The sequence below is a fragment of the Ovis canadensis genome, chromosome 6, assembly GCF_042477335.2.
Source record: "Ovis canadensis isolate MfBH-ARS-UI-01 breed Bighorn chromosome 6, ARS-UI_OviCan_v2, whole genome shotgun sequence".
NCBI classification, from domain to species: domain Eukaryota; kingdom Metazoa; phylum Chordata; class Mammalia; order Artiodactyla; family Bovidae; genus Ovis; species Ovis canadensis.
In genome coordinates this window covers 110,408,724-110,552,902 of record NC_091250.1, presented here as the reverse complement: position 1 = coordinate 110,552,902, position 144,179 = coordinate 110,408,724, and positions in this window count along the sequence as shown.

Here is a 144,179-nt window from a genome sequence, read left to right as displayed (position 1 = left end):
GACTTCACTTTCACTTTTCACTTTCATGCATTGGAGAAGGAAGTGGCAACCCACTCCAGTGTTCTTGCCTGGAGAATCCCAGGGATGGGGGAGCCTGGTGCTGCCGTCTATGGGGTTGCACAGAGTTGGACACGACTGAAGCGACTTAGTAGCAGCAGCAGCAGCAGCAGCAGAAGAAGACAAAAGTTTCTGTCTGGTAGACTATTGTTCCTAAAATGATACTCAAATTGTAGAAGAATATTGCTTCCGTTTCTTATGATAGAATTCATTCTCATTCAAATTCTTCATTTTCTCTCCCTACGACAAACATTTATCTTCCTCAGAAATCTCCACCATGTAACTATATACTGTGACAACTGTATGCAGGGATGGAACTTGGTCTCTATCTTTTCCAAATGATGAGGGATACAGATGAGACTATATATCAACTTGCCAATGTGTGTGTACTGTACAACAATGAGCACTGGAAAGAAGAAATCTATAGAAATCTCTGTGAGAAGAGAATATTAGAATGTTGCTGTTGTTCAGTTGCTAAGTCATGTCCAGCACTTTGTGACCCCATGAACTACAGCACACTAGGCTCCCCTGTCCTTCACTATCTCCTGGAGTTTGCTCAAATTCATGTCCATTTAGTCAGTGATGCTATCTAACCACCCCATTGGAAAAGACTCTGGTGTTGGGAAAGATTGACAGCAAAGGAAGAAAAGGGCAGCAGAGGATGAGTATTAGAATATAATTACTTATATCTAGCAACAAAATACTTCTAAGTAACTATTATCTACCCTTAAGGTAGCTACTTACAGATTCTATTTCTTTCAAACCATCAACAATTAGGCCCTGCAGTAGTATCAAGGATCCATCATAGGTCCTAGTTTTCCGTTTTTAGGAAATTAACATATAGCTTTTTCCTAGAAAGTGAAATAAAAGGGAAATAAACTATGTTAAGTTTCTTCTATGTACTGGGCTGCAGATTAAATACTTTTATTAATATTACATAAAGCTGTGACCACTAAGAGAACAGTTGTCTCAAATGTGTTGCTCAAGGCTGTATCCAGAGCCGAGTAGTGCCAAACATGTAGTAGATATCCAGTAACATTCATAGCTAAGATGGTTGGGTACTTATTATTTTCTGTGCACTGTTCTAAGCACTAATTCATTTGATTCTCACAACCATGCTATATAGTAGGTATTGTATCCATTTTACAGATGAGGAAACTGAGGGTAAGAGAAGTTAAGTAACTTGCCCAAAGTCACATAGGTAGCAGAGCTGGGATGCAAACCTGTCCCCCATATTTCCTCACTACGTTAAACTTAGCACATGAACAAATCAACATTGTTTCCTTCAGGAACTGGGGACTGTTTATGTTGTTATAGTTCTGAGATTGATGCAAATATACTTTTTCCAAACTTGTGGTGCTTACCTTCTATTGCACAAATCAAGCAATAAGTTTCCTCTCTTGCTTTGTAAACCCCAGGTAAAAGCTCTTTCTCCCACACTTCACCTCTTGTTCTTCACAGCTCAGTACTAATCATCAGCCATAATGCAGTGTAGAATTGCCAACACCATCCCGATGATGTAGTTATTTCCAATTGGCACTTGGGAGCAGTGAGGATAGGAGGCATTACTCATAGCCAAGAGTACAGATGTTTCTAATTGCTTTCCATTACCAAGAATAACAGCTGTTTACATCTATCAGCAAATAATTCACAAGAGCTCCAGACTATTAAGATAACACACCCCACCTGGTCACCATCACAAGTTGTCAAGGCCAAGACAGAGGCTGCCAGAAACCCCTTCTGCATCTCTGTTCATCAACTGACAGCATGTGTCACCTTCAGATATCCTTATGCTACCCCACAAGCTCTGGCTTCTTGGTGGCCTGACACATCAAATGGACATATGGATTCTTCATGGCTTTGCAGTAAATGTTTTATGGTTATCTTGCAGCCAAGGGCAGCTGACACGGAGGAGCTGGGGACTTGCAAACAGCCTGATGAAAGAATTTTTGCACTTTTTTTTTTTTTTTCACAGAAGAGGAGGAAGTGTTCTGCTTAGAGGAGTTTCTCAGCTGCAATGTACTTAACTTCCTTTAATGCACCAACACATTGCATTGGGTGACAGATTATGCGTTCAATAGCATTCTGGGGACCTGGTCACGTGCTTGGAAATAATACCCCCAAATGGACAGACAGTGTTAACAGTTCAGTGAACTTTATGACACAGTTTTATTGGGCACAAAAGAATACAAATATTACAACACATCATAGATATTTGGAGTTAAAAACACCAATAGTACCTCCTTGCCAATGCAACATTGATCATACTACATGGGGTTTTATTGTTGTTGTTTTTTATTTCCTTTTCCAGCCTAGTTTAAAGTGACTCAGGCAATTGGTCTCTACTATTTTTTCTTTCCCATGGAGACTCTATCAGTGTCTCAATGCAACTTTGTTTCCAGCTACCTCTGAATTTATGTCTAAAATTGTCTTTCCATACATTCAAATACATATTTTTTTAACCCATGGGTTTTTCAATCTACAAAAATAAGAGTATCAGCTATTGAGTTGGCCAAAAAGTTCATTCGCGTCTTTCCATAAGATGTTATGGAAAAATTCAACCAACTTTTAGGTCAACCCAATATTTAAAGCTACATGAGACCCAGGTGGCTCAGTGGTAAAGAATCTTCCTGCTAAGCAGGAGATGCAGGTTTGATTCCTGGGTTGGGAAAGACCCCCTGGAGAAGGAAATGGCAATCCACCCCAGTATTCTTACCTGAGAAATCCCATGGACAGAGAAGCCTAATGGGTTACAGTCCACGGGGTCACAAAGAGTCAGACACGATTGGGCAACTAAGCTACAACAGATTATCTCCAAAACTATTTAAACTGAAAATTTTCCTTTTGGCTGTGATATTTTTTCTCTAGAGCTATTAATTCCTCCCTTCCTTGGCACCCCACCCCAATACTCTTGCCTGGAAAATCCCATGGGCAGAGGAGCCTGGTGAGCTGCAGTCCATGGGGTCGCGAAGAGTCGGACATGACTGAGCGACTTCACTTTCACTTTTCACTTTCATGCATTGGAGAAGGAAATGGCAACCCACTCCAGTGTTCTTGCCCGGAGAATCCCAGGGAAGGGGGAGCCTGGTAGGCTGCTGTCTATGGGGTCGCACAGAGTCGGACACAACTGAAGCAACTTAGCAGCAGCAGCAGTCCCATCACAAGGTGAAATCTCTGGAGTCCTTTGAAAGTGGGATGATTTCCAATTGCTTTGACCAACAGAATATGCCAGAAGTGATACTTGGCCAGTTCTGGGCCTCATTCTTAAGAGAACTGGAAGTTTCTGCTCCCCTTATCTTGAAACTCTTGCTCTGAGGGAAGTACCATGGAAGAACGCTATGATCCCGAGACTCCCATGCTGGAAGGAAGCCTAGGGTAGCTATGTGGAGGGGTTGTAAGGAGAGAAGATGCTTACAGCTTCTTCTAGGCTGTTCCAGACACCCCAGTCCAGGTGCCAGACACATGAGCAAATGAACAACTGGGACATGCCAGGATCTCAGCCATTCCAACCAGTTCTAGCTGTTCAAGCCATCCTGGTTAAGGCTCTAAATACAATGGAGTAGAGACAGACTGTCCTTGAATTACTGACCTACAGAATTATAAGCATAATAATATTTTACCATTTTACCATACAATACCTGATTAGGGTCATGAGGAAAAGGGTGTGATAGAGGATGAGACGGTTGGATGGCATCATCAACTCAATGGACATGAGTTTGAGCAAACTCCAGGAGATAGTGAGGGAGAGGGAGGCCTGGTATGCTGCAGTCCATGGGGGTCACAAAAAGTCGTACACAACTGAGCGACTGAACAACGACAATGGCCATACATTACCATATGTAAAATAGATAGCCAGTGGGAATTTGCTGTATGACTCAGGGAACTCAGGCTGGTGCTCTGTGATAGCCTAGAGGGGTGGGAGGGAGGTTCAAGAGGGAGGGGACATATGTGTATCTATGGCGGATTCATACTGATGTATGGCAGAAACCAACACAAAATTGTAAAGCAGTTATCCTTCAATTAAAAATAAACAAAATTTTAAAAATGTTACATAGCAGCTGGCAACTAGAAGTGGAACACATCCCACTCCACTTTCCATGAATCTCTGATACTTCAACATCATTCCACAACACAGATGACACAACCTGTAAGAGAGAAGTCATTCTCTGAAATCATAGCTCATATAATAGACATCATTGTAGTTTCTAATCAAAAGAAACAAAAAGAAGAAAGGTAAGTGCTCAAATTAAAAGATGCTTACTCCTTGGAAGAAAAGTTATGACCAACCTAGATAGCATATTCAAAAGCAGAGACATTACTTTGCCAACTAAGGTCCGTCTAGTCAAGGCTATGGTTTTTCCTGTGGTCATGTATGGATGTGAGAGTTGGACTGTGAAGAAGGCTGAGTGCCGAAGAATTGATGCTTTTGAACTGTAGTGTTGGAGAGTCCCTTGGACTGCAAGGAGATCCAACCAATCCATTCTGAAGGAAATCAGCCCTGGGATTTCTTTGGAAGGAATGATGCTAAAGCTAAAACTCCAGTACTTTGGCCACCTCATGAGAAGAGTTGACTCATTGGAAAAGACTCTGATGCTGGGAGGGATTGGGGGCAGGAGGAGAAGGGGACGACAGAGGATGAGATGGCTGGATGGCATCACTGACTCGACGGACGTGAGTCTGAATGAACTCTGGGAGTTGGTGATGGACAGGGAGGCCTGACGTGCTGCGATTCATGGGGTTGCAAAGAGTCGGACACGACTGAGCGACTGAACTGAACTGAACTGAAGTGCTCAAAATGCACCATACTTCTTTTTTCATCGAATCCATGTCTCACTCCACTATCAGTGAGGGCTTTATTCTACTATTTTGCCCATAAAATAAGGAGTTATGTATTTTAGGTTTCTGCCACTGCATGGGTTATCAATTCAAATCACTGCACATCACTTTCTGACCTAAATATATATCCAACAGGCTGGATTGAATTAGAATAAAATCATCACTCCTTTCCAGGAAATTTGGTTCTTTAATAAAACTCCAACAAATTTTGGAAACTGTACAGACTCTCTTTTGACGACATCAGTTACAAGTCTGTAGTTGCTATTAGGAAATGAAGAAGGAAATGGCAACCCACTCCAGTGTTCTTGCCTAGAGAATCCCGTGGACAGGGGAGCCTGGAGGGCTGCTGTCCATAGCATCACACGCTTTAGTTGGGCACGACTAAAGCAACTTAGCATGCATGCATGCATTGGAGAAGAAAATGGCAACCCACTCTTGTATTCTTGCCTGGAGAATCCCAGGGACAGAGTAGCCTGGTGGGCTGCCATCTATGGGGTGACACAGAGTCGGATACAACTAAAGTGACTTAGCAGCAGCAGCTATTAGGAAAAGTACTAGTTTTGAAGCCTTAGGAAGTGCTTGTACTGCTTACAGAGATGTTGCTTTTACAATACAGATGTGTATATATAACATAAATTATATACTTAAGTGTGTATATACACTGCTGCTGCTGCTGCTAAGTTGCATCAGTCATGTCGTGTATATACACAAATATATATATATATATATATATATATATAAGCTTGGTGAGGAATAGTATAATATATATTAAAAAATGGATCGCATTCTTCTGGTCACTTTATATCTGCTTAACAGTCATAAAAAACTCACTGCATTAGAACGTAGATACTCTGGATTTTCCAGCCTCCTGACCCCATCAGCTACCTAATTCTCAAAAGACTGGCATGACATTTTGAGTTTGCTTTCATTTCTAAAATTTATTTTCCTATATAGTCTTCCTATATTTTCTTACCTTCCTTATTGCTTACACATTAACCAAATGGACTTATATGGCCTAAATCCTATTTCACAGCATGCTTGGTAAGAAATTTAACATCCAAATATTACTAAAATAATATTTTTCCTTTTTTTAGTCTAATTTTGTAGCTAAATTAGGAAACAGCCAGCTACTTCCCTCTTAATAATAACTTTATATGTTAAAGTACTAATATTAACTCACTCTCGAAGTTAAAAAGGAATATTTCCCCTAATGAAATTCAATTATTTAGCAATAGCCTGTTTTCTTAAATTATCAAGAAATTACACCATTTGGGTGGAGAAGGAAACATTTTTTCTCTTTAAAGAGAAAAATCCAGTCCTTAATTATTCATGAATATAGCTCCATTTAGAGGAATAAAAGATTGTCTATATAATTATTTAATGCTACACTGAGAGACCTTCAAAGATATCTAAGATGTATAGTTACTTTGCTGCTGCTGCTGCTGCTGCCAAGTCGCTTCAGTCGTGTCCGACTATGCGACCCCATAGACCGCAGCCCACCAGGCTCCTCTGTCCACAGGGTTCTCCAAGCAAGAATACCGGAGTGGGTTGCCATGTCCTTCTCCAACAGTCATTTTAGTTTTTCTTTTAAAGTGGCAAAATGGTCCAACATAATATTCATATTGGAATAAAACACAGAGCCTTCGCTCACCAACAGAGCAATCTTGAGTACAATGAAAAATCCTTTAAAGATAACCTTGGTCAGGATTATAAAGTAGAGAAAGGTCAGCATTCTTGACCTGCATCATTCACTTTCTCATAACTTTTCCCTCAGTCTCTCATTCACATTAAAGTGATCTGTAAGGATCTAATGGAATCAGAGTTTTCATTTCTGACATGGACTTGTGAATGCCTGAAATGATACTATAAATGTTATTGATTACTCTATTGATACATGAAGCCAGCTTTGAGTTGGTATCACAGATTTTTTTTTAAATTATCTTGAAATGATTTTAAACTCCCTAGGAGTTTCAAAAACAATACAAAGAGTCCCTTGAACCTTCCACTCAGATTTACCAATGTTCCACAGATTCTGAAATTTTCCTTTCCCACTGTCCATATGAAAAGACCATAAGATAAGTATATTCTTAATAAACATGACAAAGTTGCTCTCACATTTGTCTTCAAGGGCTGCAGGAAGACAGCTAATTATTAATTAGATTGCAAGTAGAATGATGCTAATATAGTACTGGTGAACATACTTGTTTCCAGGCTGGCATGATATGGCATGCAAGTTGGCATGCAGTGTTATATGAACATATGGCAGGCAGAAGCTGCTGTTTCCTCCTAGGAAACAGCAACGGAAACGTCAGCTCCCACAGTATTGAAGACACACACCCCAAAACTCCTCAGTGCTGTTGAGGGCGTAATGCACATGCCACTTCCCAGTCACTGGGATGGGGAAATGAACCCTTCATGCGGTGTCATGCCAGGAACCAGAGGCGCTTAAAGTCTGTTTCACTCAGAAGAGAAGGATGCAAAACCGGAAGTTATCCCTCTAGCTGCTGTGTCAGGGTCCAGCTCGTTATGGTATTTCTCATAAAGAAGTTTCTACCCAGGAAAACCTCAACCATTCAAAGAGTCTAGCCCTTTGCCACCAAGCAAGTATATGCTTAGATATAATAGGATCTATAAGGATCTACCTGTGGGCTTCCCCGGTGGCTTAGCAGTAAAAAAAATCCACCTGCAATGCAAGAATCACAGGAGAAGCGGGTTGAATCCTTGGGTGGGGAAGATCCCCTGGAGGAGGGCATGGCAACCCATTCTGGGATCCTTGCCTGGAGAATCCCATGGACAGAGGAGTCTGATGGGCTACAGTCCACAGGATCGCAGAGTCAGATACAACTGAAGCAGCTTAGCACATAGGCATGCACAAGAATCTACCTCTTTATTTTACAGTTTAAAAAACCCAGAAACATTCCATGACTTGTCCAAATGTTGAGTCTGAATGAATGTTTAAGGCTTTCAGCATTTCTAGAATTCCACTGAGAAAGCAGTTTATCTTTTATTATTAGTCTCTCCTGAAGAGTATTAATCGTAACTCTCTGAAAATTCACCCAGCTTTTACCTAAATCTCCACTGGTGGTGGTTTAATCACTAAGTTGTGTCCTACTCTTGCGACCCTATGGACTATAGCCTGCCAGGCTCCTCTGTCCATGGGATTTTCCAGGTAAGAATACTGGAGTAGGTTGCCATTTCCTTCTCCAGGGGATCTTCCCAACCCAAGAATCAAACCTGGGTCTCCTGCATTGCAGGTAGATTCTTTACCAACTGAGCTACAAGGGAAGATCATATCTCCACTACTGGCATTCATATTCTTCATTCTGTTCTCTGTGGCATAAAAGCACACTTAATATGTAATAACTTTGCATCTTCATAAAAGTCTATTTTAAATTTTTTCACAGCTTTCCCCAAGTCAAAATACATAAATAGTAGTTCTTCAGGAAGAAGTTTGGGATATAGGTCTATGTTTTTGATTATTTATACCTACTCAAAGGATTCCTAGGTGGTGCAGTGGTAAAGAATCTGCCTGCCAATGCAGGAGACTCAAGAGACATGGGTTCTATTCCTGAGTCAGGAAGACCCCTTGGAGTAGGAGATTGCAACCTGCTCCAGTATTCCTGTCTGGAAAATTCCACAGACAGAGGAGCTTGGTGGGCTATAGTCTAAGGGGTCACAACTTAGACTGAACATGCATGCAGAGGACTCCTATTTACTTAAATATATAAGCTTCTTCCTATGTGACTGAATTATTTCCACTCTAGCTATTCTACTATATAATTTAACAAAAGATGCTTTTGTCTTTCCATATGCTTTTTATTCAAGCAGTTTGAAATTCATCATCTGTTGGAATATGTTATTCCAAAACACTTTACTGGTTCAATAGAATAATTCTTCGTTGAAAGACTGAAGTCCTAATTTTACTCTCAGGAAATGTACACTTCCCTTCCTCTTGGTCCCTGCTTTCTGCTCCAAAATGAAGTGATGACTTGACAGAGCTAACAGAGAATGGGAAGGGAGGGGTCCTCTGTGGTCATCCTACAGCCTAGAAATGAAAACTACTTGCTCTGGTTGTTGGAAAAATTTCCCAGATGCCTTCAACTGAAAGAAAGTATTTTTTACATTTCTCTTTTCCCCACACAAAAGGATTCTTGAGTGTTGGGTGTGTAAAACTGTCACTTTCTATATGAACTTGGTGTCTGGAGCAACCAGCACACTCAACTGCAAAAGCACATAGGACCTGAAGGGTCTGACCCACCAGTGGGGTCCATGCTGGGGGCGAAAACCCAAACCGCCATGGCCACCGAACCTCAGTGTGTTTTGTCTCTCTTTAGGCCATCCTGTGAACATTCAGTTTTTATTGCAGCAGTTGTTGTCATTATTGGATGTTTCTATATGATTTGGCATTTTTCCGGGGGGGCAGCATCCCCATCAGGACACGTGCCAGGCAGAGCAGAATGCCATTATGTGGAGAACGGTTGCTGCTGCGAGCTGCCTCCATCGCGGGGGATTTCTCTCTGCAAGTGCTGAGCATAATGGACTCCTTCACTAAATGACTCTGGATGAGCAGGGTTTTGGCAGAGGCCCTGCAAGTCCCACACTCTATTATAAAACTGAATGCCCGTGTAATGGATGCTCAGGAGAAGTGGAGATGAGGGCAGGTGGGTGGGAGAGAGTCATGTCTGAAAGGCACAGACAACACTCGAGAAGGGGAGGAGAGGAATGTGAGCCCAACAGGCAAAAGGACAAGCATGGACCCAACTAATTTAAAGGAAGAAAGATAATTTTTACCTGGATTTTAATCATAACAATCAAAAATCTAGAAGGGAGAAACTATTAACAAACAAACACAAGATGTTTTAGTAGGTAGGTGAAAAGTGCTCTAAAGAAAGACAGAGCAGGGTTAGGGGATAGAGAGTGATGTAGGGGGATTAGTGTTGTTTTGTACATCCTGGTCAGGAAATATCCCTTGATAAACTGACATGAGCTGAGATCTGATGAGGTAAGGGAGCAAGCCCTGCATATATCTGGAAGAAGCATTTTAGTCAGAAGTGACAGCATACGCAAAGGACCTGAGGTCTTCACATAAAGGCTCTCAATCAGGAAAGGGCTTAGTGTGTGTAGAAACAGCAAGAAAGCCCTGTTGATGGAACAAAATAAGCTGGCAGGAGAGAGATGGAGTGAGTCTTGGCAGGAGCAGGGTCAGATCAGTGGAGTCCATGGTCCAGCTTGAAGTATTTTTCTGAGTGAGAGGGGTGTCAGTGGAGGGTTTTGCACTGAGGGCTGACTTAGCTGGCTTAGGTTTTAAAAGAAACCGTTCTGCTTCTGTGCAGTGAAAGGATTGTAAGGAAGCAAAAATGGAAGCAAGAATACTAGTTTGGAGGTTATCAAAGAAATCCAGAAGAAAGGTGATGGTGTCAGGCTAGCAGAAGTAGAGAACAATGGTCAACTTGAAATATAAATTGAAGGTAAAGCCAACAGGATTTGCTGATAAATTGGATGTAGGGAAGGACTGATGCAGAAGCTCCAATATTTTGGACATCTGATACGAAGAGCAAACTCACTGGAAAAGACCCTGATGATGGGAAAGACCAAGGGCAAGAGAAGAAAAGGGAAGTAGAGGATGAGACAGTTGGATGGAATCACCAACTCAATGATCTTGAGTTTGAACAAACTCTGTGAGATGATGAAGGACAGGGAAGCCTGGCGAGCTGCAGTCCATGAGGTCACAAGTGTAAGGTATAGTTTGGGCCAAGGCAGAAAAGAAGGTGAGATGACCTCAATGGAGAAAGGCTACCTTTGTTCAGGCAAGGAGGGATAACTGTTGGCCTAAGGACCAGGCTGAGCATGAGAGGGATTGGGGAGGCTTGATATTTAAAGGGAGGTTTGTGAAAGTGATAAGGGAAACGTTAGTCAGGCCTGACGTTTCGGGTGACCTTTAGTTGAGATGGCATTTGTAGTTGAAGAGGGGGTGGGAGGTTTTGGGTGGGGATTGATAAGTCCCCTGGGCAGGGGGCGATAAGTCCTGGGCAGATGTAGGTGGTGGGAGGTTTCTGGGCAGGAGGTGATGCAATCAGCCCAGAGTATCAGGGCAGGACTTAAAGTTTGGTTTTGTTTTTCCCAAAGTTAGATGATTCAGCAAGGGCTTTTGAGACTGTTATTTTCTTTTCTAGGCCCAAGGACTCCTTCAGCAAGGAGTTGACATGACTTAGCAACTGAACAACAAAAACAATGGTTTTAAAAAAGGAGAGGAATGAAGATGACTACAGAGATTTTAACCCAAGCAACTAGACAGGTGGGATTACTATTTATTGAGATGAGGAAGGCTGGAAGAGGAAAAGATTTAGAGGAGAAAAGAAGCCTACTTTAGATATTTTAAGTTTGAAATGTCAATTAGATGTTCAAACAGAAGCTGAATAGGCAACTAGATAAAAGAATAGGAAATTTGGAATTCAGAGAGGCTCTATCAGTGGGATCCAGCAATACGACAGAAGCTGGGGCTGGGGTCTTATCAGACTAGAGATGATCAGAAAAGCCATGGAGCTGGATGGGATCATCTAGAAAGTGGGCGTAGGTTAGAAAAAGTTACAAGATTGAGCCGTGAAACAAATCTTGAGTCCTCTCATCTAGACAAAGGTGAGAATGGTCCATTGCAGGAAACTGAAATGAAATGGCCATGAAGCAAAAGAAACAAGAATCAGTCATTTCAGTCACTCAGTCATATCCAACTCTTTGCAATCCCATGAACTGCAGCACGCCAGGCCTCCCTGTCCCTCACCAACTCCCAGAGTTTACTCAAACTCATCTCCATTGAGTCAGTGATGCCATCCAACCATCTCATCCTCTGTCATCCCCTTCTCTTCCTGCCCTCAATCTTTCTCAGCATCAGGGTCTTTTCCAATGAGTCAGCTCTTGGCATCAGGTGGCCAAAGTATTGGAGTTTCAGCTTAACATCAGTCCTTCCAATGAACACCCAGGACTGATCTCCTTTAGGATGAACTGGTTGGATCTCCTTGCAGTCTAAGGGCCTCTCAAGAGTCTTCTCCAACTCCACAGTTCGAAAGCATCAATACTGCTCCACTAAATACTGAAGGTGTTTTGAAGAGGAGGAAGAGTAAACAATGATGCCAAATGCTGATGATAGATTAAGAAATACAAGAAACATAAGTTAAACATTGGATCTGGCCATGTGAAGATCACTGTCAGGCATTTTGGAGTGATGTGGGTTAGCCTCACTGAAATGATGCAAAGGCAATAGAAAGTATGTGGGAGGTAGAATAGACAAGTCTTTCCGGCAGTTTTAGGAGCTTCTCTAGTGGCTCAGTGGTAACAAATCAGCCTACAATTCAGGGGACCCAGGTTCAATCGCTGAGTAGGGAAGATCCCCTGGAGAAGGAAATGGCAACCCACTCCAGTATTCTTGCCTGGAGAATACCATGGACAGAGGAACCTGGCGGGCTATAGTCCATGGGCTTGCAGAGTCGGACATGGCTGAGGGACTAACACTTTCAGGTAGTTTTGCTGTAAAAGGAACAAAGGAAGAGTAGGAGATGAGGAGAATGACAGGGTAAGGGAAATTTACTTTAACATGGGAGCAGCAGTCGTGTCTGACTCTGTGCGACCCCATAGATGGCAGCCCACCAGGCTCCCCCATCCCTGGGATTCTCCAGGCAAGAATATTGGAGTGGTTTGCCATTTCCTTCTCCAATGCATGAAAGACAAAAGTGAAAAGTCGCTCAGTCGCGTCCAACTCTTCGCAACCCCATGGACTGCAACCCCCCAGGCTCCTCTGCCCATGGGATTTTCCAGGCAAGAGTACTGGAGTGGGGTGCTATTGCCTTCTCCACATGGGAGCTAGGACAGCTTATTTGTATAATGATGGAAATGATACAGATTTAAGAAAAAGTTTTATGTTCCAAGAGAGGGGACAATTGCAGGAGATACAAAGAGAACAAGTTCAAGTTCAGTGTTTCTCAACCTATCTGGTGACGAAAAACAATGTTTTCCCCCTTCAACTGTCAAAGTCCAATGTTTTTACAAAATGCAATGCAAAGCATTGTCAAACCCACAGTTAGAAAACACAGTCACATTATATATGACCCATTTTTTTTAAGTCTGAGATTCAAAAAAAATGTAAAATCAACTTTGTAAGTTGTTCTAAAAGTTTCTACAGAAACTACACAGTTATTCTCTATTTCTATGCTTGTGTCATCACAAACAGCTAACAGTTCATAATCAGAAGCAGCCCGTGGTTTGTACTTTAAATAGGGCTGATCTAGGGCATGAGACATGTTGACTTAAGAGAAGGAACAGTACATCTAAAAAACGTGTTGGCGAGGCAGAGTATATGAGCTCAGATTAGGTTGGAAAAGTAGACTGCTGGGAGGAAGTGGAGGTTGTTTTCTGTTGCCTTCTCTTTCACCCCTGAAGACAGAGCAAGAGTGAAGACAGTGTATGGATGTTGGAAGACTGAAGAGAGAGAAAATTAGAATGTATTTAGAAGAATGAGAGTAGAAATTGACTAAGGAAATCTAGTAGAAATCCCAAATAGCACTAAGACTGACCTCAGATCTGGGGTCATGAACTTAAAGTTCAGCTCAGTTCAGTCGCTCAGTTGTGTTCGACTCTGCGACCCCATGGACTGCAGCACGCCACACCTCCCCATCTATCACCAACTCCCAGAGCTTACTCAAACTCATGTCCATCGAGTCAGTGATGCCATCCAACCATCTCATCCTCTGTTGTCCCCTTCTCCTCTCACCTTCAATCTTTCCCAGCATCAGGGTCTTTTCAAATGAGTCAGTTCTTCGCATCAGGTGGCCAAAGTAGTAAGTAGAGTTTCAGCTTCAGCATCAGTCCTTCCAATGAATATTCAGGACTGATTTCCTTTAGGATGGACTGGTTAGGTCTCCTTGTAGTCCAAGGGACTCTCAAGTGTCTTCTCCAACACCACATTTCAAAAGCATCAATTTTTTGGTGCTCAGCTTTCTTTATAGTCCAACTCTCTCATCCATACATGACTACTGCAAAAACCATAGCTTTGACTAGACAGACTTTTATATGACCCCAGAGGAATGATTTTTTGTTCTGTGTCATCCATATTCTACACTTTCTTCAAGATTATAGAAATCATTTTTCAATTTAATAAACTTGTATTGAATGGCTACTAAGCATCAGTCACTGCTCTATAGAAGAAAAAGGGATAAAATGATCTTGAGTTTCTTTGCTCTCTTTTTGAACCAGACAAATTGTTTTTCCTCATTTCTGAAAGTTTATAGAATTGATAGTTTATAGCATGGATATCAGAGAAGGTAATGGCATCCTACTCCAGTACTCTTGCCTGGAAAATCCCATGGATGGAGGAGCCTGGTGGGCTGCAGTCCATGGGTCACTAAGGGTCAGACATGACTGAGCGACTTCACTTTCACTTTTCTCTTTCAAGCATTGGAGAAGGAAATGGCAACCCACTTCAGTATTCTTGCCTGGAGAATCCCAGGGATGGGGGAGCCTGGTGGTCGCACAGAGTCGGACACGACTGAAGCAACTTAGCAGCAGCAGCAACATGGATGTGGGTTTTAAATTACAACTACTATAAATATGGGCTTCCCTGGTGATTCAGTGGTAAAGCACTTGCCTGCCAATGCAGGAGACATTGATTCAATCCCTGGGTGGGGAAGATCCCCTGGAGAAGAGCATGGCAACCCACTCTAGTATTCTTGCCTGGAGACCCCCATAGACAGAGGAGCCTGGTGAGCTAGAGTCCACTGGGTCGCAAAGACTCTGACACAACTTAGCGACTCTGTACACATGCACACGTCCCCTCATACCTTAGGTATTCTCCAGCTATTTATTTAAGTCTTGCCATCCCTGTTACTGTGTAAGTTTTTAAAGACTAGAGACAGTCATATGTTTCTTTTATATCTTTAGAATGGTGCTGGATATAGAATGCATAAACAAAGTGAAAGTGTTAGTTGCTCAGTCATGTCTGACTCTTTGCAACCCCATGGACTGTAGCCTGCCAGGCTCCTCTGCCCATGGGCATCTCTTGTGTCTCAGCTGGTAAAGAATCTGCCTACAATGTGGGAGACCTGGGTTTGTTTCCTGGGTTAGGAAGATCCTCTAGAGAGAAGGGAACGGCTACCCACTCCAGTATTCTGACCTGGAGAATTCCATGGACTATACAGTCCATGGGGTCGCAATAGTCAGACACCACTGAGCAACTTACCAAAAAATCAAACCAACCCAAAAAACTGTAGTGTTCACAGAATGTCTAATACCTATGCCCTTTAGAATATGCTTGCTTTACCAATTAGGATGTATTTGGCTTCAATTAACAGAAACTAAACTAACAATGACTTGAAGGTTGTTTTTTTTTTTTTTAAATAAAAGATCATATTTAGGCAGTACTTGTAACTGATTCAGCTACTCAAGAACAGAGACTCCCTCATCATTTTGTCCTTGATTTACTCACTTCTTGGTAGCACACCTCATTTAAAGAGAAGTTGCACAACTAGAGAATATTTGCAACAGACAAAGACTTCTCCCTACTGCTGAACAGCAGCGAAATATTTCTCATGTTTCCCAACTCCACCCCCCTACATTTCCCTAGCCATTATTTTGTCACATCAATTCCAAAGACACAACTGAAACTAGAAAAGTGACTCTTTGATTTCTTCAGCCTCCATAGTAAGAGGTAGCACAGGGAATTAAGAATAATTGCATTAACTAAATATGTGCTTGTTTATAACATTTGTCGAGCTCATTTCTTCCAGGCAGACTCATTCACTTTTGTGGGTTTTTTGGCTGTTCTGGGTCTTCATCACTGCCTGGGCTTTTCTCTAGGTGCAGCAAGCAAGGGCTACTGTCTAATCGCAGTGTGCAGACTTCTCATTGCAGCGGCTTCTTTTCTTTCAAAGCATAGGCTCTAGGGTGCCCTGGCTTCAGTAGTTAAGGCTCCTGGGCTTTAACATACAGGCTCGGTAGCTGTGGCACACAGACTTAGTTGCTCCACAACATGTGGGATCTTCCCAGATTAGGTATCAAACCCATGTCTCCTTCATTGGCAGGTGGCCTCTTTACCACTGAGCCTCCAGGGAAGCCCCTTCTTTCATTCTTTGCGTAGCTCTTCACTCTAAAACATCACACAATGATATATTTGATACATGAAACTCCTTTGCTCCTGTTTCATTTAATTTTTTAATTGAAGCATAGTTGATTTACAATGTTCTGCCAATATTGGCTGTACAACAAAGTGACTCAGTTATATACAAATATACATTTTCTTTAAAATATTCTTTTGCATCATGTTTATCCTAGGAGACTGGATATAGCTCCCTCTGCTCTACCACAGGACCTTGTTTCTGCATTCTAAAGTTAACAGTTTGCCTCTACCAACTCCAAACTCCCAGTCCACACCTCTTCCTAGCCCCTTCCCTCTTGGCAACCACAAGTCTGGTCTCTATGTCTATGAGTCAATTTCTGTTTTATAGATAGTTTCATTTATGTCATATTTGAGAGTCCATGTACAAATTATATCATGTGGTATCTGCCTTTCTCTTTCTGACTTACTTCAGAATCTCTAGTTGCATCCATGTTGCTGCCAAATGGTGTTATTTTGTTCTCTTTTATGACTCAGTAGTATTCCTCTGTATGTATGTGTTCTTTACTGGAGAAGGAAATGGCAACGCACTCCAGTAATTCTTGCCTGGAAAATCCCATGGACACAGAAGCCCGGCGGGCTACAGTCCATGGGGTCTCAAAGAGTCAGACACAACTGAGTAACTAACGCTTTCGACACATGTTCTTTATGTATCTGTCAATGGACATTTAAGTTGTCTCTCTGTTTTGGCTATTATGAATAGTGCTGCTATAAACATGATTAGTGCACGTATCTTTTTAAATTGTAATTTTGTCTGGGTATATGCCCAGGAGTGGGATTGCTGGATCATATGGTAATTCTATTTTTAGTTTTTCTGTCTCTTCATGTTTAGTAAGTTTATCCTTCCATGATTTTAAACAAGGGTTCTAGTTCTACCTTGTATTCATTAACATAATTGGAAATTATACTTCTGGTCACTTCTTTATCCAGTTTCAGGCACTCACATATTACTAGAATTGCTTAAAACCTGGACATGAATCCATGACACCTCCAGATGCATCAACTTTCAGCCCATATCATTAGATTCAAAGATTTTGGGTTCACCTCAGATATCCACTTATCTCTAACATATTGTTAGCTTTTTGCAAACAAAAGGATAAGGTTGAGTGTCACCTAGAAACACCAGGTTATGGATGAATAAGTAGGTTTCTAAGCTTTGTGTATTTATCAGCACTTTTTTGTACTAAGGAGAAGGCAATGGCACCCCACTCCAGTACTCCTGCCTGGAAAATCCCATGGACGGAGGAGCCTGGTGGGCCGTAGTCCATGGGGTCGCCGAGAGTCATCCCACCAACCCTCCAAGAGGGATAGTATAGCATGTAGTGTTTTTAACATATTTAACATGATTTATTTGTTGTTACTAACACTTAGCATGATTTATGTTTTCAGAGGGCTCTTTGTAAAATCAATATTTAAAGGAGAACCTTTCAGAATGCTGCCCTGGATATTTTTATACACCTGGATGCCTATTTCTGTTCAAGATCCAAGGACTAAGGACCTTAGATGAGTGAAAATGGTGTAGAACACAATTATACAACCGAGCTTCAACCCCTTTGCCCCAAGTTTTCCCCCAAATCTTATCTACTCCAAAGGTGAATTTTTGAGTGGTTATCTATTTCCCAGTTGATCCATATACAAGGCTTAACTCTTGTGCAGAATATCAGCACCTTGTACCCCTTTATATCCTGTTCTATCACTGTCTCTTCTACATCAGTGATATACTTTTGTATGAAAGTCTTGACCACCTGAGCTTTTCCATTCCACTGACTCTTAGATTCTGTTATGTATATAGTTATTTGGAAAGTATAGTGAATATATAATAGTATAATACAACTTTCTAAAGATAGACTATTTCCCAACAAAATAGTGGAGTCATAGAAGGTGTTTCAGAGGTCATTTGGTCTCCCATTCAGCCAAAATGACACCTGAAGCATCCAAGACAGATGGCTATCTGGCCCAAGGGTGTCGAGCCAACTCAAATGTCGAAGCCAAAATGTACCAGTGTCATCAACAAAAGGCTGCATTAAAAGAAATAATAACTAGGCTATTTATTATGCCTTCGTTAGAGAAATCTTTGTTGTATTCCTTTGTCAGAGAACCCTCAGGTGTCTTGTCATTTTATTTTAGCAGTTTAAAAATATATTTATTCAAATCATACAACAATGTGCTTGCTAATGTATTTCTGACCTCTCCCTTTTGTCTTCACTTCAAGGCCTACTGATAAAGTTTTAAACAGTGGCATATAACCCTAAGGTCATAAATGGATGTTGAATTTTGTCAAAGGCCTTCTCTGCATCTATTGAGATAATCATATGGTTTTTATTTTTCAATTTGTTAATGTGGTGAATTATATTGATTGATTTGCGGATATTGAAGAATCCTTGCATCCCTGGGATAAAGCCCACTTGGTCATGGTGTATGATCTTTTTAATGTGTTGTTGGATTCTGATTGCTAGAATTTTGTTGAGGATTTTTGCATCTATGTTCATCAGTGATATTGGCCTGTAGTTTTCTTTTTTTGTGACATCTTTGTCAGGTTTTGGTATTAGGGTGATGGTGGCCTCATAGAATGAGTTTGGAAGTTTACCTTCCTCTGCAATTTTCTGGAAGAGTTTGAGGAGGATAGGTGTTAGCTCTTCTTGAAATTTTTGGTAGAATTCAGCTGTGAAGCCGTCTGGACCTGGGCTTTTGTTTGCTGGAAGATTTCTGATTACAGTTTCAATTTCCGTGCTTGTGATGGGTCTGTTAAGATTTTCTATTTCTTACTTCACACCAGTCAGAATGGCTGCGATCCAAAAATCTGCAAGCAATAAATGCTGGAGAGGGTGTGGAGAAAAGGGAACCCTCCTACACTGTTGGTGGGAATGCAAACTAGTACAGCCACTATGGAGAACAGTGTGGAGATTTCTTTAAAAATTGCAAATAGAACTACCTTATGACCCAGCAATCCCAATTCTGGGCATACACACAGAGGAAACCAGAATTGAAAGAGACACATGTACCCCAATGTTCATCGCAGCACTGTTTATAATAGCCAGGACATGGAAACAACCTAGATGTCCATCAGCAGATGAATGGATAAGAAAGCTGTGGTACATATACGCAATGGAGTATTACTCAGCCATTAAAAAGAATTCATTTGAATCAGTTCTGATGAGATGGATGAAACTGGAGCCGATTATACAGAGTGAAGTAAGCCAGAAAGAAAAACACCAATACAGTATACTAACACATATATATGGAATTTAGGAAGATGGCAATGACGACCCTGTATGCAAGACAGGGTAAGAGACACAGATATGTATAATGGACTTTTGGACTCAGAGGGAGAGGGAGAGGGTGGGATGATTTGGGAGAATGGCATTCTAACATGTATACTATCATGTAAGAATTGAATCGCCAGTCTATGTCTGACGCAGGATGCAGCATGCTTGGGGCTGGTGCATGGGGATGACCCAGAGAGATGTTATGGGGAGGGAGGTGGGAGGGGGGTTCATGTTTGGGAACGCATGTAAGAATTAAAGATTTTAAAATTTAAAAAATAAAAAACTAAAAAAAAAAAAAAAAAAATAACCCTAAGGTCAAAGAGGATCCACCACTGCTTTTCATAGCCCCACAGAAGTAACATTTAGAAAAGACTTAATAAAAATAATTTAAATAAGTGATTTTTTAGTTGTAAAGGAACTCTCCAAAGCACTGCATTTTTTGTATTTTTTTCTCCCAATATTCCTAGTCAAGTAAAAAAGTATTTTAGAAGTGAAAAGACTAAAGTTCAATGAGTGTATATAATTTCCCCAAATTTAAACAGGTTAATATGTGCATCATCAGGATCTCAGCTCAAGAGTTCTGGATGGAGTTGGGTTTTCCTACCCTCTCCTTAGGGGTTATCTTCAGGCCTCCTGTGTTCAAATGACCTCTCTTCCTTAGTCTCAATCAGTGTTCAGCAGAGATGAAAATCAGCTGGCTATAATCTTGAATATGGCCTTGTAGTCCAGAGGATTAATAGTATATATTCACACAGTCAAAGCAGAAACCTTATGTATATTATATCTAATGTCTAAATCCATCCTACCTTATGCTACAGGGATGGCCTAGTTAGGTGTCAATCAAGCGTTCCTTGTTGGAATTCGGATATTCAAGAGGCTGATTTTAAATAGCACTGTATTCTAGAAAGATGGCAAACATGGTCCTCTTGGGAACCCTATAATGAAAGGGTTAATATGCTTGATGTTGTACCAAAGTTCTCTTAATCTATGCTTGGGTGGTTTTCTGTCTTCCACTTTGCTGAGCTTCATTATCTAATCTGCTGTTGATTGCTTCTGGTGTTTTGTTTGTTTGTTTTTAAAACTTTATTGTATTCTTATGTTTAGCTGTTTGGTCCTTTGTATTTTCTAACTTTGTTGAACTTCTGACTGTATCCAGCCATTCCTGCTCCTGAGTGTGGTAAACATCTTCATAATTATCACCTTAAACTTCTTATTGGGTAGACTGTACGGATCACTTTATTCAGCTCTTTTTCAGAGGTTACCTCTTGTTCCTTCATCTGGAACTTATTCTTCTGTCTCCTCATTTCACCCAGTCCTCAGAGTTTATTTCTATTTGATAGGAAGGTTGATTATGTTTCCTGATCTTAGAGAAGCGGCCTTGTGTAGGAAAAATCCCTTGGGGCCCAGCATCATGCTTTCCTCTGATCACCAGAGCTAGTGGTCCCCCTATGTGGGCTGTGTATGCTCTTCTGGGTGTGGTGAGGCTGACTACAGTGGGTGTGCTGATAGGCAGGGCTCACCCCCATTTTGGTTGGCTAAGAGGCCTTGCCTTGTATGGTGGATGCTTGGCCCACTGCATATCAGAGTAGGCTTCTTGCAAGAAGGCTTCATGGCTGACAGGGATTTGGGGTGGTGCCAGCCCATTAATAGGCAGGATTGGATCCCCAGTGCTAATAGGCTAGAAAGAGGATTCCAGAATGGCATTTCAAAGTGCCAGGGTTACTGCAATATAACAACCTCCCAACAATCAGTGCCACTAGAATGTCCATTCCCAAGGGGATTCCTACCTGCCTTCTGCCTCTCCAAGAGGATCTCCAAGATCAGCAAGATGGGTTGACCGAGGTTAAGTGAAATGTCAGACAAAGAAAGGCAAATACAATATGATCTCATACGTAGAGTCTAAAAAACAAATGAAGAGTAATGATTCTGGAAAATATTTTATACTAAAGAAACTGCCAAATATTATGATTTGGCAAAACCATATGGTTGAATTTATGGTTCTGAAGTCAAAATGCTTGTGTTTGAATCTCAGCTCTGCACTTTGTTAGCTATTAACCTTCCTTAATTTCTCCATACCTCAGTTTCCACATGTGTAAAATGGCAACAATACCAACTTAAGAAATTAAATGAATTAATAGTTGTAAAGCAGTTAGTACTGGGCCTGTCATATAAAAGTTTTACTAATAACTAAATAAGTGTATCTATACCAGGCTTCTCTGGTAGCTCAGTGGTAAAGAATCTACCTACAATGCAAGAGATGTGAGTCTGATCCCTGGGTTGGGAAGATCCCTTGGACAAAGATATGGCAGCCCACTTCCGTATTCTTGCCTGGAAAACCCCATGGACAGAGGAGCCTGGCAGGTTGCAGTCCACGGAACTGGGAAACAGTCAGACACGACTGAGCAACTGAACAAGTATATGTATCACTTGGAAATATATTTTATCAATTTGTTCCTTTTAAGAAAAATGTCAGTCTTCTTAAGATGCTTCTAAAGTTCTATTAATCTTAAAATAGTGTTATGTATCTCACTCATAAATTAATCTAATAAACATTTATTGAATACTTAATGCATTTCAGGCCCTATGGTATCTCTCTAGTGAACTAACACATACAGATAAGTATTTACAATATTATAATTACTGTGTGAAAGCAAATTAGATTGTTGCTACATGATAACAAGCTAAATTGATTCATGGCGTACTTTGCTCTTTAGACTTTTTAGTTTTAATTTTTAGCTTTAATTTTCATTCTTCTGTAGTGCTAAGGATAACTTAGAATGAAAGTTTAACAACTACAAATGAAAATTGGTATATTTGTATTGACACTGAGGATGTAAAAGGAACTGAGGAAATAGTTGAAAGTATCCTTGATGTATATGAAAATGTTTTGCTCCTTTTTATGGATTATGATGAGCTACAAAGGACCCTTTTGTGATAGACAGAAGACAGATAAACAGAAATACTTCCCTCTTGAAAGATGTCTGTACAATCTAAAACAATTAATCTTGCCGGAGTCAGTCAGCTCTAATGGTGCTGCCTGGCATGGGCTATTTATCAAAGCCCACTAATCCATCACACAGGACCAGACATACTGCTTGGCAGGTCTGCCACATGCCTAGATGCCTGGGAATCTGTGGAAGGCAGAGAAAGCCCTGGGAAGTTATTTATGTTTGCCTTAAAAGAGGAAGTCTAGAGCTATTCATATCTAATGCTATTGATTCTAATGAAGATGTCAACAGAAAACTACCTCCTCTTCTGACACAAAGCTCATCTGTTTTGACAGATAAAAGTCTGACAATGTATCCTCCTCTCAAACTCAAAGGCCTACCCATGACAGATCACTCCTGTCAGCACATTTTCTAATATATCTCATTAAAAAAACCCACTTACTAGAGTTGACATCTCCGATAGCTGCCATTCCTACTTTTTAAAGTATTTCTTTACTTCCCAATTCTTCTTGAGTTTTGTCTAGTCAGACTTTCATTCCTCCATTGAAATGACTTATGTTAACTTAAGGTCATCAACAGCATATTCCTTGCCATGCCCAAGAACCAAACTTTAGTTCTTCATCTCTCTCTTAAACACTTTCATGTCACTTCTAGAAAACTAACCGGTCTTCCTCCTACTTCACTGACCACTTCTAAATCTCCTTTGCTTGTTTTTCTTCTTTTTCCACGGCTCTAGAACTCAGTCTTCAGCCTCTTCTCTTCTCTACTTACTCTCTTCTACTTACTCCCTAGGTGATCTCTTCCTCTGGTTTTAAATTCTATTAACATGCAACAGATAAAATACTATTAACATACAGGGGCTTTAAATACTATTAATTTGCAGCAGATTCTACAATGGTTTTAAATACTATTAACATACAACAGATTCTTCAGTTTAGTAACTTCATCCTGCACCTCTCCAAACTCCATATTTTTATGCGTGCGTGCGTACATGCTAAGTCACTTCAGCTATGTCCAACTCTATGCCATACTATGGATACTTTGTTCAGCCTCCTCTGAAGGAATTCTCCAGGCAAGAATTTTGGAGTGGGTTGTCTTGCCGTCCTCCAGGGGATCTTCCCCACCCAGGAATCGAACTCACATCTCTATGTCTCCTGCATTGGCAGGCAGGTTCTCTACTACTACTGCCACCGGGGAAGCCCCTATATTTTTATATTTACTGCCTATTTGATAACTTTGCTTGAAGGTCTAAGAGGCATCCAAACTAGAACTACTGTCTTTTCCACCAAAACATATTCTATCTCTTAGTCTTTCTTAGCTCAGCAAACATTATGTACCCTTCCTTTGCCGGGGGCCAGCGTGCGGAACTCCGCCCATGGCAAAGGTCAGGAGGAAGGAAGCTTGGCATACACAAAGGCGTGATCAAGCCTCAGGAAACCCCCTGTTCCTGAGCATCTACCCCTAGAACCAGAGTACTTTACGGGGAGCTCTCCCCCATAACCATTTCTCTCAGAGGAGGAGTTAACTTGCAGCTCCAGTTAATAAAAATTTCTGGGCGTGACAAGAGTGTTTCAACTTACGAACTCTGAAGGTTCTCTGGCCTGCCTGATCCGGCTCGTCCGGCCGCATGTGATTGTTTACAGCCTCCCAACTGTGCGAGGCACGGGATGTTTTAAAACTTTCTAAATACAGACTCTTTTGAAAAGTTAGAAGATCATTAGTATAGTATTAGTGGGTTGATTAGGAATTATATTGGAGAAGGGTTTTTTCATTTGACCATGATATGAAGGTCAAAGGAGGGATCTTGTGGTCTTCAGAACCTGTGAACATCTTTCATGTGGTGGGTTGTGCTCCTGGGCTTTCTCTTAACCACTGATACATCAGAAAGAGACTTGCATCAATCTCAGACCACTGCCCAGAGATTTTCAACCTGTCAAATTCCATAAAACAATGTGGATAATCTAAAAAACATGTGACCCCTGAGGTTCTTGATTAGAGGAAATCCCATCATTAACTGGGTCTAGTAAACATGCTCAATTGTTCAGTCGTGTACAACTCTTTGCCACCCCATGGACTGTAGCCCTCCAAGCTCCTCTGTCCATGGGATTTTCCAGACAAGAATACCGGACTGGGCTGCCATTTCCTCCTCCAGGGGATCTTCCCAACTCAATGATCAAACCTATGTCTCCTGCCTCTCCTACCCTGGCAGATGGATTCTTTACCACTACACCACCTGGGAAACTCCTAGTAACCAGTAAGATTCCTCAAACTATCCAAAACCTAATTCTTATCTATAAATAAAATGGCTAAAGTGAATTTTAACCTTTTCTCCTTCCTGAAAACCATCTCACAGATTAGTGGTTGCCCAGCCTGGTGGCTCCTATAAGATGAATACCATTTAATCTATAGTTCTACTGTATCCCTGACATATGGTTCATATTCAGGAGTCAGCATTGAATCCCAAAGTGGATGACATTCACTAAGATAGTTGTAATAAAATTTCCTAGACATACAAAAGTTCTTCCAAATCTAACAGATAAGGGAGTGGATCAGTCACAACAGAATGATGAGACAGGAAACACAAAGTAATTTCAACAGGGATAGTTTAACATAAGGATTATAACCAAAATTAACTATAATGGGATAAAAAGTAAAAGGAAAAAAAAACTGATAAGGGAGGTCACTCATTGAAGGAAAAATTTGGAAGAGGAGCCTCTGAATTTGAGTTTAGACTTTGTCCAAAAAAGTGTGGTTGGAAACCACTGAACCCCAGAGATGTTCACTGAGTTTTCCCAGGCCAGGCTGATCCATGATTGCTAGATAAACAGGAAACACCCCTCTGGGTTTCAAGGGAGCTGAAGTTGGCAGACAAGGAACTGCAGTCAGATATTGTCAAGCCAAAATAACTTTCCTGAGTGCAGGTGAGCTGATACTGGCAAGCAGGGAACTATAGTTGGAACTGGCAAGCAGGAAATGTCACTCCAAGGTGCAGGTATGAAACATGACTGCTGGAGTGTTTACAAAACTCACAGGGGTCTATCCTTGAACGTGCCTATGTAACTTGACAAGAAGCCATCCCAAGACTGCCACTGAAGCCAATGGGAATAAGTACTGCTAGATGTCTCCCAAATGTGCCACTGGCAACCAGCATTAGGAGCAAATAGCAGCATCTGAAGGCATATTAGAACCAGGGAGGGGAGCCCCTTCTTCCTGCTATGCTCCTCTAGTGCCCTCTACTGACAAATTTTAATATATATCTGCTGCAAAAGATAAATGCTTAGAGGCCCCATCTCCATTATCACAAAGCAGGCAATGAAGGGTGGATTTCAAATTAAGCAAAAACTGACCATCGTCACAGACCATCAGACCACCCTTCTAGTTACTCAGTTTTCACATGCACTCTTCTAACGCATTTGAACATCCATACAACAACAATACGACTCTGTATTTCTACCTAACAAGATGCAGCTATCCAAGTGATGATTTTTCCCCAAAACAAGGAGGGGCTTCCTTGATGGCTCAGTAGGTGAAGAATCTGCCTGCATTGCAGGAGACATGGTTTCAGTCCCTGGGCTTGGAGTATCCCCTGGAGGAGGAGATGGCACTTACCCCAGTATTCTTGCCTGGAAAATCCTATGGGCAGAGGAGCCTGGTGGGCTATAGTTCAAAGGGTTTCAAAGAGTCGGACACTACTGAGCATCTATACACACACCAAAACAAGGAGAGGCATACCCATAACAGTCATCATATCCATTGCTGGCCATATCAATGATTCCACAAGTTCTGTCATAATTCTCCTACATATGCTGTTACTCAAAGACTAAATTATAATCTCCACCAACTGTTGTATGAAATTAAATGGAAAGGAGAGAGAAGATGGTCAGTACGTAAAAGTTTTACAGGCAAAGAGAACATATAAAGACACTGTGGCCCTGTTTCTGTAACTGGTCATTAGCTATAACTGATATCTATGACTCCTTTCACTATTCATTTCTTATTTGTCTTGTCCTTAGCCAGAACCCCTGCTGGTTATAGTTCCTTACCTGGTAATCTAAGCTTCTGTTCCTAAGGATTCTGAATTCTCAAGTATCTTCTCTCTTTGTGACTGCTATAGTTTTCCATTGAATTTTACTACTGAGCATGAAGGCACTAAAAGGCACCCCAGATATCAACTGAATTTTACCATTGACCTCTTTACCTGCATTGTACAGCAGCAACCCAATTTCCCCTTGATGACTAGAATCAGTCACCCTAACCAGAAAAGTAACATACATTTTTCCCTTCATCTATTTTTTTCAGTAGATTAAGAATGCTCAAATGATCAAGAGGTAGTCTTATCTTCCAATTCAAGGGAATCATTATTATACCCCCATATGGAAGCATTCCCCACTCCTCACTCCTCAAGCTCTTCTGTGATTAAGATTTACAAAGAAGCATAGCTCAAAGTTTCAGGAACAGGAGGCAAAACTTCTGTGAATAAGTTATTAGTAGAAAAGACAGTCTCATATACTGGTCTCTGACTGACTGTGTACATATGCTGCTTCATGTAAAACAGAACCCCATTCTTTCAGGGTATTATCTCACAGCTCACACAATAACTGACTGGCTTACTAAGCCATTTCACCACTTAATTAGCCCAGTCACTTCTGAGTGATGGGGGGAGAGGTCAGGTCAGTTAATCCCATCACTATGAGCCCATCATTAACATTCCCTTTGCTTTCAAATGAGCCCTTGCTCAGACACAATCCTGTATGTAATGCCACGGAGAAGACAAGTCATTATGTTAGCCCAGTGCTGGAAGAAACTTTATAGGCAGGAACAGTAAGTCTATATCCAAAGGATGTCTATTCCAAGAGACAAATCTCTGCCCCCTTTATGACGGAAGATCCAATGTAATTAATCTGCCACCAAGGGTCTAGCTAGCAACCATGAGAAATGCCACCAAATCAAGAGCTCAGTATTGGTCTCCACTACCAGCAGATCAGGTACTCACAGCAGTTGTATTCATCGGGTCAGCCTTGGAAAGGGGACACCATGACACTGAGCCCTTGCACAGCCTCTGCCTCTGATATCATGGCTACTTTGTTCATGGGCCCATTATACAAACAGTAGAAGAGCTGGGGAAAGAAGCTGACCCACCACTATAGCACATGTCATCTTATCTACCTGGCCACTACAATGGATACTCCTTAAAGTGAAAGTGAAGTCGCTCAGTCGTGTCCAACTCTTTGCGACCCCAGGGACTGTAGCCCACCAGGCTCCTCCATCCATGGGATTCTCCAGGCAAGAATACTGGAGTGGGTTGCCATTTCCTTCTCCAGGGGATCTTCCTCACCCAGGGATCGAACTCCGGTCTCCCGCATTGCAGGCATACGCTTTAACCTTTAGTGGATATTAACACTGAAAACGAATATCTTCACAGTGTGTGCCCATTTCAAGAAGTTCATCAGACTTGCTTGTTAACAATCTTCCTTTCCTATGCCTTCCAAGTCCCAGATCACCTAGCCCAAGCATTAGCAAAGCACATGAATTAATTGGTATTAGTACTTCTGGCTATCTCTCACTCAAGACATAACAGACAACCAAAATTGTAAGGTTCGTGAAATGTTAATGAGGCATACAAATTGCGTTTCTAAAATGTGAATAACATTCTAAGTGACCTTGGCTGTGAAACTCCCTAGATTCATTCTGTACTAACTGGCTCCATGGTCTTCTGTACTTGACAATGGAATCCTGGCTGCTGCCACCGTCACTTTAATTTAATACCACTCTCTCGGTCTTCCCTAGAGTGGGATCTGGATTTAGGCTCACTTCAATGACCCCTGACTTGGGAGAAAGCACAGCAAGTTTGCCTGCTCCTGCCCAATTCAACCAGACCACACTAAGAAACGTGTGGCTTGGATTTCTCCAATAGATGCTCAAATGGCCAGGTAACACATCCCATAAGCATTACGACGTAAGTGTCCATGGCATGAATTTTTACTAAGAGATACAGGAGCAACTAGGAGCTGACAAATCCATTCCTTTTCTCCTTTTGATCATTATTCTAAGGCACAGGGATTCCAGACATCATCTCAGGAGACAAATCCGCTCATGACTGAACAGCTGGCCATGTTTTTCGTGAATCTGTAGCCAACTAGTTAACAAATGATTTTTATTTGCTTTCCTTCCTCCTGATTTCATTTCCCTTTTTTCCTTCACTCTTATTACCTGGGCTTGCACTTATTAATAACACATCAGCTTTGTCTCAAACTTTGTGTTCTAGGTAAGCTGGGCTAATACACATCATAGTATTTTAGGGGATTTTTTTAAAAGGGAAATTGAGGTGAGCCTTTTGTAATGTTTTTAATACAGCATCTCCGTTTTCTCCGTTTATTATATGGAATCGACATAAATGCTTTAATGTATGGTCATCCAAGTTGTACTTTGGAATTCCACTCCACAATTTATTTCAAACTTTAATACAATAATTTTTAAATTACAGCATACCTTCCCATCAGGGGTCTAGTGAGCTATAAGAAGAAGAGGAAGCAGTGACCGATTTTATTTTCTTGGGCTCCAAAATCACTGCAGATAGTGACTGCAGCCAGAAATTGGATGTTTGGTCCCTGGAAGGAAAGCTATGAAAAATCTAGACCATGTATTAAAAAAGCAGAGACATCAACAGTCCATAGAGTCAAAACTATGGTTTTTGCAGAAGTCATATATGGACGGATGTAAGAGTTGGACCATGAAGAAAGCTGAGCACCAAAGAATTGTTGCTTTCGAATTGTGCTGGAGAACACTCTTGAGAGTCCCTTAGACTCTGAGGAGATGAAACCAGTGAATCCTAAAGGAAATAAATCCTAAATATTCATTGGGAGGACTCGTGCTGAAGCTGAAGCGCCGGTTCTTTGGCCACCTATGCGAAGAGCCAACTCACTGAAAAGACCCTGATGCTGGGAAAGATTGAAGGCAAAAGGAGAAGTGGGTGGTGGAGGATGAGATGGTTAGATAGCATCATTGACTCAATGGACATGAATCTGAGCAAACTCTGGGAGACAGTGAGGAACAGGGGAGACTGGTGTGCTGCAGTCCATGGGGTTGCACAGAGTTGGACACAACATAGCAACTGAATAACAACAAAGAAGAAGAGGAAGGAGTTCACAGAAAATCTCAGTTAAATAACATGAGTTGTTACATCTTTTTACTCAGAAAACTGATTTGAACAGCCAAAATAACAAGTCTTTATGGCATTTAACAAACAACTACTCTTCACCAGTAATCCCAATGGCTTCATCCATTGGTATTTATTGGGTGGCTAAAGACAATACTAAAATTGTGCTTCTTTTGGCCAACAAATGGGAAACCCACATGCCAAGGTGAAGAAGATTTGTTCTTTGGTAGCAGCTACAGCAGCTGTCTACTTGGCATCTTCCTTAGAAAGCTTTGAAGTTGCCTAGGATACAGACTTCATAAACTGGGATCCTGCAGAGCCTTTAAAAAGATGTTTTTTAAGAGCAAAACCCATATAGACATTAAATTGGCAATATAGCTTCTATCTTACACATATATGATGAATTGATTTGGTAATCTGTGGAAACTGGGATTATAATATTCCAAATTGTGACACCAAATAAACTGCACACATTTTGTCATGACAAAGAACATGGGATAATGTATGAGGTTTAGGAATTAAGATTTGAGGGTTGTATTCTTGAACCAGGTTTTCTGCAATGCTTAGACCTAAGTTTCTGGTTTTGCTAATCATCAATCATCATATAAAACTGCCCTAGGTAATTGCTATAAGTTTAAAATGCATACAGATATCAGATATCACAATCCTGCTCAATATTATATAAGAACCAAAGTGGGAAAAGAATTTGAAAAAGGTTAGATACATGTGTATGTGTAACTGAATCATTTTGGTGGACACCTGAAATGATCACAATATTGTTAATCAAATACACTCCAAAATAAAATAAAAAGTTAAAAAAGAATAATACAATCCTAACTATACCATATTATCAAACTGTCAAAATGAAAAAGATTGCCTATTTAAGTAAAAGGTGATAGGTGACAGTGTTTTAATCATTGGATTCTATACTTAAGATGGGTGATTTTGTGGTATATAAATTATAGCTCACTGAGACTACAATCTTTAAAAAAGAAAAAAAAATCATAGGTTATTGTCAAGAAAGAGCATCCTCCTCTGAAGGTCTGAAATTACACATCTGTCCCTAACCACTGAAAGCTGGCTATCTCTAGAAATCTAACTATATTACTGTGGTAGAGCAGCTGGATATGAGAGTATTCAGCTTACCTTTTACCTCATCATCCTTCTAACTTGGCAGTCATCACTAGACCCATCATGCCGTTAACCCCCATTGAAGATCAGATGTGCCCCTAGTACTGGGTAAATTTTAGCACTAAACGAAAGGCACGTTTACATGGCTGAATTGAGGGACCACAAGTCTCACCATTCTTGATCAGTGGAATCTGGGCATACACACTGAGGAATCCAGAATTGAAAGAGTCACATGTACCCCAATGTTCATTGCAGCACTGTTTATAATAGCCAGGACATGGAAACAACCTAGATGTCCATCAGCAGATGAATGGATAAGAAAGCTGTGGTACATATACACAATGGAGTATTACTCAGCTGTTAAAAAGAATTCATTTGAATCAGTTCTGATGAGATGGATGAAACTGGAGCCGATTATACAGAGTGAAGTAAGCCAGAAAGAAAAACACCAGACGGGCTGGAAAGATGGCGGAGGAATAGGACGGGAAGATCACGTTCTCCCTCACAAATTCCTCAAAAGAACATTTCAACGCCGAGCAAACTCCACAAAACAACTTCTGTAGGCTGGCAGAGGACATCAGGCAACCAGAAAAGCAGACCATTGTCTTCAAAAACAGGTAGGAAAAAATATAAAAGACGAAAAAGGAGACAAAGGAGGTGGGGAGGGAGCTCCGTCCCGGGAAGGGAAGCCCGTCCCGGGAAGGGAATTTTAAGAAGAGAGGTTTCCAAACACCAGGAAACACTCTCCCTGCCGAGTCTGTGGCGAGCCTTGGAAACACAGAGGGCAACATAACAGGAAGGAAAAATAGATAAATAATTAAAACCAAGAGATTACAAGCCCACCAGTAACTCCCCCAGCGGAAAAGCAGCACAGACGCCTGCATCCGCCATTGGGAAGTGGGGGCAGGGCAGGGACGCGCGGGAGGCGCGGGCTGCAGTGCTTTGTAAGAATCGGGCAGGAACGCCCCACGCTCCACCAGAATGATCTAACGTGGGCTAGCAAACCAGACTGTGGGATAGCTACCACGCGAAAAGCTCGAACATAAGACACCGCCAGGACCCAGCACAGAACAAAGGACGGAATGGAAAAAGCCGGCTGCAGACCATTCCCCTCAGGGGACAGGCAGCCAGAGCCGTAAGGACTGGAAAGGGGCAATTGCAGACCCGGAGAGACTTTACTTACCTAACTGCAAGCAGGCTCCTTTGCTAAGACTTCTGGGGGTGCTGGACAGTCACAGTCTGCCTCACGGGGTGCGCCAGCGGTCCACCCAGAGAGCTGAGCGGCAGCGGCGGAAAAGGTGACAAGCCGCGGCGATTGCGCTCGCCAAACTCCTGAGCTACTCGGACCTGGGAAGGGCACAAAGCGCAGTCCCAGCCGCATTTGTGCCTCTGAGGGCTGCCTGAGGGCCGAACCTGAGCGGCTTGGACCGGGGAAATGCACGCAGCCTAGGGCCGGCCCCAGACGGTTCCCGGCTGAGCATCGTAGAGCCGGAGCGGTTTGTGCGCCGCGAGGAAGGACAGGTCAAGCGGGGCAGAGATACTGTGTACACACGACAGTGCTATTTGTTTGCAGCATCCCCCCTCCCCACAGCGCGACTGAACCAGTGAGCCTAAAAACCAGCAAACAGAAGTTAAACAGAGGGAACCACCTTGGAAGTGAGCCCACACGGCCCATAACATCAGAGAAGAGCCAGATATATTTTTAATTTTTTAATATTTTTAAAATCACTCTTTTTTTTTTTTGCCTTTTGCTTTTTTTTTTCCGAGCTTTTTTTTAATTGTTAAATCTTCTATTTCTCCTCTAATTTTTATTTCTATAACCTAGTATTACTATTTTTTTAAAAAAAAAAGACTTTTTTTTTTTTTTTTTTTAAGGCAAACACCATATATACTCTTTGGATGGTTGTTGGTGTTTTGTTTTTTTTTTTGTTTGTGTGTTTTTTAATAATTCTTTTTTTTTTCTCTTTCTTCCTTTTTCCTTCTGCTTTTCTTTAATATTGTATCTTTGAAAATCCAACCTCTACTCCAGATTTTTAATCTTTGCTCTTAGGTTTTTGTTGTCAATTTTGTACATTTAAAAACCCAAACTTCACTACCCAAGTTTACCTGAGAGCGAGATTACTGGCTTGACCACTCTCTCCTCCTCTGGACTCTCCTTTTTCTCCACCAGGTGGCCTCTGTCTCTTTTCTCCCCCATCTCTTCTCTATCCAACTCTGTGAATCTCTGTGTGTTCCAGACGGTAGAGAACACCTAAGGAACTGGTTATTGGCAGGATTTGTCTCTCTCCTACTCATTCCTCTCTCTTATCCTCCTGGTCACCTCTGTCTACTTCCCCCCTCTCCTCTTCCCCGTATAACTCTGTAAATACCTCTGAGCGGTCCAGACTATAGAGCGCACATAAGGAAGTGACTACTGGCTAGCTTGCTCTCTCCTCTCTTGATCTCACCGCATCTCATTCCAGTTACCTCTAACTACCCCCTCCATCTTCTCTTCTCCTTGTAACTCAGTGAACCTCTCTGAGTGTCCCTCAAGGTGGAGAAACTTTTCATCTTTAACCTAGATGTTTTATCATCGGTGCTGTATAGATGGAGAAGTCTAGAGGCTACTGTGAAAATAAAACTGAAAACCAGAAGCAGGAAGCTTAAACCCAAAGCCTGAAAACATTAGAGAACTCTTGAATTCAGGGAACATTAAGCAATAGGAGCTCATCAAAAGCCTTCATACCTACACTGAAACCAAGCTCCACCCAAGGGCCAACAAGTTCCAAAACAAGACATACCACGCAAATTCTCCAGCAACACAGGAACACTCCCCTGAGCCTCAATATACAGGCAGCTCAAAATTATCCCAAAACCTTTGATGTCTCATAACCCATTACGGGTCACTCCACTGCACTCCAGAGAGAAGAAACCCAGCTCCACCCACCAAAACTCCAACACAAGCCTCCCTAACCAGGAAACCCTGACAAGCCACTGATAGAACCCCACCCAAAGTGAGGAAGCTCCATAATAAAGAGAACTCCACAAATTATCAGAATATAAAAAGGCCACCCCAAACGCAGCAATATAACCAAGATGAAGAGACAGAGGAATACTCAGCAGGTAAAGGAACAGGAGAGTTGCCCACCAAACCAAACAAAAGAGGAAGAAGTAGGGAATCTACCGGAGAAGGAATTCCGAATATTGATAGTGAAAATGATCCAAAATCTTGAAATCAAAATGGAATCACAGATAAATAGCCTAGAGACAAGGATTGAGAAGATGCAAGAAAGGTTTAACAAGGACCTAGAAGAAATAAAAAAGAGTCAAAATATAATGAATAACACAATAAATGAGATCAGAAACACTCTGGAGGCAACAAATAGTAGAATAACAGAGGCAGAAGATAGGATTAGTGAAATAGAAGATAGAATGGTAGAAATAAATGAATCAGAGAGGAAACAAGAAAAACGAATTAAAAGAAACGAGGACAATCTCAGAGACCTCCAGGACAATATGAAACGCTCCAACATTCGAATTATAGGAGTCCCAGAAGAAGAAGACAGAAAGAAAGATCATGAGAAAATCCTTGAGGAGATAATAGTTGAAAACTTCCCTAAAATGGGGAAGGAAATAATCACCCAAGTCCAAGAAACACAGAGAGTCCCAAATAGGATAAACCCAAGGCGAAACACCCCAAGACACATATTAATCAAATTAACAAAGATCAAACACAAAGAACAAATATTAAAAGCAGCAAGGGAAAAACAACAAATAACTCACAAGGGGATTCCCATAAGGATAACAGCTGATCTTTCAATAGAAACTCTTCAGGCCAGGAGGGAATGGCAAGACATACTTAAAGTGATGAAAGACAATAACCTACAGCCCAGATTACTGTACCCAGCAAGGATCTCATTCAAATACGAAGGAGAAATCAAAAGCTTTACAGACAAGCAAAAGCTGAGAGAATTCAGCACCACCAAACCAGCTCTCCAACAAATTCTAAAGGATATCCTCTAGACAGGAAACACGAAAAGGGTGTATAAACCCGAACCCAAAACAATAAAGTAAATGGCAACGGGATCATACTTATCAATAATTACCTTAAACGTAAATGGGTTGAACGCCCCAACCAAAAGACAAAGACTGGCCGAATGGATACAAAAACAAGACCCCTCTATATGCTGCTTACAAGAGACCCACCTCAAAACAAGGGACACATACAGACTGAAAGTGAAGGGCTGGAAAAAGATATACCACGCAAATAGAGACCAAAAGAAAGCAGGAGTGGCAATACTCATATCTGATAAAATAGACTTTAAAACAAAGGCTGTGAAAAGAGACAAAGAAGGCCACTACATAATGATCAAAGGAACAATCCAAGAAGAAGATATAACAATTATAAATATATATGCACCCAATATAGGAGCACCACAATATGTAAGACAAATGCTAACAAGTATGAAAGGGGAAATCAACAATAACACAATAATAGTGGGAGACTTTAATACCCCACTCACACCTATGGACAGATCAACTAAACAGAAAATTAACAAAGAAACGCAAACTTTAAATGATACATTAGATCAGTTAGACCTAATTGATATCTATAGGACATTTCACCCCAAAACAACGAATTTCACCTTTTTTTCAAGTGCTCATGGAACCTTCTCCAGGATAGATCACATCCTGGGCCATAAATCTAAACTTGATAAATTCAAAAAAATCGAAATCATTCCAAGCATCTTTTCTGACCATAATGCATTAAGATTAGATCTCAATTACAGGAGAAAAACTATTAAAAATTCCAACATATGGAGGTTGAACAACACACTTCTGAATAACCAACAAATCACAGAAGAAATCAAAAAAGAAATCAAAATATGCATAGAAACTAATGAAAATGAAAACACAACAACCCAAAACCTGTGGGACACTATAAAAGCAGTGCTAAGAGGAAAGTTCATAGCAATACAGGCATACCTCAAGAAACAAGAAAAAAGTCAAATAAATAACCTAACTCTACAACTAAAGCAACTAGAAAAGGAAGAGTTGGAGAACCCCAGAGTTAGTAGAAGGAAAGAAATCTTAAAAATTAGGGCAGAAATAAATGCAAAAGAAACAAAAGAGACCATAGCAAAAATCAACAAAGCCAAAAGCTGGTTCTTTGAAAGGATAAATAAAATTGACAAACCATTAGCCAGACTCATCAAGAAGCAAAGAGAGAAAAATCAAATCAATAAAATTAGAAATGAAAATGGAGAGATCACAACAGACAACACAGAAATACAAAGGATCATAAGAGACTACTATCAGCAGTTGTATGCCAATAAAATGGACAACGTGGAAGAAATGGACAAATTCTTAGAAAAGTACAATTTTCCAAAACTGAACCAGGAAGAAATAGAAAATCTTAACAGACCCATCACAAGCACGGAAATCGATACTGTAATCAGAAATCTTCCAGCAAACAAAAGCCCAGGTCCAGATGGCTTCACAGCTGAATTCTACCAAAAATTTCGAGAAGAGCTAACACCTATCCTACTCAAACTCTTCCAGAAAATTGCAGAGGAAGGTAAACTTCCAAACTCATTCTATGAGGCCACCATCACCCTAATACCAAAACCTGACAAAGATGTCACAAAAAAAGAAAACTACAGGCCAATATCTCTGATGAACATAGATGCAAAAATCCTCAACAAAATTCTAGCAATCAGAATCCAACAACACATTAAAAAGATCATACACCATGACCAAGTGGGCTTTATCCCAGGGATGCAAGGATTCTTCAATATCCGCAAATCAATCAATGTAATTCACCACATTAACAAATTGAAAAATAAAAACCATATGATTATCTCAATAGATACAGAGAAGGCCTTTGACAAAATTCAACATCCATTTATGATAAAAACTCTCCAGAAAGCAGGAATAGAAGGAACATATCTCAACATAATAAAAGCTATCTATGACAAACCCACAGCAAACATTATCCTCAATGGTGAAAAATTGAAAGCATTTCCCCTAAAGTCAGGAACAAGACAAGGGTGTCCACTTTCACCGCTACTATTCAACATAGTTCTGGAAGTTTTGGCCACAGCAATCAGAGCAGAAAAAGAAATAAAAGGAATCCAAATTGGAAAAGAAGAAGTAAAACTCTCACTGTTTGCAGATGACATGATCCTCTACATGGAAAACCCTAAAGACTCCACCAGAAAATTACTAGAGCTCATCAATGAATATAGTAAAGTTGCAGGATATAAAATCAACACACAGAAATCCCTTGCATTCCTATACACGAATAATGAGAAAGTAGAAAAAGAAATTAAGGAAACAATTCCATTCACCATTGCAACGAAAAGAATAAAATACTTAGGAATATATCTACCTAAAGAAACTAAAGACCTATATATAGAAAACTATAAAACACTGATGAAAGAAATCAAAGAGGACACTAATAGATGGAGAAATATACCATGTTCATGGATTGGAAGAATCAATATAGTGAAAATGAGTATACTACCCAAAGCAATTTACAAATTCAATGCAATCCCTATCAAGCTACCAGCCACATTTTTCACAGAACTAGAACAAATAATTTCAAGATTTGTATGGAAATACAAAAAACCTCGAATAGCCAAAGCAATCTTGAGAAAGAAGAATGGAACTGGAGGAATCAACTTGCCTGACTTCAGGCTCTACTACAAAGCCACAGTCATCAAGACAGTATGGTACTGGCACAAAGACAGACATATAGATCAATGGAACAAAATAGAAAGCCCAGAGATAAATCCACACACATATGGACACCTTATCTTTGACAAAGGAGGCAAGAATATACAATGGAGTAAAGACAATCTCTTTAACAAGTGGTGCTGGGAAAACTGGTCAACCACTTGTAAAAGAATGAAACTAGATCACTTTCTAACACCGCACACAAAAATAAACTCAAAATGGATTAAAGATCTAAATGTAAGATCAGAAACTATAAAACTCCTAGAGGAGAACATAGGCAAAACACTCTCAGACATAAATCACAGCAGGATCCTCTATGATGCACCTCCCAGAATGCTGGAAATAAAAGCAAAAATAAACAAATGGGATCTAATTAAAATTAAAAGCTTCTGCACAACAAAGGAAAATATAAGCAAGGTGAAAAGACAGCCTTCTGAATGGGAGAAAATAATAGCAAATGAAGCAACTGACAAACAACTAATCTCAAAAATATACAAGCAACTTCTGCAGCTCAACTCCAGAAAAATAAACGACCCAATCAAAAAATGGGCCAAAGAACTAAACAGACATTTCTCCAAAGAAGACATACGGATGGCTAACAAACACATGAAAAGATGCTCAACATCACTCATTATTAGAGAAATGCAAATCAAAACCACAATGAGGTACCACTTCACACCAGTCAGAATGGCTGCGATCCAAAAATCTGCAAGCAATAAATGCTGGAGAGGGTGTGGAGAAAAGGGAACCCTCCTACACTGTTGGTGGGAATGCAAACTAGTATAGCCACTATGGAGAACAGTGTGGAGATTCCTTAAAAAATTGCAAATAGAACTCCCTTATGACCCAGCAATCCCACTTCTGGGCATACACACCGAGGAAACCAGAATTGAAAGAGACACATGTACCCCAATGTTCATCGCAGCACTGTTTATAATAGCCAAGACATGGAAACAACCTAGATGTCCATCAGCAGATGAATGGATAAGAAAGCTGTGGTACATATACACAATGGAATATTACTCAGCCGTTAAAAAGAATTCATTTGAATCAGTTCTGATGAGATGGATGAAACTGGAGCCGATTATACAGAGTGAAGTAAGCCAGAAAGAAAAACACCAATACAGTATACTAACACATATATATGGAATTTAGGAAGATGGCAATGACGACCCTGTATGCAAGACAGGGAAAGAGACACAGATGTGTATAACGGACTTTTGGACTCAGAGGGAGAGGGAGAGGGTGGGATGATTTGGGAGAATGACATTCTAACATGTATACTATCATGTGAATTGAATCGCCAGTCTATGTCTGACGCAGGATGAAGCATGCTTGGGGCTGGTGCATGGGGATGACCCAGAAAGATGTTATGGGGAGGGAGGTGGGAGGGGGGTTCATGTTTGGGAATGCATGTAAGAATTAAAGATTTTAAAATTTAAAAAATAAAAAACTAAAAAAAATAAAAATAAAAATAAATAAATAAATTAAATAAAATAAAAAAAATTAAAAAAAAAAAAGAAAAACACCAATACAGTATACTAACACATATATATGGAATTTAGGAAGATGGCAATGACGACCCTGTATGCAAGACAGGGAAAGAGACACAGATGTGTATAACGGACTTTTGGACTCAGAGGGAGAGGGAGAGGGTGGGATGATTTGGGAGAATGACATTCTAACATGTATACTATCATGTGAATTGAATCGCCAGTCTATGTCTGACGCAGGATACAGCATGCTTGGGGCTGGTGCATGGGGATGACCCAGAAAGATGTTATGGGGCGGGCGGTGGGAGGGGGGTTCATGTTTGGGAATGCATGTAAGAATTAAAGATTTTAAAATTTAAAAAATAAAAAACTAAAAAAAAAATAAAATAAAATAAATGAAATGCTACATGTTATATTGCCATACAGTTTACAAATGCATTAAAAACTTCTCTAATTTGAAAAAAAAAATAAAATAAAATAAGGAAACAAAAAAAAAAAAGAAAAAAATGTTGCATGAACCCAAAGAAAAGGGAAATACTGAGGCAGCAGATTGATGGTATTTTACCCGGAAGAAACAGACCTTTGAAAATCGGCCAGGCTTTGAGGAAGGGTCAGCCAGAAAGCCCCCAGAGGAGGCGGTCTGCCCATCTTCCTGTCAATAGCACTTAGCATGCTGAGCTGTTTTATCAGACAGATGGCGGACCACGCACCATTATGACCAATACAGTGCCACCACTCGTGCAGAAGGGTCCCAAGGCTGTGAAACTCCTCTGCCACCTTAGACATGGTTCTGTTTGTGCAGCCCTGTACAACTTTGCTGCATGGATTCTCTGTTCCCAATGGCAGGAAGGAAATGGTATAGGGAGACATCAATGGGAAGATCCACTTTGAATATTTTCACTCAGCTTTAATGAAAGAATTCTGCCTTCTCAAAGGCCTATTGGTAGTGGTATTACGACCAGCAATGATACAATCATTTTCATTAAATCATAAAATGTTCTTCAAATTAAAAATGTTCAAATATATATTACCCTTCTGTTTGATGTATAATTTCTTCAGAATTCAAAAATCAGTATCAAGATGAAATTTAGATTGTCTGAACCTGAGGGGGAAGATCTATTTTTTTCCCCATAAAATGCATTTTGTAAGTGATTTCAGTTGATATTAGAGATCCTTCTGAATTAAGGTGGAGATTCATGATTTTTATCTGAAGCATATTTATATTCATAGATTAGAGTTCCCAAAAGAAATATTTAAAAGCCCCAAAACATGTAAAATAGTGATCAGTGGAATAGAATTTGTTTATCTGGATTTATTTTTAAGCTAAGAAACAAATAGAGGCTTTATGAGAAAAAGTTAAAATACCTATAATAAATTTGTCAATACTTCCTCTTTACATTGGATAGAATAAATATAAACTATTAACCAAGGAAAGATGCATTCTTACAAGATTTGTTTAATTATGACAAATAGGTTATAAATCAACCTATTTAACAAGATAATAATGAATTTAACAACATTAATTTAATAATTATATTTAATAAAATTAATTATTTAACAACAAGAACTAAATCAAGAAATAGAAGTATCCTCTTTGCATCAGTGTTGGTATTTCTGGAAATAGGAAAGTTTTAAATAGGATTGTTGTAAAGGGCACAACCTAGAGACTTACTTGAGACAAGCACTTCATAAGTTCAGTTCTATTCCTGAATAAGGAACTATGATCTATCTGCATGATCCAATGACCAGACATTTATTTCTTTACAATCAGATAAATCATGAGTGTACGCACATACCTAAGGCTGTCCAAAAGACGTATAGTGAAATCGTTAGCCTGGAGTTCTGTTTGTCCCAAATTGTCAGTAACTATCTTGTCACCACTCGCAACAAAAGGGAGCTCTTCACCCTACTTAGGTTCATGTTCAAGAGAGGAAAACATCATTCATTCTCAACCTGCTATAACATATTCAAAAGCATTAACAAAATATTAGACAGGTGAATATCTTTTATGCAGAGTCACTAAGGCAGCCATTGGACCAATTCCTTTGGATAATTGGTTTGATATGGGTATTTGCTTACATAGATTGGATTCAGATTTTTTTTTCTTTTCAGGCTAAAGCTGTTTTCATTCACACTTGGGGTCCTCCATCTGTCGAGAAAGCCTGTTAGCTCACCACCTCACTGGCTCTGAGGTGCTAGTTTTCCATCTGGTAAAGCCCTAAAGAGAACCCCAGAGTCAGAGAAGCGTGAATCCTGTGGGTGCTCTCAACTCCAGGGCTTAAGTCCCCAGAGAGATGGAGTCTCTTTGAGAGCCTGCAAATGCTGAGAAGCAAGATGACCTGAATATGAGCATGGTTTCTCTTACACCAGAAAAGACACTCAAGGCAAACCAGGTAAAACACTGGGATAAGCTGTTTAAAAAGTCAGCCTCTGGTACCTTCCATTTCCCTTTTGTGATTCCTTTCTAACTTCGTGGCTACATTCCTCTATTCACTAATAAATAAGGAAGCATAAGGTAGATATTGACATACCATCTCATAGTGCCCTCTGATAAAAATAGTTAGGAAAGCGAGACAAACGAAAAATAATATCTAAAATGAAAAGATGACTGAAGGATATTTTTCAAAAAGATGTTCCATAAAATCCTATACTTTAACAAAACGTGAGCCATAGCTGAACACGATGTACCTCAGTAGTTTGCTCGAAGAGAATAAGTTCATGATGAATGTTATTCATAAGATTTTTTAAAAAAACTATCCAATTGATTTTTAAAAATCAGACTTAATCCTGGCACTGAGATTTGAAATAATTTTTTCTCTTGGATTCTCATTAAAAATACACTGCTTGATGTAGCGTGTAAGTCCTTAATGACATCCATCCAGTAATGGCAAAAAAGTTCCTTGGGGCTATTACTAATAATGACCTTCAGTAAACTAATAGCAAAACTTTGAGGTATGGTTCAACAAAAGCAGAACAAGGTGAACTAAATTTTTACTGTCTGCACTAACCCAAAAATGAAGTATCAGTGAGTCTGAATTTACACTGCCTGGAAAGTGACTGGACTGTAGTCCTTTTCCTTGGCTAATTAAATGTAGACCCATATGCCTTGATAACTGTCCATCCTGGGAGTAATTAGGGTTGATAGCATTTTCGGAAGTGGGAAGACTAACAGGATATTGCTTAAATAGAAAGTCACTGAGTTTCTTGGAAATGAGCCATGGGGCAAGGAAATGAACTTTTAGAGGATCAAAATTTTTCTAAAATAATTCATAATTCTGGGTCTAATCCAGGTAGTCAGAGATAGATCTAGCTTTATAGACAGTTTTAAAATCAAAGCTCCAAATTTACACAGCAGAAGATAAACCTGAAATCATGCTATCCTGGGAAGATTTTAAAGAAAGCATCATCTGACACAAACAGTAAACTTATTTATTGGTTTCACAATTTTATCTTTCCTGCCAAAGATTTCCTGAAACAAACAACTAACTCTGCTTGACACAAAAGGTCTTCATTCTCTTATCTGTTTCTCAGCTCTGTGTTCTTCTGTGCTCGATCTATTACCATCTACTTCCCCATTTTGATGATGAGATGCCCACCAGTAACCCCAGGAATATATTCTACCAACCAAGCAACCCCCATTAAGAGAGAGTGCATCTCATTTAATAGTAATAGCAAAAGCCTTGGGCCTAATTCTGATTAAAGGAAAATTCATTCAATCATGTCTGACCCTTTGTGACACATGGATTATACAGTCCATGGAATTCTCCAGGCCAGAATACTGGAGTGGGTAGCCGTTCCCTTCTCCAGAGGATCTTCCCAACCCAAGGATCGAACCCTAGTCTCCCGCATTGCAGGTGGATTCTTTACCCTGTGAGCCACCAGGAAGCCCTAGTTCTGATTGGTCCAGCTTAAATCAAATGTCCATCATGAACCTGTCACAGTGCCCAGATGGAGAAAATATACTTTAGAGCCACTTCTGGCTCACATGTCTATATTGTTCAGTCACTAAATCGTGTCCAGCTCTGTGACCCCATGAACTACAGTATTCCAGGCTTCCCTGTCCTACACTATCTCCTTGAGTTTGCTCAAGCTCATGTCCACTGAGTCAAGGACGCCATCCAACCATTTCATCCTCTGTCACCCTCTTCTCCTCCTGCCCTCAGTCTTGCCTAGCATCAGGATCTTTTCCAAGGAGTCAGTTCTTCGCATCACTTGGCCAAAGTATTGGAGTTTCAGCTTAACATCAGTCCAGTGAATATTCAGAACTGATTTCCTTTAGAATGGACTGGTTGGATCTCCTTGCAGTCCAAGGGATTCTCAAGAGTCTTCTCCAACACTACAGTTCAAAAGCATCAATTCTTCAGTGCTCAGCTTTGTTTATAGTCCAACTCTCACATCTATACAGGACTACTGGGAAAGCAATAGCTTTGACTAGATGGACCTTTGTTGGCAAAGTAATGTCTCTGCTTTTTAATATGCTGTCTAGGTTGATCATAGATTTTCTTCCAAGGACCAAGTGTCTTTTAATTGCAGTCACCATCTGCAGTGATTTTGAAGCCCCCCACGAATAAAATCTTTCACTGTTTCCATTTTTTTCCCATCTATTTGCCATGATGGGACCGGATGCCATGATCTTAGTTTTCTGAATGCTGAGTTTCAAGCCAACTTTTTCACTCTCCTCTTTCACTTTCACCAAGAGGCTCTTTAGTTCTTCTTCACTTTCTGCCATAAGAGTGGTATCATCTGCATATCTGAGGTTATTGATATTTCTCCTGGAAATCTTGATTCCAGCTTGTGCTTCATCGAACCTGGCATTTCACATGACGTACCCTTCGCATAAGTGAAATAAGCAGGGTGACAATATACAGCCTTGATGTACTCCTTTCCCAATTTAGAACTAGTCTGTTGCTCTATGTCCAGTTCTGACTGCTGCTTCTTGACCCGCATACAGATTTCTCAGGAGGATGGTCAGGTGGTCTGGTATTCCCATCTCCTGAAGAATTTTCCACAGTTCAGTGGTGTCTTACACCAGGGGTCTGCAAACTAAGGCCCGCAAGTCAGATACTTACTTCTGTGAGGAAAGTTTGACTGAAATGCAGCCACACCTGCCTGTTTGCTCCTGTGTTGTCTATGTCTGCTTTCCTGCTGCAATGGTAGAAATGAGAAGTTGCAAAGGGACCATATAGCCTACAAAGCCTAAACTACTCACTATGCTTGCGTGCTCAGTCGTGTCTGACTCTTTGTGACCCCCATGAACTGTAGCCCGCCAGGCTCCTCTGTCCATGGAATTCTCCAAGCAAGAGTACTGAAGTGGGTTGCCATTTCCTCCTCCAGAGGATCTTTCTAATCCAGGGATTGAACCTACATCTCCTGCATTGGCAGGTGGATTCTTTACAACTCTGCCACCTAGAAAGCACAAACTATTTACCATCTGACCCTTTAAGAAAAAGTTTGCTGATCCCTCACAGAGACCAAAAATGGGAAGGAGTGTTTCTCAAAAGAAAAATTAAGGATTCTAATTTTTAAAAAAAAAGGATGAAATGATAGAGAAAAAAATTAATATTACACCTGCAAGATAAACTGATTACAAAAGACATTTCCTTATAATTACATTAGTTGAACTGATCACATATTAATAGATTTTAGAGGAAGACTTCTTAACAAAGGTTGAGGGCAAGAGGAGAAGGGGGTGACAGAAGATGAGATGGTAGGATGGCATCACCAACTCAATGGATATAAGTTTTAGAAAACTCTGGAGATAGTGAAGGACAGGGAAGCCTGGTGTGTTGCAGTCCATAGCGTCACAGAGTCGGACATGACTTAGTGACTGAACAATAAATTTTAAGCAATATATTTGACTTTCAAAAATTATCTTCTAAAATCAGTTTAATTAGAAACAGTACAACTATTCCCTAAGTACATGGAAGGATTTCTAACTTTCTATTTTCAAGGGAGGCTGTAGAAAAACACTTGAATCCAACTCATTAAAAGTGGTATTGAAGTACACAAGTTTAAAAATACAAGTAAAGAATTGTCTTTGCTGATAATAGCTAAGAACAGGTGATGACTTAGACCCACAGCAGACACTGTTCTTTTATATATTTTATATAATTTCATCTTATATATTTTATATATTTTCATCTTATTTAATCCCCACCATCAACTGTGAGGCCAGGTACTTTTATCATTGTTTTACGAATAAAGCTCAAAGAGGACAAGGACTTTGCCTTGGCCATAAAAGTTTCAGTGGCAGAACTAGTTTGGAACCCCTGCTCCCTCTCAGTGACACACGTGACACTGTCTTCTTGAGAAACAAAAGGTAATTCATGGTGAGGCCAACAGAGCGTGACTCAGTCCAGTGGTGGTTGTTCTTCCGCTCTGCTCAGTCATATCCCCACGGCAGTTGTCAAGCACTCAGAGAATCCTGAGCTGTCAGATACGATAGAAAAGTCTCTCTAACAGATGTTATCCTCAAGAGCAAATTCTCATTTTATGTGATAGGCCGGAAGGATTGGGTGTTTGTACGAGTCATCTGGCTCATAATTTAGTAGTAGTTGTGGATAGAGAACTACACTGAGGTACTGGAGACTGAGATTCCTTTCCTCAGTTCGCCAGGCACATGCCTCACACATGTGAATCCAACTATTATTTTTGACATGTGGATGAAACTTTATAAGCTTCTGAAGAAAGTTGTAAACATTAACACAGAAAAGAAACCAGGGTACTTATGGGAAACATTATGTGTTTCAATTCATCATGGGACAATTTTCAAAATAGAAAACAGTAAAGCAACTATCCTTCAATTCAGGAGAAAAAAGAAATAGAAAACAGATCTTATAAGAGTTGTGAAAAATGGAATGATTGCTTTGGAGCTAAAAGAAAAACTGCAAATGTATGATTGCTATCTTAGTGATTTTTTAAAAATATGTTTTATTATGGACATTTTCAAACATATATAAAAGTTGACAATCAATGTTTACAACGTGTTCCTTGTCCTAGATTAAAGAGTTATCAATGTACGTCCAATTTTGTTTTATTTATATGCTTAACAATGCCCCACTGGATTATGTTAAAACAAATTTCAGATATCATTTCATCCATAAATTCTCCAAACTCTGTCTCTAAAAGATAATTCTTGGGAATTCCCTTGCAGTCCAATGATTAGGATACAGTGCCTTCGCTGTGGTGGCCGGGTTCAATCCCTGTTGAGGAAACTAAGATCCTAAAATCTGTGCACCATGGCAGAAAAAAAAGTGATAACTCTGTTTTGCCTTTTTTTGAAGAAAAGAAATCACAATCATATTATTGTATCTGAAAAAGTTAACAATAAATTCTTAATGTTCCTGAACAGCTATTTATTGTTCAAATATCCCCGATGTCATACATATGCATTTCATAAATATATACGTATAGTTTGTCCTAGAAAATATTCTGTATTCAGGATTTTGCTAAATGCACTCCTATGGTGTTATTTAATGCACTCCTTTTGGCCTTTTATTTCCTAAAAAAAAAAATAATAAATGCTTGATCAGGCTTAAGTTTAATTATTTTTGTCTTACATTTAATTATTTTATTTCAAGAATAAATTGTGAAAATCATATGTTTTACTTCCCTACTGTATCTCATCAAGAGGCACGTTATCTGATTGTCTTTCTTTTCCTAATGTTGAAAGACTGATTAATTGGTTTAGATGCTGTCAACATGACTCATCACTAGAAAGCGTGGGATCACTTTTATGGGTGGATTGCAACAAGCTGACACAGTTTCAAGGAGGAGTAAGGCATGTTTTGGCAAAGACTACCTTCCTACTACCAGCTATGCTGGATTACAGTCTACCAACATGGGGTTTGGTTGCCATTATCTGAGATGAAGAGTTAAAAAGCCCGAGGGCCCCTATTGGAACTAAACAGCACAGGCAGCTTCTCTGGAATAGAATTATGAGGGAAATGATGTTCAAGGCCAGTATCTACTCCATTAATAATTCCCTCTATGTTCCCAATCTTCTCCCTCATTATTTCATCAAAGGGAAGTTGCTAATTTTACGTCTTTATAAGATTAGTACCATGCCAGACTGAGAGGCTTTTTTTCTAGAATGATTAGGCCTATCTAACATTTAGTCTTCCTTGTAAATGTGAACAAGAAGCCAGTTATGATAGTGGTCCTGGTTGGTATGTCACTTGGTTGAATGGCGTTTCTGGAACATTTGATAAGGATAGGCATTATGCTAGGATCTGACTAAGGCACAATCCTCCTTTCATACAGTGTTTTAGAGAATATACATGTTAAATCAGAAATTAAATAAAGAATTAAAATGTGCCAAGTGTTTTTAAGAAAGCAGAGAGTGTTATGATAATACACAATGGGTAACTCTGCTGCAATTCTGGGAGTGAAGTAAGCTTTTTCTGGAGAATAGAATTCCTGACAGAGAGTAGAACAGTAGAACTGATAGTATTATGCAATTTTTCCAACTCCAAATGAGTCTCTATTAAGATTATGATCTCACATGGCCCCAGTATTCTGGCTCAGAGCAAGTCATATCTAACATAGCATAAGAAACCCACCAAACCTTCTAAGTTGTTTTTTTGACACATAAAATTTATTGCAAACAATGCCAATGTCAAGACATCAGTCCCTGTCATAAACTCCAAAATGACATTCTGGTCTCTCTGATAGCTTCCTTTCAAAAAGGCCAACCTCATTTTTTACACTCATTTGTGTGCGATAGGTACCATAGATCCAGAAAAAATCATGGACATGGATTTTGTTGGAAATTTTTCTGTACAGTCTTTTGAAAACTATAGACCAGGTACCAAAAAATGTAGGTAAAATCGTGATGTGTTGCACAGCTGGACTTTCAGCTTGACAGAATAATGTAATGGTTAAAAGCAAATAAGAGGACCCAAGTTCAGCTGCTACTTTCAAGCTCTGTGACCTTAAGGTCGTTACATGGTATCTCCATCCCACTTCTGCTGATAAGGTGCAATAAGAGCTTCTCCAAACACTGTAGTGTGGCTTTGATGAAAGGATGTGTCTAAAGACTTGGTATCATGGCAAGTACATGGTATACACGTGTGTGTGCTCACTCAGCCATGTCCAGTTCTTTGTAACCCCAGGCACTGGAGCCTGCCAGGCTCCTGTCTATGGGATTTCCCAGGTAAGAATCCTGGAGCGGTTTGCCATTTCCTTCTCCAGGGGATCTTCCCAACCCAGGGATCAAAACCCTGTCCCCTGCATCTCCTGCAATAGCAGGCAGATTCTTTACCATCGAACCACCAGCGAACCCCTTAACCACTACCTCTCCAGAATTACTTTTTAATAAACTTATTTTTAGAACAGTTTTCTGTATATAGAAAAATTTTAAATGCAGAGTGTTCATATACTCCTATTATTAATAGTAGTATGATAAATTTGTACAACTGAAGAACTAATATTAACACAGTGTTTTTAACTGAAGCCTATACTTTTTTTTCAGGTTTCCTTAATTTTTACCTAATATCCTTTTTCTGTCCCAGGATCCCATCCAGGATACCACAATGCATTTAGTTATCATGTCTCCATATGTTCTTCCTGGCTATAACAGTTTCTCTGATAGTTCTGAAGTGTACTGGTCAGGTAGTTTGTAGAATGTCTCTCAATTTGGATTATCTGATGTTTTTATCATGATCAGTTTGGGGTTACAAGGTTTGGAGAGGAAGACCAGGAAGGTAAAGTGTCACACTCATCACATAACATCAAGGGTACATATCAGCAACATGACTAGTCTCTGTTGATGTTGACCTTGATCAACTGGTCCCAGAGTTATTTTGTTCCATTCTTTATCTCACTTGCAAAATTCTAGCCACACCAACCTTCTATTAAGTTCTTCAAACTCACCATGGTCCCCTAAAATATACCACTCCTCCTGTCTGGAACACTGATTTCTCACTATCACCCTCTGCTTTCACATAATTAACACTCACTCATACTTCAGATCTTTGCTCAAGGTACTTTCTCAGCAAATGCTTCTCAGAGGCTCGAAGTCCAGGTCAGGATTTGGAGGCTGGTCTTAGGCTTTTATAGAATCATGTTCCTTTCCTTTGTACTCTGCTGCTGTTAGTCACTCAGTCATGTCCGACTCTTTTTGACCTCATGGACTGTAGCCCCCAGGCTCCTCTGACTGTGGCAATTCTCCAGGGAAGAATACTGGAGTGGGTTGCCATGCCCTCCTTCAGGACATGAACTCAGGTATTGAACCCAGGGACTGAACTCAGGTATTCTTCATTGCAGGCAGATTCTTTACCATCTGAGCCACCAGGGAAGCCCAAGAATACTGGAGTGGGTAGCCTATCCCTTCTCCAGGGGAACTTCCCAACCGAGGAATTGAACCAGGGTCTCCTGCATTGCAGGTGGATTCTTTACCAGCTGAGCTACCAGGGAAGCCCAATTAATGCAGTCCTTGGCTCAAAGTGGATGCTCAAGAAATAGTTGTCGAATAAAATATTAATGAAACAAGACATTTTCAAACAATTCCTTAGCCCCACTAATTTTAATGCAGTTCTGGTGCAAGTACCCTGCATCCTGTTGGACCATGAGGAGCCACGCCTGGAGCTGATGGAGAGGGAAGCATATAAAGCCAGAGATACTGGACTTGAAGGTGATTGAGTGAATGTCTCCCTCACATCAGTTATTGCAAGCCAACTACTTGCACACAATTCTAAATCTCAGGGTATCTTTTCAGGGGAAATAAGATAACATCCATGTGTCCAGTTCATCTTAGATGAAAAACAAAAGTTAATCTGGGAATATTTATTAAGGTACTAAATATCTATATCTTTGGACCCAGCATTCTCAATCACAGGAATCTGTTGTACAAAAATAAGAAAATGAGAATGTAGGGCATATGTGTAGGAGTTTTGTTGTAAAATTATTTACAATCACAAAACCTGGAAACAACATGGATATACAAAAAGAGGAGAATGTTTGAAAAATATACATCCATAATAATGAATGTCATATAGCCATTTAAATATGTTGTTATATCTGAACTTATAGACCTGGGAAGATGTTATTATCAAGTGGGAAAAATCACTGGGGTAAGTGTAAATATGATTCCATATTTTAGAAAATCGTAGATAAATTTAACTATATATGTGTGTTTAATGGCACGCCACTCCAGTACTCTTGCCTGGAAAATCCCATGGATGGAGGAGCCTGGTGGGCTGCAGTCCATGGGGGTGCTAAAAGTCGGACACGACTGAGCGACTTCACTTTCACTTTTCCTTTCATGCACTGGAGAAGGAAATGGCAACCAACTCCAGTGTTCTTGCCTGGAGAATCCCAGGAAAGGGGAAGCCTGGTGCCATCTATGGGGTCACACAGAGTCAGAACGACTGAAGCGACTTAGCAGCAGCAGCAGCAGCATGTTTCTATAAGCAGATAAAAATATGGCAGCATAAATAGCAAAGAGTTTATGTCATCTCTCAGAATTACAGGGCTACACGGGAGAGATTCTCCCCCTCTTTATATATCTTTTAAAGATGTATCAGTTCAGTTCAGTTCAGTTGCTCAGTCATGTCCAACTCTTTGAGACCCCATGAACTGCAGCACTCCAGGCCTCCCTGTCCATCACCAACTCCCAGAGTTTACTCAAACTCATGTCCATTGTGTTGGTGATGCCATCCAACCATCTCACACTCTGTTGTCCCCTTCTCCTCCTGCCCTCAATCTTTCCCAGCATCAGGGACTTTTCAAATGAGTCAGTTCTTTGCATCAGGTGGCCAAAGTATTGGAGTTTCAGCTTAACATCAGTCCTTCCAATGAACACTCGGGACTGATCTCCTTTAGGATGGAATGGTTGGATCTCCTTACAGTCCAAGGGCCTCTCAAGAGTCTTCTCCAACACCATAGTTCAAAAGCACCAATTCTTCAGTGCTCAGCTTTCTTTATAGTCCAACTCTCACATCCATAAATGACCACTGGAAAAACAATAGCCTTGACTAGATGAACCTTTGTTGGCAAAGTAATGTCTCTGCTTTTTAATATGCTGTCTAGGTTACTCATAAGTTTTCTTCCAAGGAGCAAGTGTCTTTAATTTCATGGCTGCAGTCACCATCTGCAGTGATTTTGGAGCCCAAAAAAATAAAGTCAGCCACTGTTTCCACTGTTTTCCCATCTATTTGCCATGAAGTGATGGGACTGGATGCCATGATCTTAGTTTTCTGAATGTAAGCTTTAAGACAATTTTTTACTCTCCTCTTTCACTTTCATCAAGAGGCTCCTTAGTTCTTCTTTACTTTCTGCCATAAGGGTGGTGTCATCTGCATATCTGAGGTTATAGATATTTCTCCCAGCAATCTTGATTCCAGCTTGTGCTTCATCAAGCCCAGCGTTTCTCATGATGTACTCTGCTGCTTCTGCTGCTACTGCTAAATCGCTTCAGTCATGTTTGACTCTGTGCAACTCCATAGATGACAGCCCACCAGACTCCGCCGTCCCTGGGATTCTCCAGGCAAGAACACTGAAATGCGTTGCCATCTCCTTCTCCAATGCATGAAAGTGAAAAGTGAAAGTGAAGTTGCTCAGTTGTGTCCGATTCTTCGCAACCCCATGGACTGCAGCCTACCAGGCTCCTCCATCCATGGGATTTTCCAGGCAAGAGTACTGGAGTGGGCTGCCATTGCCTTCTCCAATGTACTCTGCATATAAGTTAAATAAGCAGGGTGACAATATACAACCTTTACATACTCCTTTTCCTATTTGGAACCAGTCTCTTATTCCATGTCCAGTTCTAACTGTTGCTTCCTGACCTTAATACAGATTTCTCAAGAGGAAAGTCAGGTAGTCTGGTATTCCCTTCTCTTGAAGAATTTCCCACAGTTTATTGTGATCCACACAGTCAAAGGCTTTGGCATAGTCAATAAAGCAGAAATAGATGTTTTTCTGGAACTCTCTTGCTTTTTCAATGATCCGGCAGATATTGGCAATTTGATCTCTGGTTCCTCTGCCTTTTCTAAATCCACCTTGAACATCTGGAAGTTCACGGTTCATGTATTGCTGAAGCCTGGCTTGGAGAATTTTGAGCATTACTTCACTAGCATGTAAGATGAGTGCAATTGTGCGGTAGTTTGAGCATTCTTTGGCATTGCCTTTCTTTAGGATTGGAACGAAAACTGACCTTTTCCAGTCCTGCGGCCACTGGTGAGTTTTCCAAATTTGCTGGCATATTGAGTGAAGTACTTTCACAGCATCATCGTCCAGGATTTGAAATAGCTGGAATTCCATCACCTCCACTAGCTTTGTTCATAGTGATGCTTCCTAAGGCCCGCTTGACCTCACATCTCAGGATGTCTGGCTCTAGGTGAGTGATCACACCGTCATGATTATCTGGGTCATGAAGATCTTTTTGTACAGTTCTTCTGTGTATTCTTGCCACCTCTTCTTAATGTCTTCTGCTTCTGTTAGGTCCAGACCATTTCTGTCCTTTATCGAGCACATCTTTGCATGAAATATTCCCTTGGTATCTCTAATTTTCTTATAGATGTATACAAGTGGTTTATAATATTTGCATAATAAAAGTTTTTTAAAGGTGGAGATAAAATGAAAGAACAAAGAAAATTTGGAATCGTAAAGGTAGTGATTTACATAATAAATAAAATTGCACAAATATCTGATTTTTTAGAATAGAATTAAAAAGGATCTGGGAGACAATCCATATGTGTTAAATGTAAATCAGCAATAAGAATTCTTTCCTCAAATGTTTAAATATAAAAAATAAGTATTGATGTTAGGTATTTATTAAGAGTAAATATTTAACCTCTCAAGGGAAAAGAAATAAGGAAAAGATTCAAATGATACTGATAATAATTAGATTTGAAAAAATGTACTCATTAGGAAGTAAGAGATCTGCAAACCTAAGAAGAATAATGTCCATGATGAGGCTCAAATGTTCAGCATATGCACCATTGGAATAGAAATAAAGGGATCTTGGCCTTCCTGGGTAATCCAGTCGCTAAGAATTTGCCTGTCAATGCAGGGGACACAGGTTCCATCCCTATACCGGGAAGATTCCACAGCCATGGGGCAACTAAGTTCTCACACTGAGCCGCAACTACTGAAGCCCACACACCCTAGAGCCCATACTCTAAAACAAGAGAAACCATGGCAATGAGATGGCCACACAGTGCAACTAGAGAGTTGCCCTTGCTTGCCAAAACTAGATAATGATCGCACGGAGTAACAAAGGCCCAGCAAAGCCAAACATAAGTAAACAAAGGGATTGGAATGAAAAACCAAATAAATGAACAGAAAAAGAACTTATGTTGTCTATACTAAAGATTTTTTAAATTTATTTTTAATTGGAAGGTAATTGCTTTACAATATTGTGTTGATTTCTGCCATACAATCAGCATGAATCAGCCACAGGTATACATATGTCCCTTCTTCTTGAACCTCCCTCCCATCTTCCACCCCAGCCCACCCTTCTAGGTTGTCAGAGAGCACTGGGTTTGAGTTCCTTGCATCATGCAGCAAAATCCCACTGGCTATCTATTTCACATATGGTCATGTATATGTTTCCATGCTACTCTCCCAATTCTATACTGAAGACCTTTGAGATTTATAGCGGACTGAGTCTTGTGACCTGGAAAAGGCAATGGCAACCCACTCCAGTACTCTTGCCTGGAGAATCCCATGGATGGAGGAGCATGATAGGCTGCAGTCCATGGGGTCGCTAAGAGTCAGACATGACTGAGTGACTTCACTTTCGCTTTTCACTTTCATGCATTGGAGAAGGAAATGGCAACCCACTCTAGGGTTCTTGCCTGGAGAATCCTAGGGACAGAAGAGCCTGTTGGGTGCTGTCTATGGGGTCATAGAGTTGGACACGACTGACGTGGCTTAGCAGTAGCAGAGTCTTGTGACCTACCTTTTGACCAAAGTGATGCTAGCTGGTCTACAGCAGGATGCAGGATCATCCACTAACCGTCACATAACCTGGAATCACATTCTTTCATTCTGGCCTCCTGAATATGCTTTGCCTTTCATTTCACACCTGCACTAGAGATTGCTTGCCCTGTGGTTTTTCTAGATTCTCAGATATGGAACATGCCTCTCCTATATGCATATGCAACCTCAAAGTGCAGAAAGAATTGACACCTCATGATCAGTGGTTTGCTTCTTCTTCTTTTTTCTTTTTTACAAAAGAAAATACTGAAAGAATAAATCAGAAACTAAAATTGTTATCTGAATTGGGTGGAATTGGGAGAAACATAGACATATAAGGACAGAAGTGAGAATTCTATGAAAGCTATTCTATATATAGACTTTTACATATAAGTAAACTTATATATAGACTTTTTTATATGTAAGGCTTTTATATAGACATATGTAGTATATATATTTAATTTTATATTTAATTTAATTTATATTTTATATATAAATATAAAGCAGAGACATTACTTTGTCAACAAAGGTCTATCTAGTCAAGGCTATAGTTTTTCCAGTGGTCATGTATGGATGTGAGAGTTGGACTATACAGAAAGCTGAGTGCTGAAGAATTGATGCTTTTGAACTGTGGTGTTGTAGAAGGCTCTTGAGAGTCCCTTGGACTACAAGGAGATCCAACCAGTCCATCCTTAAGGAGATCAGTCCTGGGTGTTCATTGGAAGGACTGATGTTGAAGCTGAAACTCCAATACTTTGGCCACCTGATGTGAAGAGCTGACTCATTTGAAAAAACCCTGATGCTGGGAAAGATTGAGGGCAGGAGAAGAAGGGGATTACAGAGGATAAGATGATTGGATGGCATCACCGACCCAATGGACATGGGTTTGGGTGGACTCTGGGAGTTGGTGATGGACAGGGAGGCCTGGCGTGTTTCAGTTCATGGGGTCGCAAAGAGTCGGACACGACTGAGCAACTAAACAGATATATATATAATGTATATAGATTTTTATATATAGATTTTTGACCCATATAAATATTTTTACACAATCAAAACATAAATTTAAATAAAAAAGCAATCCCCTAAACTAGTAGCAAAGAAATCTTATATAGTTCATGTACTCAAATGAATAGCCTAATCATGCAGAATATTATTCCAAGTAACTTTTGCGTGTAAGACTCTGACTATACCTGCTGAATGGGATGCAGTCTAAAAAGAAAACAGCACTCACAAAGAATTATTTAACTTAATTTAGATAATCTAGAAACCATTGTAAGTATATTATACAAAAAACAGTTAAATATGTGAATGCTATTAGGTAACAAGACTTACCGCAGATATATATATATATATGTATATCATCTATAATAGTCTAAAAAGCTAAGAAACACTATTATTAAAACTGAATTCAACTGTGTGTATGCACTTATACACATATACATCCCAGCTATTCCACTGAAAAGTCACAGAAGAAATAACATTCCTGAAGCAATGAACATAATAGCCCAGATCTTGGTCTTGGGCTCCTTGGAATAATGGTTGATTTCAGATCTAGGACAAGTAAAGTACAAAGTGAGCCTAACACATTTTATTATGCCAGAGAGCAAGGAAATGTTCGAAAACTAATGAGACTTTGATTAGATATGGCTTGAAAACAGAACTTTTGTTTTTTAATTTTTATTTTGTTTTGGGTATAGCCAATTATTAATGCTGTGATAGTTTCAGGTGAACAGTGAATAGACTCAGCCATACATATACAGGTATCCATTCTTCCCCAAACTCCCCTCCCATTCAGCCTGCCACATATCATTGAGCAGAGTTCCATGGGCTGTACAATAGGTCCTTGCTGGTTTCCATTTTAAATATAGCAGTGTATACATGACCATCCCAAACTCCCTAACTGTCTTCTCCTCCTGGCAACCAGAAGTTCATTTTTTAAGTCTGTAAATCTCTTTCTGTGAAAACATAACTTTGAAAAAATTTATTCTGGGACAATCAGAAAAATTTGAATAAAGAATGGATATTATCATTAATTTTCTAATGATGTACATATTTAGGAGAATACCTTATTTTCAAAACACAGGATGAAATATTCAGGAATGCAATGTTATAATGCATGGGAAGTTTCCAATTGATTTAGAAAATATATATATAATACATAATAATATACAGGTAAAGCCTATATGGCAAAAAATAATATTTACAGTTACTGAACATGAACAGTGGTTATATATGCAATCACTGTACTTGTCTTCCCACTTTTCAGGATGTTTGACATGTCTGCATTTAAAAGATGGAAAAAATGATGGCAATGCATATCTTATAGAGCAAAGAACAGGAGATGGACCTGACGTTCCCCTAAGGTTCTTCAGATTCTACAATAACAACAACAAAAAAAGAGATTGGAGGTAGTAGTTTTAGAGAAGAAAGGGAAAATAGAGGGATTAAAAAACAGCTTCCTATAAGCCAATATCATAACAGCTTGCTCATTAGATTAGTGTGATTACTTCTTTATTAGGCCTTATTTGAGCTGTCATCTGGTATCAATTAGGTCAGTTATAGTCTGTCAGGTCTACCGGAGTGAAATGGAGCAAGGTTCATCATGGCGTGAGGATGGCGTAATTAAAGCAATGGAAGTAATGGCTACTCTTCATTTAACCCTCATCCAATCAACCAAGCCCATATTGGCTGTCCACTCACGTTGAATGCTAAAGATGTGGAAGAAGGGGGAAAATACTGCCAAAACAAGAGTTTTAAAAATCTCATTTCAGGCATCAAATCAAATCAAATCACTAGTGAGATGATGAGTTACAAATAAAATATACTGGAATATATCATTGTATTTATTTTTTTTAATGGCACAATTCATTTGGAAATCCATTCCCTAGTGATTTAATTCTATACATATGTGTATATGTTATACATCATGGGTATGTAAGTATGTATGCATATATACCTAATTCTCAACCAGAAAAAAATAAAAGAGAAGGAGGGGAAGTGTGTAACTATTTTCCTAGGGGGCAAAAATTTTTCATAGGTAGTCTAGAATTTTAAAAAGAGCATTTTAAGCGCACATGAGTTGAACTGAGCATATATAACTCCCCTGAACCTTGAAGAATCTAAGCAAAAACTTAAGACCAAAATTGTGGCTATGTTGAAAATTTTCTAAAAAATTTAAGTCAGGTTTATTTTATTATTTCACTTCAGTTGTAAGAGGAACAAGGAAGCATGGAAGACACAAAAATCCAATTTATTCTCAGCACTAAAATATCAAGAAACAGGGGGTTTCCCTGGTGGTCTAGTGGTTGAGTCTCTGTGCTTCCACTGCAGGGGTACAGGTTCAATCCTTGGTCAGGTAACTTGAATCCCACATGCCATGTGGTGTGACCAAGCTTTTTTTAATTAAAATATTAAAAATAGCACAAGTGAGGTCAGGATAATTAGTCAAAAAATTGAACTATGGTGAAATTTCATTTATACACCCTTGTAGGTAATGAGGAGTTTGGACCAATAGTTACACAGATTAGCGATTTTTAATAAATCTTGTATGCAAGCATATTTGGAAAACTCAGCACTGGCCACAGGACTGGGAAAGGTCACTTTCATTCCAGTCTCAAAGAAGGCCTATGCCAAAGAATGTTCAAACTATCACACAATTGCACTCATTCCACACGCTGGCAAGGTAATGCTCAAAGTCCTTCAAGCTAGGCTTCAAGAGTATGTGAAGTGAGAACTTCAGATGTACAAGCTGGATTTAGAAAAGGCAGAGGAAGCAGAAATCAAGTTGCCAAATCCGCTGGATCATAGAAAAAGAAAGGGAATTACAGAAAAACATCGACTTTTGCTTCATTGACTATACTAAAGTCTTTGATTGTATGGATCACAACAAACTGTGGAAAATTCTTAAAGACCTTACCTGTTTTCTGAGATATCTGTATGCAGGTCAAGAAACAACAGTTAGAAACAGACATGGAACAACAAACTGGTTCAAAATTGGGAAAGGAGTATGTAAAGACTGTATATTGTCTCCCTGTTTATTCAACTTATATGCAGAATACATCATATGAAATGCCAGGCTGGATAAATAAAAAGCTGGAATCAAGACTGCTGGGAGAAATATAAAGTGTCTCAGATATGCAGATGACACCACCCTTATAGCAAAAAGCAAAGAGAAACTAAAGAGCCTCTTGCTAAAGGTGAAAGAGGAGAGTGGAAAACCTGGCTTAAAACTCAATATTCAAAAAACTAAGATCATGGCATCTGGTCACATCAATTCATGGCAATAGATGGGGAAACAATGGAAATAGGGACAGACTTTATTTTCTTGGACTTCAAAATCACTGTGGATGGTGACCAGTCATGAAATTAAAAGGCACTAGCTTCTTAGAAGAAAAGCTATGACAAACTTAGACAGCATATTAAAAAGCAGAAATATCACTTTGCTGACAAAGGTCCATATATTCAAAGTTATGGTTTTTTCCAATAGTCATATACAGATGTGAGATTTGGACCATAAAGAAGGCTGACTGTCAAAGAATTGATGTTTTTGAACTGTGGTGCTAGAGAAGACTCTTGAGGGTCCCTTGGACTGCAAGGAGATCAAACCAACCAATCCTAAAGGAAATCAATCCTGACTATTCATTGGAAGGACTGATGCTGAAGCTGAAACTCCAACCCTTTGGCCACCTGATGTGAAGAGACGACTCATTGGAAAAGACCCTGATGCTGGGAAAGATTGAAGGCAGGAGGAGAAGGGTGTGACAGAGGATGAGATGGTGGGATGGCATCTTCAACTCAATGGACATGAGTCTAAGCAAACTCTATGAAACAGTGAAGGACAGGGAAGCCTGGCATGATGCAGTCCATGGGTTTGCAAAGAGTTGGACACCACTGAGCAACTGAACAATGACAATAAATGTTAAATTTATTAATATTTAAATTATACTTAAGTATTACTTCAAACTATGCAATCCTCCTTTCATGATTCAGAAAGTCTGAAGGATTTCAGAGCTTTACATATAGAGATTGAGCTAAATTCAGAATTATCATCACAACAGCATCCAAGATGTTTTTCCAAGAAAAAAATTGACAAGAACTTGTTCAGCATTTTTTTTTCCTTTCATAAAAATAGGATACAAAATCGGAAATAGGAAAATAAGAAACACAAAGTCTGGATTGTAAATTAATGAGTTTCTAAATAAATGAAGATACATGACATTGATCTGTCTTCTGACATTGGTGCTGCCGTGTAAGTAACTCTGACTCAATTCACTTGTCCAAGGGACTTTTTCTGGGCCACAGTTTTATTATTTATGAAATGAAGATAGCACATATTACCAAATATACCTAAATCACTATTCAGCTTTAAATTTTGTACCTTTTATGACTTTTAGTTACCTCCCTCTAAAGTCATTCACTCTTAAGAGGAAAGAATTAGATAGGCAGAAGCCAAAGAAAGTAAAAGTGGTATCAGAATTTATGCACACCTCCTCTTCCTTCTCCTCACTTCTCTTTTTTAAGGTTTAGGCACTATGCCTAATTTAACTAATAAGATCACCTACAATGTAGGATATTATGGTAATTACATTATCCTGTCAACTTTTCTATATTATTATGGAATTTTCAGGTCACATTTCAGCACATGTTAATTTCCTAAGTCTATTTTCAATAGATATTGATGCCTTAATGGTGGCTCAGACAGTAAAGCGTCTGTCTACAATGCGGGAGACCCGGGTTCGATCTCTGGGTCAGGAAGATCCCCTAGAGAAGGAAATGGCAATCCACTCCAGTACTATTGCCTGGAAAATCCCATGGACAGAGGTGCCTGGTAGGCTACAGTCCATGGGGTCACAAAGAGTCGGAAACGACTGAGCCACTTCACTTCACTTCACTTCCAATGTAATTATGTTATAATAAAGCTATTCCTTATCATAATTCACATGCTACTGAGCTTCCTTTGACCATCCTAAAGTTCTGATAAAATATTGCTTAACTCTATGAACTTAAGAAGCTATTATTGTTGGACACAAGACAAAAAGGAAGACAAAAGGTTGTATCTGGGCTTCTCAGGTGGCTCAGTGGTAGAGAATCTGCCTGCCAATCCAGGAAATGCAGGTTCTATCCTTGGGTCAGAAAGATCCAAGGATAGATCCTCTGGAAGAGGAAATGGCAACCCACTCCAGCATTCTTGCCTGAAAAATCCCATGAATAAGGAGCCTGGCAGGTTACAGTCCATAGAGTTGCAAAGAGTGAGTGGACATGACTGAGTGATTGTGCAGAAAAAGATATGTCTAGCTTAGTTCTAAGCCTTGGTTCTTTGTTCACGCAATACTTTCTCTGTTTACTCTGCCAAATGATAGTAGCAGAAGAAAGACTTAATCCTACGCTTTTGGAAAAAAAATTAGACAATCACCAATATTATCACCTCAGCTCCAAATTTATGGCCAAGGGACCCTATTATTCAATCTCAGGCTCTCTTCCACAGCTTTTCATCCAGAGTTTGATAGGCAGTAGCTTTCCACCACCTTCCAAGTGAGCCTGGGGAGGCCAGTTCAGTAGGGCTCCCTGCAGTTCTAACAGAACATGGACACGTTGGTCTGCATCCCAATGCCTGCCATTGGAGCTCTACGAACATGCAGCCTCACTAATAGAAGCACAATATGCAAGATGCCAGTGCATCTCTGTGATTTACAATATGTCAGTGTGCAAGCCCAATGAAGAGGTTTGTTGTCTACCATAAAACCAGATGGATGTAAGCAGTGATTAGAAGCAATTAACTCTGTTCAGCACTAAATAACTTTCCATCATTAATGTACATTTTTCCACCTCATTAGAGGTACGGAGGAGAGCATGAGGTAAGGAGCACTCAATTTGAATTTCAGATATGCATATGTTTGGAGGGGAAAAAAAAACAAATTTGCAAGGAAAACAGAATACATGTTAATAAAAGCTTTGTTTTGAAGTCATTTTTGTTCCATCAGTACTGGTATGGACATATATTCAATTTTACCAGCATTCACCAGGCCTTAGGTGAACATGAAATGTATGAAGAAAAAGTCTGGTAAGAAACACAGAAGTTATCAAAAGACAAATGATAACAGATGTAAAAATTATTTTCTGTTTTGCTTCCAATATAATAATAGTATGCTTTCAATGATTGGTAATATAATTTAAAAGGATAAATTGAGAAAATCTCATATTGATTATCCAAGATAAAAGAGCTTTCTAACTGATATCATTAATTAAAAAATAAACTGATACCTTCCCCAAAAACCTTTCAAAGTTGATCAACTTCTTAAAATATTGTAGGAAATGTTCCAGGTCACACAATTAGAATACAATATTAAATGAATAAACAAGATACACTATGATCTCAAATATATTTAAAAAAACTCAGGGAAAATATTAGAAATAAATAAACTGAAATAGTATTAATGAATATTCTAGATAACAGGATTCTGGATAAATTTTTTCCTTTATTATTCTTATTCATATCTCCAACTTTTCTGTATTGTTCAATAATTTACTCACTTATATCTTACCTTGCTCTACAAAGGATTGAACATAGCTTAAATAGTAAAAATAATTGAGCTAACAGGTATCCTATTTTGTATATATAATTGAATATAAGGAAGTAGTAAAGCAGAGAGGTTAAGAACATGTGATTAGTAGACGGGAATACCACAACACCTAGCCTGTCTCCTGAGAAACCTTTATGCAAGTCAAGAAGTAAGAGTTAGAACCAGACATGGAACAATGGACTGGTTCAAAATTGGGAAAGGACTATGACAAGGCTTATATTGTCACCCTGCTTATTTAACTTCTATGCAGAGTATATCATGTGAAATGGATGAATGACTCACAAGCTGGAACCAATATTGCTGGAAGAAATATCAGCAACCTCAGATATGCAGATGACACCACTCAAATGGCAGAAAGTGAAGAGGAACTAACAAGTCTCTTAATGAAAAAGAAAGAGGAGAGTGAAAAAGCTGGCTTAAAATTCAGCATTCAAAACACTAAGATCATGGCATCCAGTCCCATCACTCCATGACAAACAGAAGGGAAAAAAGTGGGAGAAGTGACAGATTTTACATTCTTAGGCTCCAAAATTGCTACAGATGATGACAGTAGCTATGAAATTAAAAGACACTTGCTCCTTGGATGGTGTGATTGCTCACCTAGAGCCAAACATCCTGGGATGCAAAGCCAAATGGGCCTCAGGAACATCACTATGAACAAAGCTAGTGAAGGTGATGGAATTCCAGTTGAGCTGTTTCAAATCCTGAAAGATGATGCTGTGAAAGTGCTGCACTCAATATGACAGCAAATTTGGAAAACTCAGTAGTGGCCACAGGACTAGAAAAGGTCAATGTTCATTCTAATCCCCAAAAAAGGCAATGCCAAAGAATGTTCAAACTACCACACAATTGCACTCATCTCACAGGTGAGCAAAAGTAATGCTCAAAATTCTCCAAGCTAGGCTTCAGCAGTACATGAACTGAGAACTTCCAGATGTTCAAGCTGGATTTAGAAAAGGCAGAGGAACCAGAGGTCATATTGCCAATATCCACTGGATCATTGAAAAAGCAAGAGAGTTCCAGAAAAACATCTATTTCTGCTTTACTGACTATACCAAAGCCTTTGACTGTGTGGATCAGAACAAACTGTAGAAAATTCTTCAAGAGATGGTAATACCAGACCACCTTACCTGCCTTGAGAAATTTGCATGTGGGTCAACAAACAACAGTTAGAACTGAACATGAAACAGAAGACTGTTTCCAAATTGAGAAAAGAGTACATCAAGACTATATATGGTCACCCTGCTTATTTAACTTTTATGCAGAGTACATCATATGAAATGCCAGGCTGGATGAAGCACAAGCTGGAATCGAGATTGCCAAGAGAAATATCAATAACCTCAGATATGCAGATGACACTACCCTAATGGAAGAAATTGAATAAGAACTAAAGAGCCTCTTGATGAAAGTGAAAGAGGAGAGTGAAAAAGTTGGCTTAAAGCTCAATATTCAGAAAACTAAGATCATGGCATCTGGTCCCATCACTTCTTGGCAAATAGATAGGGAAACAATGAAAACAGTGAGAGACTTTATTTTGGGGGACTCCAAAATCACCACAGATTGTGACTGCAGCCATGAAATTAAAAGATGCTTACTCCTTGGAAGAAAAGTTATGACCAACCGAGATGGCATATTAAAAAGCAGAGACATTACTTGGCCAACAAAGGTTCATCTAGTCAAAGCTATGGTTTTTCCAGTAGTCATGTATGGATGTACAAGTTGGACTATAAAGAAAGCTGAGCACCAAAAAATTGATGCTTTTGAACTGTGGTGTTGGAGAAGACTCTTGAGAGTCCCCTAGACTGCAAGGAGATCAAACCAGTCAATCCTAAAGGAAATCAGTACTGAATATTCATTGGAAGGACTGATGCTGAAGCTGAAATTCCAATACTTTGGCCACCTCATGTAAAGAGTTGACTCATTGGAAAAGACCCTGATGCTGGGAAAGTTTGAAGGCAGGAGAAGGGGACAACAGAGGATGAGATGTTTGGATGGTATCAATGGACATGAGTTTGAGCAAGCTTTGGGAGCTGGTGATGAACAGGGATACTTTGCATGCTGTAGTCCATGGGTTCCTAAAGAGTTGGACATGACTGAGCGACTGAACTGAAATGCTCCTTGGTAGGAAAGTTGTAATAAATCTAGACACCATATTAAAAAGCAGAGGCATCACTCTGCTGACAAAGGTTTGTTTTGTCAAAGCTATGGTTTTCTTCTGTAGTCACGTACAGATGTGAGAGTTGGACCATAAAGAAGACTGAGCACCAGAGAACTGATGCTTTTGCATTGTGGTGCTAGAGAAGACTCTTGAGAGCTCCTTGGACTGTAAGGAGATCAAACCAGTTAATCCTAAAGGAAATCAACCCTGAATATTCATTGGAAGGACTTGATGCTGAAGTTGAAGCTCCCATACTTTGGCCACCTGATGTGAAGAGCTGACTCATTGGAAAAGACCTTGATCCAGGAAAGATTGAAGGCAAAGGGAAAAGGGGGTGGCAGAGGATGAGATGGTTAGATAGCATCACTGACTCAATGAACATGAATTTGAGCAAACCCCAGCAGGAAGTGAACAACAGACAGCCTGGCATGTTGCAGTCCCTGGGGTTGCAGAGTTGGACATGACTTAGTGATTGAACAACATTTCATTTTGATGACTATGAATGAATGAATAATACTCATTGTTTATCAAAGTTAGTGATAGTTTTCTTCCTAAAGTGAATTTTTAAAATGATACCAATAGTTAATGTATATAATACTTGATCTTTGCCAGGTATTGTTCTAAATTTATACATACTCATTTAATCTTCACTCAGTAATCTTATGAAATAAAGACTCATATAAATAATCCCACCATAGTCAGTTTAAAGCTATCAACAATTTATTAACCAGGTTGAAAAATTCCTGAAAATGTAACTATCAGCTGAAGAAAACCAATACGAGTCAGCTCCAACACATCACTGCTGATTAAGGGTCTATCTGCATGTTTACAGAGCTGGGCACTCCATAAACAAGCAGAAACATCAACCGCTCTGTTTCTAAAATGATGTCATCAAAAATTATGCTGTGTTAGACACCATTGATTGTCCTCCAATATCCACCTCCTATTTTCTCCCCCATTTCTTCTTCCTAAAGAACTTGATTTTGCATGATGTCTGATCTTTTCCACCCTAGAAGGGACACTAAGATGCATCTAAGCCACGGAGAGTTCAGCCTTTATGTGTTGCTATTATTAGTCAAAAAATGGGTATGTGATTAAGGCTGGCTTAAGCAGACTAAAAAGAAAAATATAACATCACACCATAAAACTCCTAGAAGAGAACATAGGCAAAATATTTTAGGACATAAATCATAGCAGTATTTTCTTAGATCACTTTCCTAAGGCAAAAGAAATGAAAGCAAAAATAAACAAATGGGACTAAATCAAAATTAAAAGCTTATGCACAGCAAAGGAAACCATCAACAAAATGAAAAGACAACCTACAGAATGGGAGAAAATATTTGCAAACAATATAACCAACAAGGGGTAAATCTCTAAAACATACAAACAGCTCACACAGCTCGATACCAAAAAACCAAGTAGCCCAATCAAAAAATGGACAGAAGATCTAAATAGACATTTCTCCAAAGATGACATACAAATGGCTAATAAACAGATGAAAAGATGTTCAACTGCTGCTTATTATTACAGAAATGCAAATCAAAACTACAATGAGGTATCACCTCATACTAGTCAGAATGGCCATCATTGAAGTCTACAAATAAAAATGCTGGAGAGAATGTGGAGAAAAAAGAGCCCTCCTACAGTGTGGGTGGAAACATAAATTGGTAGAGCCGCTATGGAGAACAGCATGGAGGTTCCTTAAACTAACAGTAGAGCTTCCGTGATCTTATAATCCTACTCTTGGACATATATCTGGAATACATCATAATGTGGAAAGATATATGCTCCCTAATGTTCACTGCAGCACTATTTACAATAACCAAGAAATGCAAGCAACCTAAATGTCTATTGATAGATGAGTCAATAGAGAAGATGTGATATATATATATACGAATATATGAAATGGCTTATTAGTTAGTCAACCATAAAAAAGAATGAAATAATGCTATTTGCAACAACATGGATGGACATAGAGATGATCATACTAAGTGAAGTAAGCCAAAGATAAATACCCTATGTTATTTTTCATATGTGAACTCTAAAAACCATGATATGAATGAACTTACATATAAAACAGAAATAGACTCACAGACCTAGAAAACAAACTTATGGTTATCACAGGGGAAGGGAAGGAAGGATAAATTAGGAGTATGGTATTAACAGATGCAAATTAATAATGTAAAAATTATAAGCAACAATGATTTACAGAATAGCACAGAGAACTATATTCAATATCTTTTAATAACTTATGATGGAAAATAACCGGAAAAAGATACATATATACCTGAAACACTTTGCTGTCGACCTGAAACTAACACAGTACTGTAAATCAACTACATGTGTGTGTGTTAGGCACTCAGTCATGTTTGATCCTTTGTGACCTCATGGACAATAGCCTACCAGGCTCCTGTGTCCATGGGATTCTCCAGGCAGGAATACTGGAGTGTGAAGCCATTCCCTTCTCTAGGGGATCTTCCCAACCTACGGATCAAATCAGGGTCTCCTGCATTGCAGACAGATTCTTTACCGTCTGAGCCACCAGGAAGCCCAAATCAACTATACTTCAATTAAAAACAAACGGATATATACTCCATACTTTGAGAAACATACTTCTAATACTCCTATTGTCTGTGAAAAGAGAAACATTAATATAATAACTTGTCTGATGACTAAAGCCAAACAATCTTGAAACCAGAAATGGAAATGATATTCAGGACCTAGCTGAAGAAGGCAAGGAGAAACAAATGAGCCCTTGATAGCATCTTTGGGCCATTCATCTCTGTGTGTGTTAGTCTGTCAGTAGTGTCCAACTCTTTGCAACAGCATGGACTTGTAGTCTGCCAGGCTCCTCTCTCCACGGGATTTCCCGGGCAAGAATACTGGAGTGGGTTGTCATTTCCTCCTCCAGGGGATCTTACTGACCCAGGGATTGAACCTGGGTTTCCTGCATTGCCGGCAGATTGCTTACCATCTGAGCCACCAAAGAAGCACATATATTGAAAAAAAAAATCACGTGTAAGAGGAACCACTCAGTTCAAACTCACGTTGTTCAAGGGTCAACTGTAACCTCAAAATAGCCATCAGACCACACTGTAGTCCCAAATCATTAGAGCTGGTATCAGCATTGATCACTGGTATCCTAAAGAAAGCTAAATTTGTCACAAATTGTCTATACTGAACACTTCTACCGTCTACATTTTTGGCCCATAGACATTGCCTCCCTGTGAATATTTTCAGCATGGAGCTAAATAACTGAACCCCAAAGCTCTTATTTAATTAATACTCCTGTCTGTTCCATAAATCCAGTCGTCTCCTGTGCTTTTGGCTGTTGCCAAAATTAGTTAGCTTGATAATCCCTCCCAATACCTCTCTATCTGTGATGATAATTAACCAGAATACTTTTTAAATATCCTGGAATCTACCTATAAGGGAATGTTTAATTTTTGTATAGGGTATTGTATACAATGTTATAAACAATGAAGAAAATAGTATACAAAGTGGTCTCTGTTCCAAGTTTATAATTTAACAGTGAAGGTAAGATTAAGATTTACAAACAAAATAAAACATTACAAGACACTCTACAAATCATAATATTCAAGAATTACAGAAACTGCTTGCTTACCTAGAATTCAGTTAATAATCATCCTTACCTCTTAGAACCCAGGAAGCAGCCCCAAAAGCTTTTATCACATTGTACATTTCAAGTCCTTTACAAGAAGGGAAGCCTCGAGCCCTCATTGGAGATTATTTGTATAATAGCATAAAAATTAGACTACATAATTCAAGCTGACAATTGATCTAAGAGTGACAAAATAGACTTTAGTGAAAAAAAGGGCCCAGACCAAAAAAAGAAAAACTGTAATAACAGGGGGCTATTCCTACACATTGGAGCAGCACTTAAGAGTACCATGTTTTACTAATAAAAATTAATGTTCATAATGATGACCCTGAGTCATCAAGAAAGTGTGAAATGAGAAAAATCTGCTGAAGATGACAAGGAGGCACATAAAATTACCTTTGAAAAGGTTTCATTCACAATAGCTAAGTTGTAGTGCTTAGGACAGGGGATCTGCCATAGAGAATTTCTTATGCTCCCACTCTTAAGATAGCAAGATTTCACTGTACATTTTTGTTCTAGAAAATTCCAGGGAGACACCTGGCATTGGCAGTCATTTAAGCTTGTGAGAGAACAGCTCTTGGGAAAAAAAAAAAAAGTTGATGTTTCTTTTTAGACTATTTTCCTTAAGATGAAGTACTTAAAAGCTCACATCTTTGGGGATAAGAGGTGATAAGATGGTCAATTCTAGACCCATTAAAATGGACGGCTTTCTAAGGAATTTTTACCTTGCTTCTTTTTTTCTCTGCAAAGTGAGCCATTCAGGCATTGCATCTTCTGAAATTTCCTCGCCTCTTTCAGGGAAGCATATTGGGACAGAGCTTGCCAGCTGTCTGCTCCCTTTGCCTTCTGCTGCCATTATCCTGAGGTACCGCCCCACCTTCTGGCCCTCCAGCTTGTGGGGGGTGGGGCACGGGGGGTGGAGAACAGAACTCATGCTGCCGCAGACATGCGTAACACAATGAAAAGAGCAGAAGGGTCTACATCTATACATACGTTTGTCTCTCTATACATAGACATCTATAGACTGAGAGCACGCGTGTGGGCATGTATATGCATGTGCATCCACACACCCAGTGCCAGAATATCTATATGTATATATACACAGTATATATTCCATATGCTCTTTCGTTCTGCAGCACACATATGCAGCTGGGAATAACTACTGTGAAAAAAAATTACATACTTACCGAAGACAAATCATCCAGCAGAAACAAGAATATATGGAACTTAGCTATTATAAATTCTCATCTGACTGATGCCTTTATTAAAACATGCTTACACAGCTTAAGAAACTACCTTGCATTGCATATTGCATATCAAAAGACTTCCTTGTCCTAAATTTCAGGTTTTACACTGCTCAGCCAATGTCATAGTGCTGGTCCTGGTCTGACAACTGACATAGTCAAGAGATTTAAAAAAGCACAATACACACTGAAAGCTTTGTATGATGGCTTGTGTGATGGAATGAGCAGAAAGCACAGGTGAGTGTGAACAGGTAAACAGATGAGAGGATTCAATAATAGACAAATGTATGGAATGAGGACTATGTGCAAGTCACGGGGACTGAAGCCCCTGGCACATTACTGTGTCATTTAATCCTCAGTTGGCCCTGTGTCCTTGGTACCATTACTCTTACCATTCTACAAATAAGGAAAGTGGAGCTTAGAGAGATTAAGCTCTCTCTCCTGACCTGAGAGTCCAGGATTCACCCACAGTGTGTCTATCTCCAGAGCCTGTTTTCTTTAATTGTCACTTTGGGCTGCCTCTGGCCAGGATAAATGAAAACATCTCACATATACACAAGCAGACATTATGCATATAGGAATAGAAAGCTTATGATACTAGTCCGGGTAGTGGAAGTTAAACCTTCCTTTTAGATTTTTGTATATCATTTCTTTGCCAAAGTTAACTGATAAAATACATGATGCATGGTTTGACCAATCAACAATATCTAAACTGGATTGTTGGGAATTCAGTTATAAGTCTGGTATAAAATTTTAACTTAGTTTAAAAAATAACTTCAAGTGTGTACATTAAATAGTGGGCTTCGCTGGTAGCTCAGAGGTTAAAGCGTCTGCCTGCAATGTGGGAGACCTGGGTTTGATCCCTGGGTTGGGAAGATTCCCCTGGAGAAGGAAATGGCAACCCACTTCAGCATTCTTGCCTGGAGAATCCCATGGACAGAGGAGCCTGGTGGGCTACAGTCCACGGGGTCGCGAAGAGTCGGACACGACTGAGCGAGTATTGAAATAGTAAACTCCCTAGTTTTTCCTAATGATATATTAACTTCTACTAAAATGTATCAGGACAATAATGGTTTACTCGGAACTTTCCTGGTGGTCCGGTGGTTGAAACTTCACATTCTAATTCAGAGGGTGTGGGTTTGATCCCTATAGAGGAGTTAAGATCCCACATGCCTCATGGCCAAAAATCCAAAACATAAAAAACAGAAGCAATACTGGAACAATTTCAGTAACATTTTGAAAATCCCTCATCAAAAAAAAAAATCTTTAAAAAATATAATAATGGTTTATTGACTCAGAAAAACAACAATAAGCCAAATTCCTCTCTAGTTCTTGTATCACTCTCCAGGCAGTTAGGTTGCATATTCAATGGATGTATCAATATACAATACACTGAATATGCCTTCAGTACCCTGAAAATGCTGGTGATTAAGCATGCATAGGCCAAGTGACAAATGGCAGCTACCCCAACCATTTCTCAATGAAGACTTCTTGTTTAGGAATTTATAAGGAAGTAATCACTTAGTAAGATCTATCACCCACTTCAAAGACTTCAATTATTCATCTTGCTAACACATTGAGCTCAATTCTCCTTGGTGTCTAAATTGCTTCCTGATATTAATTTAACAGTTTGGGGAGGGATCCTAACTCATTTAAGCTACTTGGTACCATTAACACTTGTAAAATCTATTTCAGGAAAAGGTAACATTCAGGCAACATTTTCAAAAAATTGTTCAACCCACAAACTTCTCACCAGCCTGTCCATTTACAAATTTCGGGAGGTAAGACATATAGCTATTTGGTACATAATCCTAGCAATTATATAAAGTATAGTATTATCAGGAAAAATTTATGCAAGCCTGAAAATTATGTTCCAGAAGCAAAGGACAGTTTTGCAGAGGTTATATAGATAATTTGTTAAGGTCACTGACAATTTACATATCTCAAGTTTTGGGTGGCTTGCTATTGTTGTTAAATAAAATCCAAATCACCAGTTTTGTCTATTATTCCTTCATTTTTTTAAAGCTCACAATTTAGAAATAATTTCTATAAAGAGGTATAACCTGTAACGCCAAAATATTCTAATATGTGAAATATATAAAACACTATGAATATATGTTTATTACTTTAGCTATAAAACACTGTTATAAAACTATATTGACTTAGGAACAAAACTGAATTTTAAAAAAACAATCTAGAATTACTTCCTGGGGTTAATCTCTATTTCTTTTTTCCTAGGGAGGCAGAGTGAAATCTAAAGAACAAATTTGGTTTTAGAGGCTTTAATTTTATATGTAAGCTGAAAACAAGAGACATATAAAGCAGAATAGCTGTACTTCGTCACTCACAGAATATTTCCTTCACTGAAAATAGAACCTTGAACTCTCAAATAATACTATTTTAAAACTAACACGTATTATTTATTTACTACATTCCACCCCATACCTTGGACTACAGGGAGATCAAACCATCACTGAACTGAACGCTACAGTTAAGTCCTTATGGTGAAAGTGTTAGTCACTCAGTTGTGCCTGACTCGTTGTGACCCCATGGACTATAGCCCACCAGGCTCTTCTGTCCATGGAATTCTCCAAGTAAGAATACTGGAGTGGGTTGCCATTCCCTTCTCCAGGGGATCTTCCCGACCCAGGAATTGAATCTCACTCTCCCGTATTGCAGGCAGACTTAACCATCTAGGCCAAAGTCCTTACAATAGTTTCTTTTTATCTTTTAAAAATGAGTAGGATGTAAAAAAAAAAAAATATTACCACATCTAATTCTTAAAACTGTATTATGAGACAGTTAATACTATACTATTTTTCAGGTGAGGAAACTGAGGCTTAAGAGTATTTAAATAGCTTTCTAGCAGTGGCTCAGTAAGAAGCCAAGTGGGAATAAAAGTCACGGTGTCTAATTCCAAAACCGAAGCTTTTGATCACCCTGATATTCTCGCACTCCTGTCCAATTTTTACTGGAAGCCAGGTTTCACAAAGTGTATTTATTGAAGCTTCCTGAAGGACTGGTCATGCAGTTCTTTTATTTCTTTATATATTCTGATTTCAAATTTGATCAGCATATTGTTATTAAAAGCTACAATTTTACCTTTGTACAGTTACTTGAAAAGGCATTAGGTGTTAACATCCGACACCAACCTACACTGAGGATCGTTATTAGAAGCAGGCATATAAAATTCATTATTGTATTGTATAGAAGTTGTTGAAAACATCACCAGCCCCACCAAAAGAGAATCCTTTTTCTGATTGTTTTTTAAACGGAAAGCTATGTTTTTAAAAAAATTTTTTTAGGAAATACTATGTCAATGTAGAAAAAGTAGAAGACCAATGCAAAAAGAAGAAAGCCATTTAAAACACTCAGTGCTCAATGGGCTTCCTGCATAGCTCACCTGGTAGAGTTTCTGCCCGCAATGCAGGAGACCTGGGTTCTATTCCTGGGTGGAAAATTTCCCCTGGAGAAGGAAATGGCAACCCACTCCAGTATTCTTGCCTGGAGAATCCTATGGAGAGAGGAGCCTGGCAAATTACAGCTCATGGGATCACAAGAGTTAGACATGACTTAGCACTATCTTTCTTTTCAGTGATCAATAATGATGACTCTATTTCTTTCTTTATTTTTTAATTGAAGGATAATTGCTTTACAAAATTGTGTTGGTTTCTGCCAAACATCAACATGAATCAGTCATAGGTATACATAACGAATATGACTTTCTTGGCTAATTTTATCTGCTAATATATTTAAAATATGTGTTAGGTATTCAGTTCAGTTCAGTATTCAGTCTCTCAGTCATGTCTGACTCTTTGCAACCCCATGGACTGCAGCATGCCAGGCTTCCCTGCCCATCACCAACTCCCGGAGCTTGCTCAAACTCACATCCATCGAGTCGGTAATGCCATCCAACCATCTCATTCTCTGTCATCCCCTTCTCTTCCTGCCTTCAATCTTGCCCAGCATCAGGGTCTTCTCCAAGGAGTCAGTTGTTCACATCAGGTGGACAAAGTATCAGTCCTCACAATGAATATTCAGGACTTATTTCCTTTAGGATTGACTCATTGGATCTCCTTGCAGTCCAAGGGACTCTCAAGAGTCTTCTCCAACACACAGTTCAAAAGCATCAATTCTTCAGTGCTCAGCTTTCTTTATAGTCCAACTCTCACATCCATACATGATTATTGGAAAAACTTTAGCTTTGACTAGACGGACCTTTGTCGGCAAAGTAATGTCTCTACTTTTTAATAAAATGTCTAGGTTGGTCATAGCTTTTCTTCCAAGGAGCAAGCAACTTTTAATTTCATGGCTGCAGTCACCATCCGTGGTGATTTTGGAGCCCAAAACAATAATGTCTGTCACTGTTTCCATTGTTTCCCCATTTATTTGCCATGAAGTGATGGGACCAGATGCCATGATCTTAGTTTTCTGAATGTTGAGTTTTAAGCCAACTTTTTCACTTTCCTCTTTCAATTTCATCAAGAGGCTCTTTAGTTCTTCACTTTCTGCCATAAAAGTGACGTCATCTGAGTATCTGAGGTTATTTCTCCTGGCAATGTTGACTCCAGCTTCATCCAGTCTGGCATTTCATATGAAGTATTCTGCATATAAGTTAAACAAGCAGGATGACAATATACAACCTTGACATACTCCTTTCCCAGTTTAGAACCAGTCTGTTGTTCCATGTCCAGTTTTAACTGTTGCTTCTTGACCTGCATACAGGTTTCTCAGGAGGCAAGTAAGGTGGTCTGATATTGCCATCTCTTTCAGAATTTTCCAGTTTGTTGTTATCCACACAGTCAAAGGCTTTGGTGTAGTCAATAAAGCAGAAGTAAATGTTTTTCTGGAACTCTCGTGCTTTTCCCATGATCCAGCGGATGTTGGCAATTTGATCTCTGGTTTCTCTGCCTTTTCTAAATCCAGCTTGAACATCTGGAAGTTCACGGTTCATGTATTGCTGAAGTCTGGCTTGGAGAATTTTGAGCATTACTTTGCTCACCTGTGAGATGAGTGCAATTGTGCAGTAGCTTGAACATTCTTTGCATTGCCTTTCTTTGGGATTGGAATGAAAACTGACCTTTTCCAGTCCTGTGGCCACTGTTGAGTTTTCCAAATTTGCTGACATATTGAGTGCAGCACTTTCACAGCATCATCTTTTAGGCTTTAAAATAGCTCAACTGGAATTCCATCACCTCCACCAGCTTTGTTTGTAGTGATGCTTCCTAAGGCCCACTTGACTTCACACTCCAGGATATCTGGCTCTAGGTGAGTGATCACACCATCATGGTTATCTGGGTCTTGAAGATCTTTTTTGTCAAACTTGCCTGTTACTCCAGGTATCTCTTGACTTTTTTCTTTTTTTCTTTTTTTGGTATTAGTTCTAGGGGGTCTTGTAGGTCTCCATAGAACCGTTGAACTTCAGCTTTCATGGCTAGGGCATAGACTTGGATTACTGTGATATTATATGGTTTGTGTAGGAAATGAACTGAGATCATTCTGTCGTTTTTGAGATTGCATCCAAGGACTTCATTTCAGACTCTTTTGTTGACTATGAGGGCTATTCCATTTCTTTTAAGGGATTCTTACCCACAGTAGTAGATATAATGGTCATCTGAATTAAATTTGCCCATTCTGGTCCATTTTAGTTCACTGATTCTTAAAATCAGTTCACTCTTGCCATCTCCTGTTTGATCACTTCCAATTTACCTTGATTCATGGACCTAACATTGCAGGTTCCTATGCAATATTGTTCTTACAGCATCAGGCTTTACTTTCACCACCAGACACATCCACAACTGGGTGTTGCTTCTGCTTTGGCTCAGCCTCTTCATTCCTTCGGCAGTGATTTCTCTGCTTTTGTCCAATAGCATATTGGGCATCTGCCAACCTGGGGAGTTCCTCTTTCAGTGTCATATCTTTTTGCCTTTTCATACTGTTCATGGAATTCTTAAGGCAAAAATACTGAAGTGGTTTGCCATTCCCTTCTTCAGTGGACCACATTTGTCAGAACTCTCATGACCCATCCATCTTGGGGAGTCCTACACAGCATGGCTCATAGTTTCACTGAGTTAGACAAGCCAGCAATCCATGTGATCAGTTATATGTCAGTTTACACACACACTTCTGTAATCTAAATCCTTTAGAAACATTTGTACATGTTAATAAACAGGTCCAGTTATTTACCAGTTCACATTGTAATTCTGGATTATTTTTGTTTTATTTATGTGGCCAATAAAGAGATAGTGTGAAGATGAATTCCATTTTATGCTCACCTAAAACCAGGAAGCTGAAGTCCAGTTGAGAAAAATATTATAGAACTCAAGGAAGGGCAAATACTACCTACACATTACAAGATTCACCTGTTTGAAATGTAATAAGAACAAAGATAGTAGAAATGGCACAATAGGCCAAAGTTACTACTTTAATAGGCTCACAATATTGGACATTAAGAAATACCTCTAAATAATTCAATAACCACTTGGCAGTGGTTTATGTATTCATCATTTATTCTATGCCTATAAATTTAAGCCTGAATTAGAAGTTGTTTTAGAGAAATGAAAGTCTTAGTTGGAATATTTATATGAATTAGCTGAAGATGGCAGTGAGAAGGATTTTAACCACAAAAGCAAATAAAAGAAAAAAACTAATAATATCATCTATAGATTTCAGCTTTCCTTGTGCCTCAGTGGTAAAGACTCCACCTGGAATGCAGGAGACTCGGGAGATGCAGGTTTGATCCCTGGATCCAGAAGATTCCTTGAAGGAGAAAATGTCAACCCACTCTAGTATTCTTGCCTGGGAAATCCCATGGACAGAGGAGCTTGGTGGGCTAGAGTCCAAAGGGTTGCAGAGTCAGACACGTCTGAGAGACAGACACACAAACACTAAAAATATAAACAACATCTGAAATAATGGGGAGAACTAAAAAAAAATCTTCCACATATATACCAAAGGATTATTACTTTAATATAAAAAAGTGCTCTAACAAATAGTGTGAAAACATTAGTATCCTAACACAAAAAAACTGGCAAAAGACAAAATCTGATGATTCAAGGGGAAAGTTAAATAAATATGAGCAGGCAAACAATGAGAATGAAAGTAGCGGTGAAAACAAGATTCTGTGTTTATTTATCAACACTCAATATTGTTGAAAAACTGAAATCGGCAATTTTAATCACCGCTGATAAATTTCATATGATATTTCTATAAAACAATTTTATTTCACATACAAAGAACCTTTAAAAGAAGTCCGTTGTCCTTGATGTATTAATACTATTCCTAAGAATCTACTATAAGCTTTGTCCAAATTGTTCTAGTACGGTATTTTTACAGCATTACCTATAATGGTTAAAATCTGGTAACAGTGAAAATGTCTAGTGGGTAAATAAAGAATGGTGATGCACTAGGCCTTAAAATGTTTAAAAACTTTATTTTCAATATTATGAAATGTACCAAAAAGTGAAAGAAATCCTAAAGAAGGTATATAAAATTCTACATATGGTTTGAAGTCAATTTGTAAAAAAAGAAAAACAGGTTTCAAATTTAATGCAAAATTGTATACACATACATAAAAATATACATATATTTATCACATATACTTATTACAAATCTATTTACAGGTATTTTTGAGTTGGGACTTAGACTTCTTGAAAAAAACAAAGTACAGTGGAAAACAACTTTTTCATGAGCTAGAAAAAGAAAACATCTGTACCAACAAAAAACAGACTTTCACAGTGAGTTGCATGTATAAAAGGTTTATAAAGATGCAAGACTCTTAACAGGAAGAACAGGAGGAATCAACGACAAGAAAACTCAATTTATGGACAAGCTATTTTCGTAATTGTTTGAGTTGCCTCAGTCATGGGGTCTCTAATTATGAGTTCTATGCACTTCTTCATATTTAATATTTGATTTCTTCTCTGGCTCTTTTATCAGAGAAGGCAATGGCACCCCACTCCAGTACTCTTGCCTGGAAAATCCCATGGATGGAGGAGCCTGACAGGCTGCAGTTCCATGGAGTCGCGAAGAGTCGGACAAGACTGAGCGACTTCACTTTCACTTTTCACTTTCATGCACTGGAGAAGGACATGGCAACACACTCCAGTGTTCTTGCCTGGAGAATCTCAGGGACGGGGGAGCCTGGTGGGCTGCCATCTATGGGGTCGCACAGAGTCGGACACAACTAAAGCGACTTGGCAGCAGCAGCAGCTGGCTCTTATATGGGCTTCCCAGGTGGCACTAGTGGTAAAGCACCAGCGCAGGAGACGTAAGAGATGAGGGTTGGATCCCTGGGTAGAAAGATTCCCTGGAGGAGGGCATGGCAACCTACTCCAGTATTCTTGCCTGGAGAATCCCATGGACTCAGGAGCCTGGTGGACTACTGTCCGTAGCTTCACACGACTGAAGCCACTTAGCACACACACATGGCTCTTATATGGGTAACAACTTCCCCAAATATTCTCCTAATATCTGTTCTCCCAAATAACCCATAATTATGCTTCAGGTCTTTAAAATCACTTCCTTCTGGAAGCCAAAATTCTGCCCAGAACAGGCCAATTCCCCTGTTTATACACTATCATCACACTTCTGGGCTTTCTTATTGCCCTTATCACAAATGTAGTTAAACAATTAGGTAGATGATTGGGTGCTTAATGCCTTCTTCCTTCTTCCCCAGAACAGAAGTTCTATGAGTGTGGGGACCAGCTTCATCTTGTTCACCACTCTTTCCCCAAGGCCCAGTAAGGAATAGGTATTCAATATTCAATACCATGTGCCAGGTATCCACAAGCATTTTAAGTATATTAACTCAGTTTATCTTCACAACAATCCTTTGAGGAAAATAATAAAATTATCGTCATCAAAAGAGGTAGTTCAGTGGTAGAGAATTAGCCTGCCAATGCTGGAGACAAAGGAGACGTGAGACACTCAGGGGCGTCAGGAAGACCCCCTGGAGCAGGAAACGGCAACCCACTGCAGTATACTTGTGTGGAAAATTCTATGGACAGAGGAGCCTTGTGGGCTACAGTCCACAGGGTTGCAAAGGGTCAGACACAACTGAGCAACTGAGCACATAAGAGGTGGAAACTGAGGCACAAAGACCCAAGATCCACAGCTAGTAAGTGAGGGGGTCAGGATTCAAGTTCAGGCAGCCTGGCATCCTTAACCATGACCTACGCCTCCTTATTACAGGTACCCCATGAATATTTGAATAATATTTAGAGAAATGAATGAGGGAATACATAAGCAATAAAATGTGTATTTGCTGTGAATTAAGCACCAGCAGAGACATGTCCGGTAACAGCTGTAGCTCATCATTTCATGGTCACCTGACCATAATAGATGCATACGACTCTGATCCTATAATGGAAATACCAAGAACAAAGCTCCATAGACATCCTCATTAGAAATTCAATTATAATGATTTCTTTAGAATAATAGACTATTTGAGGCTTTCAATTTCAATGATAGGAATCTGAAACGAAAAGATTTGGAGTAAAGGCGTAAATGGTTTTATGATACATATATGCATCCACTCTAATTATAACAACTGACCAGCCAAAAAGCTCTCCCTTTTTTGCATGCTCTTATTTCCTGTTGAAATCAGCTTTGAAAGAGGGTCTGTAATTGCAAACAAGTTGTGCAGAATAAACAAGCCATTATTGTAATGAGGATGATTCTTGCTGAGGATTATTTTTTTAAGCCAAATTATAGATTCCAGTCTAAATTGTATCTTTTTTTGTGTGTCACTTGCTTTCAAATTTGGGTTCTTATTTGCATTTGCCTGACCCTCTAGTTGGAGCACAAGTTCACAGAGCCCCTTCTGAAACTATAATGAGCTTAGGTAATAACCACCACATAATTGTGTTCAACTGCATACAAGTATTTACTTTCTACTGTGGTGCATCTGCCTTCAAGATTTTTTGAGATGCAATTATGCATTGCAAAATTTGCAAGTTGCCAACCTTGCTTGGCCTATTTTTGCTATGTTTCACATTTAAACTACTTAAGTGTATAAGTAGAGGTATAAAACAGCCAGGTTTTCCAGACTAGAAAATTACTGTTGCTTAAATGGCAGAATTTCTGCTCTGTGGTTTCCTATTTCCATGCCTTGCCTCAGCTACATATCTTTTTAACCATCTGTTTCTTTCTGGCGACCAGTGACAGGGAGGCAAGCAACTGTATCCACATTACTATGTGCTTTGACATCTGGTATCTAAATCCAACCATGGTATTTATCTGTGAATTGTTTAAATATAAGATCATATTAGTTACACTTGCAGATCCCTCTTCATTAACATCTTCAACCCTGCTAATGCCTGGAATTGCATTCCATTTCCCACAGAGAAAGAATATGCATGTTTTCCTGCAGGTTGCATAGAATCTGGGTACGTGAATATGAGATTTTTTTTAAGTAGCAAAATACTTTACATATGAATTAAAATTGTAAATTTCAGATATGTTAGAGGGAAGTCCAACAGACATCGAAACATGCACATGCTTTCAAGTATTCCCAAGAGTGCTCTTGAACAAATTTAAGAACTCTGGAGAAATGGTGACTATGACATATGCATATTTTATTGGACAAAAATACTACTGGCCCAGGATCATTTGGAAAGTTATGCTGTTTTTTCCTAGAAGAGAAGAATGCAGTACTTTCTTCTCTTCCCCCTGTGGCTTAAAGTGTGCATTTGGGAAATGGCTAACTAACGTCAGGCTACCCCAGAGCTCAGTAGAAACCAAGAGACAGAGGAAATAAAACAATGGATTTGGTATTATTAGCACCATTCACAACACAGTTAACAAATAATGGTCATAATCTTTTCATAATCCATTAATTCTTCTTACTATAATAGTTGTTGACTTCCATGTTCAGCTAAGACCACTTGATAATTAAAGTGAGTCAGGAGCAATTCAGCTGGAAAGAATAATTCTGCATTAAAAATCACCTCAGAAAAAGGATAATTGTGGTAGCCTTCTCTAAAGCAGAGACAGGAAACTGACCCTCCCTCCCTCCACCCACGAAAGAGCACAGATTCTACCTTGACCGTGAGGAGCCTCTTACAGCAAGTTCATTTTCATTTCTCATTTCTCTCCTCTCTTACTCTCTTGAAGAAGTGATTGTGATTATCATTTCAGAAAGCAGACATGACATCTGTTTAACAAACTGACTGAGAAATACTTTGCAGGTCTATGGAAAAATTATTTAAAAAGCAAAGATAAAGTAAAGCAGCAGCATATTTACTAGTTCCTTCAGCTGAAGCTAAATCCCCTTTAAATTTGCTTAAAGATATTGTAATTACACTGCATAATCTTTCCTACTTAATGCCCTATACTCTTTATAAGCCTACAGAAATTAAATTCATCTTTGATGACTCAGTTCAAATGTCACTTTGTCCATGAAGTCTTCCTCGTCTCTCCCAGATTAGGCACTTTGACACAGCTTTCTTTTGTACTCTGAAATGCCTGTATTATACTGCATATTCCTCTATCAAAGTCCTTATGAAAGTGTGTTTAGCTCATTGGCTTGTACAACAGTGCCAACCAACTCCTGCCTTAAAAAGCAATAGAGAAAACCCCAAAATACAAATGGCATAGAACAATAAGCATTTATTTTACTCCTAGACCCATGGGTCAGCTGGGTGGTCTGTTTCACATGTTCTATGTGCTGTCTACGGTAGGTAGGAGAAGACAAGGGGAAGTTCTTCTTAAGGTAATGGAAGTACAAAGGCATAAAAAAGCAAGTGGAATTATGTGAGGACTCTTAAACCTTGGCTCAAAACTCACTTTTTCCATATATATTTGGCCAAGGCAAGTCATGTGGCCAAGTCCAAAGTCAGAAGAGAGAGGAGTACACGCCCTGCATTATGAAACCAAGGTGAAAATGTGGATGCAGGGAGGGAGTGAAAACACTGAGGCCAATCATTAAATCTGCCACAACGCTAGTATGGCAAGTGTCACACACTCAATAGTGATTTGCGGGATGAACTGAATGAATGAACAAACTGAAAATATTCAGAACAAATCCAAAGTTGTCAAAATAAAATATACCTTTAAATATATATGTATTCAAGTGTTTAAATCCTCCTCACTAAGCTTTGAGTTATACATTAAAACTTACTTGGACTTAAGTGCCTTATTAGTTTTCTATTTCTGCTGTAATAATTGCCACAAATATAGCGGCTTAAAATGATACATATTATCTCACAGTTATGAGACCAGAAGTGTAAAATGGATCTCATTGGGCTAAAATCAAAGTGTTGGAAAGACTATATTCATTTCAGAGACTCTGGGAGAGAATTCATTTTCTTGCCTTTTTCAGCTTCTAAAGGCTGCCCACATTCCTTGGCTCATGGCCCCCTTCCATCTTTAAAGCCAGCAAATGTCAATCAAGTCTTTCTCACATTGCATCACTCAGATGCTTTTCTGCCTTCCTCTTCCATTGTCAAAGGCCATTTGATTACAGTGGGCTCAATCAGAAAATCCAGAATAATCTCGTAATTTTAAATTCAGCTAATTAGCAACCTTAATTTTCAACCTTCATTTTCCTTTGCCATTCCCAGCTGGTACAGTGATAAAGAATTCACCTGCCAATGCAGGAGATACTAGAGACTTGGGTTCGATCCCTGAGTCGTGAAGATTGTCTGGAATAGAAAAAGGCTAACCCACTTCAGTATTCTTGCCTGGAAAATTCCATGGACAGAGGAGCTTGACAGGCTACAGTCCATGGGGTCGCAGAGTTGGACATGACTGAGTGACTGAGCAGGCATAGACAATATGTAACCAACACATTCACAAGTTCCATGCAGACGATATGGACATCTTCAGGTGTGGGAGCAGGGCACGAAAAGAATGATTTTACCTACCACACAGCCACAACATATTATAATAGAAAAAGCACAGATCCAGGAAATAGTTTTAGTTTGAGTCCTAAGACTAGACAGAAATAGTAAATTGGACGTGTATGCAAGCTGAGTTGCTTCAATTGTGTCAGACTCTTCATGACCCTATGGGCCATACCCAGGCTTCTCTGTCCATGGGATTCTCCACGCAAGAATGTTGGAGTGGGTTTCTATGCTCTCCCTGCAGGGGATCTTCCTGACCCAGGGATCAAACCTACGTCTCCCACATCTCCTGCATTGGCAGGCGGGTTCTTTACCACTGAGCCACCGGGGAAGTCCAGTAAATTGCACAAGCCCCTTCAAATTTTGGTTGTTTCTGGTGGAATGAAAAGGTTGTCCTAGCTGATCTCTATGTTCCTCCCAACGCAAATTCCCTTGATTCTATGACTATAGTACATCTAATTAGACTTGAGTGTTAGAAGATATTAAAGGCAAATTCATCATCATAAAAAAAAGAGGTAAAAGCTTAGCAGCATTATGGGAACACAGAGGAGGGTTATTAATAATTCTCTCTGGGTGGCTATGGAGAATCCCATGGAGGGAGGAGCCTGTAGGCTACAGTCCATGGGGTCGCAAAGAGTTGGACATGACTGAGCGACTTCACTTTCACTTTCTGGGTGGCTATAGAGGACTTCATGGAGGAGATGAGATCTGAGCTTATACGCCCTTGGAGTGTCAGAACAAAGGCAATCTGGGCATGGAAACCAATGTGGAGGACACGGGCACTGAAAGGGCATTAGTTGTGTAAGATATGGGGTATGCGGAGAATGGGGAGACATTCCATGTGGACAGAGCTATAAATGTACAGGAGAAGAGGCTGGAAGTCTAGAGTCAGGCCAGATTGCGGTGACTTCAGTAGGCAAAGGAAAGACATCAGTAACTTTTTTAAAATCAGCAAAGCAGCAGCATAGTAAGTTTTGTATGTTTTAGAAAGATAATGCAGGAAGAACGATTTTCTTAAAGATCTAAAAATCCAAAAAAAAAAAAAAGAGGGAAAGAATAACACTTTTTTTGTGTCTAAGCTTACTATTGTTTTTCATGTGTAAAACACTCATTTGTTTAGAATAAAAACATTTCAAACTTACCATTTAAAAATAGATTATATAAACAAAGTAAGATTAACCATATAAATAAGGTTTAGAGAAGTAAACTTTCTACCCCACTCAAAAGTGGCCACTGGCTGTATTTGCCAAGCTCTTACTGACAAATCTTTCTTGAGAGTCTAATCCTGTAACTATGTCCTTGCTGCATGTGCTTAGTCACTCAGTCGTGTCCGATTCTTTGCAGGCCTTTGTACTGTAGCCCACCAGGCTCCTCTGTCCATGGGATTTTTCAGGCAAGAATACAGGAGTGGGATCTTTAGGCAAGAAGGGTTGCCATTTCCTTCTCCAGGGGATTTTCCCAACCCAGGAATCAAAACTATGTCTCCTGCTTTGCAGGTGGATTCTTGACCCTCTGAGCCATCAGGAAAGTCCTCGAATACTATAGGTTCCTGTTTATTCCCTGCTATTTAGTAAGTTAGCAGAATCCAAAGCTCTGGGATATTTAATTGCCAATTTAATTAACTTCATCTCCTCATCAGAAGCACTGAGATCTTGAATGATCAGAATGTGCTATTCCTATTGAATTTCTCACTTTACTAAAGAAATGTTCAGATATGATGTGTCCTTTTATTCCTTGTCTCTCCTTCCTTGTAGTTCTCCAATGGGCCAATCTTGCTCCCACTTCGGGGCAGTGGGGGGAGGGGAGGTTCACCCTGCTATTTCTCTCTCAACTGACAGCAGAGTGGTGTCCAGGATGGAGTTACTCAGGACCCTATTGAGACAAGCCGATTGGACTCAAAGATGACTTTATCACTTACTTGTGCGCTATTAAGGTCCTTAACTACTCCATGTCTTAGTTTCTCCATCTGTACAATAAGGATAAAAATAATACACACTAAAGGATTGTTATAAGCATCTGATGAGTTATTATTTGCAAAAGGCTTAGAAAACAGGCATCATGTAAGTATTTATCAAAGAGATATCCCACATTGTCAGGTATGTGAGAAATACTAACTCCATACTTCCTTAAGCTGCTAGAGTATGATTTTCTGATCCTTAGAGCAGAACATAATCTTGATTAATACATGTGCCACCTAAGGCCTTTCAAAACCTGGCCCTTTACTTCCTCTAAGCTCATTCCTCATCCCTCTCTCCACTCCTTTTGCCCAAGTTCCCAGAATCACACTATTAAATTGCCCATTTATCCTTAGAGACCCACTCTGCCCCTTCAATGTCACAGCATGCAGAAAGACTTTCTTAACTCACTCATCACACTATGTTGCAATGATTTCTTTAGAGGTGTCTTTGGGGCTTATTTTCAATGTCTGTACAGAACTGCAGCAGCATGATTAATTTATGAATAAATGTTGAATGAATGAAGGCATCACTGTTCTGATTCTTACCTTCAGGTCATTAGGATTAGATTATTAACAGTTTAGTCTGTGCTTTTACAGTAAAAATATGAAGAAAGCACAATGTGGTCAATGTTTTAAATTACCATATCCCGTTTGTTATCTGAAATTTTATTCCTGTATTTGAACATCTCTTCAAATACAGGTTGTTGTGTGTTTTTTTAAATGATTTAATATATTAGGCAAAACATGAATAAGATGTTTACTTTGAAATATTTTTGCAAAATCTCATCTTTGTAATTCAAAAAGAATAAGACCTTTACCCTTATGAACAAATTCAGTTTTGTTCTTTAGTTTTGCAATTCAGAGAGGAATAACTTTCAAGTGTCTTTTATATTTAAAACTAGGTTTTTCCTCAAATTATAAAATACCAGTATCAACAGGGCAAACGATAAATATTTTATGTTTGAGGATATTTACTAAGTACTTTGTTTGATGTGCTTTACCATGTCAATCACAGTATCCAGCTCACTTGAAACCTTATTATGAAAGGTTTTTTTTTATAAAAAGGTTCTCTGCAAGTCTTCTATAATTTTCCCATTTATAGCTACTGCTATTGCTCTCATCAAAGCTTCCATATCACCCCCACCTCCTCTCTTCAGTTCATAAAGTCCTTGCTCCATTGATTATTTCTCCTCTTTTCTGTACCTTCAAACTTATCCTTTCCATTAACTCCTACTTCTCAACAAATTTTGTCTTGGTTTGGAATCTTAAACAAGGAATCAACTGCAAGTATTTTATTTGGGAGGTAATCCCAGGAAACAGAGAGGGGAATGGCAATGTGGCCCTTTTCATAGGGCACTCAATAACTGGTCTTCTTGATTCTGGTCTTGAGTCCCTCCCATCGGTTGTTCTCACTACTATTAGAATAATCTTTCTAAAATGTTTCATCATCTCCTGCACAATAGCCTCCATGTTTCCCATCACTCACCAGGTGTAAGTGAAGCTGATCTGAAAGACCCTTCCCAACCTATCTCTGCCTGTCTTTCCAGTTGTATATCTTGCTACTTTCTCATCAAGCTATATGGCAGCTCTCTAACAAGCCATGCATTCTTATATGAACATTTGTCTGTGCTCTTATCTCCTCCTACAAGTGGACTCTTACACAAATTTTCAAGTTTGCAATAGTCTTTTATGTCCCCTACTTCTTCAAACTTCTCTAGGTCAACTTATGATCAGTCCCCACCACACTTAAAACTCCAGCTCAAGCCCATGGCATTGTTATTGTTTATCCCAGGTCTACGTGTTATACATCTCCCAACTTCAATATTGTAAACCAGCCAAACAAGCTTTCCTTTAACAATTAACTAAGCTACCACAAGTGCACAGCTACAAGGATGAAGAGGACATAGGCCTGTCTCAAAGAGCTTTTATTTTGGAAGTAAAGTATTTTGGGGGCAGAAAAGTTTTCCCTTCTTCCTTTTTAGTTTCTTTATAGTGAAGTCGCTCAGTCGTGTCCGACTCTTTGCGACCCCATGGACTGTAGCCTACCAAGCTCCTCTGTCCATGGTATTTTCCAGGCAATAGTACTGGAGTGGATTGCCATTTCCTTCTCCAGGGGATCTTCCCGACCCAGGGATCAAACCCAGGTCTCCTGCATTGTAGACAGATGCTTTATCATCTGAGCTACCAGGGAAGTTGTTAGTTTCTTTAGCTTGCCTAAGAAATAATTTAACTTAAGACAGATCAGAAGAAAACCAAACTTCCTACTTACAGAAGCCCCATAAAAATATGATTCTCCCCTTATAATCTGGTAATTGAGGCTTATATACCATCCTGACTGAAGAGGAAGGGAGAGGTCTGGGGCTTCAGATGGGAGGAAGGCAATTCATGGGAAGATGAAGACAGTAAACATTGTAAACAACTGTTTGCTGTGCCATGCAGAGAAGTCTTTCTGATATAAAAAGTTATCTCTGGTAAAAGCTCTCTTTCGGTACAGATTCCCTATCTAAATTATTTTAGATATTAAGGGAGAGGTAAACAGCTCTTCCTGAATCTGTTGGGCCTTGCCTATCTTTCTTTTTATTCTTTTTGGGCTGTGTTAGGCCTTCACTGTGGCACGTGGGCTTCTCTCTAAATGCAGAGCACAAGTTCTCCAGTTGCCCCACAGCATGTGGGATCTTAGTTCCCTGATCAGGGATCAAACCAACATCCTTTGCACTGGAAGGTAGATTTTTAACCACAGGACCACTAGGGAAGTTGCCGGGCCTTGACTGTCTTTAGCTTGAGATAATCTCCACACTCAAGCGGCACATTCTGGGATGGCGTATCGTGCTCCCCAGCAGTATGAAAGTGAAGTGAAGTCGTTCAGTCGTGTCCGACTGTTTGCGACCCGTGAACTGTAGCCCACCAAGCTTCTCCGTCCATGGGATTCTCTAGGCAAAAATACTGGAGTGGGTTAAATACAGGCAATTTTAAAACCAGGTGCAGAGCTACACATTTTATAAATAAGATGCAGCTACACGATTGTAGGAGTTCATAGTAGGGAAAGACGACTTGTGGCAATAAGTTTTAACTTTCCCAAACAGTACCTATCTAGGATTTTTTCCAATTTTGACTTGCTCTTAAATACTCAAAAGTTCCATGGAAGAAAATATCTTTATTTAGGTTAAAAAAAAAAAAAGACTTGTTGAGTTGTCTTAACTATGATTTTTATGGTTACTCTCTAAGGCTCATTTTATGAATCCAGACTTTTTTTTTTCTGTTTATTTCCATCAGTGTGACTTCATCACCAAGGAAAATCATTTACACCTTCATTCATTAAACATTTGAGGATCTACTATGCAAAATAAACTATACCAAGAGACTAATCATAGGAACAATAATAAATTGCTTTCACCAGTTTTACATCTTTGAAGGGCAAACATTTTCATCATTAACAATTGTGGTTGATTTTAACTAGAAGTTTGTGCCTTTATATTGCTATTTTAACACTCGTTTTGTTTCCCCTTAAAGACAGCTCATTTTCATTGTTCTAGCTTGCTGTTTCAATGACAGCTTTGTAGCATTCAAAATAAGACTGAATACCTAGACTAATTTTAGATGAATGAAAGGGAAAAAAGTCAACAGATCCAAAGAAAGGGAAGAAAAATTCATTACAAAGAAGGCATAATCTATATTTAACACTATGTTTCTTTCGGCTAATGCATTTTTTCACAATTATTTCTTAGTATCGACTCCTAGAAGCAAGTTCAATTTGCTTCCTGCATGAATGGTCTGCACTTTAAATACTGGAGTTTCGTAAAATAAACACACCTTAAAAATCCTTGCCAGTAAACACAAAGCAAACACCACATGCCATCAGTGACACAGCGGGAAATACAGACTTTCCATACTTAATAGACTCTGGTTAACATTTTACAACTCGAGTAACTGTCGCATGAGCTCAGCATTTCAACAAGCCACGGTCAGTGAGAAGAAGAACTAAAATGGTACTTTTCTCCATGCAGCATTTTTGTGTTCTTTATTTGTCTTGAATAATATGAAATGCTGCAGTTATCCTGTAATGCCTAGAAACTGAGTTATTAAATAAATGACTGCAGCCCTGGGCAGCAGTGGGCCATGACACTCACAATGCAAATTCAGCCGGATGGATGAGCCTGGCACAGGACATCCTCATTGGGATGTTCGTTAGCCTCACTTTACAACTGTCAGAAATGATATCTGTTATTCAGCCCGACCCAGGCTCTGAGAAAGACTTCTATGGCAATTGATGGCAAAACACAGAAAATGATCTGAGAAAAAGCAAACCTATTTGAAAAGCTGACAAACCAAATGGCATAAATAAATAAATATCAATACTTCTTAGAGGATTAAAATGTAATACTAAATAATAATTATAGATCAGAGTCAGACAAAGGAAAGGCATTCAACTTTACCTAAAAGAGTTCTGTGACAGTTCACTGTACTAGTCCCTAATTCACACATTTGTTTCTAAGCCTGTACTGTATCTTCATGAGTTACTCAAGTATGTAAATACCCCTGCTCTCATTATGCTCCTCTGGCATTATTTTACACATGTCCATATTCAGGGAAAATTAGAGGCCTCTCAGATACTCCCATGTATTCCAGATAATTTAGGGACTCAGATGGTAAAGAATCTGCCTGCAATGAAGAAGACCTTGGTTCCATCCCTGGGTTAGGAAGATCCCCTAAAGAATGGCATGGCAACCCACTCCAGTATTCTTGCCTGGAGAACACCCATAGACAGAGGAGCCTGGTGGTCTACCATCCATGGGGTCGCAAAGAGTTGGACACAACTGAGCAACTCAGCACAGCACAGGAAAGAGAAGACACAGCCTTACAGAATAGAAGCTGACTTGTCACTGGCATGCAGTAGCCCACCAAGACCTCTCCATCCTTGGAACTCCTATACAGTTTTTATCTGCACTTGACAATATCTCTCTCTTCATTGTCTTATCATTTGTATTTCCCCCTCCCCACTTGTAATCACAATTTTGGTACACATGACAATGCAACTCTTCACTTCTCTGGCTCAGTGCTTAAATAGTGTTGTGCACTGATTGATTTTTAAGAAATAGGGAGATGGTAACGATAACCCTGTATGCAAGACAGCAAAAGAGACACAGATGTATAGAAGAGTCTTTTGGACTCTGTGGGAGAGGGAGAGGGTGGGATGATTTGGGAGACTGGCATTGAAACATGTATAATATCATATATGAAATGAATCGCCAGTCCAGGTTCAATGCATGATACTGAAGGCTTGGGGCTGGTGCACTGGGACGACCCAGAGGGATGGTTTGGGGTGGGAGGAGGGAGGGGGGTTCAGGATGGGGAACATATGTATACCTGCAGGGGATTCATGTTGATGTATGGCAAAACCAATACAATATTGTAAAGTAATTAACCTCCAATTAAAATAAATAAATTTATATTAAAAAAAGAAAGAAAGAATTGTTTAAAATCTTTAATAAATAGTTGTTCAAAGTATGGAAAACCACGTGATGCCAGATTGGCAACCCCAGTGTCCACAGTTCTTCCTCTACAAGGAGGCCATCTTGCCCCTAAAGACTTTATTTTCACTGTTAAATGTAAAAGCAGTGTTACCCTTGCATCAGGTAAATTAAATATTGACTCAGACATTTCTGTTAACAGAAAGAATCTTGCCAACAGTTTAGAATTCCTGAGTCATTCTTTAGGTGTTCTGTCTTCAGAAATGTTTAGATTCCAATTTGCATTCATCTTCAACACATAATATCAGTACCACACTTGCCATACTCAACAGGTATTTTCATAGTATATTCATAGTCTTTCAGGGCCTCCCTGGTGGCTCAGAAGGTAAAGAATCCGCTTGCAATGCGGGAGACCTGGGTTCAAATCCCTGGGTCAGAAAGATCTCCTGGAGAAGGGAAATGGCAACCCACTCCAGTATTCTTGCCTGAAGAATTCCATGGACAGAGGAGGCTGGCAGGCAGTCCATGGGGTTGCAAAGAGTCAGACATGACTGAGTGACTAACACTTCCACTTTTCATAGTCTTTTAAAAGAAATTTCACTACTTCAAGGGGTGGTGGGGGTGGCGGGGGTGGGGGTGTGCAAGGGCGGGGTGGGAAGAGCCTTTTTAAAAATGCGTGGGCTTGTAGCATTTTCAGCACAGTGTTTCCTGAACAGACAATGACCTGAAATATCTTCACATGGATCCTATGAAACCTTTAACAAGACATTTCTCAAGAAAATGGCACCCCAGAAACACATACATGTGTGAGGACACACACCGCTCACACACAAAACACTGTTTTAATAGCCAAGGGCACTTTGGCACAATGCGGGGCGGTGGCTGTCAACACAAACAGATGGTCAAAGAAGTGGGCAAACACTTCGAGTGAACTAGTTCCATAAATGGAGTTTTTTATTTCATTTTAAATGCCATACTTACTTAACCAGCTTTCAGACAAGATGATACATGTAGCCAGTTGGAAACAGTTCCCTGCCAGGCTTCTGTGTTTTTATGACAAAATTAAAAGTCCACAGATGGAATAACTCAAAGCTAATTCTTACAGAGTTTGTTTAGTTAGAATGGAGGGGGGGGGAGGAGAATACCATATTGCTTCAAATTAAAGCCACATCTACAAAATAGGAGATTTTTAATTAGGAATGGTAGAAATGGCTTTTTAAAGAAATAGCAAGTCTGTTTTTTAAGCGAGAAGAATTATTTATCCATTAAAATAGCAACCTCCCCCAAAGAGTTTGAGGATCGTCTAAAAGATTCCTGATTCCAAGCTCAGTCCCCAAACATCTCAGCATCCTCTCAATCAGTTCTTTGAAAAATATCAGTTTGCCACTTCAGCTATCTTCTAAATATATACAGTCTTTGCATCCCGACTTCCCTAGTCATTAAATTTCAAAATCCCAGAGAAAGATTTCTGCAAGTAAGCTATAGGAAGAGAGGTGCTAAGAGAAGATGTAGAGGAGACCACTGTCTTGGCATGGTGCATTCTTTGAACAATTTGCAAGTCTGTTAGAGTATTGAGCTGGTTCTTTTCATGAGGAAATAAAATAGAACTGATGTTTTGCCTAACATGGTAGCTCATGTATAAAAGCATGAAAAGCATACAATACTGCCTATTGGGCAAGAAAGAAAATAAAAAGAGAGAACCCAAAATGAAAGAAAAACTATGTCAAATGGAATATGTTCCCTAATCTTTCAATTTAAAAACAAACCTAGGCATACAAAATTCAATTACAAAAACTAAGCTCTACAAAGAAATTTTCTCTACAGTTTTTCAGTGTAACAAATATCCATTCAGAAGTCCCAAAGCAAATTTTTAAAAAGATGTAATCAATAAAATCATTATATGGGTCTACATAATATAAAAAGAAGTTGTTTTCATTTATTACCAATTAACTGATTTCACTTGATAGAATTAACTTGCTAGTTTCAGGTAAATCTAAGTGTCTACATTATATACAGGAAGTAAACATATATCAGCTTCTATTTGTCTTCTAGAAATACATGTACTTAATCCCACAAAAGACATTTTTCAGTGCCAAAGGTGGTGGCAGAAAAATTCTTAGCAAAAAACAACATTCAACATTTGCTAGGAAACACCTGGTCTAAAGACCATTCCGCGCCCCTAGACTCATGGAACCTGAGCAAGCCAACCAATGCATAGACTAAGACCCTGAAAAAGCAAAATGAATCTCTTTTCACTACCAGGCATCCAGCAATTAAAGCCAGGGATTCTCAAGTGTTCAGGACCACAGATAAATGGGTGAATGCTGCTGCTGCTGCTAAGTCACTTCAGTCGTGTCCGACTCTGTGCGACCCCATAGACAGCAGCCCACCAGGCTCCTCCATCCCTGGGATTCTCCAGGCAAGAATAGAACAGACCAAATTCCAACGTCCACATTATTCACTGAAGGATTTACCTGTGACTTCAATTTCTTTGAGGCAGAAACTGGTCTTGTTATCTGATGTTCCTTGTTTTTCATCTGATTATCTTTTATTTTAGGAATTCTTTTTAGTCATCTTTTAAAAACTTCTCTGCCATTAAAAAAGGGCTGTTTCTTCAATCTTCACTTAACTGTTTAAGGAAATCACCATAGGACTACCTGAAAATTAGCACTTCTCTCAATACAATATGGACTTCATCAAAAGAAGTTGCCATATTCCACTGCCTATTTGAAAGTGTTCTGCAGACGACTTTAGTTTGCCAGGAATGGTAGACTTTGGATATGTTTTGGTTGTTAAAGAAGCACCAGGTCTTTAAATGCAAAAAGGTATCTCTATGGCTCTTAATAGGAAAGCAGAAGATACAGAGAATGTGAAAGTCCAGTATTTTGGATACTGACAAGTAAGTGTTGTCTAACTAGAGTGGATTTTAAGCTGTGAAAGTCAAAACTTTATACACCACTGTTTCTACAGAGTCAAGAACAGGGCTTGGTACAAAGTAGAAGCTCAATAAGTATTTGTTGAATATTGATCAAACAACTGAACAAAGGATTTCATAAAGATATGATACTATAAAATCATAGCTTATATTTGGCTCTAAGAATTTTTGGCAGTTAAGCAGATAACAGAGAAAGTATTTAGCTTCTGTCTACAGAGTAGTTTGTACACCACTGTTTCTAGAGAGCCTGGAATAGGGCCTGGCACAAAGTAGAAGCTCAATAAATATTTACTGGATACTGATCAAATAAATGAATTGAAAGTATTTAATAAAAATTATACTATAAAATCATAGTCTATATTAGGCTCTAGGATTTTTTGGCAGTTAAGTAGATAACAGAGAAATTATTTAGCTTCTGTCTGTAGAGTAGGCATCAGTTATTGAAAAGCACTATATTATTCTTTCTCAGCACAAATACATCCATTAGAATGATGAGTGAAGTGCTCATTAGCCAACCCGAATACTAAAAGTGGTGGAGGCTAGCTCACTCAAAGCCTGACCTTTCCAAACATTTTGCTTCTTAAAAAAAAATAGACAACATTTCCCTCCCTAATCTTCCCTTTTTGATCCTCTGGCTAATTGGGGAGCAATCTCTCTTTTAACTTTGCCAAATATTGCAGAAATTTTCAGTAAATGTCAGCATAAATTGAAAGCAACACTAACATGGTAGACGTGTTTCATTTTCTGATCACGTGTAACAAACTTAGTCTTTGCTCTTGTTCTTCCCCTATTAGTATTGATTTTCCAAGTTGATAATGGATGGCAGAAAAAGACTCATTGAAACATTTTCACCCTTTGGCCTTACCAAGAGCTTAATTGTTGCCATGAATACACAATGGAGATTTTTTAATACCTTTAAAATAAGCATTTATGCTACTATTCTGATTGTACTATGCCCTCATTATCTTTATATTTAATATTGCAGAAATGATGAATTTAACATGCTGGTGAAGCAAGAGAAAACCAATAGGTCTGTGATTGCTAATTTCCTTTACCCGGAGGACAAGTTCTGTCGCAGAAGTTATTGCTTGTAACTCTGGATACATCCTTTAATTCCTCTGAACCTTGATTTTGTCTCTAAAAATGGGATAGTACCTAGCTCGTGGCACTTCTTTAAGGATTAATTCAGAAAATATATGAAATTACCTCACTAAGATATGTTTAAGTACTTCTTTTCAGAGCTTTTGGAATATGTGACAAAATTGTGAGAGTATCAGCAAATAAGCCTCAACAAAAGAAGTACATTTTAGAAAATAAATCCTGTACTAGGCACAGATTAAAGTGGCCAAGTCACTCATACCAACTTCAACTCTACATTTTATTGTATTAATATTGGTTATTATCCTAAGTGTTTTAACCTTTTTCCTTTTTCAAAAGCAGGCAAAACGAGAGGATACAGAATCAAGAACAGGTTAGAGAGCTTCAAGTCAGCAGCACAAGGTCAGGGACTAATAAACCACATGAAGCTTAACCAAGAAACTTAACTATAACGTGCCCCTGGAGTAAAATTCTCCCTTAATGGAAACCACCTTCTGGTCTTTCAGTCTCCTACCTGTTCACTGTAGTCAGTCATGACCACAGCATGTATGACTTCTTCCTGGAACTTTCTAAGGAGTGAAAGAAAATCACTGAGAACCATACTCAACTTTCTACTCCAAGCCTTCCGGGGGAGGGCATGAGTCTACCAGCTGCCAGACAGCAGAGCCTGGGCTGAGCCACCCACACAGCCCCACAGACGGGTCACAGGAGAGCCCCCGAGTCACAAGACACAGCCAGGGCCTCCCCAGTCACCTCGCCTTCCTCTTTACCCAGGAGAAAACTGAGGACTAGAGAAGAGGGCACAGGTTGCTGAGGACAGAATCTGGACACAAGGGCACAAATGTCCAATGCATAAATTAAGACCCTAAAAAAGCAAAATGGGTCTCTTTTCACTCCCCGGCATCCAAGAATTAAAGCCACACCCTCCATCAGTTCAGTTCAGTTCAGTTCAGTCGCTCAGTCGTGTCTGACTGTGACCCCATGAACCGCAGCACACCAGGCCTCCCTGTCCATCACCAACTCCCGGAGTTTACCCAAACTCATCTCCACTGAGTCGGTGATGCCATCCAACCATCTCATCCTGTTGTCCCCTTCTCCTCCTGCCCTCAATCTTTCCCAGCATCTGGGTCTTTTCAAATGAGTCAGCTTTTCGCATCAGGTGGCCAAAGTATTAGAGTTTCAGCTTCAACATCAGTCCTTCCAATGAACACCCAGGACTGATCTCCTTTAGGATGGACTGGTTGGATCTCCTTGCAGTCCAAGGGACTCTCAAGAGTCTTCTACAACACCACAGTTCAAAAGCATCAATTCTTCAGCACTCAGCTTTCTTTGTAGTCCAACTCTCACATCCATACATGACTACTGGAAAAACCATAGCCTTGACTAGATGAACCTTTGTTGGCAAAATAATATCTCTGCTTTTTAGAATGCATCTGGGTTGGTCATAATTTTCCTTCCAAGGAGTAAGTGTCTTTTAATTTCATGGCTCCAGTCACCATCTACAGTGATTTTGGAGCCCCCAAAAATAAAGTCTACCACTGTTTCTGCATCTATTTGCCATGAAGTTGGGATCAGATGCCATGATCTTAGTTTTCTGAATGTTGAGTTTTAAGCCAACTTTTTCACTGTCCTCTTTCACTTTCATCAAAAGACTCTTTAGTTCTTCTTCACTTTCTGCCATAAGGGTGGTATCATCTGCATATTTGAGGTTATGGATATTTCTCCCATCAATCTTGATTCCAGCTTGTGCTTCATCCAGCCTGGCATTTCTTATGATGTACTTTGCATATAAGTTAAATAAGCAGGGTGAGAATATACAACCTTGACGTACTCCTTTTCCTATTTGGAACCAGTCCTGTTCCATGTCCAGTTCTAACTGTTGCTTCCTGACCTGCATATAGGTTTCTCAAGAGGCAGGTCAGATGGTCTGGTATTTCCATCTTTTGAAGAATTTTCCACAGTTTATTGTGATCCACACAGTCAAAGGCTTTGGCATAGTCAATAAAGCAGAAATAGATGTTTTTCTGGAACTCTCTTGCTTTTTCTATGATCCAGCGGATGTTGGCAATTTGATCTCTGGTTCCTCTGCCTTTTCTAAAACCATTTTGAACATCAGGAAGTTCATGATTCACGTATTGCTGAAGCCTGTCTTGGAGAATTTTGAGCATTACTTTACTAGCGTGTGAGATGAGTGCAATTGTGCGGTAGTTTGAGCATTCTTTGGCATTGTCTTTCTTAGTGATTGGAAGGAAAATTGACCTTTTCCAGTCCTGTGGCCACTGCTGAGTTTTCCAAATTTGCTGGCATATTGAATGAAGCACTTTCACAGCATCATTTGACACTATAGTCTGTGGAACTCTCCAGGCCAGAATACTGGAGTGGGTAGCCTTTCCCTTCTCCAGGGGATCTTCCAAATCCAGGGATCAAACCCAAGTCTCCTGTACTGCAGGCAGATTCTTTACCAGCTAAGCCACAAAGGAAGCCCACATCCTCCATTGTAAGTAGGAATACACTGCAGGGAAGCAGGAAAGAATTCTGATTTCATTCACCACTAATATGGGGTAAACTCAGTTACAAAAATTTTAAATTTATGAACTCATTATATGTTGCACCTTTAGATAAAGCATTAGTTCAGTTCAGTCACTCAGTCATGTCCAAGTATTTGCAACCCCAAGGACTGCAGCACACCAGGCTTCCCTGTCCATCACCAACTCCCAAAGCTGACTCAAACGCATGTCCATAGAGTTGCCGATGCCATCCAACCATCTCATCCTCTGTTGTCCACATAGAGAAACATATGTGGTCCATATCTATTCCTTTATCAAATTTTATATTCCTTTATTAATATAGCATACCTCACTTCTTTTTAAAGAGTCAAGTTTATATTTTTATTCTTTCCCCAGAAGCAACAAATTCCATTCTTTCATTTTCAGCAAGTTAAAGAACATACACAGACTCAAAAATCACCGTGAAATATTTCTGCATCTTTTATGGGGAAATTGTATTTTTGTTGTTGTTGTTGGTTTTTTGTTTGTTTGTTTGCATTTGCCCTAGGTTTCTGCTTGGTACAGAACAAAAGAAATGTTTCTTTCCACTTCCTGAGAAGCATTTTTGAGTTATGAAAACGTCAGTGTCTTCTCTCATTCCCCTACCTTACCCAAGAGAATCTAAAAGATTTAGACCACCATGGGCTTATACAGAGATTAGTAAACAATGGCTTGGTTTTTATAAAATGGTATTTGAAACCACTGTTTATATTTCTGAACCACCTTTGAAGAGTAACACCCCTTACCAGAGCTCTACAAAGAATGTAATATAACTTTAGAAAGAATGTGTTATTGATTACTGAATGTAGTCCAGTAACAGGACAAAATGCAAATACACTTCATGACAAATAGACTTGGATCACAGCCTTAAAATTACTTTACCAAATTTTATTTTTAACATCCTGAGTTCTGGCATAGAAAGGAGTAGCTAAACAACCTTCCCAATGTCAAACTGGAGAATTTTTCTCTTCTCCTAAGTAATTGTTATAGATGACTGCTATTTCTCTACCAAAAATGACACTAAAGCAAAATGCAAGCAAAAACTGAAGAATGTGGAATGTTACATGTGGAAAAATCAAAATCGCATACTTTTAAAACCATGAAATAAATACTATGAGTTTTTAAATTTGTTTGAATGATCATATCATACTTACTTTTGTATAGAACGTGCTAGTGGTTTCCATTTGTGTTTAGAGTAAGCTCCTAATGCCTGCCACGGTCACAACAATCTGAACACTGCAAGCCCAACCTCTTCCCCTCTATGGAGTTCTCTATGCTCCAATCTCTTTGTCCTTCTTTCACTTTTAGGAATTTCCAAAGGTCTTTTCTGCTTAGGGCTTTCACACACACTCTTCCTAGAATGATTTCTTTTATCCTTCCCACGGCAGTGTCTTCAACCTTCAGAATCCAGCAGAGATGTCAAGTTAGAAAGACCTCTCCAGATCTTCCAGTCTAAAGTAAACAAACCTCCATCATCACAACTACCTCAAAAGTTTTTCTTTCTCTCAAAGCTTGGTTCTTTTCTTTCATAGTACTCATTACAAAGTCTATGCATGTGTGTGTTTGTGGGTATTGTTATGGTACATCGCCCCCACTTGTATTAAAGTGCCCTGAGAGCACTTTACATGCCTCTGTGTATAAAACAATATGCGCAGTACCTAGCACAGTATGTAAAGTACATGGCAAACACTCAATAAATATTAATATTTGTTAGATAAATAGAAGCTCTCCATTACATATGTTTATCTTTCCTAATATATTTCTCCAGAGTATTTGATATAGGTCATCATTTGAACTGCCCTCTAGGCCTTTTATTGAATTAATACAATGAACATTTGAAAATATCCAATCACAGCAAATAGATGGGGAAAAAATGGGAAAGTGAAGTGAAGTTGTTCAATCGTGTCCGACTCTTTGCGACCCCATGGTCGGCAGCCCACCAGGCTCCTCTGTCCATGGCATTTCCCAGGCAAGAATACTGGAGTGGGTTTCCATTTCCTCCTACAGGGGATCTTCCCAACCCAGGGATCAAACCCATGTCTCCTGCATTGCAGGCGGATTCTTTCCTGTCTGAGCCACCAGGGAAGCCCTGCAGATGGTGACTACAGCAATGAAAACAGAAGACTCTCCTTGGAAGAAAAGCTATGACAAGTCTGGACAGTGTATTAAAAACAGAGACATCACTTTACAGCAAAGATCTGTATAGTTAAAGCTATGGCTTCTCCAGTGGTCCTGTATGGATGTGACAGTTGGACCATAAAGAAGGGTGAGTGCTGAAGAACTGATGCTTTCCAACTGTGGTATTGGAGAAGACTCTTGAGAGTCCCTTGAACTGTAAGGAGATCAAACCAGTCATTCCTAAAGGAAATCAACCCTGAGTATGCATTGGAAGGACTGATGCTGAAGCTGAAGCTCCAATCCTTTGGCCACCTGACATGAAGAGCCAACTCATTAGAAAAGACCCTAATGCTGGGAAAGATTGAGGACAAGAAGACAAGGGTGCAACAGAGGACGAGATGTTTGGACGGCATCACCGACTCAATGGACATTAGTTTGAGCAAAATAGTGAAGATAGTGAAGGACAGGAAGCCTGGTATGCTTCCAGACCATGGGGTCGCAAAGAGCTGGACGTGGATGAGTGAACGAACAACAATAACTGACTTATTAATACTCATATTCTATGAAGAAGTCAAATATCTCAAATTTAACATCTCTATCATGAAGTTTTCCCAAAACACACAATTGATAAATAGTACTTGCCACATACCTAAAACATAAATTCAATTCATATCATCCAGTTTGCAAGTGAAAAATGTCCATGATTCAAACACACAGACCAGAAACCAATGCCTAACCATTAAATAAGGACAAAATTAAGAATAAAATAAGTTTTAACTATAATCAAATTTCTGAGCCATGACAGCTAGTAAAGGGGATTTAAAATTCACTGGAAACTTTACATTGTTAATATTTCTAAACATTATTGTTCAAAAGATTTATTGATTCATTTTTCTCTAGTTTTGCTCAATTTTACTTCTCATGCTCAACTCAGATGCTGATAACATCTCCCATCTATAAGGATAATCAGATTAGACTAGATGAGAAATGTCTCCAAACATTATTAATCATTCCCCCATGATATTAGCATCTACATATGTAGTGCTTTAATCTGGTTATTAGCACAGATATTATAAAACCTGGTCCCAAGAAGAATAAAACAAGTAATAAACTTTTGCTCTTATCTCATTTGTGGGAAATTATTTTTCCCAAGAAGCTAAGCTACTTCTAAGAAATAACTTATTTCAAAGGGGTAAATACTTTCAAGAAAATACATCCTAAATCTCAACTTTCAATAATACAATCTGACCTGTTCTCATTATTACTAAAAAATATAAAAATGCTATTGGATAAAAAACAGAATTAAACTTGGTACAAACCCACTTAAGAGAAACAATTATGTTAACTTCAAATTTCATATTATTAACTGTACTCCTCAAATGAGCTCATTGCTGTTCATTCTCTAAGAACAGCTTGATTATTTCTCTCCACATTTGTGTCATCCTTCTTTGGTTTAAAGTAGGAAAAGAAGAGGTTTCTGCTGCTCAGTTAAGAAGAGAACAAAGGGAGACCCAAGAGGTAGTCAATGAGGGACCCTTCCCTGGACCCAGTTCCATCACTGGTTCATATACTCTCAAAGGAAAAATAAAATTCAACCAAAGAGATTGGACAGAAAGGAGATCAAACTTGTCAGTCCTAAAGGAAATCAACCCTGAGCATTCATTGGAAGGACTGATGCTGAAGTTGAAGCTCCAATACTTTGGCCACCTGATGCAAAGAACCAACTGATTGGAAAAGACCCTGATACTGGGAACGATTAAAGGCAGGAGGAGAAGAGGACAGAGAGAATGAGATGGTTGGAGGGCATCACAGACTCAATGGATATGAGTCTGAGCAAACTCAAGGAGAGAGGAAACCTGGCATATTGTAGTTCCTGGAGTCGCAGAGTTAGATACAACTTAGCAACTGAACAACAAAAAAGAGATAAAATGCGGTTCATCCTCAAAGCATTATGAGCTGAGGACAAAGTTTATTCCAATTATAGACACTCAATGAAATAACTTGGTTAAAAAATGAAAGTTCATGCACATACACATGCATACAGTGTTCATATTTTGTAATTCAAAAATTTTAAATAAACTCTCTCTTTGATACAACAGCCTAATTTATTACTCAAAGATAGAGATTAAAATTACTGTTCAATGGACTATATAATGGGCCTTACAGATGTTCATTAATAGAGGAAGACTCCCTCCAAAGTACAATAGAATACTAGGTACCACAACCTAGGGTAACTCAGCAGAGAACTTCCTGACTGTACAAACTTCCTGATCTTATAGGTATAGTAACAGTCTATAACCAAAATAAAAATGTAAACTCTTGACCTTGGGATATTTATGGGAAATAAAATAACTGTCTGGTTCAGATGACTTTCTGAGCTTTTGTAAACGTTCCAAGTGATATCTAATTAGAAATGATGTTTACATAACATTAATACAAGTGCTACGATGCTATGTATCAACTACAACTACAGTGTTATGTATCAACTTCTCTGGGCCACAGTACCCAGATAACCAGTCAAACATTACTTGGATATTTCTGTGAAGATGCTTTTGGATGAGATGAACATTTAAAATGGTGACTTTGGGGTCAAGTAGATTACTCCTTGTTATGCATGTGGGCTTCATCCAAGCAGTTGAAGGCCTGAATAGAAGAAAGACGGACCTCTTCATAGAAAGAAGGAATTCTACCATCAGACTGCCTTTGGACTCAAACTACAGCTCTTTCCTGAATCTCCAGCCTTCCAGCCTCTATCCAGATCTGGGATTCTACCATCACATGTGCTGGGGCTTCCCAGGTGGCACAGTGGTAGAGAATCTGTCTGCCAATGCAGGAGACTCAGGAGATGCAGGTTTGATCCCTGAGTCAGGAAGATATCCTGGAGTAGGCAATGGCAACTCATTCTAGTATTCTTGCCTGGAATAATCTATGGACAGAGGAGCCTGGTGGGCTGCAGTCCATGGGGGTCGCAAAAGAGTCTGACATGACTGAGCATGCATGCACAATCTCGTGTGCTAATTCATTAAACGAAATCTCTCTATATGCACACATATTGTTGGTTCTGTTTCTCTGGCGAATCCTGCATAATACACACACCAGCACAAAAAGTGATCCATTAACATCTATTTTAGAATTACTTTTATGACTTATTTTCAGACATTACCACCATTTTACCATTTAATATCACTTCAGCTTCACAAAGATTTGAAGTCAAAACCAGAAGGCTCTGGAGAACTACTTGGGCTTGTTTATTTATGAAACCAGTTGGGGGAGGCAAGACTTTTTCACCTAATTCCTTTTCATTTCTGTTAAAATCATTTTATTTGTGAAAATCTGTTCAAAAGGCAGGGTTTCCCTGGTGGCTCAGGGGTAAAGAATCCACCTGCCAATGCAAGAGACCTAGGTTCAATCTCTGGGTTGGGAAGATCCCCTAGAGAAGGAAATGGCAACCCATTCCAGCATTCTTGCCTAGGAAATCCCATGGACAGAAGAGCCTGACAGGCTACAGTCCATAGGGTCACAAAGAGCTGGACACAACTTAGTGACTAAACAACAACAATGACAACAATCCAAAGGCAGAGGGCTCCTGCACCTTAAAGGATGAACAAAGCAGTTCTACAGTGAGAACATTTTCCTTCTAGCTCCTTAACTAAATATAACAGCAAAAGCAGCTGGAATTATGTGAAAGGACAACTCTGGTACCCAGTAAAGAGCTTTAGATGTGGTTTCTGTTGTCAGGCAAAATGCCCTTGGCTGAATTCTTGTGGACTCGCATTACATTTGAAGAATAAAAAGGAACGGAAAAAAAAAAAAAATCCTAACAGAGAGGAATAACAGCAGAGCTGATTTTCTACAGCAGTTACCTCTGAAAAAGCTGCAGGCACAGTCTATTGAGCATTGTGGCCAGAACGCCCAGCTCCAAGGTCTCCATGTCACAGATGGTTTATCAGGAGAAAAATGATAATGGCTGAAAACTGCATGGGTATTTTATTGTTAATGGGGCCAAGGAAAGGAACAGACTGATATATCACGAATAATGAAAACATCATTCTCATTGTTATACAGCACAAATTACAGACGAAACAAACTGCTAACTTCAGGTACATTGGCCATTGAAATAAGAAGTTTTACGATTGTAAGGACACACGAAGCCTGCCTCTTATCCCAACAGCTCCACAGCCATGCTTTCTAAGTCTCCTTAATTAATGTCAGGTGTCATTAGAAAGGGAAAAGGAAAGAGCGGAATAACTTGAGAATTTCTCCTAACGCCTCTTGATGTGCACAATCAACCATCTTTGGTTCTTTTTTTCTCCTATAGAAATGCATCAGTTGAGAATACTATGTAATTGGGTGTGTAAGTTATTTGATGCCAAAAGTCATTGATGATGAGATAAGTATGTGCATGTATTTTTGTTATAGGGTATTCAGGACTCACCTTTCTTCAAAACAGATTATAGCTAATACTTTTAAAGGCAGAATCTGTGTCCAGAATTAAGCAGCAAACTGTCCCAGCAAACTCTAACAAGCAGTGCATGAGTTCTTAATACCAGGAAGATTGTTTGCCAGCAATTATATGCTTCAATAAGAAATTATTTTCCCTTCTTTCAAGAAGAATCTATTTGTCTTAATTTAAAGAAATTGAGTCATTCTGTTTAAATGGGCTTTTCTGGTGACTCAGATGGTAAAGAATCTGCCTGCAGTGGAGGAGACCCAGGTTCAATCCGTGGGTCAGGAAGATCCCCTAGAGCAGAGAATGGCTATCCATTCCAGCAAATACTCCTTACATCCTGGGGCAAAGCAGAGGGAAGACAACATAAAGTTCCTTTTCTATACTGCTTGCATTGGGATAAGAGGTTTATTTCAACTCGTTTGTCTGTTGAGTTCCTGGATACCTTCTGCTTTTATAGAAATTATAACACACACATTGTTAGCATGGTGACTAATGTGATTTTCCCTTTTATAGAATCCACAGATGTTTTATACCGTCTTTGTTAATGTACATTTTGATTTATGTCATACTTGATGTTTCAAAATTAAGGAGGCAACAGCTAAATGAGCTGATGTATCAGTTGTAACTTGGTCATGGTAATTTTGCTCCTAAAGCAGTCTGGACTCTTAAAATACAAACATTTCCATTGCTTCCTCTGGTCTTTATGTAGCATTGGCTGACACATTGCAAGGAAAGGAATCATAGCAGGGATCAACCTTCAGACTGTCTACCTAAAACTTTAAACTCTTCCCAGTGATCTACAACATAAGATCCTTATACAGATCCTCAAAGATGTAGAAACCCAGGGAGTGTATTAATAGCATTGTTGTTGCCGTCATTGTTCAGTCGCTAAATTGTGTCTGACTTTTTGTGACCCGTAGGCTATAGCATGCCAGGCTTCCCCGTCCACTATCGCTGGGAGTCTGTTCAAAGTCATATCCACTGAGTAGATGGTGCCATCCAACCATCTCACCTTCTGTTGTCCCCTTCTCCTGTCCTCAGTCTTTCCCATCATCACTGTCTTTCCCAATGAATCAGCTCTTTGCATTAAGTGGCCAAAGTAATACTATCACTAGAAAACTCTTTTCCATCTTTGAAACAAATACTTAGCATCAGGAGTGTGTTACATTTAAGGAATGTGTAAGTAGATAGCAATAGACAGTTTCAGAAAGTCTCATTCTCAGAGAAATAGCCCCAATTCATTTTCTTTGTAAAAATTTCAACTTTTTAAAACACCTGATGATTTTATTTCAAAATCATATCTATCTAATTGATAGTAACCATCAGAGATTCTCTCAATTTGTAAAGAGTGCCCAGGAGTTAGCAAGACAGATCAGGGGGTGGGGAGCCTTTCTCCTCCTGCATATCCTGGGTCTCCTTACCCTTCTATTTCCTGTAAGTGTTGTGACCCTAGGAGACCAGCTCCAGCGTAGCTCAAGGGCATTATTGTCATTTCCAACTTCCTAAACTTCAACAACTCTTTCTAGCTTCAGGGCCAGCCTAGACATCAATCACAGAAACCACACTTGAACATATAAATAACACAGTTCTTTGTATTCCAAGTAACATAAAGAAAGTTAAGCTTATCTTCTCATTGTCCTCAAAGCAGTCTTACTAATGCCCACGTCTTGCCTTTTTCCCTGCTCCCTTCCCTCCTCCACTTGGATTCCTTTTCCTTTTTCCTACATAGTCTCAGTTGTCTCCTTCCCCTTATGACTTCAAGCTCTCATTTTCTGTGATGTTTTCCTGAATGATTGCAGCCAACTGTGATTCTTCCCTTTCCAAACTCCTGGACACTTAATTTTCAGTTCTACTCGAATCATATATGCAGTAATTTATTAGATAAATATTTCCTGAACATCTACTATATAGTAGTGGGGTTTCTAGTCGGCTCAGTGATAAAGAATCTGCACGCCAATGCAGGAAACATAGGAGGTACGGGTTTGGTCCCTGGTCAGGAAGATCCCCTGGAGGAGGAAATGGCAATCCACTCCAGTACGTTTGCCTGGAGAACCCAATGGACAAGAGGAGCCTGTCAGGCTACGGTCCATAGGGAAACAAAGAGTCAGACACAACTGAGTGACTAAGTATGCACAAACGCGCACACACACATTCTAGGTCTTAGAGATGAAACTGTGAACAAAACAGATAAACTTACCCAGTTCCAACAAACCTCACATGCATTTATAATTCTCCCAGTGATATTATAAATTGTAAGACTGGCCAAGGAGTATCACATGACCCTTGTATTAGCTCAGACGGAATGCAGTTCAATTCATAGTGGACTGAAGTGTGGGAGACAGGCACTGCAGCACACCAATGATGTCTGTACTCCTCATACTTCTTGTCCTGTTCTTCTTAGAACTCTTTCTCTTTGCCTTCTCATCTACCCCTTAGGCTCACTTAATTACACCAACCAAAAATACAATACCTTGTTCTACCTCTTACTGGGGGAAAAAAAAGCCAACTCTCTTCAAAATGGATAATGGATAGCCATTGTCTTCTTTTCACCCACAAAAGTATATCCACCTAAATTCTCTATACTGGTATAGCTTGCACATCTAATGGGAACTAACAGAGCAAGAAATTTGGTCCTGTGGATGAAGAAGAATGGAATGTGGAATCAGGAATATCTGAGAAGTAGCCACCTAGAGACATTTCTAGTCTTTCATCCTGAAGTTAAATAAAGAGTCTTTGGGTGGAAGCTGGAAGAGCCAGGGGTCCTTATTCACTAGTGCTTCTAAGTTGAGGGTAGGGCAAAGGACACGCATGGCTGGACAAGGCTGCCACAGGTAATTAGACAAGATTTGTCCCCCATCAGAGATGAGATTCTCTTGTATAGATGAATGAGAATTTGTCAAGGGAACATTCTGGAAATAAGCTTTGGATGTTGTTGGTTTTAGTCATATGTTAAAATCATCTGTCATCTGTGTGGACAACTAACACCTGGGGGAAAAAATCCACCAAATAAGTAGCTCCTTGGCCTCTGTTGTTGTTGTTCAATTGTTAAGTCATATCTGACTCTCTTACAACCCCATGGACTGTAGCCCACCAGGCTCTTCTCTCCATGGGACTTCCCAGGCAAGCATACTTGAGTGGGTTGCCATTTCCTTCTCCAGGGGATCTTCCTGACTCAGGGATCGAACCCACATCTCCTGAATTGGTGGGAAGATTCTTTACCATTTAGCCACCTGAGAAACCCTTGGCCTCTGTAGGAAAGTGTTTAAACATTTAATTAAACAGCCAAATGTATTCTAAGATAAAACTACTCTTTTCCCTAAAATAGTTTAATATATAGCTTTACAACATAACAAGGGGTCTTATTAATTTATGTATATGTAGTTTCAAGAGTGATTCAATGAGTCTACAAGAAACCCACTTCAGACCTAAAGATACATATAGACTGAAAATGAGAGGATGGAAAAATATATTGCATGCAAATGGAAGCAAAAGAAGGCTGGAGTAGCAATCCTCATATCAGACAAAATAGATCTTAAAATAAAGAATATTACAAGAGATAAGAAAGGACACTATATAATGATCAAGGGATCAATCCAAGAGGAAAACATAACAATTGTAAATATCTATGCACCCAACATAGGAGCACCTCAATACATAAGACAAACACTAACAGACATAAAAGGAGAAATTGACAGTAACACAACAATAGTGGGAGACTTTAACACCACCCTTAAACCAATGGACAGCTCATCAAAACAGAAAATTAATAAGGAAACACAAGTCTTAAATGATACATTAGATGAGATGGATCTCATTGATATCTTCAGAACATTCCATCCAAATGCAGAAAAATACAACTTCTTCTCAAGTGCACATGGAACATTCTCCATGATAGACCACATCTTGAGTCACAAATCAAGCCTCAGTAAATTTAAGAAAATTGAAATCATATCAAACATCTTTTCCAGCCACAGTGCTATGAGACTAGATATCAATTACAAGGGAAAAAAAAAAACTGTAAGAAACAGAAACACATGGAGAGTAAATGACATGTTTCTAAATAACCAACAAGTTACTGAAGAAATCAAAAGGGAAAAAAATTTCTAGAAACAAATAACAATTGAAAACAACTCAAAACCTATGGGATGCAGCAAAAGCAGTTCTAAGAGGGAAGCTTATAGCAATGCAATCCTACCTCAAGAAACAAGAAAAACATCGAACAGACAACCTAATTTTACACCTAAAACAACTGGAAAAAGAAGAACAAAAAAATACCCCAAAATTAGCAGAGGGAAATAAATTGTAAAGATCCGAGCAGAATAAATGAAAAAGAAATGAAACAATAATAAAGATTAATGAAACTAAAAGCTGGCTTTTTGAGAAGATAAACAAAATTGACAAATCTTTAGACAGATTCATCAAGAACAAAAGAGAGAAGCATTGAATCCACAAAATTAAAAATGAAAAAGGAGAGGTTACAACAGACAATGTGGAAATACAAAGAATTATAAGAGACTATTATGAACAACTATATGGCAATAAAATTGATAACCTGTAAGAAATGGACTGATTCTTAGAAAAGTTCAATCTTCCAAGACTCAACCAGGAAGAAATAGGAATTATGACCAACCTAATTACAAGCACTGAAATTGAAGCTGTGATCAAAAACCTCCCAAAAAACAAAAGCCCAGGACCAGACTGCTTCACAGGAGAATTCTATCAAACACTTAGAGAAGAGCTAATGCCTATCCTTCTAAAACTCTTTCAAAAAAGTTCAGAGGAAGGAACACTTCCAAACTCATTCTACGAGGCCACCATCACCCTGATTCCAAAACCAGACAAAGACAACACACAAAAAAGAAAACTACAGGCCAATATCACTGATGAACAGTGATGAACATAGATGCAAAAATCCTCAAAACTATTTCAGCAAACAGAATGCAGCAACACATCAAAAAGCTCATACACCATGATCAAGTTGGGTTTATTCCAGGAATGCAAGGATTCTTCAATATATGTAAATTAATCAATGTGATATACCATATCAACAAATTGAAAGATAAAAATCATATGATAATCTCAATAGATGTAGAAAAAGCCTTTGACAAAATTCAGCACCCATTTATGATCAAAACTCTTCAAAAAATGGGCATAGAAGGAACCTACCTCAACATAGTAAAGACCATATATGATAAGCCTACAGCAAACATTATTCTCAATGGTGAGAAGCTGAAAGCATTCCCCCTAAGATCAGGAACATGACAGGGTGTCCATTTTCACCACTATTATTCAACATAATTTTGGAAGTCCTAGCTACAGCAATCAGAGAAGAAAAAGAAATAAAAGGAATCCAGATCAGAAAAGAAGAAGCAGAGCTCTCATGGTTTGCAGATGACATGATACTGTATATAGAAAACCCTAAAGGTAGTATCAGTATTACTAGAGCTAATCAGTGAATTTGGCAAAGTCACAGGATACAAAATAAATACACAGAAATCACTTGCATTTCTATATACTAACAATGAAAAATCAGAAAGATAAATTAAGGAATTAGTCACATTCACCACTGCAACAAAAAGAATTAAATATCCAAGAATAAACTTACCTAAGGAGACAAAAGAACTGTACACAGAAGATTATAAGACACTGATGAAAGAAATCAAAGATGACATAAACAGATGGAGAGATATTCCATGTTCCTGGGTAGGAAGAATCAATATTGTGAAAATCACTTTACTGCCAAATGCAGTCTACAGATTTAATGCGATCCCTATCAAATTACCAATGTCATTTTTCACAGAACTAGAACAAAAAATTTCACAATTCATATGGAAACACAAAAGACCCTGAATAGCCAAAGCAGTCTTGAGAAAGAAGAATGGAGCTGGACTTCATCTCCTGACTTCACCTTCCTGATTTCAAATTATACTACAAATCTACAGTCATCAAGACAGTATGGTACTGGCACAAAAACAGAAATATAGACCAATGGAACAAGATAGAAAGCCCAGAAATAAACCCATGCACCTGTGCGTACCTTATTTTTGACAAAGGCAAGATTATACAATGGGGCAAAGACAGCCTCTTCAATAAATGGTTCTGGGAAAATTGGACAGCTACATGTAAAAGAATGAAATTAGAACACTTCCTAACACCACACACAAAGATAAACTCAAAATGGATTAAAGACCTAAGTGTAAGGCCAGAAACTATAAAACTCTTAGAGGAAAACATAGGCTGAACACTTGATGACATAAATCAAAGCAAGAGCCTCTATGACCCACCTCCTAGATGAATGGAAATAAAACAAAAGTAAACAAGTGGGACCTGATTAAACTTAAAAGCTTTTGCACAGCAAAGGAAACTATAAGCAAGGTGAAAAGACAACCTTCAGAATGGGAGAAAAAAATAATAGCAAATGAAACAACAGACAAAGGATTAATTTCCAAAATAAACAAGCAGCTAATTCATCTCAATACCAGAAAAAAAAAAAACCAATCAAAAAGTTGGAAAAAACCTAAACAGACATTTCTCCAAAGAAGACATACAGATGGCTAACAAACACATGAAAAGATGTTCAACATCACTCATTATTAGAGAAATGCAAGGCAAAACTACAATGAGATATCACCTCACACGGGTCAGAACAGCCATCATCAAAAAGTCTAAAACAATAAGTGCTGGAGAGGATGTGGAGAAAAGGGAACGCTCTTGCACTTTTGGTGGGAATGTAAACTGATACAAGCCACCATGGAAGACGGTATGGAGATTCCTTTAAAAGCTAGGAATAAAACCACCATATGACCCAGCAATCCCACTCATAGGCATATAGAGGAAACCAAAATTGAAAAAGACACATGTATTCCACTGTTCATTGCAGCATTATTTACAATAGCTAGAACATGAAAGCAACCTAGATGTCCATCGACAGATGAATGGATAAAGAAGTCGCGGTACAGATACACAATGCAATAGTACTCAGCAGTAAAAAGGAATGACTTTGAGTGAGTTCTGATGAGGTGGATGAATCTAGAACCTATTACACAGGGTGAAGTGAGTCAGAAAGAGAAAGATAAATACCGCATTCTAACATACATATACAGAATCTAGAAGGATGGTACTGAAGAACTTATTTGCAGGGCAGCACTGGAGAAACAGACATAGAGACTAGACACATGGACATGGGGAAAGGGCAGGAGAGGGCGAGATGTATGGAAAGAATAACATGGAAACTTATATTACCATATGTAAAACAGAACCTGCTGTATAGCTCAGGAAACTCAAAGAGGAGCTCTGTATCAAACTAGAGGGGTGGGATGGGGAGCGAGATGGGAGGGAGGTTCAAAAGGGAGGGGATATATGTATACCTATGGTTGATTCATGTTGAGGTTTGACGGAAAACAACAAAATTCTGTAAAGCAATTACCCTTCAATAAAAAACAAATTAAAAAAAAAAGTGATTCAGTGAAATTGTTCCAATGTCAGACAAATGGTATCCTGTGAAAAAAAATTTTTATTATTAAGAAATAGCATTGTCCCACTAATTAACTTCATTTTATATTATACAGGACAGTTATGAAATCATTAAAAACACTACTTTCCCAATGTTCAAATAAAACCATAGATTATGACTCAGATGAAGGAATTAAAAACTCAAGACAAAACTCTCAAGCTCCTGATTTCATATCTTTTCCTGCCAATTATTCCTTTACAAGTTTTGTAGTGTTCACATTCTTCCAGGATCCTAACTTTCTGAACCTAATCAACTTTCTACATCCATAAATGAAAAACAGAAATAAAGAAACAAATAATTAATGCATACTTACTAGACTCTTGCTAGCCTCACACCGAATCTCCAAACAACAGATCAACAAATGTTATTTATATTCAGTTCAGTTCAATTCAGTTGCTCAGTTGTGTCCGACTCTTTGCAACCCCATGAATCGTAGCATGCCAGGCCTCCCTGTCCATCACCAACTCCCGGAGTTCACCCAAACTCATGTGCATCGAGTTGGTGATGCCATCCAGCCATCTCATGCTCTGTTGTCCCCTTCTCCTCCTGCCCCCAATCTCTCCCAGCGTCAGGGTCTTTTCCAATGAGTCAACTCTTCGCATGAGGTGGCCAAAGTATTAGTTTCAGCTTAACATCAGTCCTTCCAAAGAACACCCAGGACTAATCTCCTTTAGAATGGACTGGATAGATCTCCTTGCAGTCCAAGGGACTCCCAAGGGTCTTCTCCAACACCACAGTTCAAAACCATCAATTCTTCAGTGCTCAGCTTTCTTCACAGTCCAACTCTCACATCCATACATGACCACTGGAAAAACCATAGCCTTGACGAGATGCACTTTGTTGGCAAAGTAATGTCTCTGCTTTTGAATATACTATCTAGGTTGGTCATAAACTTCCTTCCAAGGAGTAAGTGTCTTTTAATTTCATGGCTGCAATCACCATCTGCAGTGATTTTGGAGCCCCCCAAAATAAAGTCTGACACTGTTTCCACTGTTTCCCCATCTATTTCCCATGAAGTGATGGGACCGGATGCCATGATCTTCGTTTTCTGAATGTAGAGCTTCAAGCCAACTTTTTCACTGTCCTCTTTCACTTTCATCAAGAGGCTTTTTAGTTCCTCTTCACTTTCTGCCATAAGGGTGGTGTCATCTGCATATCTGAGGTGATTGATATTTCTCCCGGCAATCTTGATTCCAGCTTGTGTTTCTTCCAGCCCAGTGTTTCTCATGATGTACTCTGCATAGAAGTTAAATATCGGGGTGAAAATATACAGCCTTGAGGTACTCCTTTTCCTATTTGGAACCCGTCTGTTGTTCCATGTCCAGTTCTAACTGTTGCTTCCTGACCTGCATACAGATTTCTCAAGAGGCAGGTCAGGTGGTCTGGTATTGCCATCTCTTTCAGAATTTTCCACAGTTTATTGTGATCCACACAGTCAAAAGCTTTGGCATAGTCAATAAAGCAGAAATAGATGTTTTTCTGGAACTCTCTTGCTTTTTCCATGATTCAGCGGATGTTGGCAATTTGATCTCTGGTTCCTCTGCCTTTTCTAAAACCAGTTTGAACACCTGGAAGTTCATGGTTCACGTATTGCTGAAGCCTGGCTTGGAGAATTTTGAGCATTACTTTACTAGCGTGTGAGATGAGTGCAACTGTGCGGTACTTTGAGCATTCTTTGGCATTGCCTTTCTTTGGGATTGGAATGAAAACAGACCTTTTCCAGTCCTGTGGCCACTGCTGAGTTTTCCAAATTTGCTGGCATATTGAGTGCAGCACTTTCACAGTATCATCTTTCAGGATTTGAAACAGCTCAACTGGAATGCCATCACCTCCACTAGCTTTGTTCATAGTGATGCTTCCTAAGGCCCACTTGACTTCACATTTCAGGATGTCTGGCTCTAGGTGAGTGATCACACCATCATGATCATCTGGGTCATGAAGATCTTTTTTGTACAGTTCTTCTGTGTATTCTTGCAGCCTCTTCTTATATCTTCTGCTTCTGTTAGGTCCATACCATTTCTGTGCTTTATTGATCCCATCTTTGCATGAAATGTTCCCTTGGTATCTCTAATTTTATTGAAGAGATCTCTAGTCTTTCTCATTCTGTTGTTTTCCTCTATTTTTTTGCATTGATCGCTGAAGAAGGCTTTCTTATCTCTCCTTGCTATTCTTTGGAACTCTGCATTCAGATGCTTATATCTTTCCTTTTCTCCTTTGCTTTTCACTTCTCTTCTTTTCACAGCTATTTGTAAGGCCTCCCCAGACAGCCATTTTGCTTTTTTGCATTTCTTTTCCATGGGGATGGTCCTGATCCCTGTCTCCCGTACAAGGTCACGAACCTCTGTCCATAGTTCATTATGTACTCTATCTATCAGATCTAGTCCCTTAAATCTATTTCTCACTTCCACTGAATGGTCTAGCGGTTTTCCCTACTTTCTTCAATTTAAGTCTGAATTTGGCAATAAGGAGTTCATGATCTGAGCCAAGACAGCTCCCGGTCTTGTTTTTGCTGATTGTATAGAGCTTATCCATCTTTGGCTGCAAAGAATATAATCAATCTGATTTTGGTGTTGACCATCTGGTGATGTCCATGTGTAGAGTCTTCTCTTGTGTTGTTGGAAGAGGGTGTTTGCTATGACCAGTGAGTTCTCTTGGCAAAACTCTATTAGCCTTTGCCCTGCTTCATTCCGTATTCCAAGGCCAAATTTGCCTGTTACTCGAGGTGTTTCTTGACTTCCTACTTTTGCATTCCAGTCCCCTATAATGAAAAGGACATCTTTTGGGGGTGTTAGTTCTAAAAGGTCTTGTAGGTCTTCATAGAACCGTTCAACTTCAGCTTCTTCAGCGTTACTGGTTGGGGCATAGACTTGGATTACGGTGATATTGAATAGTTTGCCTTGGAAACAAGCATTAATCATTCTGTCATTTTTGAGATTGCATCCAAGTACTGGATTATGGACTCTTTTGTTGACCATGATGGCTACTCCATTTCTTCTAAGGGATTCCCGCCCACAGTAGTAGATATAATGGTCATCTGAGTTAAATTCTCCCATCCCAGTCCATTTTAGTTTGCTGATTCCTAGAATATCAACGTTCACTCTTGCCATCTCCTGTTTGACCACTTCCAATTTGCCTTGATTCATGGACCTAACATTCCAGGTTCCATTTGCTAAGTATTTCTAAATACACATACCAGAACCAGAAGAGAGGCAGTCTAAGATTAATCACTGATCATGCATAAGCCACAAAGTAAATAATCCATGAGTGGACAGTAAATTTTCACTAAAAGTGTAAGATCTATGTTACCCCATCTAATAATGATGCTAAATGTTTACATTAAAGTAATCCTTGTTTTTTCTCAAATTCATATCAGATGCCTCAGCATCTCCTCCTTTATAGACTATACTACATGATGACTATAATTACTGCTTGTCTACTTGCTCACATTTTATCTACAATCTTGATTCTAGATTATAAATATCTAGATATTTAGATATCAAGATGCAGAGACTATTTCCAGTGCCAAGTATTACACCAGCCACATACTAAGAACATTATAGATATTTATTGACTGAATAAATCAATCAACTCCAGAAGAATGCTTCTTAGCTTGGATTTCATTGAATGTTGTACTATTTAACTATTACTTTACAGAACAAACTGGAATCAAGATTGCCAGGAGAAATATTAACAACCTCAGATATGCAGATAATACTGCTCTAATGTGGATCACAATAAACTGTGGAAAATTCTAAAAGAGATGGGAATACCAGATCACCTGACCTGCCTCTTGAGAAATCTGTATGCAGGTCGGGAAGCAACAGTTAGAACTGGACATGGAACAACAGACTGTTTCCAAACAGGAAAGAAGTATGTCAGAGCTGTATATTGTCACCCTGTTTATTTACATTTTATGTGGAGTACATCATGAGAAACGCTGGACTGGAAGAAACACAAGCTGGAATCAAGATTGCCGGGAGAAATATCAATCACCTCAGATATGCAGATGACACCACCCTTATGGCAGAAAGTGAAGAGGAACTAAAAAGCCTCTTGATGAAAGTGAAAGAGGAGAGTGAAAAAGTTGGCTTAAAGCTCAACATTCAGAAAACGAAGATCATGGCACCTGATCCCATCACTTCATGGGAAATAGATGGGGAAACAGTGGAAACAGTGTCAGACTTTATTTTGGGGGGCTCCAAAATCACTGCAGATGGTGATTGCAGCCATGAAATTAAAAGACACTTACTCCTTGGAAGGAAGTTTATGACCAACCTAGATAGTATATTCAAAAGCAGAGACATTACTTTGCCAACAAAGTGCATCTCATCAAGGCTATGGTTTTTCCAGTGGTCATGTATGGATGTGAGAGTTGGACTGTGAAGAAAGCTGAGCACTGAAGAATTGATGGTTTTGAACTGTGGTGTTGGAGAAGACTCTTGAGAGTCCTTTGGACTGCAAGGAGATCCAACCAGTCCATTCTGAAGGAGATCAGCCCTGGGATTTCTTTGGAAGGAATGATGCTAAAGCTGAAACTCCAGTACTTTGGCCACCTCATTCGAAGAGTTGACTCATTGGAAAAGACTCTGATGCTGGGAGGGATCGGGGGGAGGAGGAGAAGAGGACAACAGAGGATGAGATGGCTGGATGGCATCACTGACTCAATGGACGTGAGTCTGAGTGAACTCTGGGAGATGGTGATGGACAGGGAGGCCTGGCGTGCTGTGATTCATGGGGTCACAAAGAGTCAGACATGACTGAGCGACTGAAATGAAATGAACTGAACTGAATAGCATAAAGTGAAGAGGAAGCTAAAGAGCCTCTTGATAAGGGTGAAAGAGGAGACAGCTTGCAACTCAACATTAAGAAAAACTTCATGGCAAAGGACTTCCCTGGTGGATCAGATGGTAAAGCGTCTGTCTACAATGTGGGAGACCTGGGTTCGATCCCTGGGTCAGGATGATCCCCTGGAGAAGGAAATGGCAATCCACTCCAGTACTATTGCCTGGAAAATCCCAGGGACAGAGGAGGCTGGTAGGCTACAGTCTATGGGGTTGCAAAAAGTTGGACACGACTGAACGACTTTACTTCACTTTATGGCAAATAGAAGGGAGAAAATGGAAACAAAGACAGATTTTCTTTTCTTGGACTCTGAAATCACTGTAGATAGTGACTGCAGGCATGAAATTAAAAGATGCTTGCTCTTTGCCAGAAAAGCTTTGATAAACCTAAACAGCATATTAAAAAGCAGAGACATCACTTTGCTAACAAAGGTGCATATAATCAAAGCTAAGGCTTTTCCAGGTGTCATGTGACAGTTGGACTATAAAGAAGGTTGAGTGCTGAAGAATGGGTGCTTTTGAACTGTGTGTGTGTCAGTGGTACATGAACCATGAACTTCCAGATGTTCAAGCTGGATTTATAAAAGGCAAGGGAACCAGAGATCAAACTGTCAACATCCAGTGGATTATCGAAAAAACAAGAGAGTTCCAGAAAAACATCTACTTCTGCTTTATTGACTATGCCAAAGCCTCTGACTATGTGGATCACAACAAACTGTGGGAAATTCTTCAAGAGATTGGAACACCAGATTACCTGACCTGCCTCCTGAGAAATCTGTATGAGGTCAAGAAACAACAGTTAGAACTGGACACAGAGCAATAGACTGGTTTCAAACCAGGAAAGGAGTACATCGAGGCTGTATATTGTCACCCTGCTTATTTAACTTATCTGTCAAGTTCATTTTGAGACATGCTGGACTGGATGAAGTACAAGCTGGAATCAAGATTACTGGGAGAAATATCAATAACCTCAGATATGCAGATGACACCACCCTTGCGGCAGAAAACGAAAAAGAACTAAAGAGCCTCTTGATGAAAGTGAAAGAGGAGCGCGAAAAAGTTGGCTTAAAACTCAACATTCAGAAAACTAAGATCATGGTATTTGGTCCCATCACTTCATGGCAAATACATGGGGAAACAGTGGAAACAGTGACAGACTATTTTGGGGGGCTCAAAAATCACTGCAGATGGTGACTGCAGCCATGAAATTAAAAGATGCTTACTCCTTGGAAGAAAAGTTATACCAACCTAGAGAGCATATTGAAAAGCAGAAATATTACTTTGCCAACAAAGGTCCATCTAGTCAAAGCTATGGTTTTTTCAGTAGTCGTGTACAGATGTGAAAGAAAGTTGAGCACTAAAGAATTGGTGTTTTGGAACTGTGGTGTTGGAGAAAACTCTCGAGAGTCCCTTGGACTGCAAAGAGATCAAACCAGTCTCTCCTAAAGGAAATCAGTACTGAATATTCATTGGGAGGACTGATGCTGAAGCTGAAACTCCAATATTTTGGCCACCTGATGGGAAAAACTGATTCATTTGAAAAGACCCTGATGCTGGGAAAGATTGAAGGTGAAAGGAGAAGGAGACAACAGGATGAGATCATTGGATGGCATCACCGACTCAATGGACATGAGTTTGAGTAAACTCCAGGAGTTGGTGATGGACAGGGAGGCCTGGCGTGCTGCAATCCACAGGGCTGCAAAGAGTCAGACACAACTGAGCGACTGAGTTGAACTGAACTGAAGAAGACTCTTGAGAGTCCCTTGGACTACAAGGAGATCAAGCCAGTCAATCCTAAGAAAATCAACCCTGAATATTTATTGGAAGGGCTGGTGCTGAAGCTGAAGCTCCAGTACTTTGGCCACCTGATTCAAAAAGCCAGCTGATGCTGGAAAAGATTGAGGGCAGGAGGAAAAGGGGGTGGCAGAGGAAGAGATGTCTTGATAGACATGAATTTGAGCAAATTCCAGGAGACAGTGGAGAACAGAAGAGTTTGGCGTGTTGCAGTCCATGGGGTTGCCAAGAGTTGGACACTTAACAACTGAATAAAAGCAACAAGAGAACAGCCTCAGTTAGTCCATGATACGCTTTTCTTTTATTTACCCAAAGCAGCAGTGAGTTTTTTTCACCTCTAGTATTTAGGATTACTCTTTAAAACTTACAGAATTTTAAAAAATGTAGCCTGCTATTAGAAATCTCATAAATCACAGTTGTAAAATTCTGAGAGAGAAGAACAGGAAAAGGAGAGAATGGTAAGCATAAAACAAAAGTTCTCTGCATTGTTTCCTTGAAAAGACAAATTGTTTTTCTAGGCCTTCACATCCAAAAGTGAAAAAAAGTGAAAGTGAAGTCACTCGGTTCTGTCCGACTCTTTGCAACCACATGGACTATAGGCTACCACGCTCCTCCACCCATGGGATTTTCCAGGCAAAAGTACTGGAGTGGGGTGCCATTTCCTTTGCCATCACATCCAAACTTACCTCCAATTACAAAATGACTCCCTTCATACAGTCAGTCCCTGGCACTGAGCCAAAATGCAAAGTCTTGTGCAATCCCAGGATCTTGAACCTACTAGTCTCTGCCTGGATGTTTCTCTCCCAGCTCTTCTTCATCCTTCATGTCTCAGCTTACGTGTGTCTTCTTTAAAAGGCCCTTCTTCTCAGTGAGTCCAAATTGATTTTTCTTTTCACGAAACTGAAAAGGTGAAAGTGAAGATCGCACAGTTGTGTCCAACTCTTCGCAACCCTGTGGACTATACAGTCCATGGAATTCTCTAGGCCAGAATACTGGAGTGGGTAGCCTATCCTTTCTCCAGAGGATCTTCCCGACCCAGGAATCGAATCAGGGTCTCCTGCATTGCAGGGCAATTCTTTACCAACTAAGTTATCAGGAAGCCCTTTTCTTTGCATAGCACATGGTATTATTTGGGATTCAGTTCAGTTCAGTCACTCAGTCGTGTCTGACTCTTTGCAACCCCATGGACCACAGCACACCAAGCCTCCCTGTCCATCACCAACTCCTGGAGTTTACTCAAACTCTCGCCCATTGAGTCAGTGATGCCATCCAACCATCTCATCCTCTGTTATCCCCTTCTCCTCCTGCCTTCAATCTTTCCCAGCATCAGGGTCTTTTCAAATAAGTCAGTTCTTGGCATCAGATGGGATTTGTATTTGGGACTACAAGTTCTAATGTGTATTTTTGTTTACTATCTGTTCCTCACCCACACCTATCATACCTTCCATGATGATGACAGGGGCACATTTGCCTCATTCATCTGTGGATCTCCAGCACCCAGTGAAAGACCCAGGACACTGTCAACACTCAAACAGACTGGAATCAGATAAAAAATGATAACTAAACTTAATATTATTTGTGTTACACTTATTTCTCTGGATTCTAAGCATTTTTTTATCTCAGTGTTTCATATTCTATATGCCCTTGCTAGATTATACTTCTGTATTTGTAGAATGTAAACTAGTGCCCGTAATGATAATATTGTGAGACAAAATATCCTGAAAACTTTTTAAGATGAAAATGAAAATAATGTTTCATGTTAAAATTAGTATGCAATAATGTGTTCTAAACTATAAAACTGAACATTTACATCCATACCACTGTTGTAACTTAAGACACTCTCAGTGTTAGGCTTTGAAAAGATTTGGTTCTTATTACCTGCGGAGAAGGAAATGGCAACCCACTCCAGTATTCTTGCCTGTGAAATCCCATGGACAGAGGAGCCTGGTGGACTACAGTCCATGGGGTGGCAAAAGAGTCAGACACGACTTAGTGACTAAACAACAACAATCTGTGGCTATATAACAAGCCACTCCAAAGCCTAGCAGCCTAAGAAAACAACGCTTATTTTGCTCACAAATCTGCAATCCGAGCAGGCTTAGACTGGGACAGCTTGTCTGTGCTCCACTTAGTGTCAGCTGAGTGACTTAAAGGCTGTGTCCAGAATCACCTGAGTACTGTTCGTTCACTCGTTTGCCACCTTGTCTGCTTCAGGCTGGAGGAATGGAGTTCCTTAATCATCTCTCCCCACAAGACCTCTCCAGGATGATATCTTCAATGCAGGTGGTCATCTTACTTACACTTTGGTTCAGGGATACCCAGGTATGTGTCCCAAGAGACAGAGCCATGGGGAAGGAGGACCAGCAACATAGTTTTGAAGGCCCAGTACAAATGGAAAATGCAGGGCCCCTTGTTAAAAAATCCCTAAGAATTTCAAGACACCACAACAGAGCATTAAACCCAGCAACTGTGTAGGTCACATACCCATGATGCTAGCTGTGAAGGAAGCCATACTGTATTTCACAATCTAGCATCATTTCTGCTTCATTCTGTCCACAAGGCATCACAATGCCCCCACCAATTTCAAGAGGAAGAGAAGTAACTCCACATCTTGTTGGGAGTGACCATGATCTGAAAGAACACATACGATTGGAAAAGTCACTATGGTCATTTCTGAAAGTACAGCCCACCACATGCCTGCTATAAATGACTGGCACACCTCTGGAGAAGAGAAACCTACCCAACTTGGGGATACTCATACTGACAACTATGTGTGTGTATGTGTGCTCAGTTGCTGTGTCAGGTCTGATTCCTTGAGATGCCCATGGACTATAGCCCATCAGGCTCCTCTCTCTGTCCATGGAATTTTCCAGGCAAGAATATTGAAGTGGGTTGCCATTTCCTTCTCTAGGGGATCTTCCCTACCCAGGGACTGAATCTGCATCTCCTGCAGTGTCAGGCGGATTTTATTTTACCACTGAGCCACCTGGGAAGCCCTACGGACACTTATAATAGCCATATATTTAGGGAACTTTCTGTGTGGGGGGGTTACTGACTGAGCACTTCAGAGACATCACTGTATTTAACCCTCCTGACTTTGCACTTAGTAGGTACAGTGATACTAGCATCCTTGTTACAGAGCTGTTATCACAGAGAGGTGAAAGCATCACATAGTGAATAAGTAATAGAACAGGCACTTAATCCAGGATTGATGCTAACAGTGCTTATCACTGTTCAGTGCTATTGGAGTCAATTTCCCAAGAGACAAAGGGCTGTACTCTTCCCCTGTTTCCTACCACCAGGCTATTCTAGAAGAGTCAGCTATGCTGCTGCTAAGTCGCTTCAGTCGTGTCAGACTCTGTGCGACTCCATAGATGGCAGCCCACCAGGCTCCCCCGTCCCTGGGATCCTCCAGGCAAGAATACTGGAGTGGGTTGCCATTTCCTTCTCCAATGCATGAAAGTAAAAAGTGAAGGTGAAGTCACTCAGTCGTGTCCGACTCTTAGCGACCCCATGGACTGCAGCCTACCAGGCTCCTCCATCCATGGGATTTTCCAGGCAAGAGTACTGGAGTGGGGTGCCATTGCCTTCTCCGAAGGGTCAGCTATAGGGGGCACCTAATAGTTTGTCTTCATAGTTCACAACTTTCCTATCTTTAATGACTCTCCATCCCTCCATCTTCAGAGCACTAGTGTGCATATGACTGATGCTAATGCCCTGGATAAATGGGAAAATAACAGGAGGAGATTTACCCCTAGAAGGGAATGCGGGAAGAGAGAGATAAAGATCGGTTCACTTGGTCTGTCTTTAAAGTCTGCACCTGATATATACAAATTGGAGCACTGTATGCCATTCTGTTTTCCACCCTGTGTTCTTAGAAAAATAGAGTAGATCCATAGAAAAAGAAAATAATTAAGTGAGTAGAGAGCAGCAAGACCTGCAAGAAGAGAGTACCAACAATATTCATAATCGTTTTCTCAAACTATTCCTGAAGCCCAAATATATCCCTGATCCTGAGATAACTACATGTCATTAGGATACAACTTCATGCCTTGCTATTGTCAGCTTAACTAGTTCTTCATTATTTACTAGAAAAATAATGCTAACATACACAGGTAAAGTAATAGCTTTTCTCAACTAATAGAGGGCAAATTCCAGAAGTAGCTGATGGGCTTCCCAAATAAAACTATACAATGTTAAGTTCATAGTTTCCCAAGGGGTCTATAAACCATGGTGGCAAATCCAAGTTACATTTAGCAAAGCTGAAAGATCCTGTGTATGGACAATAAGACAAAATAGAACCCTCATGACGACTACTAGGAAAAAAAAAAAGCCACATTTAAATGAATTAATCTGAGCTATTATAGTCTGCCTCCAGAATTTTAAAGAAGGAAACTTTAACTCTGCAAAAGGGATTTTCCTCCAGCACCTCCAGTCCATTTAGAGGTGAGATGAGGAGACAGATTACATACATTTTAAATTTCTCCCAGTTTTTGAAAAGAACATTTGATGAAATCCACTTCTCTGCTCTCCCCCTGCAGACTCACATCTATTATTGATTCATTATCCAATTCTATCTATAATTCATACGGCTTTCCCAGGTGATGCCAAGGGTAAAGGAATCCACCTGCAGGAGACACAGGAGAACGTGGGAACATCCCTTGGAGGAAGAAATGGCAACCCTCTCCAGTATTCTTTCCTGGAAAATTCCATGGATAGAGCCACCTGGGGGCTGCAGTCCATGGGGTTGCAAGGAGTGGGACATGGCTAAACACACACACAGACATGATTCATAGTAGCTTTGACATTGCTGGAGAAGCATTCCAGTGTGTGTCAACAGTGCTTCCTCTAAGTTCGATGCAAAGAGAGAGTAGCTGTCAAAGCCATGCTTCTGTCTGAAGAGCTTCATTCCCCTTTTCAGATGCTTCTCCACCCACCCAGGTCCTCCACCTTCTTCACTGGGGGAGCAGTTTCCCAAGCTTGCAGTTTAGGGTGGAAGGGATGGGAGGAGGGGATTCTGGTGAACAGCTGGGGCCCATCACTTCTCATTGCAGGTCTTGGGGAGATGTGGTTGACAGAGTGATGCACAGAGCCTGTCCCAGTTAATGACTTCACCATTCTCCATCATTATCCCCATCATTAGAAAATTAGGAGGACAGAAGGTATTTACTGTAAACCTGCCACCTCCCAAGGAGAGATAAATAGAAACTGATAAATGGGCTCTTCTGGTGCTGTTCGTCTATTAACCTTCTGCTTCCCAGCTCCGGCATATGCATGCCATCCTGCCATTAATATCCAGTAATTGGCATGGCAGCGGGCAATACAATCCTACCTTTACTGTGAGCGATCCTCTGTGCAGTGTGTCTGCATAAGCACACAATTGCATTCATAATGAAGCTTTTGCCAAACAGTCCGGTTAAAAGACATTAGGCAGTTGTTCCCCAGCCATCATACCACCCTTCCACAGCCATTCAGAGCTTAACTCTTCACCAGCCTGGTTACCGGCTGCCTGCTTTGCTGGCCTTTGTGCCCTCATTGTATGCATGCCAATCTATTCGTTAAAGGTATACTCTGTTTTTGTTCCGTTTTGAACAGCTTCTCTTTTTTAACTCTGAGTTCCTTGGGAGCAAAGGCACAGTCAGCCTATGAATGACTTGGAGTCGCCTCATTTGGTTCACTGCCTGGCATGATGGCAGGATGGTGTTTCATCCGTGTTGTGGCCACTGGTGACCACCCAGGGGCAATGCCCCTCATTTGTCATCAATTGAGAGCCAAGCTATTAATATTTAGCACTGTTTCCCAAGGAGATTTTGTGTTTGTTAGTGCATTCCTAGGTGACAAGAGGGAAAAAGCATGTATCTCATGAATTTTCTTCTCTGTTTGATAATAGAGCAGAAAGGAACACGATAAGCTTGGTATCTGATATTAGGAAGACTGTATCCTCAATGTTCATCTGCTTAGACTCAGGGTTCTTGAAGGAGCATGCATCCCAGGAGAGCCTGAAAGAGTTTACAGAAAACTGAGGCCCACAAAGAGAGCCACCTCATCTGTTCTCCATCTGCTCACACGGTGGCTGCAAAATGAACATTTGGTCTCTGCTTCCCTGACCTATTTCTTCCCAAGTTACATTCCAGTGTTTACTCTAAATACTTTACAACAGTGACTGCAGTGGGCAGACAGTTTCACAGGATGAAACATGAAAAGCAATGATGAGCAATCTCTCAGAAACACAGGGCAGATTCTATGAAATGAATCAAGCTGGTCCTAAACATGGCTCTGAGGGGTAAAAGAGAAAAAGAAAGAAAGAAAAAAAAGTGACAGTTGCAAGGGGGGAGGTGAGGTTGGAGAGAGGTAATATCAGCAAAGAGATAAAAAGCAATAAAAAGACCAACGAGAAGAAAATGACATGACAATCTTATTACTGGTGTTCAGGAACCATAGCCTCTCTGTCAGAAAAATACCAGATCACCCATTTGAGAACTTCATAAAACTAAATGATCAATAGATTATAGCTCTGGCCCTCCTTCCACACAGCATAAAACAAATAATAATATCTCCAATGAATATAACAAATAGGGCCATCTCTCCTGTTTCCTGCAGACCCCTGACAGACATGCTACAGGATCTTTTCATTTCCTCTTCAGGATACTAAGCAGCTTGCCAGACTCCCAGTCAAGCACAGCCTCTCCAGCTGTCTTCTAAGCATCCACCTTTAAATACAGAATCTGGATATAGCTGGGCAGCTTTGCACTCATGGAGGCTTTCGTTCCACAGCAATGCCTGGGGGCAAAGCCTCTGTCAGTCAGCCTTCTATTAACTAAGCCTCTCCAGGCACTGGCGCCAGCATACAATTCCAGGATAACGATGAACAATGTTTGTCAAGATGAGCTGTGGACAGATGAAGAGACAGACGTGAATTCTGCTTCAGCTTCACCATTCCTTATTTCTATCCACCTTTATATTTTCACTAAGCCCCTTTACATTATCTTTTATGAATCACAACAAAGTCCAAGGCAGTCATCAAGAGATGAGGTCAGCTTGTAAATCAATGATGTTCAAACACTTTACATACTCCTTACAAAAATAAACTAAAAAGGCCTTAGAGACTTAAAAATGTAAGACATGACACCATAAAACTCTTAGAACAGAATATAGGCAAAACATTCTTTGCCATAAATGGTAGCAATGTTTTCTTAGATCAGTCTCCCAAGGCAACAGGGATAAAAGCAAACCTAAGCAAATGGGACCTAATCAAACTTACAAGCTTTTGCACAGCAAAGGAAACCATTAACAAATAGACAACCTATGGACTGGGAAAAAATATTTGCAAATGATGTGATCAACCAAGGTGAAGTGCCAAAACATATACAACAGCTCATACAACTCAATAACAACAAAAAACTCAATTAAAAAATGGGCAGACAACTAAATATACATATCTCTAAAGAAGACATACAGATGGCCAATAGATACATGATAAGATGGTCAACTTTGCTAATTATTAGAGAAATGCAAATCAAAACTATAATAAGTTATTAGCTCACACCAGTTAGAATGGCCATCATCAAAAAATCTACAAATAATATTTCCTGGAGAGGATATGGAGAAAAGGGAACCCACCTACAGTGCTGGTAGGAATATAAATTGATGCAGCCATTATGGAAAACAGTACGGAAACTTAAAACTAAAAATAGAATTGCCGTATGATCTAGCAATCGCACTCCTGGGCACATATCCAGAGGAAACTTTAATTTGAAAATATACATGTACCCCAATGTTCATAGTTACATTATTTACAGCAGTCAAGACATGGAAGCAACCTAAATGTCCATGAACAGAAGAATGGATAAAGAAGATGTGGTACATATATAAGATGGACTATTACTCAGCCATAAAAAAGAACCAAATAATGCCATTTGCTGCAACATGGATGCACCTAGAGATTGTCACACTGAGTGAAGCAAGTAAGACACAGAAAGAAAAATATCATATGGTATCACTTATTTGTGGAATGTTAAAAAAAAAAGCACAAATGAACTTATTTACAAAACATAAGTAGAGTCACAAACCACAGACTTATGGTTACCAGTGGATGAGTGAGAAGAGAGAAATTGGGAGATTGGTATTGGCATATACACATTACTGCATATAAAATAGATAACTAATAAGAACCTAGCAGGGAACTCTACTCAATACTCAGCAATGGCCTATATGGGGAAAGAATCTAAAAAAAGAGTGAATACATGTATATGCAAAACTTGCTTCACTTTGCCACACACCTAAAACTAACACAACATTGCAAATCAGCTATTGCTGCTCAGGCACTCAGTCATGCCCATTTTTTGGTGACTCCATGGACTGCAGTATGCCAGGCTTCCCTGTCCTTCACTTCAAGAGTTCACGTTCTGTTTTACCAATATAAAATCAATTAACTGGCTATGCTTCCTTATAAAACATGTGCCCCCAAAAGTTTCATTTCTTTTGAAGCACGGTGAAGTACACATTATTTTAATTGATCAGATATGTTCAATAATTTTAAGAGCTCCAAGATAAAATTAAAGTCCTTTACGGGACAAATAAATACTCTTTTTATTTATCATTTTAGCGATTTTTCTTTGCGTTTTTCTTAAAAGGCTATTAGTTGAGGGTACAGTAGAACTTGAATACAGTACAGATGGAAATTTAAAAGTTAACTGACCTTCCTATATCTAGGTTTATAATATTCTATACTCAAGGTATATTTGTTCCCCCAAATTATATTACAGTTTTAGTATAGAGGCAATAAAAATACACTCCTTTTTAGATGTAGCTGAAAACGTGATTATGACATTTAACAATGGTAACTTGAATAATAATTTCCATCCATTTCAGCAACTGACAGTGTCCATCAATTATAGCATTAACTGCCCAGCAATTGCAGCTGAAAAAAAAAAAAAAAACCAGAATTAGCGTATAAGTTACTGTCACTCATCTGAAATTTTACAGTTCTAATTAGTGATCCAGTAAGGCTGTCAACAGTTAAATGCTCAATGATTGGCCTGCAAAGGCAGCATTTACCAACCCTTCCCTAGACTCATCCAGCACTGTAATATCATTTCTTCCTAGCTCAAAATTCTGTCTGAAAGAAAACTCTGTATTTTGGCTTTTGGCAACATTCCTTAACAAGAAAGGAGAACACAGGACAGATGGATCCTCTGAGCCCACCTTAAGTCTGTAGAAAAATGGTTTTATACTCCTTTTTAACTTCATTTCTACATTACTGGCTTTGGGAAATTCTGATAGTGTAGTTTTTGGTGTTTTTTTTTTTCCTCGCTCATTTACTATAACATATTTGAGTGCTTTACATGTGCCAGAGACTTGGCTAAGTATTGGGGATATACAGTAGAAAAAGTTTCCTGTTCTAAGAGAGCAATCCACAACATTCAAAATAGGGAGATAAACAGATTAGCAGGCAATTAATAAATCAAAGAAAACTATCATAGTGATAGATTTTAGGAAATGAATTAAAATAGAGTTATGGGGCTGAGAGTGAGTGGTAACTACTTTGGATTTGGTTGCTAGGAAAGACCACTATGATGCTATTGACCTGAATCAAGCATGATGAGATGGAGTCAACATTCAAAGGCTACAACAAAGAGCATTTTAATAAGAGGGTACAAAAGGCCAAAGGCAAGAATGAATGAAAAAATTTGCAAGTTTGAGGAAAAGAAAAAGGCCATTGTAGAACACAATGAGCTAGGGAAAGACTAGTCCAAGAAGAGGTCACAGATATGGACAAAGGCCAAAGCATGCACAGCTTTGCAAACCATGGTAAGGAGTTTGGATTTTATTCAAAGTACAATAAGGTGTCACAGGAGGACTTTAAATTGATTTATGTTTTTAAAAGACAACTTACTCTGGTCTCTGTAAAAAGAATGGATTATAAGCCTTGAGACATTCTTACACATTTGCAGCAAGAACATGAACATGAAGGCTCATAGCAATACTGTTCACAATAGCAAAAGCTGGACATGGCCTAATTTTCTTCATTAGTAGAATAATAAATCAATTTTGTGACAGTTTAACCATAGACTACAACATGCATACTAATGGAGATGACTGGGTGACAGACATATCAACACAGGTGAATTAAAAATAATTATGTATGGAAAAGCAAATTGGAGAATATTATATATAGAATGATTCCATTTATATAAAATTCAAAAGCATATACAAACTAAACAATATCTATTTTAGTATACATATGCATGCTAAGTCACTTCAGTAGTGTCTCACTCTTTGTAACCCCATGCACTGTAGCCCACCAGGCTCCTCTGTCCATGGGATTCTCCAGGCAAGAATACTAGTGTGGGTAACCATTTCCTTCTCCAGGGAGCTTCTCAACCCAGGGATCGAACCCAGGTCTCCTGAGTCTCTTGCATTGGCAGGCGGGTTATCACCAGCACCACCTTCAGGGAAGCCCAGTATACATATGATTAAAAAAAACAATCAATGCAAACTCCAGACATACCCGAAGGGAACTCCTAATGAGTCACACCATTGAGTCACACCATTGTATAACCGTCCCCTTGTAGTATGAACAAAATCTATGAGTATGGGCAGAGGTGATAAATCGTCACTCCCATGATCACACTACATTATGTAAGACTCCATATTAACCAACTAAAATAAGATATTCTCCTACTGGCCCTGAGGTAGGCTGACATGCTGCTGGAGGGCCTATGACAAAGTTTGCATGGTAGGCAACATTCAGGAGCTGAGAGAGACTCCAGTCCCACAGTCAGCAAGAAAATAAGAGCCTCAGTCCTATCACCATTAGCAGGTGAATTCTTCCAACAATCTGAAGGAGCTAAAGGTACACCTTTTCCCAGGGGAGCCTCTGATGAGAATACAGTCTGACTGACACTTTAATTCCAGTCTTGGGAGACTGAGCAGAGGATACAGCTAAGCTGTGCCTGTACCTCTGCACCAAACAAACTGTAAGATGATAAATATGTGTTGTTTTAAGGCACTGAGTCTGATACTCTGTTGTGAAGTAATATAAAACATATAAATAATAAACCCCAAATCTGGAGTAGTGGTTACCTCTGGGGGGAAGTAAGTAGGGGATGTAATCAATGAAGGTCACAGGGTAGACTTCAAAGATACTGTTAATACAATATGTTTTTCCTCTTTTTATATCTACATACCCTCTGGGCTTTTCAGATAGGCCATTATTCCTTTCTTAAGTATACATTTCTAAGCCAACTATATTTTAGCCTTAAATTCTATTTGGTCGAACTTAAATTTGTTACCCAATGTTTTTCTTCGTTCATACTAACTACACATCCTTTCCCATGCTGTTATTTTCAGCATTCCCTTGATATTGTTTAAAATCAACACTCTTATAGAAAATATGTTAAATATTTTAAACCAAATCTTAGAGCATCCATCTTTAGTTGATCAAGATAATCCATTTGTAGTTATTGTAATTTTTATTTTAGAATATAATACTGCTATAACTTAAAACATTTTCTATTTTCTGTACTCTCTTGATTTTCTTTTCTCCACTTTGCTTTCCATCGGATGGATTCAGTGTTCTTATTCTGTTTATGTTATATTTTCTGTATGTGCTGTTATGACAGATAGATTTAACATAGGACCAATTTAATTTTCTTCCTAATAAGAGCTACAGCCTACTGGCACATTCCTCTAGTCTCCTCCAGCCCATTATGTTAATTTTTTCTATTTAGACATGTTCCATTTCTTAAGCTATATGGTAGGCATGTGAGTTTTGTTTTATTACTAGTCTTTAAGCTTTATCTATATGTTATATACTACTTTGTATGAATCATCTATTTCATTATCTTTTTAATAAAAAGAGTACCTGGCTCAAGTAGATACTTAGTATAAGTGGAATATAAAGAACTAATTGATTATTCTTTTGATCCTTGTTTCATAAATGCTCTGGTGATAGTAACCACTAAGAAATTATTCCAACAGATAAGAAGGATCTTGTCTAACTTTTCCTTTTTACCTAAAACCAGTGTACCTTCTATCATATCATTCATTTCATGCTGCTGTTAATTCATAAAATGTGTATGTTTATCCCAAGCACCCTTAGATATTAATACTTCAAGCATGTTGCTTTTAATGAAGCACCTGGTATATGCAAATCATTGTGGTTGTTAATATGAAGGATGTGAAAAATAATTTAGCAGGCTTCCCTGGTGGCTCAGATGGTAAAGAATCTGCCTGCAATGCAGGAGACCCAGGTTCCATCCCTGGGTTGGGAAGATACTCTGGAGAACGAAATGGCTACCCACTCCAATATTCTTGCCTGGAGAAATTTATGGGCAGAGGAGCCTGGTGGGCTACAGTCCATGGGGTCACAAAGAGTCAGACACAATTGATCAACTAACACTACAAGAATGAGTTTATCTGCTAGCAATGGGTGATAGATATGCTCACAAATAATTAAAATAGAAGACTGCTGCTGCTACTGCTGCTGCTAAGTCGCTTCAGTCGTGTCCGACTCTGTGCGACCCCATAGATGGCAGCCCACCAGGCTCCCCCGTCCCTTGGATTCTCCAGGCAACAACACTGGAGTGGGTTGCCATTTCCTTCTGCAGTGCGTGAAAGTGAAAAGTGAAAGTGCAGTCGCTCAGTCTTGTCTGACTCTTCGCCACCCCATGGACTGCAGCCCATCAGGCTGCTCCGTCCATAGGATTTTCCAGGCAAGAGTACTGGAGTGGGGTGCCATCGCCTTCTCCTGGCAGTGATAAATACCAAAAGAGGGTACTGCTTAGTCACTTCAGTCATGTCCAACTCTGTGCAACCCCATGGACTATACAGCCTGCTAGGTTCCTCTGTCCATGGGGATTTTCTAGGTAAGAATGCTGGAGTGGGTTGCCATGCCCTCCTCCAGGGAATCTTCCCAACCCAGAGATTGAACCCAGGTCTTCCACACTGCAGGAAGATTCTTTACTGTCTGAGCCACCACAAAAAGAAGGTACAAATAGATGAATAGAAAGTAAGAGGAGAAAGCTTAGAAAGATTTCCAGCTGGTCCTCTGGAAAGGGAAGAACTGGGACTTTTAAAATAAATGTGTTCTTCTCTCTCTCCTCTGGGCCTTCATAAACACTATTTTAACTGCACATATACCCTCATGCATCCTCTTAGCCCAATTCAGACTCATCCTTAGATTCTCAGCTTTGTCATTAAGTCTTTCAGGGAGACTTCTGGCCCCGCACCCTTACTTTCCTGAGCCTGAGTTCAGCCCCTTTCCTATGTGTGCCCTCCAAAATCTGTAAATGAGCTGTTAAAATTTACCATAGTCTATTTTATAATTCGGAGAAGGCAATGGCAACCCACTCCAGTACTCTTGCCTGGAGAATCCTATGGACGGAGGAGCCTGGTAGGCTGCAGTCTATGGGGTCGCTAGGAATCGGACCCGACTGAGCGACTGAACTTTCACATTTCACTTTCATGCATTGGAGAAGGAAATGGCAACCCACTCCAGTATTCTTGCCTGGAGGATCCCAGGGATGGGGGAGCCTGGTGGGCTGCCATCTATGGGGTTGCACAGAGTCGGACACGACTGAAACGACTTAGCAGCAGCAGCAGCATTTTATAATTAACTACTTATTTACAAAATAGAATCCTTCTGTATACACTAAATTGTTAGCTAGAGATCTGCAGGGTCTATTCATATGAATTACTTGTACTGGGGAAACAAGACCTGTGAGAATAAATTTTTTTAGCAGAAACAGGAAAGCAGGAAATGAAGAACAGAATGTGGATTTCTTTTTCAGCCTGTTCCCAGGGACTGGATCTGAGAAAACTTTTTTTTTTTAATTTTTTTTTTTTTTAGTTTTTTATTTTTTAAATTTTAAAATCTTTAATTCTTACATGCGTTCCCAAACATGAACTTATTGAGCCTTGGGGTATAAGCAGTGTCTGGGGTTTAGGCAACGAAGTACAATGCACAGGTAGGGCTCGGGGCATGTTTTACATTCTGTTAAAGAACAGTTTGTCATACCAGCATAATGGCAACATGGTAGTGGCTAAAGGATTTTGCAGGACTGAGAATATGAGAAATTGAAAAAGGAATGAGTGCATTTATATAGAGGTTCCTCTAACAGTGATTGCATAGGCACCAGCCGGAAGTACCTTTGCAGGGAAAGCCAAAGAAGAACACAATGGGATTCTGAGAAACATATGAGACACCCTTGGGAATTCTCAGGTAACTCAGGAGGCTTAGAAGGAGAACAAAGTTTCCCCAAGCTAATTAGGTTTTAAGCAACAAGTCTCATGCCAAATTCAGGCACTAACATTAAAGCAACTTCATTTTCTTCTAAGAGATGATAAGTCTGGAGATTTTTGTAGGTTTCTTTCTTTATCCTCTACTATAATGTGATTTCTTAGGAGCAGGTGCTGTGTCTTGTTCACTATGGGGTTCATAGCATTTGGCACAATGTCTGACATATGCTACATGTTCATTACAAAATTATTGACTAAATGAATCATGAGTGGTATTAGAACTAAAAGTATCTCCTCTAACTATTCAAATTATTTTTTTCTTTACTGTATTGAACTGACTGCTGTATTGACTCCTAAGATATTTCAAATGAGCCTTTGAAGAAATGTGGAATTTGTACTTCTTAAATACACAAGTTTTCCTTTTCATATTCAAGCCCTAATAAATGTTATTTTAGTTGTATATACACTCTTCTACATCTTCCTAGCCTAGCTAATTCCCAGTTATCTAAAGGTTCACTGATATCTATTTGTATGAATTATTTGTGTTGATGAAAAGAGACCTGTTTTATGTGGGTAACTAATTTCACATGGGCGAAGTTACAAGGGGATAAAAGATAGTAAGTGAAACTTTTCAAACAGCCATTAAAACAGTGTTATCTGGTAAGAACAGATAGGTTTTCAAATGAATAAGTATCCAATATTATATTAAATCTCCAGTATAATCGGTCAATTTGAAATTTTGAACAAAGAGTTTTCTCTGTAATATCCTCTATTTGGGAATCAGTTTCTGCTCAATGAATATTAGCTCCTTGCATCTAGATTACAGGATTACCTAAAAATGTCTCTACATCTCATATACCACATTAGATGTTTTATAAATAACAAGATAAATTCAAAGTACAATATGGAAGTGAAGGATGGTATGCATTTAGCTGCATTTTCACTTAGAAGGCAGAGTCTGTATGTTGTAGTAAGAAGTCAGATCTAATATCAAAACCCCCTTGTAAGAGAACACGATTTTTCATAGCAATGAGAGACAACAACCAAACTTAGTTTTAAATTAATTTACTGGTCTCATGTGTCATTAAATAGTATGTGTAGATTGTGGAATACATGAAGGTTATACTCTTGCCCCAAAGAGGTAAATCAAACAAATGGAGAGAATTATACAGCTTTCACAAGCTTATATGTCCCTGGAACATCAGAGCTCCTGGATGGTTTAAGCATATGTCTTCCCTAAGGGGTAAATTTAAAAATTTATGTAAAAAGCTGTATGGCACCAACAACAAGCTAGACTCTTGAAGCTCCACTGTCAAAAACAGCAATACACTGTGAATATAACAACAGATATTTGGCAGTGTAGTGGGAAATAAATGCCCCCAAATAATTTTTTTTAAGTTATCTTGGACTAAAATGAACTGAAACTTTTGCCATTAAAAAAGTTTACACAAGTGGGACTTCTCTGGTGATCCACAGGTTAAGACTCTGTGCTTCCAATTCAGGGGCCAAAGATTTGATCCCTTGTACCCCATATACACATGGCAAGGTCAAAAAATAAATGAAAAAGAAGTAAGAACTAATGAAAAAATTTTAATTTACATAATATAACTAAAAATAGATGATGGGAATAATGGAATTCTGGACACTTTCAGTAGAGTTGGGGGTCTGGCTGTCGCATAGAAAAGATATCCCACGTGCCCTACTTGTATCTTCTCCATCCTCTCACCATCCATGAGACACGCCTCATTTTGGCAGGCTCCCAACCAGAAAGTCAAAATATTAAGAAATCAGTTATAAAGGGAGGTGACTCATTTGAAAATATTTGCATTACACTTCCCACTGAGCAAAAAGCTTAAGGAAGGATTCCAGTAACTCAGAAACATACTCTTTGGAGAAAATCAAATGAGAGTTCAAGGAGAATTCAACTTACCTGTTCAGGCAACTGCTACACAGTTTGATCCTTATAGCTTGTTTAAAAAATGTATGTCCATTTTTACCTACAGCAAGATATAATGCTTGGGTGAAAGAAACTCGCCACTTCTCTTTGTTTTCCAAATCTATGCTTTTCCCCTCTAAAGTCCAATTAATCAACTGGGAGGGGGGGTACCTTTCATGTTTCTGAGGTTAGAGTCATAAAAACCTTACATGTATCAAAGGAAAAGTCTCTCAGACTCTAACCGGTTTCATCTTTTTTTCATATGGTGATTCAATACTTGTTCAGACATTGATTTTCCAATATCCACTCACTTTGTAGTTCTGTCTACAATGATTCTCACATGTTTAGCTTGTTTGCTAGGACAACAATAACTCTCAGCCTTATGTTGAAAGTTATTATCAGCCTTAACTTTCAACATAAGGCTGAAAGTTATTGATGGTAGCATCATTCCTTCCCAAAGCCCAGTGTTTGGTGATTCACTCTTCCCTGTTATCCCACAGTCACTCCCTGGCATGGATGTCTAAGCACTTCTGAGATGCTGTGTTCCAAGGGACTTGATCCACGTGCTTATCCAACAAGGAACCCACGATCGTTTCTCTCATCCCTCAGGGGGAGCCAACACCTAAGCTATGTAGTATGTGAACTGCATAATAGAACCTGATTAGGTGGTATGTGGGAGAGCTGGAATCCAGCCCCGGCCGCTGGCTAAGCACTGTGTCTTGTCTCTGGGTTGTATCTACCTAGAAAGTGAGTCTTTTTCTAATTTACAGAGAAACTTTCCATAGGACACTCAGTAATGGCCCAGGTCTAAAATCATTCTGGGTTTAGGACCTCTCTCCACAACCTCCTCTAGGGTATATTCCTCTCTTGAATAATGCCTCTAATTCCCTTAATGAATCTGAAAGAAAAAGCTATTAAAGCCTTTCCTGCCACTGCTGCTGCTGCTGCTAAGTCGCATCAGTCGTGTCTGACTCTGTGCGACCCCATAGACGGTAGCCCACCAGGCTCCGCTGTCCCTGGGATTCTCCAGGCAAGAACACTGGAGTGGGTTGCCATTTCCTTCTCCACATTTTCTTCCTGCCACTATTCTTCCCCTATCCCCATAAGGAGAAGCTAAACTTTACAAATAAAGATCTGGTTGCTGGAGATGGAATATGAGATGGAGCAGAGAAGTCCCTTCAAACAAATTAAAAGCAAAGCACGGAGAGAAAAAGAGACAAAAACAACAATTAACAACTTATGTTATCTAATTTAATCTCAATTTATAGGGAAGGAAATTGAGGCACAGAGAGATTATCCAATATTCTGAAAGTTACATAATTAATAAATGGTAGAATCAAGACTTGAACCCAAGCACTCTTGTTCCAAAGCCTGTGCAACTAATCACCACACTATAATAATAATGTGGGTAAACTGTTGAAAGGATTTCTTCTCTAAAAACTGTTAAGTAGATACAGCCACTTTATAAGACATTTGGCAGCTTCTTACAAAGCTAAACAGTCTTACTACACAATCCAACAATCACTCCTAGATATTTACTCAACTGATTTCAAATTTTATGCCCACACAAAAACCTCCAGATGAATGTTTATAGCTTTAGCTATAATTGCCAAAATTAGAAATGTCCAAGACATCCTCCAATAGGTGAATAAACTGTGGCACATCCTTACAAGTGACTATTACTTTGCAGTAAAAAGAAATGAGCTATCAAGTAACAAAAAGATATGAATAAATTTTAAATGTGCATAGCTAAGTAAAAGGAGTCAGTCTGAAAAGGCCATATACTATATGATTCCAATAATAATTATATGACATTCTGGAAAAGGAAAAACTAGACATACAATAAAGAAGTCAGTGGTTATAGGGAGTTTCAGGGAGTATAGGCTGAAGAGATAAAGTACAGGGGACTTTTTAGGGCAATGAAACTGTTGTGTATGATACTATAATGGTGGATGTATGACCATATATCAAAATCCATAGGGCAGCACAAGGATGAACCCTAAAGAATGCAAAATTTTTAAAAATAATTTTGGAGGTCAGGGGATTCCAAGAAGGAATGACAAGAGAATCTAACTATATGGCAAATGTATGAAACAGCCTCACTAAAGGGGATGGGGGAAAAGAAACTAACCTAAATAGCTTTGGAAATTAATGGCATCTGTAAAACTAAAGACAAACAAACTGCACATAATCACTTTTCTCTAGTTGATAAACTTGTTTCACACAAGTATGGAGTTAACAGTTTTAAAGCTGCTATACATATATACTAGAATTTAATGACTAGTTAAATGAATGGCAGACAGTTTTTCACTGTTGGAACGGGAATTTACAGATATGCTAGTGGTGGAGCCTAGAATCACCCATGTAGTAATAGATTACTATTGGAAACAAAACTATGATCTCATGTTTAGCTTAACATATGCAGATGGTTACATATATAAATATTTATAGGTGTACATTTCTTTACTCCTTTAGCTAAGAAAGCCTAAAAGAAATGATATTAAGTAGCAACAAGCACACCTTGCACCCAGATCTTGGCTTCTAATACCATTTCATAATAAAAGAAGTCACAGCTCCTTAGAGAAACAGATAATTCTAGGACTGGGGAAGGAAATATACAAAAGGAGATGGAGCATCCTTTAGTTCCGAAAAGGAAATACAGACACACAAACACACAAGCTGATGGGAATATGTCAAAGAGGAACATGAAATTCCAAAGGCCAAACTGTAACAATTTGAGCAACAAAACAGCTTTTTAAAGTGTAACCCAAAGTATAAATCCAAAGAAGAGTATGAGAAGATGGTTTTCAAGCTACCATTAGCAGCCAGTTTTTATTGCATCTTACTAAGAACCAGGCAAAGAAGACTGGAAACCCTTAGCTTATTCGGGAGCTGGTGAATAGACCTGAAACAGTGACTGTGTATAGAAGATTGATATTATAAAGGACACCAAGGCCAAATTACCTTGAATCTTTATATTACAGGCAATGAAGACACAGATGAATATGGTCTTCAGCGTAAATCATGAAATTAGGCACACCGAAGAGTCTACAAAGTCAAGAGGCTCAGTTAGAAAGCTATTACAGAAGTCCAGGTGCAAGATAATAAATGCTGATCAAGGACTGTGGCACTAGGATTGGAGTGGGTTAACTCATATTTGAAAGGAATAATTAATATATTCAGTGGTAAAGGAGATTAAAAATGAATCAAAGATAATTAAAGTTTTTAAATCTAAGTGATGTGGCTTTTTTAATCTGAGAAGCAAAAGGCAAAGGAAAAAAAGGAAAGATATACCCATTTGAATGCAGAGTTCCAAAGAATAACAAAAAGAGGTTAAAAAGCCTTCCTCGGTGATCAATGCAAAGAAAAAGAGGAAAACAACAGAATGGGAAAGACTAGAGATCTCTTCAAGAAAATTAGAATAACCAAGGGAACATTTCATGCAAAGATGGGCTCAATAAAGGACAGAAATGGTATGGACTTAACAGAAGCAGAAGATATTAAGAAGAAGTAGCAAGAATACACAGAAGAACTGTACAAAAAAGATCCTCGTGACCCAGATAATCACGATGGTGTGATCACTCATCTAGAGCCAGACATCCTGAAGTGTAAAGTCAAGTGGGCCTTAGGAAGCATCACTATGAACAAAGCTAGTGGAGGTGATGGCATTCCAGTTGAGCTATTTCAAATCCTGAAAGATGATACTGTGAAAGTGCTGCACTCAAGATGCCAGCAAATTTGGAAAACTCAGCAGTGGCCACAAGACTGGAAAAGGTCAGTTTTCATTCCAATCCCAAAGAAAAGCAATGCCAAGGAATAGTCAAACTACCACACAATTGTACTCATCTCATACACTAGCAAAATAATGCTCAAAATTCTCTAAGCCAGGCTTCAACAGTACATGGACCATGAACTTCCAGATGTTCAAGCTGGATTTAGAAAAGGCAGAGAAAACAGGGATCAAATTGCCAACATCTGTTTGATCATAAAAAATGCAAGAGATCCAGAAAAACATCTACTTCTGTTTTATTGACTCTGCCAAAGCCTTTGACTGTGTGGATCACAATAAACTGTGGAAAATTCTGAAAGAGATGGGAATACTACCAGACCACCTGACCTGCTTCCTGAGAAATCTGTATGCAGGTCAAGAAGCAACAGTTAGAACTGGGCATGGAACAACAGACTGGTTCCAAATCGGGAAAGGAGTCTGTCAAGGCTGTATATTGTCACCCTGCTTATTTAACTTATATGCAGGGTACATCATGAGAAATGCTGGACTGGATAAAGCACAAGCTGGAATAAAGACTGCCGGGAGAAATATCAACAATCTCAGATATGCAGATGACACCACCCCTTATGGCAGAAAGTGAAGAGGAACCAAAGAGCCTCTTGATGAAAGTGAAAGAGGACAGTGAAAAAGTTGGCTTAAAGCTCAACATTCAGAAAACGAAGATCATGGCATCTGTCCCATCACTTCATGGCAAAGATGAGGAAACAATGGAAACAGGGACAGACTTTTTCGGGGGGGGGGTCTCCAAAAATCACTACAGATGGTGACTGCAGCCATGAAATTAAAAGACACTTGCTTCTTGGAAGAAAAATTATGACCAACCTAAATAGCATATTAAAAAGCAGAGACATTACTTTGCCAACAAAGGTCCACCTAGTCAAAGCTTTGGTTTTTCCAGTGGTAATATATGGATGTGAGAGTTGGACTATAAAGAAAGCTGAGTGCCAAATTGATGCTTTAAAACTGTGCTGTTGGAGAAGACTCTTGAGAGTCAACCAGGAGATCCAACCAGTCCGTCCTAGAGGAAAACAGTCCTGAATATTCATTGGAAGGACTGATGCTAAAGCTGAAACTCCAATATTTTGGCCACCTGATGTGAACAACGGACTCATTTGAAAAGACCCTGATGCTGGGAATGATTGAAGGCAGGATAAGAAGGGGACGACAGAGGATGAGATGGTTGGATGGAATCACTGACTCAACGGACATGAGTTTGAGTAAGTTCCAGGAATTGGTGATGGACAGGGAAGCCTGGTGTACCGCAGTCCACAGGGTTGCAAAGAGTGGGACACAACTGAGCAACTGAACTGGACTGATGTGGTGATGGTTTACTCTCTAAAGCCACATCTGACTCTTGTGACCCCATGGACTGTAACCCACCAGGCTCCTGTGTCCATAGGATTATCCAGGCAGGAATACTGGAATGGGTTCCCATTTCCTTCTCCAGGGGATCTTCCCAACCCCAGGATCCAACCTGGGTCTCCTGTATTGCAGGTGGTCTCCTGCATGGCAGGCAGATTCTTTACCAACTGAGCCACCAGTCCAGACCTAGGTGATGTGGTAGTATTATAAACTCAAAAAAATTAATTTAGGGGAAAAGTCCAATTAGAATAGAAATGTCTAACTGGAGATGCAAGTTCATACTTCAGTTGGTAGTAAAATGACCCTAGTAATCACTTACTAAATGATTGTCCACAAATGATCAAATAAAATCAGAAGATACACTTTAGAGACAAGATTATAGAATTATCTAAATACAATAAAGCCTGAAGTAAGAGAATAATGGAATTTCTAAGAAATTTCAGGTAGAAAAGAAAAAAAAAAAAGACAATGGTAGGTTACATGCCAATAATATGGATATAACATAGGTGATATTTTCTGAAAACAATGTTTATAAAATTAGATGTCAACAATAAAACCTGAGACGATTTATTTCTATATGTCTTAATTATCAAGTCTGAGAACAGTGTTCACATGACATGACTCTACTATCTGTTCTGAAAAATTGTTGACCAGGGAAATAAAGATAAAAAACAACTCTGCTGCTGCTAAGTTGCTTCAGTCGTGTCCGACCCTGTGCGACCCCATAGACGGCAGCCCACCAGGCTCCCCCATCCCTGGGATTCTCCAGGCAAGAACACTGGAGTGGGTTGCCATTTCCTTCTCCAATGCATGAAAGTGAAAAGTGAAAGTGAAGTCGTTTAGTCGTGTCCGACTCTTAGCGACCCCATGGACTGCAGCTTACCAGGCTCCTCCATCCATGGGATTTTCCAGGCAAGAGTACTGGAGTGGGGTGCCATTGCCTTCTCCGAAAAACAACTCTACAGTTAAGGAAATTTCTACAAATCAATTTATCCTGGCAAATAGTTATCTGATCTGGGCAAATATCTTTTGCATCATTTTAGCAGAATATTTATGCAAGCGAACAGCTTACCCATCAAACAATAATTTATTTATCAAGACTCTCTTCATGACTCTCACCACATTGTGTCCCCAATATTGAACCATTATGTTGTGAAGTTTGCCCAACTCCAACAAATTTCCTACCTTAAACCACTTAAAACCAGAATTAAAAGCCCTATACAAATCTTCCACTGATTTTCCCCTTCTTTATTCAGTACAAAGGTTATCACAAAGTGGTGTTCTTCTTTATTGCAATCGGTCATATAAACTTTACTTTGCTTTATCATCAGGTTTTCTGGTGGACTTCTGGGGAGTTGACAATTGACAAATATAAAACCAGAAGTCCCACTTCTAGAACTTCAGGAAAGAAGTCCTGGAAATTTCAGGAAGAAAGTTAACAGTTTATACAAATCATGATGTAAAGAGGAAATTCACACCTAAACTGCTGAATATGTATGAACACACAATATACGGAATACAGCTAAACCACTGAGCTGGAAAATACATAGCCTCAAATAGTTATGTTGAAAAGTAAAAAGAACTACAAATAATCCCCAGAAAAGCAAAGAGAGTAATGACAATTTAAGCATAAATTAATGAATTACAAAATAAAAACAGAATGAATAATATATCCCAAAGCTAATCCTTAGGGGGAAAAGTAAAATGAATACCCAGTAAGAATCACAAAAATTTACAAGGATTGTCCTAGAATAAACACCACCAAATTCAATTAAAATGAACAGAAACAGTAAAAAAAAAAAAAAAATCAAAGATTATGAAATTCCAAACTTTTTTCCGCATAAAGCAAGCTAAGATGGATATTCAAGTTACAATCATTGGCCATTTAGATTATGTGAAAAGAAGAGCGACTTAGAGGGTTAAAAGAGCGACTTAGAAGGTTAAACCAACAGCTACAGAAGAAAGCTCAGAGGAAGCAGGACTGGGCCCTAATCAAGGAATGGGAAAATGTGCTCACACACTTTCACAATGGACCTAGACTTCTATGTGCATAATACCCGCCATATTTTTTTGAACAGGAGTGTCTATTACAGTCATCTATTACCTATGTCACCACTGTACGTGAGGTGTATGGATGGCAGATAACCTCATCTCTTTAGTTCACAAGTCTTCAGCTCAAGAGGAACTTTAGTAAAGGAATTGTATCAAATGAACAATATCTGAAAAACCTTGTGCCGTGCTTAGTTGCTCAGTCATGTCCGACTCTTTGCGACTCCACGGACTGTAGTCTACCAGCCTCCTCTGTCCATGGGCATTCTCCAGGCAAGAATACTGGAGTGGGTTGCTATACCCTCCTCCAGGGGATCTTCCCAACCCAGGGATGGAACCCAGGTCTCCCGCATTGCAGGTGGATCCTTTACCATCTGAGCCACCAGGGAAGCCCCTGCAAAACCTTACCTACACCTGAACTAGTTATAAACCCTCCATAATTAAAACAATAGAACTGCATTTTAACACTACTAAAACTAAACAGTATCATGTATATAACTTTTCAAAATAGCCAAGCAAACTGTATACACTGTTTGGGAATACATGCATATGTAGTAAAAATATAAAACTTGGTGGCAATGATTTATACCAACATCATGCCAGTGATGTCATGTCTGAAGAGGAGAGAAAGGAATGAATGAAGGAGGGATCTTAACTATCTGGAATATTTTATGGCTTTAAAACAGCAATCTGTGGCAGTTATAGCAAAATGTAAACATCTATTTCATTATTTGGGGAACTTTAAGTATTTTATAGTTTAAAGGTAACATTTTGAAAAGGAGAAAGAGAAGAAAAGATGGAGAAGGAGGAGCAAAACAAAAGAAAGAAATAAATGCAATCATCATTAAGAACACAAACTGCTAAAGCTTTGTTTTTTAACAACTTTCCCTAGAACTACAAGTTCATTAGGTATATTTTCTTGTTTTCACACCTTCATAAACGACTTTACTAAATCTTTTGCCACCACATAACACAGACTGCCATCCCCAAAATAGCTTTCTCACAGGAAAGCTATACCAATGTCATATATTTCAGACTTATGACAGTATCTCCCTTGGGTAATTTTTGTATCTGTCAGAAAAGGCTAGAATACACTGCAGTAACAAACAAAATGTATATGGTTTATCACATGAAAGTCTATTTCATGTTCAAGGAGGTTCAGCAATAGCTCTGTTCATCACAGACTCTCAAGGACCCAGAATGACAGAGATTTAAGTTTGACAGACACATTTTAGATTTCTGCCACAGGGAATAAGTAACATGGCAAACCATGCATAGGTTCTTGAGATTTTCACAAGGAAATGACACATATCGCTAGCCTAGAGCAAGTTATTGGTATGCCTATTATCAAAGGGACATTATCTTTCCATGCGTGGAGAAAGAAGAGAGAAATATTTGGTGACTGGCAATAATAATTTCTACATTATCTGAAGAGAAGGACAAAATTAAATGTTTACTTCTTTTATTATTGCAATTTTGTGAATGAAAACAAATTATGTAAATACAAAAGATGTGAAATGGCAAAAACAATACTGAATTTCTCCACTATAAGACACTCATTATTAACTTGAATTGTCAAATCAAATCACAAGTTCAGGGCTTCGCTGGTGGTCTAATGGTTAAGAGTCCACCTTGCAATTCAGGAGACACTGGTCCGATCCCTGGTCCGGGAAGATCTCACATGCCACAGAGCAGCTAAGCCCACGTTCCTTAACTACTGAGACCCCACTCTACAGCCCGAGAGCCTCAATTATGAGCCCACACACTGCTACTACTGTGGCCTGTGCACAGCACGGGCACAGCAGCGTCCTAGAGTCTGTGCCCCACAACACAGAAGCCACTGGAACAAGAAGCCTGCACACTGAGCTAGAGAGGAGCCCCCACTTGTTGCAACTAGAGAAAGCCTGTGGACAGCAACAAAGACCCACCCAGTATAGCCCCAAAAGACTAAATAAATAAAATTTTTTTAAAAGTTAAAGTTACAACATATTTATAAAAATTTTAAAATCACAAGTTCAGAACAATTAAAAAAAAACATAATCTCAAGGGTTTTTTTAAAATTATTAATATAGCCCCACATCTCTCCCTAAAACATAATGATAATCAATCATGTGGAATAAAGTATATCAAATCATTTACTGAACAAAGATGAGGTATATTGTTTCTATATAATTCTTTCAAATACTTATTATTTAGAGTACCTTCAGATAGTATATTATGATTTACAAAGCATTCAATCAGTAACTTGATTATAAGTATATAGGCATATTCTTTAGTGTTTTCATAAATAATAAACTGTACAGAGTAGTAATTGCTTATATATCTCTTTTATCTATTTATGTAATGATTATAACTCACAGACAAAGCTATATGCAACTAACCTCAAATTTTTGAAGGCTCCTCATTGTGTCATTTTTAATACATACTAGTGGCAATAAATTCTTATTTGAGCTATTGCACTTTAAAACAATAGGCATACTACAGCTGCAGACAGTAAACAAACACTTATTTTAAAATCTTACATTACTATATTTTATTAACTCTTATTTGAAATATATCTTAAAATTCTAACAAATAGAGATTAAAAAGTAAGACGTGTATCTTAAATTTGAAAAGATTTTATAAGAAAACATGTTTAAGCCAGGAAATATTTCAAGCAATAGTGCTTAAATTTCTTCAAAAACAACAATGACAAAATATGAATATTGGTGGTAAAGAACCCACCTGTCAATGCAGGAGACATAAGAGACACAAGTTCAATCCCTGTAGGAGGGCATGGCAACCCACTCCAGTAGTCTTGCCTGGTGAATCCCATGGACAGAGGAGCCTGGTAGGCTATAGTCTAGAGGGTTGCAAAGAGTAGGACGTAACTGAAGAGACTTAGCACGCATGCACACATTATATATCTAACCAGCAGGTGGAGAAGAAATAAAATATCTATACCTTTTTAAACAGTCTCTTTATAAAATTTACATCAGATGAAGTACGTAGGTTTAGAAACCTTAGTGAATTGGCCTCTTTTCATCTGTTGTAATTAAGAATAAAGTGGAGAAAGATAAACATGGACTTTTTAGTCATTATCCCCAGGGCCTTGAAGTTAGTTCTCAGGACAAGCAAATTAAAGGCCCTGCCCACAAGAACTTTACATGTAGATGAGTAAATGAGGCTTGAAAATGCAACCAAGTATAAAAGTGAGAATAACATGCTGCTTAGAAATATATTTGATAAAAAATAGAAAAAACAAGATGATTAAAGATATTAGACTGTATGAACCTAAGAAAACAAAGTGGGGACATTGGCAATTAATTTGAACTCTAAACTCTATTCTGAGTAACTAAATTCAAATAATCTTCTATTTCAATTTCTAGCTTTTTATTCTAACTTCTTTTGGGAAAGAATTATAATTTAAATTTTACTGATTGCATAGAATTAACTGAGTTATAAATATGAAATTTAAAAGGACACATGATATTTAAGTAATCAATTTTGAGAGGATTGGATGAATACATTGTATTTATATCTATCTCTAGTGCATTACAAAGTTTATGAAATGGCAGGGGAAATACGAATAAATAAAAAATTTCTGGAAAACAATAAAAGATGCCAAAACAGAAATACTGAATATTTTGAAGATGGAAAAAAGACATTCTTGAATTTACAGAGATATAGCACCATAGAACACCATCATTTATGACAATGCTGTAGAAGGTAAGTGGTTATGGAGTGATAGGGTCAGAAAACACTCTACATATAATATTTTAAAACTGGATAGAGAACATTTAAATATGCCATACAGAATTCAAAAGCAGACAGAGAAGAAAGAGAGTTGAGCCTTTTAAAAACTGCAACTTAAAGGAAAACGAGTTTTATTTTATGACTTATTGGCCCAAAAGTATTGTCTACCCCAACAGCTACAGAATATGACGTAGGGAAAAACTATAGACACACAGAGTAAAAGTGCCAGACACCAGAGTTCAGTGCAGGCAAAGCAGCTGAAAATGTAAAGGGAAAATCAGACTCTAAGAGAATCAAAGAAATAGATCAAACGCTGTCCAAATACCTGGCTGACAATATGGTGAAAAATACAGAAAGAGACCAAAGAAAAATAACCTCTTGAAAGGTAAAACTATACAGAATCCATGTCTAATGCTTTTCCCAGCTAAGTACATTTCCCAACTATGCGTAATTTGGCCACAGAAAGCTTTAAGTGTCAGAGTACAAAGCTCAAAGATGGCAAAGCATCTTAAAAAGGAATCCATAAAATTAGCTAGATGAGTTCCATAGGAGACATTTACATGACTTAAAAAGAGAACCAGTGAACTTAAAACAGATCAATAAAAATTCTCCAAGCCAAAGAACAGAGGAAAAAAGAACAAGACCTCTGAAATAGTCTAACATGTGCATATTTGGAATTCCAGAAAGAAAGGAGAGAGACAAAGAGGCAGAAAAAAAAATTGAAAAAAAAAATTAACTAGAAATTTACAAATTTTGTAGAAAATATTAATTTACAGATTCAGAAAGGTCAACAAATATCAATCAAGATAAATAAAAAGAAACATATACCTAGACACAGAGACAAACTGCTATGAGCAAAAGATAAAGAGACAGTCTGTAAAAAAAAAGTCAGAGCAAAACACTTCAGGAGGTATGGAGAAAGTGGACATACCACAAAAGTTGATGATTGACTTCTCATGAGAAACCATGAAAATCAGAAGACACTGGGACAGCATGTTCAAAGCACTAAAGGGTAAAACATTATTTACAGCAAAGCTATACTTCAAAAATGAAAGCAAATTAAGAACATTTTTAAGATTAAAAATTAGAGAAGCTGTCAGGAATAGATATGTAGTATTGCTGTTGATGTTCAGTGGCTAAGTTCTGTCTGACTCTTTGTGACCCCATGGAGTGCAGCGTGCCAGGCTTCTTATCCTTCACTATCTCCTGGAGTTTG